Source organism: Hyperolius riggenbachi, chromosome 3, assembly GCF_040937935.1.
Source record: "Hyperolius riggenbachi isolate aHypRig1 chromosome 3, aHypRig1.pri, whole genome shotgun sequence".
In the NCBI taxonomy this organism is placed as follows: Eukaryota; Metazoa; Chordata; class Amphibia; order Anura; family Hyperoliidae; genus Hyperolius; species Hyperolius riggenbachi.
The window spans coordinates 111881912-112006783 of NC_090648.1; the positions used below are offsets into that span (position 1 = coordinate 111881912).

The window sequence follows — 124872 nt, forward strand, 5'->3', positions numbered from 1 at the left end:
TGCCCATGCCTGTGCTATCTGTTGGTGTACCACAAGGCTCCATTCTAGGACCTCTTCTCCATTTATTCTCATGGCCTGGGACAATTAATACACTCTTTTGGTGTCCACTCCAGTACCACCTCTACGCTGATGATTCTGAAATCTGTTTCTCAGATCCTGACCTCTCTACACTATTAGCTTGAGTCCCTGAATGTTTGTTTGCTGTTTCTGCATTCATGTCATCCCATGTATTCAAAGTTAACATGAACAAAACAGAAATTGTGATATTTCCTCCAACTCTCTCTGCTCCCCTACCCATAGTTACAATTAATGTAAAAAAATATGCCAATAACCTCAACTCCTAAAGCTTGCTGTGGTAACACCACCACACGTCAAAATGACTTGCACAATGCTAGTAAACGCTGCGATTTGACTACATTACTGTTGCAGAAAGAATTAGCCGAGTGATGTCCCACATCCTGCTGTCTCGGCTATTGCTTGCTGCAGTACAAAAGTAAATGTGCACTATGGTGTAATGCTTCTCTGAGCTTCCAGGTAGGTCATCGCAATACCATAGGGCAACTGCACGTCTCTGAATCCAGCTGTTTTTATCAGCTATTTTGGAGACTGTTCTATTGTGCATTCACAATGCGATGCTACTGTGATGGCACTAAATCGATACGTTATAACGTTTAGGGGACAACAACAATCTAGGGCACACCTAGACCACAACACGGGAGATGTGGGGGTGACCTACACGACAGGCATGCAGTTGAGCAGTCTGTGGGAAAGGGCCCAAGCTGACATCCCCTGTAAGGGCCCATTTACACTGGAGGAATTAGCGGTTGTTTATCACTAATCGCCGGCGATCGCTAGCACTTTTTAAAATGCTAGTGTAATGTAACCTATATGGCAGTGATCTCACTGCCGCAATAGATGGCGATTTGCGGCAAACGCGGTGCATGCATTGCTTTTTTGTGATTGCAATGTAAAAAAAAGCGCTAATCGCAATCACTCAAAAATCGCAAGAATATACAGTGAAAAATACACGTGAAATAAATCACTGTGGCAAAACGCTACCATTTTTCCATCCCCAATGTGAGGGCTCGTTCACACTAGGGGCGTTTCTGGCCTTTTTTCAAGCGCAGGTGATTTTTAAAATTGCCCACAAAACGCTAGTGCAATGAATCTCCATGAGAAGGTTTATATCATCGCTGTTCGTGCGCTGTGCGTTCAGCAAAGCAGTGCCTGTGCCATTTTTGAGGCAATTTTGCCTCAATGGAAGGTATAGGAAAAACGCAAACGCTCACAAAATCACTTTGTGCAGTGATTTTGTGAGCGTTTTTAAGAATAAATACATTGTATTTATTCTTTTACGGGTCAAAGAGTTCACTTCCTGACTTGCGTCAGGGAGTCAATTACAAAACCGCTCTGGAAAAGTGCTTAGAAAAGTGGAGCACCGGGAGGGGGAGAGAATGCACAAAAATGCAAAATGCTTGCGTTTGCGATTTAGGTGTGAATGAGGCCTTGTTTTATTGAGCTTATCAGTCAAACTTCATCTAGAATGTCTCAGTTAAGTAATTAAATAAATTAAAGTATTGCTTGTTTCGGTATTTCTGACCCATGTATTAAAAACAATGGTCATATCTTGTTTTTTCTCTTTGTGTGGTGGTGATGGTGGAGGAAGGGATTTTAATATATTAAAATAATGGAACACCAGTGTCCCTATCATTATTATTCGTGTACATGTCATGCTGCATGGGGAAGATTGTACAGCAATTCTCCAGCAGCATACAGGCGTTCAGACGGGCAGCCTCTCGCAGTGACGTGTCGGGGGCCTCAGCACGGATCACAACAAACATGGCGGCACCCTTGAGAAGGTTGCTGTGCTGCGCAGCCAAGCAGTTTGGGAGGTAGGCGATCGCGCACCTTCTCTGTCTGTGAAGGTGAAAGTTCATTTCCAGCCAACGGTGTTAGTTCCAGCAAAACGTGTTAAAGCTTCTGCCGGGTATTGCTGCTGACTGTGTCCCCACTCTTAGGGGCTGAAAGTGAGAGAAGTTTTGTCAGTGACAGCCCGGGGGGCACGGCAGATTTGGAAGACGTTATACATTGTTATTTAAAAGTAAAAAGTCATGCAAACATTAGACCTTTGACAGGCAAATTGATCAGGCGTGATTGTTTTATTTGACAGTTTGATATGTTACAGTCATTCTGTCTCCTGCACCTCAAATTACTCTGGGCAATTGGTAGCACCCTGCGTTTTTGCTTACTGCTATGTTCTTCCCTAGCTTTTTCAAAAGGTAGCATTTACAGTTCAGCTGATTATGCATGTCAGAGGCTGCTGGGCAGACTGTGACCCAATATGATTTTAATTAATTATCTCAGGTGACAGATGTATTTTATAGCATTTAAGATTTCCAGGTAATAAAAATTGAGGCATGCCCTACATTATACAGTCAGGCTGTGCCATACAGATGGGGAGGCACTATGTGGAGAGATTTGATCCGATAGATGCCTCTGTGTTGCCCAGATGCCACCCCCCTACCACCACCGCACTATAGCCCCTCGAAATTAGCGACAATATTTGTCACTATCTCGTTGGTAAAAATGAAGGAGAGGAATTCCCTGTTTAAAACTTATAAAATTTTCTATTTCTCAGATAATAGTCATCATAAATAATTTATATATACAGTAATAGCTGTGCTTAGCCCACAAAAATGAAATAAAGCAATCAAAATTAGTTACTTGTGCTGCTTCAATAAAGCAGTCCCCGTATTTTTAAAGTCAGATATACAGATCTGATTGCAACTGTACAGTATATATGATGTGTACACAGGAATCTCTTATATATACTAAATAACATCTATGCTGTAAGTATAAAGCCTGATCTGTAGCTGTGTCACTAATAGAGATGGTCAATGAGATGGAAATAATAATGCTGGTTTATGCAAATGTACGCACTCTTTTTGCTCATGAACTCAAATAATTTGATACGTTGTTAAAATTTGGTTTGGTTTTGTTTTGTTTTGGTGACTACAGATTAAAGGGTACCTGAGACAGATGAAAAGAAAAGTTTTATACATACCTGGGGCTTCCTCCAGCCTCCTTCAGGCCAATCAGTCAATCTCTGTCCTCCTTCACCACCTCGATCTTCTGCTATGAGTCCCGGTAATTCAGCCAGTCAGCACAGTCCAGCCACGTGCCGCTCTCACAGCCAGGAGCTTTCTGCACCTGCGCAATGGTGCTACGCAGGTGTAGTATGCTCCCAGCGGCGGAGTGTATGCATGCGCACTACGCCCGACTGTCTCAAGTACCTGGACCCATAGCAGAAGATCCAGGTGGCGGAGGACAGCGAGGGACTGATTAGCCTGAAGGGGGCTGGAGGATTTCATCTGTCTCAGGTTTACTTTGGTACACAGTAGTACTATACTCTACATATGCACTCCCCACAGAGCTGCAGGGAATCCACTGAGAATGTTGTGCACATTGAACAGAGAGGTGTTGTCTGTCACCCATAAACCTTGTTCAGATTGTGCATGAAGAATGTGTATTAGAGGAAGAATAGCCTCATTCCCCTGCAGAGTACCTGCACATCACTCTTACATGTACCCACAGTTACATTGCCTACGGCCTGATAGATGTTCTTTGTTCCGGTCTGTACCTTCTACAAGTACTCTTACCAAGGACTAGTTTTAGTCTATGACTAAAGGGAATACATATGGCAGTCCACATATCCTTCTCACTTCAGTTGTCTTTTAAAATTCCTAACCGTTGGCAGTTAAGAGACGAATTTCATATTACATACTTTGAATCAACAAGATTGTAATATGCAAATTAGAGGAGTCTGAGTTGGTGGAATCCTAAACTGAGGAGTCTGAGTCGGTGGATTTTTGTACCGACTCCACAGCCCTGCCTATAGGTCACGCAAGTGAAAGTAGGCCATTGCGTCCCACGGGAGCGGTGGTTTTTGTGGCTACTTGATCCGTGGATCAGGTAGCCTACTTTTATTTTATTTTTTGAGCCCACCTCAGGCTCTCTTTGAAGGGAATCTGAAGTGAAAATAAACTTATGCTATAGTGATTTGTATGTGTAGTACAGCTAATAAATAGAACATTAGTAGCACAGATAGGAGTCTCATATTGATTGCAATACAGGAAGCTTTAAAGCGGTATTGTCACCATAAAAATCAAATTTCAACAGCAACTGGTCTGAGTGTATTAACCATCTTAGCGGTATGGACAAGCTCAGCTCGTCCATCACCGCCGATGGCTGCCGCTCAGGCCCTGCTGGGCCGATTTTGCTCAAATAAAAAGCAGCACACGCAGCCGGCACTTTGCCAGCCGCGTGTGCTGCCCGATCGCCGCCGCTCTGCGGCAGCGGCGAAAGAGGGTCCCCCCAGCCGCCTGAGCCCTGCGCAGCCGGAACAAATAGTCCCGGCCAGCGCTAAGGGCTGGATCGGAGGCGGCTGACGTCAGGACGTCGGCTGACGTCCATGACGTCACTCCGCTCGTCGCCATGGCGACAGGAGAAGCCAAACACGGAAGGCTGCTCATTGCGGCCTTCCGTGTTACTTCTGGCTGCCGGAGGCGATCGGAAGAACGCCTCCGGAGCGCCATCTAGTGGGCTTTCATGCAGCCAACTTTCAGTTGGCTGCATGAAATAGTTTTTTTTTTATTTAAAAAAAACCCTCCCGCAGCCGCCCTGGCGATCTTAATAGAACGCCAGGGTGGTTAAGTGATAAAGATGCTAATCCTGCATTCAAAACTTTCAAAACTTTTTCTGCTGTTATGATTTGGAGTTATCACATACCTTAGGAGCACTGGCCCTTTAGTAGTCGGTGCCAAATAATTGCATGCTGGGGGTTCTTTTTATCTATAATATATTCCTCCTCTTCCCTTTATTTCCCTGCTTAGTTTCTTATCTGAAACCTAATCCCCTACTCACTTGTGTTTACAAGCAAGGCTGAGGTGACTCAGCAATTGGAGGAGACAACAAAATAAGTAAAGGGCAGAAATGACATCACGAGTTAGCCTTAACTGTGGGCAAAAGACATGGCCCTCACCAGGAACCGAATTCTCGTCATTTACTATATAAAATTCACTGAAATCAAAACGTGGACAGTATAATACATGTGTTATGTAAGTAGATCAAGTATTTATTTACTTATATATGTGTTTTTTTTCCCTGGCATAGTATGGCTAATCCTACTGCTTTAAAGAGAATCCGAGGCGGGGTTCTGACAATGCAATCCACGTACAGAGGCTGGGTCTGCCTATACTGCCCAGCCTCTGTTGCTATTTCAATCCCCCCCTAAGTTCCCCCTGCGCTCTGCAATCCCCCATAAATAAAACCCGCGCTGTGCGGGCTGTGTTTACATCTGTACTGTCACTTTTCCCTCCAATCAGCGGGGAGGGAAGGGACGCGGACGGGGAACGGAGCTATGCAGGAGGCGGGAGGAGCTGCAGACTGACACTACAGAGGTAAACACAGCCCGCTGTGACACACTGCGTGTCAGCAGCGCGGCTGTGATTTATGGGTGATCGCAGAGCACAGGGGGGGCTTAGGGGGGATTGAAATAGCAACAGAGGCTGGGCAGTATAGGCAGACCCAGCCTCTGTATGTGGATTGCATTGTCAGAACTCCACCTCGGGTTCTCTTTAAGAATATTCAGTTGTTATTTATGCAAAAGAGCTTGGGTCGCCTAGAGTGCTGTTTTCTGAAGCACTTCTCTTACTGTTTCTTGTTTGTTTAACCTCCTTGCCGGTTATTCCGAGCTCAGCTCGGGGTAACCTGCGCAGGAGGATTTCTCAGGCCCCGCTGGGCCGATTTGCATACATTTTTTTTGTTACATGCAGCTAGCACTTTGCTAGCTGCTTGTAACATTTGATCATCGCCGTGGTGACCGGGGAAGCCCTGCAGGAAATCCCGTTCTGAACGGGATGTCCTGCTTACTCTGAAGGCGATCGGAGTGGGTGGGGGGATGCCTCCGCTCAGCGGCTATCATGTAGCGAGCCCTGGGCTCGCTACATGATTTAAAAAAAAAAAATTAAAAAAAAGTTCAGCGCTGCCTCCTTGCCGGCGGGAATTAGACCGGCAAGGAGGTTAAGATTTTACTGCAATAAAGTTCAAGGGGTCACTAGCTCTGCTCTCTTTCATAGTGTAAAATTTAAGAAATATCTTTGGGTTAGATCCTTTATATTGTGAAGGATCAAAACACAGTCCTCTTTAAGGGCAGTCCACCTTGCCCACCATGACCAGTGTATTGTTTTAGAAAAGGACTTGTATAGCCGATGCAATCTTAAAACTACAAAAAATTCCTTATAGAAAAAACGTTATTGACACATATACAAAAAAGGTATATCAAAAAGATAAAAGCAGTTCTTCAATAATGAACAATATATCCTCATAGAGCCAAGAACACAGAAACGACATCTGATTTGACTTGGTAAATTAAAATACCCGTAAAACTACAACTATTTACCAAGTCAAATCAGATGTCGTTTCTGTGTTCTTGGCTCTATGAGGATATATTGTTCATTATTGAAGAACTGCTTTTATCTTTTTGATATACCTTTTTTGTATATGTGTCAATAAAGTTTTTTCTACAAGAATTTTTTTGTAGTTTTGAGATTGCATCGGCTATACAAGTCCTTTTCTAAAACAATATACTCTTTCATAGTGTAAAACAGAGTGTAATGTGTAAACTGCAAATATAACAAAATGATGCAATGTTGTAAAAAAAAACCCAAAAACTATATAACTGAAAATAAAAATATGAGACTGTTTTCTTTGCTACTAATGTTCTATGAATTATCCGTACTACACATACAATTCATTATATCATAAGTGTGTTTTTGGCTTCAGTGTCACTTTAAGGCTACTTGCACACCAAGACGTGTGTTAAGGTCGCATAGCGTGCACCTAACACAACGGATGGTGGTGCGGGAGAGGACGGTAGAGTGAGCCGCGTTAGGCGGCTCTATCCGTATAAGGTCTCCCAGAGTGGCGCTGATTGGGCGGCGAGACCACGTGATGCGGAGCGAGACACTCCGCATCACGTGGTCTCGCCGGCCAATCAGCGGCCGCCAGTGCAGTGAATATTAAGTAGCCATGTGCGTGGCTACTGTAGCTGCATCTCCCCGCCTCCTGTCCGCCCCCCACTGAGCATGTGCAAACAGTCTAATGCGGCTATAGCCGCTGTAAAGCCGTAGCATGCTGCACTTTCGGCAGAACGTGCAGCGTTACATGTAACGCAACGTGGGCTGTGTGAACAGCCCACTTTTGTTACATTGCTGTGCGTGCGCCTGTAACGTCTTAGTGTGTAAACATCCTAAGGGTGTACACACATAGAATTTTGACTGGCCTATGACACTCCAATTTTACCATTTCCGTGTAGTATGAGGGCCAAAAGTTGTGTAGATAAGCGCTCCTACTACATGGAGGTGATAAAATAGTCTAGTAATTTTCCATGTTTACCTATAGCTCAGTTTACATCTGTGTTATAATAGATAGATGTAAACTGACCCATAGGGAATGAGGAAAATTCCTTCCCATCGTTTGTCTGTTTTGTATTGCAGTATAGCTGATTGCAACTGATTCTGTGTAAATCCAACCTAAGTACTCTGCAGAGTACCATAGAATATGTTGGCATTAGGACTGTGGAGTCGGAGTCGAGGAGTCAAAGCAATTTGGGTACCTGGAGTCGGAGTCGGTAGGTTTCATAAACTGAGGAGTTGGATGATTTTTGTACTCCTGGTAAGTATTAAGCCTGGTACACACCATGCAATTTCCCATCAGATAGATGGATCGAATAGATAATTTCCAACAGGTCTGATTTGATTACCAATCGTTTTTCTGATCGATTTCCATAGAAGTGATCAGAAAAACAATCGGAAATCCGATCGCATCTGTTGGAAATTATCTATCAACCTATCTATCTAATGGGAAATGGCATGGTGTGTACTAGGCATTAGACTGAGGAGTTGGAGCAATTTTGGGTACCTGGAGTCCGAATCGGTGGTTTCATAAACTGAGGAGGAAACCGGAATGTTCCCTCAATGCTATTGGGAGTCCCTTAACCTGTGGAATGAGGGAAGACAGGAGCCTTGATGGTGCAGTATCGTTATTATGAGAGGGCTAAAAATCTGTGAGAGATTATATTCACAAGATTGGGTTGCCGTCCTGCAACCACCATATGCGGGAGTAAACCGTCCCCGCTCGGTATCCCGGATCCTTCTGGAACTGGGCGGTCGCTCTCCTTACGTGTTCCTCTCTATCTACATGCGACTGCAAATATCAGAGGATTCTCACCTCACTAGGAGGTGTACTGTAACAACTGGATGTGGTGTAAAGGAGGCACCCTAGGACATGTATAGCAGCATTAAGATATTACTATATGAAAGGAGGTAGCTTACCTCTGTCATGAACTCCTAATATTTATAAAAAGATTCTTTATTTTTAAAAGGCAGGTTTAATTGTAGGCAACATGTTTCGCGGGTCTCAGCCCGCTTCCTCGGGTCAATTTTTGGTGTATCTGTTGTTATTGACCTGAGGAAGCCGCCTAAGACCCATGAATCTTGTTGTTTACAATTAAACCTGCCTTTCAGAAATAAAGAATCTTTTTATACATATTATCAGTTCGTGACAGAGGTAAGCTACCTCCTTTCATATAGTAATATCTTAATGCTGCTATACTAGTCCTAGGGCGCCTCCTTTACACCGCATCCAGTTGAGGAGTAGGATGACTTTTGTACTGCTTACGTAGCCCTCGTTGGCACTTTATATATATCAATATTAATATTCATATAATAATAATAATAATAATTTGCTTATCCCTGGTTGAGTAAAAGAAACTCAGAACTCTCCCCTTTCTGTCTCATTGATCCATAAAAAGACTGCTCAGAGCAAATATTCTCTACCTACAACTTTGCTGAGTTTAGTGCAGTTAACACATAGTTTCCGCAGGATGGAAGGATGCTCACATGCGTAAGGATGCTGGGATGAGTATCCATTTTTGAGAGTAATCTCTCTGAGTGTGAGAGTGCCCACCTCAATGGATCATCTCATTGTAAAACATAGAGGGGCTTTAAAGGACAACTGAAGCGAATGGGATATGGAGGCTGCCATAGTTATTTCCTTTTAAGCAATACCAGTTGCCTGGCTATCCTGCTGATGCTCTGCCCCAAATACTTTTAGCCATAGACCCTAAAAAAGCATGCAGCAGATCAGGTGTATCTGACAAGATTGGCTACATGCTTCTTTCTGGTGTTATTCAGACAATTCTGCAGTCAAATACTGTAGATCAGCAGGGCAGCCAGGCACCTGGTATTGTTATAAGGAAATAAATATGGCAGCTACCATATTCTTCTCACTACAGTTGTCCTTAAAAGGGTTTGAGAAATCAGTGTAATGCAGTGTGTATTATAAAGAAACGATAGATTGACTGAGATGATGATTGATAGGATTTGCTTTTCTTTCTTAGGGAAAGTTAACTACTTCTGTACCAGCAGTCTCTGCCCCCTTAAGGACTAGAGACTGCTGGCACGGTAAAACTGCTCTTACCGACGAATCGCTGCAATCATCCCTTGCCCACGTCGGTCATGCCGTTCTATCCCCACCGCAGGTCGCTTTCTCTGTCGTCCCTTTGACGGCAGAGCACCGTGCACTGGTCAGGAGACTCTTTCATTGGCTCCTGACGCTGTCAATCAATGTAAGCTAATGGGATTGGCTTACAGTGATGACAGGGACAGGAGCCAATTAAATCGGCTCCTGAATGGGTCACAGCTCTGCCGTCATATAGATGGCAGGGTGAGTGTTCTGTGGCGGGGGAGTGGAGAAACCGTGCGGCGATGAGTGTTGTAATCTACGTCCTATCCGGAACCAGTTAAGATACACCTTTAATGTTCAGTTGGGTTCTTTGCAGTGGCTCACCGTAACCCTTTTTCATATATTAGGTTTCATCACAACGCAAGAAGTGAACATTATTCAACGGTAACACAGGCATTGTACCCATTTGCTGCAAGGAAACACCAACCGCCTTTCAAAGTACTCAGTAACCAAGGTAACTATCTATCTATCTATCTATCTATCTATCTATCTATCTATCTATCTATCTATCTATCTATCTATCTATCTATCTATGCTTTGTGTGGTGAAAACCATATTGGAAGGGAACCTGAAGTAAGAGGGATATGGAGTCCTTTCTGGAGCCTCCAGGATGTAGATATACTGCACTAATGTGCACAGCGCGTATGTTCATTACACCCCTCATCTTAAAGGGAACTGAGAACCTTTTCTTCCACTGGAATTTCTCCTGGCATAGAAGCTGCCGTGTTCCCCCTCCCCTTCTCACAGTCCTTATTTATAGAAAAACAAAAAGGAAACCAAGAGCCCCAATTGTGTATTATTGGTGGTACAATGGATAGAACCAAAGAAACAGTGTTGTACTCACAAGTGTGGGTTGCCACCACGTGCAACCACTATATGCGCCAGTGGGGAGAATAAACCTTTCCCTACTCAGGTTAAGATGTTGCTCTCCGTAGACAGGAAAAAAAAGAGGGGTGGTCACACCCATCCACCAAGTGGATATGTAGTAGTATGTAAATTACAGAGGTGCCAAAACAGGATAAAATTACTAAAAGCCGTTTAAAAACGGGGTACTGAAGGATTTACCTCGCCCATAGAAAAGACCACAGCAGTGTCTCATAAAATATCACATTTATTTATACTCCCAACACTATGCACGTCTTCCCTACACTTCAGTAACTTCGAAGGCCGAGGTCCTCACACATTTTTGACACAGCTCAGATTAATTGATGGGTCTGAATTGGGAACGGTGTGGACCATCAGGTAGAACACATTCCTGTTTTTCTCAGTCCACCCTAAAAACTGGCATGGATCTGGCCCTCCAGGCCTGGAGTTCGACACCTGTGCTCTAGATAATCTCTTTGAAGAAACTGTCCTAATTACCAACCCCTCTTTGTTGATGAAAAGGTATTATTTAGTTCTTAGTAATGACTACAATAAAACAATTGGCTTCCTGAAATCTCTTTGGCCGGGGACAGATGAGCAGGCCTGCTGAATTAGGCTAATAAAACGACTTTGAATATAAAATAAAAGGTAAAGTGGAAGTTTATTTTAATAATAAGACATAGTATTGGCATACATTTTTCATGTGCTATTGAGATGCCCTGGGTGCTAAAAATGGTGCTTGGTTCGCTTTAACTACACTAACCAGGGAAGCACTTCTTGGGGTCTGAATCCCTCCCCCCCCCCCCCCCCCCCCGCCCCATGCAAAGGACAACAGGCAGAAGCAATGCTGGTTTGAGTATCCTCCCACCTCTCCTCATGCCACTGACAATTGTGTCTCTCCTCTGCACAGTTCCACAGCCAACCTCCTACTGCTGCAAGTGCAGTATTGTTTACAAGGAAATAAACAGGGGAGCCTTCATATGCCTCTCAGTTCAGGTTTCCTTTAAAGGGTGGCTTCAAGAAAAAAGAGCCCCTGGGGGATACTTGCCTTGGGAAGGGGAAGCCTCTGGAGCCTAATGAAGCTTTCCCAGTCCTCTTGTGTAGCCCCGATCCAGTGCTGACAACCCCCCCGAATATCCGCCAACAAACAGTGTTAGCTGGCCCGACTATATTGTGCAGGCACGAGACGCTTGCCCAGTAGAGCGGACTTGACCTGGCTCTGCTATTTCCATCAGAGGCCCAGGGATAACATGGTACTGCGCTGGATCGCAGAGGTAAATATTGTGGTCTGCTGCTGTCTGGGCGCTGGATCCTTGCTGCACAGGAGGAAGGGGGAAGCCTCATTACGATCCAAATGCTTTCCCTCCTGAGATTTTTCTTCTTCTTATAGGTTCTCTTTAAAGAGACTCTGAAGCGAGAATAAATCTCGCTTCAGAGCTCATAGTTAGCAGGGGCACGTGTGCCCCTGCTAAACCGCCACAATAGCGCCGCTAAACGGGGGTCCCTTGACCCCCAAACCCCCCACTGCGACACTTGGTCGCAGACTTGGTCGCTCCTGGAGGCAGCGCTAACGGCTGCAGCCCTGCCTCCAGTCGCATCTATCAGCAGCGCATTGCCGCCTCTCCCCCGCCCCTCTCAGTGAAGGAAGACTGAGAGGGGAGGGGGAGAGGCGGAGATACGCGCTGACAGATGCGCGTGGGGCAGGGCTGTGGCGGTTAGCCCTGTCCCAACCAGGAAGCTCTCCCCCGCATTACGGAGGGGATTTGGGGGTGAAGGGACCCCCGTTAAGCCGCGGGATAGCGGCGGTTTAGCAGGGGCATGTGCCCCTGCTAACTCTGAGGTCTGAAGCGAGATTTATTCTCGCTTCAGACTCTTTAAGCTGAGCAGTAACAGCACAGTGATTTGGAGATCAGCCAGCATACTCACTGAGCTCTGTTAACAAACATTATGAAGTTGGGGTCCTTTCACACTATGTTCATTGCATTGTAGCGCAACAGATAATATAATCACATTGCAATACAATGCAATAATATATCAATGGTGCTTCCACACTGGTGTGTTTGTGGTGCAATGATTTCCATTGGAATAATGCAGCATGCTATGTGTTACAGGCCAACTCTCGCAGTCACAGTTGCGGGGCAAGTATAATTCTATGGACGATGTGCTGAACTGTGTGTGGCGCATCGCAATAGTAACGTGCAAGGCTGTTGCTGTTGCAAAACTGTTTTTCAGGGTATGCCATGTGTATAGTGTGAAAGTACCCTCAAGGATCATGAGACTCAGATTTCACATGGATTATTTTTTAGCATTTGCTAATACAGGTAGTCCCTGGTTAACGAACGAGATAGGCACTTTAGGTTCGTTCTTAACTTGAATCTGTTCTTAAGTCGGAACACTGTGCTACCTCTGTCCCCTGTACCTCCTCTGTGCCTCCATTGTCCCCCTCTGTCACATCTGCCCTCTGTACCTGCTTATACAAGTTTAAAAGGCATTTTTTCTTTAAATTTTTTTTAGTCCAATTTGACTTGTTCCCATGGAAACACAGAATCCAATGCAGTTTGTATCGGCGGGTCTTCATAAGTTGGGCGTTCGTAAGTTGGGGACTACCTGTACAAATATATTTCAGTGCAAGAACTATTAATACAGATTAAGTAAAATGGTTATGAATCTCAAAATTTAATTTTTGCTCTAAAACATTTAAAAAATGACCTTGCAGCCCTTTCCTGACTTGTGAGCAGCCACAATGCGCAGCCGCAGGTCCTCACTGAGCTCCTTTGTCTTAGCCATGACTGTCCACAAACCAACTGCAGAGAGCTGCTGTTTTTCATCTGTTGAGTTAATTAAACAGCTGTTTCCAATTAATCAGGGTAATTAGGATGCTTTAGAACAGCTTGGACTATTTGGAATGGTATAGAACTTTGGATTTCCCCACAAACTATGACAGTTTGTGAAGGGTATGAATCATTTTGGACTGGACAGTTTTTGCTCAATTGTAAATAAAAGTTGAGAAATGTTTTTTTTTTTCCACAATAATGTCTCTTGTACATCGTCTTATTAACTTTTGGGAGACATCTATGTTATTTCCCCTCAAAAAATTACTTGCTGGTTGAATAGAAGTAACTTTGAAAGTCAAAATTTTACAGGGGTATGAATAATTATGGGCAGCACTGTATGTATTGACCACTAGGGGGAGCTGCAGTGTTCTTTAGTTTTATATCAGGGGTGTCAAACTCAAATACAAAGTGGGCCGAAATTGTACACTGGGACCTAGCCGTGGGCCAACCTCAATGTCTACTGGCCACTAGAGATGTGGCGAACATCTCTGAATCCCTGGGGGTTTTACTACTTCCGGGTCGCTCTGACCCAGAGTAGTACACTTGCGCTGCCCGGCGGAGCGCGTCCTAGATTGTGCTCCTGTTGCCGGGCACTTTCTGCGCATGTTCGTGACGTCGTAAACGACATCATGCTCATGCGCATTGAGTGCCCGGCAACAGGAACATGATCTAGTACGTGCTCCGCCGGGCAGCGCAGGCGTACTACTCCGGGTCAGAGCGACCCGGAAGTTGTAAAACCCCCAGAGATGTTCGCTGGGTGGGCGAACAGTTCGCCACATCTCTACTGGCCACCTTCCTCCCTTCTAAAGTTCTCTGGTGTTTAGAGACCATCACCCTCCCCTATACAGTTCCCTAGTGTTTAGTGCTTTCCCCCTACCTCCCCATATGGCAAACTTTCCTTTGATTGGGCCACATTCCTCTAGAATTTGTCCCACAGCAATAGTGTCTGTCTCCCTCCCTCAAGAGAAAGCATGCGTGGAGAGAGATTGGGTGGTAACTCACCGAATTGCACTTTCCAGCAGCGATCGTCATGGCGAAGGCGTCGTGTGACCCGCTGGTTTGTATTGACAGCAGGTCACATGATTTCGCCATTGCCATGGAGATTGCATGCACGTAAGAATTTTTGAACGTACAGTGGGAGGGAGAAGGCAAGCGAAGTGAAATCCTGCTTTCTATCGCTGGGGCAGCTTCATAGCGGTCATGGGCCGAATCCGGCCTGCATGCCATAGCTTGCCCAGGTCTGATCTAGTGTGTGCCAATCCCCCTTGGCATGTCGGTGAACGATCTGCCTGGTTGATTGACTCGGCTGAAGGAATTGTTCTCCCCTCTCTTCCCACCTGCTCCGTGATGCTCCTTGTACACGGCCACTACCCATGCATAGCAACAGAATGCATCACTAGCCCCAAAGCTAGTGACATGTCTGTACAGCTTCGGCCCGGGACTATCGCCAGAGGAATTGAGTCTAGTATGTCTCATACATGTGTAAGACGCTTTAATTGCTTGAAAACACGTTTACCAAAACAAGTGTATTTTTTATTGTTTTGTATGGGAGAGGACAGCTTAAGCCCCTCCACATGTTATCATGTTGATGCTGAGCTCCTAGCTGAGATCACAATCCACATGCAGAGGCCAAAAGTAGACCGCAGCATACACAATACAGATTTACTTGTCCTTGGAATTCAGGTACTCGAGTATTTCTGAAGATTGCCTGTGGAGTCTCTAAGAGCTATTTGACCGTACAAGTTGAATAGCTGCACACCCGGGGATGACTCTGGTAAGATGGGCCGGAGGAAAGGAAAGGCTCTATGCTATCCAGGGCCTTCCCTCTCCTTGGGTTAGTATCAAAACTAAAATGAGTTTTCTCTCTTCGGGTTTATTTTAATTACATGACAATCTGATGTTTTTTACAGCAACTGGCCATGTTATCAATTTGCTTCACTATGGGGGAAAAACGCTGTTTAAAAGACATTAGACCAGTCTTTTATGTTTTATATTTGTTTTTTTCTCTGTTTAATGTTTTAGAGCAAAAGTGTAAGTTTGAGTTTAATCCCACTTTATGTATCTCTTTTCTGCATTAATTTTTCTCAAATCTTGAATAGACACTGTGATGTAATGTTCTTGCTATGTTGTCTTCCAGCACGATGTATGTTTATCCAGACACAGGAGACCCCCAACCCCAACAGCGTCAAGTTTATTCCTGGACGGCCGGTTTTAGAGGCGAGAACTATGGATTTTCCCAACCCTGCTTCTGCTTATTGCTCCCCTCTTGCTAGGTAATTATCATTCATGAGACTCCAAAGCCTGGTACACAATTTCAATTATGATTATCTGTTTATAATATTCAATGTATATTGACCCTCATGCTACATGGTAGTGGTAAAATTGGTAAGTGATTGGCCAATCATAATTGAAAGTGTGTACCAGGCTTTAGGCAGATTTGTATAGGTCAGGTTTTCTCAACCAGGGTTCCCTGAGTACTCTGCATGGGTTCCTTGGCATTTTCCCCCATCGTGGGGGAAGTATAACAGAGCATATTAAAATAGGGGGTACTATAAAAAGAAGCACTAAATTGTGGTTCAGAATAATAAGCACATTAATAAAAAGCACTAGGATAAGGAGGCATTATGAGTGGCAGTGGGTAGTGCCAGTTGCCTCCTGCATAATAAATGCAGGGGTTCCTTGAGATCAAAAAATTACTTGCAGGATTCCTACAGGGTGAAAAGGTTGAGAAAGGCTGGTATAGAGTCTTGGGGAAGGGGGGCTTAGAGTTGATTTTGTTCCACATTTTTCTTAATGTATTTGCCAACCATTTATTCATGTATTTATAACATTTTGTGTTATAATCTTGCCAACTGGAAAAAAAATGAATGTACTTTCAAAACCCGTAGGATCGATTTGTTAAATGACAATCTAAAGTGGTAAAGTGAAGGAAACCGATACACCTAGAATGGTATTTGGGGGGAAAATAGCAAAAATGTAAATACAGTAACACCCCCATTATCCGGCACCCACGGGGATTGGCTGATGCCAGATACGTGTAATTTCTGACTTGAGAGTCAATGTTAAAAATAGACTTAGCTAAAAAAAAAACAGTACTATACTTCACACGACATACATACCATAAACTCTTTATTGATGTTGAAATATGGTAATTAAAAACAAATTAGGACAACGGACAGACTTAATGTAACAGAGGTTCATTACTGTATAAAAGTAGATTTATGCATCCGGCAGGGCCAGAATAATATGGCAGCCTCCACATACCTCTCACTACAGTTGTCCTTTAAACACAACTAGATGTACTTCTTTAGCTGTGGCCTTTTTATCCATTGCAATATTCTCTGAGGTTATTTTATCAAACTGGTTTATTAGTAGAATGGGAAAGAGAAAAGATCCTGGGCTTTCGAACATCTCTGCTAAGGGCCTGTCCACACTTGTGCGTTTTTAGGCGCGTTTTCAACGCATGTACAATCAAGTGTTTTTTTTTTTTTACTACAACAACAGTAGTAAAGTGACATGCATTCTGGGAGTGACAACGGGAGTGCATTGTGCGAAAAAGCGCTGTGCACTTGGTTGTATTGCGTATCTTAAAACGCACCCATTGGCTATCATTACTTGTGATCAAAAATGCAACCTTCACTGCATTTCTGCATTTTCTGCATTTCATCACCTCACAACGCAGCGCTTCAATGGAGACATCAGAAAGTACTTTCTGATGTTCTTGCATAAAGCAGGATGTGTTGCTTGAAGCAGGTCATTTCGGCACTCAGCTCTGAGCACTGAAACTAGGCGCCCCATAGCAGTAATTTAATACTGCGCGGGGCACGTTGTGGCGATTCGGGGCTCTGGCGGTTGCTGGACCCTGAATTACACTTCTCACCAAGTTGCAACAACTCGGAGGGGGAATAGTATTTGAAGAAGAACTCCAGTGAAAATATTAAATAAAAAATGCTTCATTTTTACAATAATTATGTATAAATGATTTAGTCAGTGTTTGCCCATTGTAACATCTTTTAAATCCCTAAATCACATTCTGACATTTATCACATGGTGACATTTTACTGTTACTGGCAGGTGTTGCCAGGGGTTGGGGCCGTGATAGTTTGTATGCATCACAGAGTTGCCGGCAGGTAGAACAGAAGAGACCTGAAGCAGCGCTGGAGCAGGTAAATGTTGCACTGTTCCGCTGCACTACTCTGCACTGTAGGGAGAGGGGGCCGGGGGGGAAGCAGTTTGGGGTTTTAGATCCAAGAAAGGCCACCCATGCTACTTTCGCTGAGGGATTCCGTGGTTTGTTGCTTTACCATGGCTCAAACCGACAGCGTTTTAACCAGAAACACTGTCACCAATGTGCTCCTTTTGATGGCCTTTTGATTGACAAGCTCTGCCACTCATTGCCTACAAGAAGAACACACACAGCATTAAAAATCTGAGATGTTCCAATACTCTTCCATTACTGAATTCAATAATTGGTTGTAGTTTTACTGATGGCTCATTCATTTCTGTATGTTCTTGTCTGTATAAAAAAAGTGTTCAGTATAACATCCAGTCTATTGTTTATGGGTAGGCATGAATGACGGGATGTATCTCACTATATCTCTTATTTACAGACATCTGTTTAGAGTTGAAGGTGTGAAAAGTGTCTTTTTTGGGCCAGATTTTATTACAGTAACAAAGGTAAGGAGATCGATTTATCTGGGCAGAAAGGAGAATGGGTGGGGGAAGGGAATAATGATTTCTATCTCACTAATTACTTCTTATAACTCAATTAACAGGAGAGTGAAGATTGTGACTGGAACCTAATCAAGCCTGATATCTATGCAACCATTATGGATTTCTTCTCCTCAGGATTACCCGTAGTGACCGAGAACGCTCCCCGCACTGAGACTGGTGAGTGCTCTAGCTTGTTGCTTGGGCTTTGACATTGTGGTATAGTTGTGCTTTTAGAAAAAAAAAAAGTTTCGCTTACTCTGGCTTCTGCCATCCCCCTGCAGCCGTCCTTTGCCCACGCTGTTTACAAACGATCTTCCGTTCCCTCGCCCACGACTCACTTTCTCTTCTGGCAGTCTCCATCCACTACACTTGCACAGCCGTGGTCATGCGTGTTCTCGTTTGCGCTCCCGTCGCCGAGAGCGTACTGCACAGGTGCAGTAGAGATTTTCTTGTACCGCGAATGCGCAAGACGTTCCTGGCCGTTGACTTGTAAGTCGGTGGTGAGGAAACAGAGTTGTGGTGGGGGTCCCAAGACTTGTTTGGAAACGGCATTTGCACAGCGTGGCTGCAGGGAGCTGGCAGAAGGCCCAGGTGAGTGAAAGTTTTATTTTTTTAACGCATCTTCAGGTCCGCTCTAATCCCAAGGAAAACGCAGAATCCAGGCTCATCTCCTCAAGTGAGGACACGAAGGCTGTCTTCCCACTAGAGCGGGAAACTGACTTTTTTTGTCTGTTCTTCACTCATTGAGTGAATGGCTCCTATTTCATAACTCGGAGCCGTTCACACTTGTCACTCGGCAACGGGTCACGATAATCTCGGGCAGGCAGGAAATTAGAGATATAGAAATATCTGGGATGAATTGGGAGTGGGTGGCGGGGGAATGACACCAAGAGGGGGTATTGTTTTAGTTTTAGGTTATGTTTCTTTTTTGTTCCTCAGTTCCCGTTTGACTGCATAGTGTATGAACGCATAATCTGACTTGTGCTACATACCAATTCCTTTTTTCTATCCCTCATGGTTTAGGAACCAAGTAGGAAACCATGGGCTATACTGTTTGACAAAATGTCTGCACATGTCTTTAAAGCGGAACTGAAATCTCTTAAAAAAAAAAAAAAGTTTCACTTACCTGGAGCTTCTGCCAGCCCCCTGCAGCCGACCTGTGCCCGCACTGCCACTCACCGATGCTCCGGTCCCCCGCCACGGCTAAGTTTCACTTCTCGCAGTTTGAGTGCATTGCGCCTGCGCGGCCCTGGCCGCTCGCATCCCCGTCCACGCTCCCGGCTACGGCGCAGGAGCTGTAGAGATTTTCTTGTACTGCGCTTGTGCAGGACGCTCCTGGCTACAGGAGCGCGTATGAGGATACGCGTGGCCGGGCGCAGTGGAGGTGGACTTAGAAGTCAGCTTCCATTGTGTGAAAAAAAGTGAGCAGCAGCGGGGGACCGGAGCATCGGTAAGTGAAACTCTGATTTATTTTTTTTTAGGAGATTTCAGTTCCGCTTTAAATGCTAATTATTGAGAATATTTTAATATTTTCATATTCGGATGCACTGTTTAAAGAAAAGAAGCATGGGTTCACATAGTCGGTTCTTAAATGTTTTATAGTGAGTAGTACGGTGATTAAAATGAGATACGTCACCTGTTATTTATTTGTTGTATTTATAAAGCGCCAACATATTGCGCAACGCTGGGCATTAGTTTAGGTTACAGACAATATTTAGGGGTGACATACAGCAATATGACAATACAGGAATACAAGAAAAACCAGATCACACGGAACAGTATGAGAACAAGGTAATGCTTAGTCAGTCACTGGATGGGAGCATGGAGATTAGGCAAGTTGAGTTCACTCAAATGCATAGCATGGATGCACAGTAATGGAGGCGCATGATCAGGTAGGACACAAAAAGGAGGAGGACCCTGCCCAAAGGCTTACAATCTAGAGGGAGAGGTAGGGATACGAAAGGTAGGGGACCAGAATTCAGCTGCGGGTTTAGAGCACTTGTGAGGGGTTGTAGGCCAGAGTGAAAAGGTGAGTTTTGAGGGTCTTCTTGAAGATGTTGAAGGAGGGGGCTGCCCTAATGGGTGGAGGTAGGGAGTTCCATAGTGTTTGAGCAGCTCTTGAGAAGTCCTGGAGGCGTGCATGGGACTGGGTGATGCGGGGGGGCGGTTAGGTGAAGTTCATTGGAGGAGCAGAGAGAGCGGCTAGGTGTGTACCTCTGAGTAAGATCGGAAATGTAGCTTGGACAGGTTTTGTGGACAGATTTGTAGGTCAGACACAGGGAAGTACAGGATATACAGTAAGGACACTTCATTGTTCATTGAATTTCCATTTAAACTTACTGGAAATGTAAGGCATCTCAGGTATTTCTGACTTTTTTTTTTGTGCTGGTTTTCTTGTTAAAGCCCCATCAGAAGAGGATGACGAGGTGGTGGCCATGATTAAAGAACTACTGGACACAAGGATCAGGTAATCAGCACACCACTCATCTCTGTCTTTCTTGTGGGGATCTAGTTATACAGTAGCGTCTATATTGCTATAATGCAGAAAACCTAAACAGCAGTGGCGTAGCAATAGGGGGTGCAGAGGTAGCAACCGCATCGGGGCCCTTGGGCTAGAGGGGTCCCGAAGGATCCAACCCTCAAGCACAGTAGCTCTTTACTGGTCCTGTGCTGATAATATTCACTTCTGTAGTTGAGTTGAATAGTAGTGGTCATTAACACACAAGTTTCCCATCCCCTTCTTGCACCTCTGACACTGTGGTTGTCCTTGATTGGTTTTGGTGTGTTCTATCAATTGTTAACTATACCATGCGTGGGGGTCCCCCAATGCTAAACTTGCACTGGGGCCAATGGCTTCTTAGCTACACCACTGCTAAACAGCTGTGCTTGTACACCAGCGTGTCACAGCTCTAGTTACCAGAAGGCAACATAAAGGACAACTGCAGAAAAACGTGGTGTGCACACCGCTACAACCCACCAATCCTCTCCGACAGTGCATGACCGGGTCAGCAAGGCCCACATGGAATCCAGAAGCAAAAAGGTCCGCACTTGTCCGAGGGTCAAAATCTTTATTAGGACATATCAAAATAACAATGCATGCATCAGAATGCTGACATGTTTCGAGCCTATACTAGCTCTTAATCATAGCTTGATTAAGAGCTAGTATAGGCTCGAAACATGTCAGCATTCTGATGCATGCATTGTTATTTTGATATGTCCTAATAAAGATTTTGACCCTCGGACAAGTGCGGACCTTTTTGCTTCTGGATAAAGGACAACTGAAGTGAGAGAGATATGGAGGCTGCCATGTTTATTTCCTTTTAAGCAATACCAATTGCCTGGTGTGCTGCTGTGGCTGAATAGTGTACTGGATCAGGGCTCTGCCTCTGACACAGGAGACCTGGGTTCAAATCTCAGCTCTTCCTGTTCAGTAAGCCAGCACCTATTCAGTAGGAGACCTTGGACAAGACTCCCTAACACTGCTTCTGCCTATAGAGCGCGCCCTGGTGGCTGCAGCTTTGGCGCTTTAAGGTCCGCCAGGAGAAAAATGCAATATAAATGTCTTGTCTTGTCATGCATAGTAGTCTGAACCACACACCTCAATCAAGCATGCAGAAAATCCAGTGAGACTTCAGTGTAACATCTGATCTGCTTTCTAGTTCAGGGGCTATGGCCAAAAGTATTAGAGGCAGAGAATCAGCAGGACTGCCAGACATGTCCAACCTTAACCGTACCCGCCCCCCCCCCCCCCCCCATGCTTAACCCTTAAAAAGACCCCCCTGCCTAATCTTAACAGCCCCCCACACCTAACCTAAACCCTTTCCCCCCCTCAAGCACCTAATCTTAACCGCCCCCCAGCGCCAGAAATGAATAACAAATTCCAGGACCGTAAAAGGAGAGATAGCCCGTGCCTTGCAAGCTTACAATCTAAAGGACAATTACAATAATGTTAGGGTGTTGCCATAGACACTATTATAAATTGTGGCTATACTATGATATATGGGTGCCCACACCACCCGATAAATGGCGGGTGCCCAAATTTCACCTTCGGTGGCGCTCAAGTTTCTGCTGATAGCGGGCTCCCAAATTTCTTGCTTCGCCCTAATTACCCTGTTTTTATTGTAATTTGGGCTCTGGGCTATCATTGGAGCCACAATGAGTCAGTGAATGCTGCTATAGCCGTAATTCACATTATGGCCTATGGTAGTGCACAAATCCCACCCGGGGTGCTGCGCCAAAATGAGCTGTCTCCTGCAGGAAAATAGACAAACCCTCTGGACCATCCAAAGCCTCCCCCTTACTGAGGTAAGTATCTTTCGCTTTTTATCTTATAAAGTTACAGTTGTCTGTTAAGCATCAGAATTCTCTGCCGGCTGCTGCTCACACTAAGCACATTGATGCAAGAGCTGAGGCCCAGATAAAGCCTTATGGTTTGTTGTGTGGTACTGTAGTCCCAAAATGTTGGTATTAATATTAAATGAATAAAGTTTGTACCTATAAGGAGTGCTTGTTGGAATACTTCCCTTCCTGAATACCTGGTGGTGCCATACACCAATTACTCTATAACACCCACTAATTGGGAAAAGGGTATATATTGTGCTATGCAGAGCTCACACCGTAACTTTCCATGATTTTGTGGCTAGAATTTACAATGACCTGTAGTTTTCATTAAAGGACATCCGAGGTGAAAATAACCTGATGAGAGAAACAATTGTATCTATCCTCCTTCTCCTAAAAATAACTTTTTTAGATATCCCAAAGTTTTTTTAATTTTATATTTAAATCTAGTTTTTAAGTTTTTACTGTTTCATCGTCTCTGCTCAATGACACCTTCATTGAAGTATGCCAGCGCTCAAATTTATGAATTATTGACCCTTTTTATCTCTTTCCTGCTCTCAGAAGCCATTTACTGACAGGAACGTTTTTTATGGCTCTAATCACTTATCACTGAGGGCTATGCGATAGTCTGACCCAGACCGACCCGGACAGAAACGGTCACTTGCATACCTGATGTTTAACTCTTTCAGGCAGAGAAAGAAAAAAAAAAAAAAGAACACAGCCTAGTTGTTTGTGTGCTTGGCACTGTACATACACATCTATCACAGTCTATCTCATCATGTCACATTTCACCTGTTGTCCTTTAATAAATAATCATGTTGATTTTTTGCTCTTTCGTTATCTGGCATTTTCACGGTTACTCCCCTGATTGATCTTCCATAGCAGCTAATCTATCGTACCATCAAAGTGATGTAATTCCTTCTCACCCTGCACAATATTCTCATCGGTTTTTCAGAAAGCGCTAAAGCTGATCAAACGTTAGTAGTTCATGAAAATAATATCTCCCTGATATCAGTTGTTTCCCTGGTCATCCACCTTGCATTCCTTAAAGTGAACCCGAGGTGAGAATGATATGGGGGCTGCCATATTCATTTCCTTTTAAACAATACCAGTTGCCTGGCAGCCCTGCTGATCTATTTGGCTGCAGTAGTGTCTGAATCACACCAGAAACCAGCATGCAGCTAATCTTATCAGATCTGACAATATTGTCAAACACCTGATCTGCTGCATGCTTGTTAGGGTCTATGGCTAAAAGTATTAGAGGCAGAGGACCAGCAGGGCAGCCAGGCAACTGGTATTGCTTAAGAGGAAATAAATATGGCAGCCTCTATATCACTCTCACCTCGGGCTCACTTTAAAGCGGCAGGGACAGCCATACTATCCCAGGAAAGAAAATTTGCATGGTATCTTTGACTATGCCCAGTATTGTATCTCAGAGGCTGGTATCTCTGTCCTTCAAATGGGTAATTGAAGTGTACTTGTACTAAACCTCTAAGCACCATATCATTTATTGTACTTGCACTTCAACTCTAGCTAATCCAGATTAATGGGCTTGTCATGGTTACAGAGTCCCCAGCATCCTGAACAAGGGCATTGTGACAGGATGAATAATTATTCTCCTCAGATGGAATGATCTCACTTATTTAGCGTGAACAGCTCAGGCTATAAGTCTGTGTGCTGGAGTATAAGATTGGTTTACAAACCACTAGGCTATAATCATGTTTGGCATTTGTGAAACATAATTGGCGATTTGGGGGCTCAGGCGCCATAGATAAAGGAAATGGGAGTGGCCTTCAAGTGCTTCAAAAGACGTTCCAAGAGAAATGTTAAGCCTTCTTGAGTTAAAGGATAGAGCGTTCCATGAGTTGATGTAATGCTACTGGAGCCTGGAGGGCATCCAGTCAATGAACATTACTGAATACGACTTGGCCATATTACATCACTAAGTTGTTTGCAATGACCTGTTCTGCTGCAGATGTGTGAGGGGATGCTGTGCCTGTATGCTTCATTTGTACATAAAGGGTGTGGCTGAATGTGCTAACCGCATTCATTAGAAGGGCTGTCCGGAGACTCTGGCCCATGTACTACGCATAAACAAATGTTTGAGAACAAGATGCTCCTTAGTGGAAAAAGGAAACAGAACGATGTTGGAAAGTTGTACTGGGCAGTTAGTCATGCAGATACACAGGGACATTTTAAGGCATAGTCAAACCAGGCAGATGCCTGGGGTGACACCAGAAGGAGGGGGCACCACCGAGCTATTGTTAGTACACTTTGCTTATGAGACTCTTTTATGCCAAGTTTTTAGTTTTGTTTTGTTTTTTTACGGCGAACGAATGTTTTGCGACGCGCTGAAATTGATCGTCACGGCAGGGTCTTTAAGATATCAGGTGACTCCCATGCAAAGTGCCGTGATTGTTACCTTACACGGTATAATGGTGGCCACACACCCCTGATAACAATTATAGGAATGTTTTTTTATATGGATTCATTAAGTGTTTGCCCACTGAGGTATATCTGGCCTGGTAAAAATGCGAGAATCCGTTTAGAGATTATTTTAAAGAAACATAATTTCTGTATACAGTGTAATTTGTCAATTTGTTACCGACTTGCAAAACAAATGAATGTAAGCTATGATGTTTCCTATTTATAAGACTTGGGAAAGGGGGGGTTAAAGGTGCCTTGTCTGGAGCACCACAATGTTCAGAAACAGCCCTGCAGACACAATCTAACCACTCTCAGGCCCTACTGTCTTTTTATGCCTTTTCTCTGAACATATGCTTGGCTCATCTAAGAAAGACTCGTCTATACGAATGGCTTAATTCTGTGTGAACAAGTAAAAAATAATTTTTCAAAAACACCTTATAGTTTTTGAGAAAATCAATTTAAAAAAAATTCAAAGAAAAATGTTTTTTAAACTTGGTAAAATTACATTTTGCTGAGGTACACTGTATATAGCAAGTTCTGAGTTCTGCGTACACATTTTGTACTGTACATTTTAAAGCAAACCTACGATCCAGCTCTGGGACCGTCTGGAAGTTTGTGTGGATTTCACTAGGGCTGTGGAGTCGGAGTTGGTGGTTTCATAAACTGAGGAGTCGGATTATTTTTGTACAAAATCTGCAGCCCGGGTAAGTATTATATTAAGGAGTCGGAGCCATTTTGGGCACCTGGAGTTGGAGGTTTCATAAACTGAGGAGTAAGAGTTAGGAGTCGGATGATTTTTGTACCAACTCCACAGCCTTGGTAATTACGTCTAATCGTAATTATGAAATTTTCCATAAGCGAAATTAGCTTATTACAATTACTACTAGAACAGAAGGAGACACAAAGGGAGACCAAAGGTGGCACAGAGGGGACATATGGGTGGCAGGGCAGAGGTGGCACAGAGGGGACACTGAGGGGACAGTGTGTGTGTGTATGGGGGGGGGGGCAGAGGGGACACCTGAAAGCACAGGGGAACAGAGGTGACAGTGGGGGACACTGGAGGCACAGAGGAGCTACAGGGGACAGAGTTAGCACAGTGTTCTGTCTTAAGGATGGATTCAAGTTAAGAACAAACCTACAGTCCCTTTCTGGTTTGTTTACTGGGGACTCCCATGTACGGATAAGACAAGACCGTGAGATTGGTTCAGTATATGTGTAAAAAAAATTGCCAGTCTTTCTCTGGAGGTACCATAGACCTGAAGCGCTTACCCAGTATGTCTAAATTATTTGGTGAATCTTGCTACTTTTGTGCATTTAATTACTTTTAACATTAACATGTACTGTATGTATAGTGTTTTTTCGACTGCCACAATTTCCTGTTCTGTTTTATGTTGCAACAATCCTAGTCCTGCTTAAGCCAAATAAACCTCTCCCAAAACCCAGGATAAAGTTTTGCGCGCGGGACTTTGCGCACGAGCGCTAATTAGCGTGCCCTAAGCAACTTTTGGTGTGATAAGGGGCTCTTCACAAGCGTGCTAACAGAACCGCTTTGTGAATCAAGCCCAATGTGAAATTTAACCCATAGTCCAGCACTTTGTGTTAAAGCGGACCTGAACTCAGAACTTCCTCTCTGCTCTAAAAGATAGGCAACAGCATAATAACCTTTAAAGCAAAACATTTATTTGTTACAGCTGATACAAATCCTGTAATAAATCTGCAGGAATGTGTCTACTTCCTGCTTTCACTGAAGCAGACAAAGGGAGAACATCCTTTGTTTACAAATTAGCTGCCTTGCCAAGGCAGCCAGCTGACACAGCTGAGAGACCAAATTACAGTTGTGATTAGTCACAGATGAGGGGAAATTAGACAGGCAAAACTCTAAATACACACAGGGTGCATTTTTTTATGTTTTCCTTCTTGCGCCAGAGTTCAGGTTCACTTCTACTGACCACATATGCTATTGCTCCGTTATTGCCTAATGAAGTGGGATCAAACCTGCGAAACGCGTTGCATATTTGGAGTTCATAAATAAAATATATTGACTGTCTTTACTACAGTCGTTGTGTGTCTACTTGGAGGAGGTAAGTCCACCACTACCTCCTCCTATTTACCAAGAATTTGGTTTTTAAGCTCATTTAGCTTCCTTTTATCCTCTTGACGCCTCTGTTCTCCTGCAGAATAATGGTGTACCATAACGACTGCCATGGCGGGGGTGGTCATTATGGTCAGACCTGCGTGACTACATCAGGCGCACAATGATTGCATGAAGATCCGGCGTGTTTGATTTTTAGCAATGCCCGAGCACAGCACGATAGAATTGTTCTCGCTGCTCCCACCACCAGAAACTTCTCCATTACACACGCTCATCATTTCTCCGCTCCCCCCTACATAGCAAAAGACGCATCGTGTGCAAAGGCTGATGACATTTCTGTACAGTGTTGTTAGTGCACTGTCGCCTTTGGCTGATGACGCCTCTGTTGCAATGCGTGGGGGGGGCGAAGGGACGAAAAGCGCATCTGACTTAGTGGCTTCCAGCGGGTGGGGAGGTGCCAAGAACAATGCCGTTGGGCCATGCTTAGGCGTAGCTAGAGGTCCGACATGCCAGATCTTTAGGGATTGTCATTGGGCTACTGTACACATCCTGGTCTGCTGCTTTTAGCCATGGTGGTTGTTATAGTCCATCACAGCTGAGTTCAGACCAGTGTGGCAATAAGTGTCATTCTCTGTACAGTATACAGTATGGTATTGGATTCCATAGTTTGAATTTTCTGTAATGCTATAATATGTATTATGTAGTATAATCAGTCTTTATACTAGGGGGATTTGGCTATATACTAGGGAGATTTGTCTATATTCAGGGGGACTCTGGCTATATACTAAAAGGGGGATCTAGCTACCTCCACAAAATATAAGACCTCCCCGAAAATAAGCCCTAGCACATCTTCTGAAGGGCAAATTACTATAAGACAGTGTTTTATTTTCGGGGAAACACTAACTGCAGGATGTCGCTTTTACTACAAGTTCAAAGAACAAGTCCATATGCATCTATTCAAAACGGCAGACAAATGAATGAAGATCCTCATCTGATTTAAGGACGTGCATAACACAGTCCAGTGTCAGAAGTGACACCAATTGCTTTCTCAACACGTGTACTCAGTGATGTAATACGAAGGCAATACGGTACTTTGCAGAACTTTCGGTAGAGGTCTTTAAATTGAGCCTCTTACACAAATTCCAGGTGTGTTTTCATAACCTAACAGGGAACCCTCTCTGAGCAGCAACGTCCTGGCTTTGGGGGGGCGGAGCCGAGGGGAGAGAGCTGGGCAGAAGTAGTCAGAGAAGAGGGAGTGACACTGCAAACAGACTGGCCACAGTAAGAGCTCTCAAGGGCTGGATGCGGCCCTCGAGGCGCCATTTGGATAGCTCTGAACTAAGCAGAGAGGTATGTTCAGAGGGGTTTTACTTCCCTCTTGGTGCTGTCTGTTGTCATGCACACACTTCCCTTTCACCTCGTAATTACCAGCAGGAAAATTGTGCATGATAGTGTTAGCCCATCCCATTTATGTCCCTTCCTCACCCCATTCACAACCTCTTGACCACCCCCCTCTGAGGCCCGTGTGAACAGAAGTAGTGTTGACCTGGAAGTTCTGTCAGGGTCTGCCCCAATTTCAAGATGGAGGTGCTGGTTTTCAGAGGTGAGCCACGGCCATACTGGGATAATGGAGGGAGGAAAGTACATTGCAGGCAAAATCTGCTGGAGGCAAGTATTGCATTCATATGTTTATTTACATTGTTTGTTTTCAGGTCGGGTGTGCTTTAACCACTTATGCCTTTGGCGGCAATATATCTACACCCCAGCAGGACTTCAATTCCAGCCCATCGGCATAGATATTTGTCTATTGCCATGAACCGCCGCCGCTCGACCCTGCAGGGTACTCCTCTCCACCCATTAGAGGGGAGATCAATGAATGCGAACGCAGTTCAATGAGATGCCGCGATCATTGTTGGAGAACAAAGTAACACGTCCATGCATTACTTCCTGTTCACATACTAATAGTACAATAACAGGAAAAAAATGCGCGAGGACATCTTGTTTCACCAAATAGTAATATTACACCTACATACATTTATTTTTTTTAAAATTACCCACTCATACATTTAAAATAAACCCTGTACCTCCCACACTCTCCCATAAATACCTAAATAAATTATATGCATATAAAAAAAAGACAAAAAAAAATACATACATAGTTCCCTTAGGGACGAAACTTTTTTTTTTATAACTATAATGGCCAAAAACAAAAAATGATTTTTTTTTTCTTTTTCCCGTTAAAATGCATTTAGAATAAAATAATTCTTAGCAAAATGTACCTCCCAAAGAAAGCCTAATTGCTGGAGAAAAAAAACCCCAAGGTATACTGTAGATTGTTTCGTTGTGATAAGTAGTAATAAAGTATTAGGCGAATGAATGGATGGAGTGCTGAAAGGAGAATATTGATCTGGTACAGAATGGGAAAACCCCCTCAGTAGTGAAGTGATTCTCCGCGTTCTCAGCCGCTATATCACCCTCTATGCTGCTATAGCGTATATGTTATACGCTATAGCAATAGCAGCATAGAGGGTGCTATAGCGGCTGGGAACGCTGAGAATCACTCGCATTCCCAGCCTGTCGCCGAACCCGGAAGTAGCCGCCGGCAGGGACAGGAGGATCGGAGCCAGGCTGCGAGGGCACCATACAGCTTCAGGGGGCTGAGGGATGCCCCAGGTAAGTAAAAATCATTTTTTATTTTTGACTTAAGTATCCCTTTAAGTAATGCCTATTGCACCTGTAAGTATTAAAAGCACTTACAGCTGCTTGTTCCCTCCATTGTCCTTCCCATTGCCCATTATAGTGCCTTTACTATTTGACTGCCAGGATTTTGAATTTCTTACTCCAGAAGAGTTTGCAGCCATCCACAAGCATATCTGCACTGCGAACAAGCAAGTTCACAAACTCCATTTGCCCAGTAAAATGAATCGCTTGCACACAAAGAAAGAAGCCATGTATTAACAGTGCCTTTTACTGGCCGTGTGCAGTGACTGTGTCCTCATTCACACCCACTGCTGCTTCTGGTGCAGTATCAGATTGTAAAAGGTGCTATAATGTGGAATGGCAGTTGGGACCCCGGGGGGCTACAAAAAGTTGTACACATTAATAAAATACTTATAAGATTACTTCATTGTAGAGTAAATTCTCAGTTCAGGTTTATCAGAAAATGCATTTATTGACCCAATTCCAGTTTTATTGAAGCAATAATCTCTACAGCTTCTGCTTCCTCTTCTGCAGAAAAGGTGCAGAAAAATTAAACTTGAGCTTAATCTATTTATAGTAAAAAGATTTTTTTTTTCCTTGATTTTAAATTAAACCGGTGATGTTATAGAATACTGCTGTTGTGGGTCCATTTGATTTATATTAAGTGTAATTTTTATGACCAGTCAGGAAGATGTTTCCCTGTTATTACCATGTTATGGTTATTCTAGTTTCCTCTTTGTAAGCTGTGGTCTGTCAGGGCTTGTTCACAGCATATGTGTTGCCGATTCATTGCTTTACAAAAGCTTGTGCTTTTGTACACTTACAAAAGAAAATATATAGTCTACCAGCAACATTCACAAATGAGCCAAAACAGTAATGGCACTTGCTTAATAGCACTTGCCTCACCTCTGTTCTGCTAAATCAGCTCTGGCCCATTAAGGCAGCGGTTCTCAAACTGAGTACCGCAGCAATCTGGTGCGTCACAAGCACTTCCCAGGGGTGCCACCGCCCTTATTCTGTTACTCTGGCCGATCGCATTTCTCACCTGATCCGAGGGTGCCCGCAGCAAACAGCAGCTTCTCCTCTCCCTCACTCTTCCCTGACTATTCCTTATCACATCATTACACACAGTCGGCACTAAGGGGAAGAGTGATGGAGAGGAGAGGTCTCTGATCGCCGCCGGCTAACAGGATCAGGTGAGACACGTGACCAGCTTCATCTTCTTTTAACTCTGCATGCAGAGGATTTCATGGGGATAAAGGAAGAGACAAAGAGGAACGAATGAGGACATGGGACAAAGGTGGACACGGGAAGAAAGTGGACACAAAGTAGGATGAAGGACACTGGGACAAATGAGGTCACAAAGGAGAAGGGATTGAGGACACGGGACAAACAAAGACATAGGACAAACGAGGACACAAAGACACAAAGGGAGAAGGAGGAGGACACAGGACAAACCAGGACAAAGGGGGATGAAGTGCATGGGACAAACGGGACACAAAGGGGAGAGAGGAGGACACGGGACAAACAAGGACACAGAGGGGGACGGATGAGGACACAGGACAAATGAGGGCAAATGAGCATATGGGACAGAGGGATGCAAAGGGGATGGAAGAGGATACGGAACAAATGGTGACACAAAGGGAGGACAAGGGGGACAGAGGACGATACAAGGCACAATGCGTAAAATGGCAAGCGTGAGATTTAGTAATTGTTTTTGTAAAGGGTGCCTTAACATGGAAAGGTTTGAGAACAACTGCATTAAGGCAAGTACTCAACAACACTGAAAGTGTCATGTAATATCTAGTACCAAGATGTTTGCTGCAGATTTTTAAAAATCCTCTGCTATCAGTAATGCTGCTGCCTGATAGGGTTATATGTGGTCTGCAACAATATGTTGGCACTATACATGATGCCACCTTCTTCCCTTATGCTCGCATGCCCTTTGTTAGTGTTTTCAGCGAAGTATGGGGTCAACATGAGCACTCTGACTGATCTGCACTTATGCAGCCCCATACGCTGCAAGCTTTGTTGCCAGTGGAGCTATGTGCCCCAGTGCAAGTTTTATATTGGGCACTGTCACAGGAGCCCTAGTGGCTGACCGCACTTAGCCTTCTAAACGGTGCCAGCGCACGGATCGTGCGAACTCTGGTCGCAGTCAATGCGCAGGAACCGTTAAGAATTAGTTGCAGACAGCCCAGAAGGGAGCCTGTGAGACACGGGTAATTACAACGTACACACGATTCCACGGTATCTGCCACCACCACTGGTATGGGCCAGTGGACCCGATTTACTGACTGACTAGTCCTGCGAATAAAACGGTTAAACACACGGTATTCTGTCTAGCCAACAACAAACAAACAGTAGCGTATCTTCAGAGACCCGGGATCAGTTCTGTGTGTGCTGATAAGCAGGGTAGCGGAACAGTGAATGACTTGGAGGAAGTCTTTTATTCACAGCAATATAAATAATTAATATATACAGACAATTATTAAAATCAACAATTATTAAAACAGTAATAGCCAGTATAAAAAATAAAAGAAGGGAGAAAAATACTTAGTTCCTGGAAAGATGTCCTTTTTTGTGGGAAAAATCAGAGTTCTGGGTTTCAATCAAAGTTCAGAGTTCAGACCAGGTGGATGCCAGCATATCCTCAAGCTGGCACAGATGAGTTCAAGATGTTTTCAGGGTGGAGGACTCAAGCCCGCCTGCTGGCTCTGTGCTTTTGATGAAGCTGGTTTGGGGGTGTGGCAATGCCGGCCCCCTCTGAGCTACCAGCAAATGACAGTTCATTCCCTCTGAGAGATTTTAGAGCTAAACTTATGAATTGCTGTAACTCCTGAACCATACACGTTACATTTAGGGGGGTAACAGCTTCATACTTGGAGGAAAATACAGATTAATATGATATCCGACATGGCTAGTGCAGCAGATCAGGGTCCTGGGTAGATTCATACCTGGGTTGTAGGGGCCCCGGGCCCCTTTCGACTGGTATCAAGAGATCCAGCATGACCCTACGGATCCAATGATACCGCTCTCATAACCACCCTATTTATTGTATTCTGTAAATGGGCAAAAGATTATATAGTACATTCATTTCTTCCTGCTAAGGCTGGAGTCAGCCTGACTGGAGTCCAGCTGTGTCTGCTTCTTGGGATCTCCGTCTATGAAAGGCCCTGTTGGCTCCTTCAATTAACATCTGAATGTGAGATCAGCTTAGACAAACTTTGAGTTTACACCTCTGGCTTAATCAGCAGTCACAGGGCCAGTCTTCCTGCCAGCTGCTAACAGGGGAAAAAAAACTTCCTATTTAAAAAAAAACCCGGAATGTCAATCTCTAGATCGCTGGCCTGACTACCATCCAGGGCGATCGGCGCAATAAACCGATTGCGTTCTAGTTTCTCACGGCTGTTCCGTGACACCTCCCCTTCCTGACGCTGTGTAGAGGGTTGTCAGCAAGACATCCGTCGTAGCAGCCATTGGCGCTGTTGGGCCTAGTCCCCCCTGACACCGGGACAGCCCATCAGCGTTCCGGTGTCGACCAACCTGGCTGACGGGTCTCGGGTTGCCGGTGCGGCAGGGAAACCTATTGGAGCCTGTGGCTCGGTTCCCCTGGACCGGTCGCGGTCTGCTACCCTCAGGGTTGACCCGACATGGACCGTTCTGGACAGGGCGTTTGCGCCACTGCAGTCGGACGTGGTGTCTGCCGGGACTGCTGACAACGGGCAGTGGGTTGGTTAGGTCAACAGCCAGCCCACGCAGGGTTCCCCTGCTAAGTGGCTGTGGACCTAAGGGAACCCCGCGGGAATCCCTGGACCTTCCCAGCTCCTGACAGACGGCACATGCTCTGCAGTAGTTTGCTACATCCCTGTTCATCCGGGGCCAATAAAACTGTTTCCGAATACCGGCAAGTGTCTTGCGGACCCCTGAGTGCCCTGCCCGGATTTCAGCACATGTCCCCTGAACGCACTCGGGACCACAAGCCATTTGGTATTCGCGTGGGATATACCTGTAGGGGGCTGTACAGACTCACTGTACAGTCTCCCACCTTCCCAGTACACCTTGAAAGCGGCCCCGTCTGCGAGGGGCTCAGCGGCTTGCTGCCTGAGCACCTCCAGGCTTGGGTCACTTTGTAGTGCGGCTGAGAATACGGCGCTGTCAGTTTCAGCCAACTGGCTCATGTCACACGAGGGCAGCGGCTGAAAGGTCTCATCCCTGCGGTCAGAGGAGGGGGAGGAGGCCGGAACCCCCTCCACCTGTTCTGAGCTCGGATTCTGAGCAGTGCAGCTGCACGTTACTGCTAGCACAGGTACACTGTCAGAATGGCACCGACGGACATTACTCAAATCATCATTGCATGCAGTAATGACATTGACAGGTATAGACATTTTTCCATTACAGACAGGTTGTACAGTAAACTCAGGTACAGTTACAGCATCATCACAACAGACAGTCTGTACCTCAAACTCAGGTGCCTTTGAAGCAGGCACTATTGAACCTGGTACCCTTGAACTGGGCACATTCAACCCACCTCCCCCTGGTGCTCCCCCAAGTGTATAAAGTACCTGGTGGTGGGTGGAGAGTCCGTCTCCTTCCGTGAGCGACAAGGCGGTCGTGGCAGGTTCATAGTAGGACACAAGCTTGCCCAAATCAGTCCCCAGCAACACAGGGACTGGGAGATCCTTCATAACCCCAACAACCCTTTCGTGGACCCCTCCTCCCCAATCCAGCTTCACTCTCGCGTGGGCTATGTGAAAAAGGGTGCCCTCTACTCCAGTAAGGGCAAGGGATCAGCTGGAGCTGATGCTCTCCTCTGGCACAAGGTGTGAGTGAACTAACGTGATGTCAGCTCCGGTGTCCCTGAATCCGGTGACAACTTTGTCGTTCACTCTAACAAGTTGCTGCTGGTCGGTTCGGTCGCGGATTTCCTTTCCACGGGCAAACAGGACAAAATCCGATGCTCCAGGCTGTGGTTCGCTGGCGGGTTGCCTCTGCTGTGGGTGAGGTACAGGGGATACAGATGATCCAGGTGCTGGTGGTGTCTGTCTCCGCTCCGGACAGTCAAATTTCATGTGTCCGGGCTGGCGGCAGTAGTGACAGGTGACCTCTCCAGGGGCTGCAGCCCTGGGTGCAGAAGCTGTGCTGGATGGCCTCTGTGGCTGACGGCTCACAGGGGCAGGAGGGTCTGCCGAGGTATTGGGCTGACCTCCTCTCCAGCTGGATGGGACAGTTCTGCGGGTATCAGCCACCCGGGTAGTTGCAAAAGTCTCAGCAAGGTCTGCAGCGACAGTGGCTGAAGCCGGCCTGCGTTCTAACACAAACTGTCGTACATCAGCAGGGCAAATGTTCAGAAATTGTTCGAGGACTATCAAGTCCTCCAGGACGCCATAAGACCCTTTGGTGAGGCCTAGAGTCCACTGGCGGAGTGTGGTGAGCAAGCTGCTGACCACATCTCGGTACGAATCAGAAGACTTTTTCTGCCAGGCCCTGAACTTTTTCCGATAGGCTTCTGGCGTCAGCTGGTACTTAGTAATGATAGCGTCTTTTATAGTAGCATAATCATTATCCTTCTCCGCAGGCAATTCTGCGAAGGCATCAAGCGCTTTGTAGCGCAGCAAAGGTGTCAGATGTCTGGCCCACTGGTCTTGGGACAGACGATACTGACGGCACGCTTTTTCAAAAGACCGCAAAAACAAGTCAATGTCTGTGTCTTTCTCAATATTAGCAAATTTAAATTTTGCACTTACGGGTGCTGCAGCTCCTTCAGCAGGGAGGCTGGGCGGTGAACTCCGGCTGGCCTGTTGAACCTTTGCCATGTCGAGCTCATGCTGTCGTCTCTCTCGCGCCTCTGCAGATTGGCGCTCCCGTTCTCGCTCAGCGGCATCCCTCTCCGCGTGGCGTTCTGCAGCAGCAGCAGCAGATTGGCGCTCCTCACGCATGTACTGCAGGTACTTGTCCAGGTCCGTCTCCATCAGCTGTCGTAATGCCTGCTGCATTATCGGATCAGTACAAACGGACAGTCCAGTACTGGCCAGTTCCGGGCGAGTATTTTCAGAAACTCTGGGATTGGGGTCCACACTGACATTCTCCTGCGTAACTGTTGATGCAGGGCCCTCAGGATGCACAACCTCTGTACGGTCAGGAGTCTCAGTCTCTGGTTCCCCTTGCCTTGAGTCAGATGGGTCAGCGTCTACCTCAGCAGACACATCCAGCTCCTGCAGTTGCTGGGTATCCCATTGAAACAATTCCGTTACCAGGTCCCCTTGTTTCTTGCGGCCGACATCAATGCCTCTCTCTTGGCAAAGATTTTGCAGGTCCGCCAGGCACATTTTCTTGTAGTTCCCGGACATTTCCACGCCAAATAAAATAAAACTTTTGGGGAGGGGTACTGGCTACACAGTCTCTCTGTATATATAAAAAATATATTGCCTTCCAGCTACACCAACGAATTAGTTCGTTTCTTGATAGCGCTAGCGCTATCTTAGATACTTTCAGCACAACACAGGTCCCAACCGCTGCCTAACACTGTCACGGGAGCCCTAGTGGCTGACCGCACTTAGCCTTCTAAACGGTGCCAGCGCACGGATTGTGCGAACTCTGGTCACAGTCAATGCGCAGGAACCGTTAAGAATTAGCCGCAGACAGCCCAGAAGGGAGCCTGTGAGACACGGGTAATTACAATGTACACACAATTCCACGGTATCTGCAACCACCACTGGTATGGGCCAGTGGACCCGATTTACTGACTGACTAGTCCTGCGAATAAAACGGTTAAACACACGGTATTCTGTCTAGCCAACAACAAACAAACAGTAGCGTATCTTCAGAGACCCGGGATCAGTTCTGTGTGTGCTGATAAGCAGGGTAGCGGAACAGTGAATGACTTGGAGGAAGTCTTTTATTCACAGCAATATAAATAATTAATATATACAGACAATTATTAAAATCAACAATTATTAAAACAGTAATAGCCAGTATAAAAAATAAAAGAAGGGAGAAAAATACTTAGTTCCTGGAAAGATGTCCTTTTTTGTGGGGAAAATCAGAGTTCTGGGTTTCAATCAAAGTTCAGAGTTCAGACCAGGTGGATGCCAGCATATCCTCAAGCTGGCACCGATGAGTTCAAGATGTTTTCAGGGTGGAGGACTCAAGCCCGCCTGCTGGCTCTGTGCTTTTGATGAAGCTGGTTTGGGGGTGTGGCAATGCCGGCCCCCTCTGAGCTACCAGCAAATGACAGTTCATTCCCTCTGAGAGATTTTAGAGCTAAACTTATGAATTGCTGTAACTCCTGAACCATACACGTTACATTTAGGGGGGTAACAGCTTCATACTTGGAGGAAAATACAGATTAATATGATATCCGACATGGCTAGTGCAGCAGATCAGGGTCCTGGGTAGATTCATACCTGGGTTGTAGGGGCCCCGGGCCCCTCTCGACTGGTATCAAGAGATCCAGCATGACCCTACGGATCCAATGATACCGCTCTCATAACCACCCTATTTATTGTATTCTGTAAATGGGCAAAAGATTATATAGTACATTCATTTCTTCCTGCTAAGGCTGGAGTCAGCCTGACTGGAGTCCAGCTGTGTCTGCTTCTTGGGATCTCCGTCTATGAAAGGCCCTGTTGGCTCCTTCAATTAACATCTGAATGTGAGATCAGCTTAGACAAACTTTGAGTTTACACCTCTGGCTTAATCAGCAGTCACAGGGCCAGTCTTCCTGCCAGCTGCTAACAGGGGAAAAAAAACTTCCTATTTAAAAAAAACCCAGAATGTCAATCTCTAGATCGCTGGCCTGACTACCATCCAGGGCGATCGGCGCAATAAACCGATTGCGTTCTAGTTTCTCACGGCTGTTCCGTGACAGGCACCCTCAAGCACTCTATACAACCCAATGGATACGGAGCACTAAATCCTGCTCAAGATAGAGATGTAAGGAGGGGAACTTTTAATTATTACTACTACTAGTCTACCTAAGCCCGTTTAAAAACGGGCTCTAGGTCATGATACTGCCACTGCATGTTAGTGCGCATGCACGCACCTGCCCGTCGTGTGCCCGTCCTGCTCCCTGGCCCGTCCTGTCCCAACGGATAACTGTACTGCGCACATGCGCAGTACAAAAAAAACACAGACACACAGACAGGGAAAGAGGATGACACAGGGACAGTTAAGTTTTATTATAGATGATTCTAAGCACATTGAGAGGTGCTCATGAAGAGCTAATGCAGTGGTTGAAATGTTGGGACCTCCCTTTGCTGGTTGATTTTTCATTGAGGCTAGGAAGACACTAGGCAGAATCGCCTATGCGTTTTCCACTATGTGTTATGGAAAACGCATATGCGATTCTGCCTAGTGTGTTCCTACACTAATGTTTCATGCAGATCTGATCACATTGATTAAATCAGCCAGTCCTCTATTGGGTGACACTAATCACAGCTTTTATACTGGGCTCCTATGGTGGCCCCTTTCTTTCCTGGTTTCGGCTCTGAACACATACACTGTACATGTACCCAGTAGTGTAACTACAAATCATACCCCCCCCCCCCCCCCCCCCAGCAAAACTTTGATGGGACCCCCTAATGTTTTCACTCTTTCTCCTGCCAACCTCTGGTGACTCTCACAGCCTTGCGGCCCATCGTGCAAGGGTCATAAAACAAGTGTGGGCGATGTAATCTTCACACCCGCAAAGGATTCTAAAGGAAGATAAAAGAAGGTCATGTGCAGATCTGAGATTGTGGTTGGGTTGGTATCTGGAATCTAGTGAGAAGACACACACAGGAGATTGTGGAGAGTTTTCTAGGTTAGGGTTAAGAGTTTCAACTGAAATCCTCTGGATGATTGGTAGCTAATGAAGAGCTTGACAGAAAGGAGAAGCACTGTATACAGGATGGACCCCTGTATCAGTGTGAGTGAAGTAGTAGTTGGAGCCCCCTTACATCTCCGGGTGCCTCTGCGGTCATAGGGGCTGCTCATGTAGTTACGCCCTCCGCCTGTACCCATGCTTGGTAACTGCATGCATCTGCCTCCTATACACATTCGACTTGTACCCTTGCCCTCCCACTGTACACACTCCCACAATTATGTTCTGGGCCGAGTGCTGTACAGATGTGTCACTATCCCCATTCTGTTGAGGTTTGTGTACAATGGAGAGCAAGGCTCTCAACCTGCACTCTTGACAAGATCATGCAGCAGTCCAGATCTCTCACTAGGGCATCAGGCCGCCTCTCCCAAGAATCCAGCTTACGTATACTACTCTTTTATTGTATTTTTATACACCGTGGTTAATACATGAGCTAGGAATGTAATGTAAATAGTTGGGCTACTAATTCCTAAGCAGTATGACATGGTTATTCCTCTCATTATGTGGTCTGTGACAACATAGAGTGAATCTGTGCTAATCTACTGTTTGATAAGTAAAGAATGCAGAACCCGCCCCTCCCAGTGGAGAGAGAGAGTTTCAATGATCTGTGTTATGATGATAGTTTACAGTAGATAGAAGCACAGACTGAGATGACTCCACTCCCTCAGACATCACTGCGGTATAATCACAATGAATGTGTCACTAGACCAAGTTTATGACTCGACAGCCACAAATGAGGTGTAACAGAAATTCAGGTATGGGTGTGCCTGAGGTCATCTCCCTTTCTCATACATTTAGTGCGTATGGGAAATCTGAATAGAAGTACACCTGCAAATAGTTATATACTTGTCTACAGTGACGTTTTCACCGCACCCCCGACGCAGGTCGAAAGCTACATTACCGCAATGCTTTTGTGTCGTCTTGCGGCCATCTGCGCGGGCCCGGAAGTCATGTTAGTCTATGGCGACGTGTGGATTTTAAAACAATAACCAACGTGGCATGCATGCGCGGAAACGTGTTTTTACAATATGCTTCCGTGCAGTTAGGCATACCCCGAAGCAGGAAGTGACGGCAAGCACACGTCACTTCCTGCTTGGCTGGTGGCCAGACAGGGAACAGCGCGTACTAACGGAACAGAGAGGGAACAGCGCGTACTAACGGAACAGACGGAACAGTGCGTACTAACGGAACAGACAGGGAACAGCGCGTACTAACGGAAGACCGGGAACAGCGCGTACTAACGGAACAGACAGGGAAAAGCACGTACTAACGGAACAGACAGGGAACAGCGCGTACTAACGGAACAGACAGGTAACAGCGCATGCTAACGGAACAGACAGGGAACAGCGCGTGCTAACGGAACAGACAGGGAACAGCGCGTACTAATGGTACAGACAGGGAACAGCGGGTACTAACGGAACAGACAGGGAACAGCGCGTACTAACGGAAGACCGGGAACAGCGCGTACTAACGGAACAGACAGGGAAAAGCACGTACTAACGGAACAGACAGGGAACAGCGCGTACTAACGGAACAGACAGGTAACAGCGCGTGCTAACGGAACAGACAGGGAACAGCGCGTGCTAACGGAACAGACAGGGAACAGCGCGTACTAATGGAACAGACAGGGAACAGCGCGTGCTAACGGAACAGACAGGGAACAGCGCGTGCTAACGGAACAGACAGGGAACAGCGCGTGCTAACGGAACAGACAGGGAACAGCGCGTGCTAACGGAACAGACAGGGAACAGCGCGTGCTAACGGAACAGACAGGGAACAGCGCGTGCTAACGGAACAGACAGGGAACAGCGCGTGCTAACGGAACAGACAGGGAACAGCGCGTGCTAACGGAACAGACAGGGAACAGCGCGTGCTAACGGAACAGACAGGGAACAGCGCGTGCTAACGGAACAGACAGGGAACAGCGCGTGCTAACGGAACAGACAGGGAACAGCGCGTGCTAACGGAACAGACAGGGAACAGCGCGTGCTAACGGAACAGACAGGGAACAGCGCGTGCTAACGGAACAGACAGGGAACAGCGCGTGCTAACGGAACAGACAGGGAACAGCGCGTGCTAACGGAACAGACAGGGAACAGCGCGTGCTAACGGAACAGACAGGGAACAGCGCGTGCTAATGGAACAGAGAAGGAACAGCGTGTACTAACGGTACAGACAGGGAACAGTACGTACTAACGGTACAGACAAGGAACAGCGCGTACTAACGGAACAGACAGGGAACAGCGTGTACTAACGGAACAGACAGGGAACAGCGCGTACTAACGGAACAGACAGGGAACAGCGCGTACTAACGGAACAGACAGGGAGCAGAGCGTACTAAAGGAACAGACAGGAAACAGCGCGTACTAACGGAACAGACAGGGAACAGCGCGTACTAATGGTACAGACAGGGAACAGCGGGTACTAACGGAACAGACAGGGAACAGCGCGTACTAACGGCACAGACAGGGAGCAGCACGTACTAACGGAACAGACGGAACAGCGCGTACTAACGGAACAGACGGAACAGCGCATACTAACGGAACAGACAGGGAACAGCGCGTACTAACGGAACAGACAGGGAACAGCGTGTGCTAACGGAACAGACAGGGAACAGCGCTTACTAACGGAACACACAGGGAACAGCGTGTGCTAACGGAACAGACAGGGAACAGCGCGTGCTAACGGAACAGACAGGGAACAGCGCGTGCTAACGGAACAGACAGGGAACAGCGCGTGCTAACGGAACAGACAGGGAACAGCGCGTGCTAACGGAACAGACAGGGAACAGCGCGTGCTAACGGAACAGACAGGGAACAGCGCGTGCTGACGGAACAGACAGGGAACAGCGCGTGCTAACGGAACAGATAGGGAACAGCGCGTGCTAACGGAACAGAGAAGGAACAGCGCGTGCTAACGGAACAGAGAAGGAACAGCGCGTACTAAAGGTACAGACAGGGAACAGCACGTACTAACTGTACAGACAAGGAACAGCGCGTACTAACGGAACAGACAGGGAACAGCGCGTACTAACGGAACAGACAGGGTACAGCGCGTACTAAAGGAACAGACAGGGAACAGCGCGTACTAAAGGAACAGACGGAACAGCGCGTACTAAAGGAACAGACAGGGAACAGCACGTACTAAAGGAACAGACAGGGAACAGTGCGTACTAAAGGAACAGACGGAACATCGCGTACTAAACGAACAGACAGGGAACAGCGCGTACTAAAGGAACAGACACTGAACAGCGCGTACTAACGGTACAGACAGGGAACAGCGCGTACTAACGGTACAGACAGGGAACAGCGCGTACTAACGGAACAGACAGGGAACAGCGCGTGCTAACGGAACAGACAGGGAACAGCGCGTGCTAACGGAACAGACAGGGAACAGCGCGTGCTAACGGAACAGACAGGGAACAGCGCGTGCTAACGGAACAGACAGGGAACAGCGCGTGCTAACGGAACAGACAGGGAACAGCGCGTGCTAACGGAACAGACAGGGAACAGCGCGTGCTAACGGAACAGACAGGGAACAGCGCGTGCTAACGGAACAGACAGGGAACAGCGCGTGCTAACGGAACAGACAGGGAACAGCGCGTGCTAACGGAACAGACAGGGAACAGCGCGTGCTAACGGAACAGACAGGGAACAGCGCGTGCTAACGGAACAGACAGGGAACAGCGCGTGCTAACGGAACAGACAGGGAACAGCGCGTGCTAATGGAACAGAGAAGGAACAGCGTGTACTAACGGTACAGACAGGGAACAGTACGTACTAACGGTACAGACAAGGAACAGCGCGTACTAACGGAACAGACAGGGAACAGCGTGTACTAACGGAACAGACAGGGAACAGCGCGTACTAACGGAACAGACAGGGAACAGCGCGTACTAACGGAACAGACAGGGAGCAGAGCGTACTAAAGGAACAGACAGGAAACAGCGCGTACTAACGGAACAGACAGGGAACAGCGCGTACTAATGGTACAGACAGGGAACAGCGGGTACTAACGGAACAGACAGGGAACAGCGCGTACTAACGGAACAGACAGGGAGCAGCACGTACTAACGGAACAGACAGAACAGCGCGTACTAACGGAACAGACGGAACAGCGCATACTAACGGAACAGACAGGGAACAGCGCGTACTAACGGAACAGACAGGGAACAGCGTGTGCTAACGGAACAGACAGGGAACAGCGCTTACTAACGGAACACACAGGGAACAGCGTGTGCTAACGGAACAGACAGGGAACAGCGCGTGCTAACGGAACAGACAGGGAACAGCGCGTGCTAACGGAACAGACAGGGAACAGCGCGTGCTAACGGAACAGACAGGGAACAGCGCGTGCTAACAGAACAGACAGGGAACAGCGCGTGCTAACGGAACAGACAGGGAACAGCGCGTGCTGACGGAACAGACAGGGAACAGCGCGTGCTAACGGAACAGATAGGGAACAGCGCGTGCTAACGGAACAGAGAAGGAACAGCGCGTGCTAACGGAACAGAGAAGGAACAGCGCGTACTAAAGGTACAGACAGGGAACAGCACGTACTAACTGTACAGACAAGGAACAGCGCGTACTAACGGAACAGACAGGGAACAGCGCGTACTAACGGAACAGACAGGGTACAGCGCGTACTAAAGGAACAGACAGGGAACAGCGCGTACTAAAGGAACAGACGGAACAGCGCGTACTAAAGGAACAGACGGAACAGCGCGTACTAAAGGAACAGACAGGGAACAGCACGTACTAAAGGAACAGACAGGGAACAGTGCGTACTAAAGGAACAGACGGAACATCGCGTACTAAACGAACAGACAGGGAACAGCGCGTACTAAAGGAACAGACACTGAACAGCGCGTACTAACGGTACAGACAGGGAACAGCGCGTACTAACGGTACAGACAGGGAACAGCGCGTACTAACGGAACAGACAGGGAACAGCGCGTACTAACGGAACAGACAGGGAGCAGCGCGTACTAACGGAACAGACAGGGAGCAGCGCGTACTAACGGAACAGACGGAACAGCGCGTACTAACGGAACAGACAGGTAACAGCGCGTACTAACGGAACAGACAGGTAACAGCGCGTACTAACGGAACAGACAGGGAACAGCGCGTACTAACGGAACACACAGGGAACAACGCGTACTAACGGAACAGACAGGGAACAGCGCGTACTAACGGAACAGACAGGGAAAAGCGCGTACTAACGGAACAGACGGAACAGCGCGTACTAACGGAACAGACAGGGAACAGCGCGTGCTAACGGAACAGACAGGGAACAGCGCGTGCTAACGGAACAGACAGGGAACAGCGCGTGCTAACGGAACAGACAGGGAACAGCGCGTGCTAATGGAACAGAGAAGGAACAGCGCGTACTAACGGTACAGACAGGGAACAGCGCGTACTAACGGAACAGACAGGGAACAGCGCGTACTAACGGAACAGACAGGGAACAGCGCGTACTAACGGAACAGACAAGGAGCAGAGCGTACTAAAGGAACAGACAGGAAACAGCGTGTACTAAAGGAACAGACAGGGAACAGCGCGTACTAACGGAACAGACAGGGAACAGCGCGTGCTAACGGAACAGACAGGTAACAGCGCGTGCTAACGGAACAGACAGGGAACAGCGCGTACTAACGGAACAGACAGGGAACAGCGCGTACTAACGGAACAGACCGGGAACAGCGCGTACTAACGGAACAGACAGGGAACAGCGCGTACTAACGGAACAGACAGGGAACAGCGCGTACTAACGGAACAGACAGGGAACAGCGCGTACTAACGGAACAGACAGGGAACAGCGCGTACTAACGGAACAGACAGGGAACAGCGCGTACTAACGGAACAGACAGGGAACAGCGCGTACTAACGGAACAGACAGGGAACAGCGCGTACTAACGGAACAGACAGGGAACAGCGCGTACTAACGGAACAGACAGGGAACAGCGCGTACTAACGGAACAGACAGGGAACAGCGCGTACTAACGGAACAGACAGGGAACAGCGCGTACTAACGGAACAGACAGGGAACAGCGCGTACTAACGGAACAGACAGGGAACAGCGCGTACTAACGGAACAGACAGGGAACAGCGCGTACTAACGGAACAGACAGGGAACAGCGCGTACTAACGGAACAGACGGAACAGCGCGTACTAACGGAACAGACAGGGAACAGCGCGTACTAACGGAACAGACAGGTAACAGCGCGTACTAACGGAACAGACAGGTAACAGCGCGTACTAACGGAACAGACAGGGAACAGCGCGTACTAACGGAACACACAGGGAACAACGCGTACTAACGGAACAGACAGGGAACAGCGCGTACTAACGGAACAGACAGGGAAAAGCGCGTACTAACGGAACAGACGGAACAGCGCGTACTAACGGAACAGACAGGGAACAGCGCGTGCTAACGGAACAGACAGGGAACAGCGCGTGCTAACGGAACAGACAGGGAACAGCGCGTGCTAACGGAACAGACAGGGAACAGCGCGTGCTAACGGAACAGACAGGGAACAACGCGTGCTAACGGAACAGACAGGGAACAGCGCGTACTAACGGTACAGACAGGGAACAGCGCGTACTAACGGAACAGACAGGGAACAGCGCGTACTAACGGAACAGACAGGGAACAGCGCGTACTAACGGAACAGACAAGGAGCAGAGCGTACTAAAGGAACAGACAGGAAACAGCGTGTACTAAAGGAACAGACAGGGAACAGCGCGTACTAACGGAACAGACAGGGAACAGCGCGTGCTAACGGAACAGACAGGTAACAGCGCGTGCTAACGGAACAGACAGGGAACAGCGCGTACTAACGGAACAGACAGGGAACAGCGCGTACTAACGGAACAGACCGGGAACAGCGCGTACTAACGGAACAGACAGGGAACAGCGCGTACTAACGGAACAGACAGGGAACAGCGCGTACTAACGGAACAGACAGGGAACAGCGCGTACTAACGGAACAGACAGGGAACAGCGCGTACTAACGGAACAGACAGGGAACAGCGCGTACTAACGGAACAGACAGGGAACAGCGCGTACTAACGGAACAGACAGGGAACAGCGCGTACTAACGGAACAGACAGGGAACAGCGCGTACTAACGGAACAGACAGGGAACAGCGCGTACTAACGGAACAGACAGGGAACAGCGCGTACTAACGGAACAGACAGGGAACAGCGCGTACTAACGGAACAGACAGGGAACAGCGCGTACTAACGGAACAGACAGGGAACAGCGCGTACTAACGGAACAGACAGGGAACAGCGCGTACTAACGGAACAGACAGGGAACAGCGCGTACTAACGGAACAGACGGAACAGCGCGTACTAACGGAACAGACAGGGAACAGCGCGTACTAACGGAACAGACAGGTAACAGCGCGTACTAACGGAACAGACAGGTAACAGCGCGTACTAACGGAACAGACAGGGAACAGCGCGTACTAACGGAACACACAGGGAACAACGCGTACTAACGGAACAGACAGGGAACAGCGCGTACTAACGGAACAGACAGGGAAAAGCGCGTACTAACGGAACAGACGGAACAGCGCGTACTAACGGAACAGACAGGGAACAGCGCGTGCTAACGGAACAGCGCGTGCTAACGGAACAGACAGGGAACAGCGCGTGCTAACGGAACAGACAGGGAACAGCGCGTGCTAACGGAACAGACAGGGAACAGCGCGTGCTAACGGAACAGACAGGGAACAGCGCGTGCTAACGGAACAGACAGGGAACAGCGCGTGCTAACGGAACAGACAGGGAACAGCGCGTGCTAACGGAACAGACAGGGAACAGCGCGTGCTAACGGAACAGACAGGGAACAGCGCGTGCTAACGGAACAGACAGGGAACAGCGCGTGCTAACGGAACAGACAGGGAACAGCGCGTGCTAACGGAACAGACAGGGAACAGCGCGTGCTAACGGAACAGACAGGGAACAGCGCGTGCTAACGGAACAGACAGGGAACAGCGCGTGCTAACGGAACAGACAGGGAACAGCGCGTGCTAATGGAACAGAGAAGGAACAGCGCGTACTAACGGTACAGACAGGGAACAGCGCGTACTAACGGAACAGACAGGGAACAGCGCGTACTAACGGAACAGACAGGGAACAGCGCGTACTAACGGAACAGACAAGGAGCAGAGCGTACTAAAGGAACAGACAGGAAACAGCGTGTACTAAAGGAACAGACAGGGAACAGCGCGTACTAACGGAACAGACAGGGAACAGCGCGTGCTAACGGAACAGACAGGTAACAGCGCGTGCTAACGGAACAGACAGGGAACAGCGCGTACTAACGGAACAGACAGGGAACAGCGCGTACTAACGGAACAGACCGGGAACAGCGCGTACTAACGGAACAGACAGGGAACAGCGCGTACTAACGGAACAGACAGGGAACAGCGCGTACTAACGGAACAGACAGGGAACAGCGCGTACTAACGGAACAGACAGGGAACAGCGCGTACTAACGGAACAGACAGGGAACAGCGCGTACTAACGGAACAGACAGGGAACAGCGCGTACTAACGGAACAGACAGGGAACAGCGCGTACTAACGGAACAGACAGGGAACAGCGCGTACTAACGGAACAGACAGGGAACAGCGCGTACTAACGGAACAGACAGGGAACAGCGCGTACTAACGGAACAGACAGGGAACAGCGCGTACTAACGGAACAGACAGGGAACAGCGCGTACTAACGGAACAGACAGGGAACAGCGCGTACTAACGGAACAGACAGGGAACAGCGCGTACTAACGGAACAGACAGGGAACAGCGCGTACTAACGGAACAGACAGGGAACAGCGCGTACTAACGGAACAGACAGGGAACAGCGCGTACTAACGGAACAGACAGGGAACAGCGCGTACTAACGGAACAGACAGGGAACAGCGCGTACTAACGGAACAGACAGGGAACAGCGCGTACTAACGGAACAGACAGGGAACAGCGCGTACTAACGGAACAGACAGGGAACAGCGCGTACTAACGGAACAGGCAGGGAACAGCGCGTACTAACGGAACAGGCAGGGAACAGCGCGTACTAACGGAACAGGCAGGGAACAGCGCGTACTAACGGAACAGGCAGGGAACAGCGCGTACTAACGGAACAGGCAGGGAACAGCGCGTACTAACGGAACAGGCAGGGAACAGCGCGTACTAACGGAACAGACAGGGAACAGCGCGTACTAACGGAACAGACAGGGAACAGCGCGTACTAACGGAACAGACAGGGAACAGCGCGTACTAACGGAACAGACAGGGAACAGCGCGTACTAACGGAACAGACAGGGAACAGCGCGTACTAACGGAACAGACAGGGAACAGCGCGTACTAACGGAACAGACAGGGAACAGCGCGTACTAACGGAACAGACCGGGAACAGCGCGTACTAACGGAACAGACAGGGAACAGCGCGTACTAACGGAACAGACAGGGAACAGCGCGTACTAACGGAACAGACAGGGAACAGCGCGTACTAACGGAACAGACAGGGAACAGCGCGTACTAACGGAACAGACAGGGAACAGCGCGTACTAACGGAACAGACAGGGAACAGCGCGTACTAACGGTACAGACAAGGAACAGCGCGTACTAACGGAACAGACAGAGAACAGCGCGTACTACGGAACAGACAGAGAACAGCGCATACTAACGGAACAGACAGCGAACAGCGCGTACTAATGCGCGGTGTTCCCTGAAGACCTGTTTCTGGCAGAGCGATGCGGTGCCATGGAAGTGCCGCACCGCATCGCTAACACTGGTTTACAGTGTGAAACCAGCCTAAAGGTGGCCATACATCTAGCGATGATGGGCAGATTCGACTAAGAGATAATTCTCTCTCTGATTGAATCTGATTAGAGAGATCTGTCAGCTGCCCATACATCGCAGACCGAATCCCGATTGATTTCAGCAGGTAATCTCTTGAGAATCTGCCGAGTCCGCCGCCTCACTGCTTCCCCCCTAGTGTATAAATGTGCCCCCTGTGTGTGCATTTATACATTACTAGCCCTATGTCGCCCACTGCACAGTGCCCATCTGTCTTTAGAATCCCTTCTGCGCATAGCACGTGGCGCGTATGTGACGACCACTAATGGAAGAGCGAGCAGGGGATTCCGAAGACAGATGGGCACCACACAGTGAGCGACACAGGATGTGTGAATGCACACATGGGGTGCACATTTATACACTAGGGAAAACACCGCGGGGGGGTTCACCGTGCATGTCGCTTGTCCCGATATCGCTCGCTGTTACTGTGGCGCACCTGATCGACCACGATAGCCCGACATCTTGCAGCATATCCCATACATGCGACCAATTCCGGCCTAAAATTGGTTGCAACGTTGATCGGGCATGCTCTTGGCGACACCAATTGACATCCAGTGCAATGATAATTATCGGTTCGGTTGGTGGTCGATCGGCCACCAAGTTGAGAGATGTATGGCTCTCTTTAAGCTGGCAAACAGATCACACTCAGATATCTAATTTTGAATTAATACTTTTCCAGTACTACTGGTGTTTTTGCCGTCAGGAGAGGTGAGAGATGAGCTCTCGTTCTTATTTTAAGTATTAGAAGTTTATATATATTTTTCCACTTGGGCGCTTCCATCCTTATGACAAGTATCCAGATGAACCCCATTTGGAGGTAATCGTTTTTCCCCCCTAAAAACTACAAACCCAGGAGAGCGGCCATCCAGCTTTGGATAGGATCTGGTCAACTGAGCGGGGACGGTTCATTTCCCGCTGGCTTATACGGAGGTTGCAGGGATCTGCAACCCACTCTTGAAAGTATAGCTATATATCTACAACTTCCCATTTATTAACGACTAGTGACCTTAGCCTGTTTAAAAACGGGCTAGGTCTGTCACTCCGCCGCGCGCACACGGCCGGCCGCCCCTGGCTGTCCTGCTCCTTGTCCAAAGGGTGTCCCTGCGGCACATGCGCAGAAGCGTAAGCACAGGGACACACACACGGACACGGGACGCATAGAGGGGTTTTATTATAGAGGATACTATACCATTGGGCTCCTGGTCTCTCTGGTTACCTAGGTATTCTTGAGTACAAGGTCACTACAACGATCACCAAAACCCTCCTACAAGAGTAGGATGAAGCTTACCAATCCAATCGCAGCTGTGGGAATCATGGATGTGTTTATGATAGTCTATAAGCACACCTAGATGGCTGGGTTTCTGCATTTCTGTGGTAAAAGTTTTTACAGACTGCACATTGGCTGTCTAATTTTGCCATGGCAAGAATTATTTCTACTATAACCTTCTGAAGTGTTTGTTCTGCTTCTAAACCCTGTCATCATACCAGCTGTCCCCTACAGGCCACTACAGGTCATGCTTCGGGAGTTTATTTGTAAATTGAATTTGCTTGTAAGTTGAGTCTCGTGTTGCCATGTTTCCAAATTTCAGGAGTGTTCCTTGATCATACAGTGTAGGGAAATCTATCCTTTAGGGAGGTTAGCTTAAGTTTACATTCCCATGCCACGCCTCCTGGATTTGACGGTGATGGAGACAGGAGTCTTAGACCTTACTATGAAGCCTCTCTAGCTTTATAAGCAGGTTTTTCAAGCTCTCTTAGGTAATGATTTACTACCTAGCATTCTTCTACAGTGTTTTTTTTTTTTAAATTTTGTTTAGTACCCTCTTGTTCTGTGGCTCTGTAAAATAGACAATACATAGTATTTTCTGACACATAAATAATGCGAGGAACAGCAAATACACTGATCAGCTAAATTTGCAAATTGTACATAGTGGCACAAAATGTATATCGATTACACAGCAGTGCGAGAAACCACTAGAAGAGAGAGCCCTGCCTTTATGAGCTTATAAAGCAAGGCTACTGTTACATTTACTGCATCGTTGTACTCTCCCCGCTGCAGCTCGTCACGTGCTCAATATAAGTCTATGGGGACTTACATACTATGGCGATGTGGTGCGACGGAAGTAGTGAAACTGACGTAAGGCCACGGCAAACACTGCAGTGCGTTGCCGCATGAGCTGTGTCTACTGCACGGATTATGCAGCAATACATGTCTATGGCAGCGCAGTAAGTGTAAATATGCGGTCACGCCAAGAAGGCGCGGAGCGGCAAAACATCAATGATGTACTCCTGTCCAGCAGGAAGCACGTCACTGAGCGGAGGGCAGTGTTATGCATATTACCCTGTTGGAGCACTCTGCCTCAGGGTACTGCACATGGGGGAATGGTGCGATGTGATCATCCTGCCCAGGGTTCTCCTGCCGCAGGACAATCACACTGCACAATATGTGAAACTAGCCTCAAGGGACAAAGGAAGAAAACAATAGATAAGGTGAGTCTGTGTACAAGGTGGAAGTGGGGCACGTCGGTAAGCAGGCCTTATGCTGGGGATACATGGTACGTTTCTGTGCCGTGTATCGACCAGCTGATCCCGCCAGCTGATGATATTCAGCTGGCCCGATCAAGCCGCTCGACTCCCACCCACTCGATCCCCGCCGGCGGACAATGGCAGGGAATCGAGCGCTGATAAGGAAGTGCCGGCGGGAACGAGCGGTAATCGATCTACGGGGACGCGACTGGGGTCGATCCGGTGGCTAATCGGCCGCCGGATCGACCCGTGTATTCCCAGCATAAGGCTCGATGCACACTGAAAATCCGTTTTGCTATTCTGTTTCCGATTTGCAATTCCGATTTTCCCTGAATGCAATCAACAGAAAAACGGTAGAAAAAATGCAGTGTGCAGTAATGATTAAAAATCGGAATTGGATGTAAAAACCTATTAAAAATCGGAATCGTGTGCAGGGAGCCTAACACTTGTTGTTGTGGGCAACAAATAAATCCCTCTTAAAGGGGAACTTCAGCCTAAACAAACATACGGTCATTAGGTTACATTAGTTATGTTAATTAAAATAGATAGGTAATATAATCTCTTACCCACCCTGTTTTAAATGAACAGGCAAATGTTTGGGATTTCATGGGGGCAGCCATCTTTTTGGTTGAAAGAAGGTGACAGGGAGCATGAGACCCAGTTCCAACTGTCCTGATCACCACTCCCAGCTGCATGCGCTAGGCTTCAAATCTCGAATAAAAAAAAAAAATTGCACCAAAACAGCAGAGTGAGAACAACATCAGAAATCCTATCATGCTTTGCACAGCATCAGGGGAAAATTGCCCTGGCAGTTGTCTTCCGTGCAGCTAAAAATGAGGCTTGGGTAGGAAAAACAAAGTTCTAATGCTGTGAAACTGTTAAAGAAACACCAAGCCTTTTCAGTGCTGCCAAGTAGATTTTTAGTCTGGAGGTTCACTTTAAAATCATTATTTGATCAGAGAGGGATCTACATGGGCGAATCCCTCCACACACTATACACAGATTTGAAATCGATTGTTTGACAGTGTCTTGGCTGAGAATCCAGTGTGTGTACTGCTGCATTACGATATTGTTTAGCAACCCCATTATGCTCTTACTTTTCTGTCTTGCTGGTTGCCACTTGCTCATGTGCCACACTTACGTCCGTCCTCCCCTCTTTTTAGAATAGTGCACAATGCTCTACTATAGTTAAATAGCACATCTGTACAGTGCTCATTGTCTTAAAGGTGCGCTAACGATCGAACAACGATTGTTAAAGGCATTGCTAGTTGACAGTGTATAGGAGCCTTTAGTGTGAGTCAGAGAACATACTGACAGGGCCGGATTTCTGGGAAGGCCACAAAGGCCATGGCCTAGGGCAATAAAATCAGATAAGATAAGAAGGCGGCATGACTTGGAGAGAGAAGAGGTCATATGTCAAAGTTAATCACCTTCTTGTCCCGCAGAGCAGCCAGCCAGTGCCCTACTCTTCACTAATAGCTGAATTCCAGAGTTCCCCAATTCCAGCAAGTCTCTTTCTCACAATTCCTGGTGTGTTATGACAATCAACATCTGCTGTCACCTCACCTGATGATCCATTCCTCTGTATCATGGACATACAAGTTGATGTGAGAAATACCAGGGATTTACATTACAAAGCAGATAGAATTAAGTTCCGCTGAGTTTTAATGCAGGCATTCACAGACATCAGTGAGCTCTGCTAGTTTCTTCACTTTCTCCTTTACAGCTGTGACACTGACCCCAGCAGCTGTAAATTACACTTTCTTATCTCTAGTCTACATAAATTTATGGCTTTAGGTTTTTTTTCTTCCTAGCCAGCAGTGGTCTCAGTTAACTCTTTCCTGACTCATTTTCTGCCCTTCAGTTCCTACCATCTATGAGAACTGCAGGAATAAAAATGCTGTTTGCTTTGCTTTCATTTTTAAACTGTCACTGTCACCTGAGCTGTTACTACCTCTATGCTAGTAAAGGTAGATTGGGGTGACCGCTCCACCGCGCCTCGGCAGACAGTGCTGGACCACAGGCAGCCCGACCTAATCAATGTAGAACAAAGGAGAGGTCCGCAACAATGTCTCCACGAGTGATCTTTATTTAGGACATATCCTTAACCACTTCACCCCCCCAGTGCTAAATTTCTCCGTCCCTCTGCGCACCGCTTCACCCCCAGGGACGGAGAAAGGCGCACTTGTTTGTTTACTGGCTGGGAGTGGGCGGGGACCTCGCGCGCACACTCCAGCCAGCCAGCACAGCAGGTGACTAATTGGACGCTAGGAACAAGCGTTCCTAAATCCAATTAGACTCGCCGATTGCGAACAGAATGAAATCTGCTTCAAACAGAAGCAGTCTTCATTCATAACAACCTAAAGTAAACAAACGTGCAGCGCGCGATCGCGCACCCCCGCGACCCGTGCGTGCGCACACACCCCCGCTCTGCAGTCCATTGGTTGGTTATGGGGACCCCAGTCCCCAATAACCAATCATAAGACAGAAAAAAATGAATGGAAGCAGCGCTGCAAAGTAAAAATCGCGCTGGTGTTTCAGGGGTAAAACCCCTCCGTTGTGAAGTGGTTAAACACCCAAAACTGAGCAGCTGACATGTTTCGGACCAAGGTCCTTAATCATAGCTGCTTTACAGAACTAGGTGTCAGACTTAAAAAGAGAAAAGAGAAGCAATTAGGGGTGGGGCCGAAATCGCCCCAAATGGGGGAGGAGCAAACTCCAATATCAACTCCACCCATGCTTCTTGCCTCACCAGTCTTTTAAAACATATACACAAAGCATATATAAAATTAGACATCAAAGTTAAAAATGTATATGCATAAGGAGCAAAACCAATTTTGAAGCAATCCTAGATGATACATGCTGGTAACATCATATCACACAACTGCACATTGGTACATAAGAGGAAAATAGGGGAGCATATGCAACAGCCTACTTAGAGATGGCAAAAACAAAGGTGAGAATCACAAAGTGAACAAACCAATCATAAAGATCCCTAACCTGTAACTAGGGCTACATCACATCTGGCATTGAGTCCCTGGGGAGTCCTAGTTCCCAGACGAAAAATCCAAAAAGCTTCTCGTTTACGGATCATCGCCTCTAAATCACCTCCTCTTACTGGCAGAAAAATTCTTTCTATGCCCTGAAAAGAGAAGCCAGACATATCACCGTGATGAACTGTACGATAATGCTTAGCCACATTCGATATATTGGAGGTGGCCCACCCTGCCCCCAAATAATGTTCTGAGATGCGGGCCTTTAGAGGTCTGGTAGTACACCCCACATACTGCAAGGCACAAGTGCCACAGGTCACCAGATAAATCACATTCCTACCGTCTTTCCCCGAATATAAGACACTGTCTTATATTCTTTTTGGGGAGGAAATGTGTGCTAGGGCTTATTTTCGGGGGTGGGAGGGGCTAGACGCTTTGTGTATGGGCAGGTGCGTGGTCTCTTACCGCACCTACCTTGTGGCTGCGTCCCCCTCCGTTCCTGGTAATTCCTCCGGTGGCAGCGGCATTGTAATGGATCTGTGAGGGCGCCCTTTGATCTTCACGCAGTACGCCAGGCCGGCTCTGCGCTGGCGCTCTCTTCCTGTCATCATGTGCGCCCGGCAGATGCGTCCCAGGCGCACATTGATTAATCAATGTGCGCCTGGGACGCATCTGCCGGGCGCACTTGATGACAGGAAGAGAGCGCCAGCGCAGAGCCGGCCTGGCGTACTGCGTGAAGATCAAAGGGCGCCCTCACACAGATCCATTACAATGCCGCTGCCACCGGAGGAATTACCAGGAACGGAGGGGGACGCAGCCACAAGGGAGGTGCGGTAAGAGTCCACGCACCTCCCCATACACACAGCGCCCCCCCCCCAGCTAGGCCTAATTTTCGGGGTAGGCCTTATATTTCAAGCATGCTTGAAATATAAGGGAGGCCTTACTTTCGAGGTAGGTCTTAAATTAGGGGAAAGACGGTAGTATTGCAATTAATGAAGTGCTTCATCTGGGACCTGTAACCATTGGCCAAAGATTCAATGCATTGTGTCCTCCTGTGCAAAACACAATAGTTGCAGGAGGGAAGAGCACATTTGAAAGAGCCCTTCATAGACAGCCAGGTGGCGGAGACGGTTCGAGAGCGGAAAAGACTAGGAGAAAGGATACTACCTAGTGTTGGAGCCCGTCGGCTTGCAAAACCAACACCTTTTTGTATGTAGGGTCGCAAATCCTTATCTCCCTCTAGGATAGGAAGATATTTGGCAATGACCTGTCTGACTTTCTGAAATTCCGAAATAAAAGTCGTGACAAACATGGGCTTCCTGCCCTGGTCCCGATCTGCTGCGTGACCTCGTATTAAGCGTTCCCTAGGGATCGACTCGGCCCGTTTTCTACCCTCCATGATGGTCCATTTTGGATAACCCCTTTCGCATAAACGCTGCTCCACCACCTGGAACTCCATTTCAAGAGCCACATCTGCCGAGCAATTCCGGCGCGCCCTGATAATCTCGCCCACCGGGATGGCTCGAATAGTATGCGACGGATGACAACTCCTCGCCTGCAAAGTGGAGTTCCCTGCACACTCCTTTCTGTAAGTCCTGGTCACAATCCCACCCACTTCAAGGTTTCCACTCAGAGATAAATCAAGATAGTTTATAGTGGTAGGATGCCAGGTATGGGTAAATTCCAGATTGCATGAGTTGCTATTAAGATAGCACATGAATGTGGTAATTGCAGTGGAGTCCCCCCTCCAGACTATCAGAATATCATCTATGAATCTTCCATACCATCTAATCTGCTCCAGATGGCGCCCCTCACCCCCAAAGATGTGGAACTCCTCCCACCATCCCATATAAAAATTTGCCAGGGAGGGGGAGAACTTAGCGCCCATTGACGCACCACACCTCTGGAGGTAAAAGGCGCCATCGAACATAAAATAATTTCGGGTGAGGAGGAACTCCACCGCAGCAGAAATGAAAACACAGAGGTCTGAAGAGAAATCAGAGTACTTTTGTAAATGATACTGGAGGGCAGTGAGAGCCAAATGGTGTGGGATACAAGAGTACAGGGCCTTGACATCAATGGTCAGCCAACTGCAATCCGCATCCCACCCCAAGTCAGACACACTGGCCAATAGATGTTTGGTATCATTCAGATACCCAGGTAGTCTCCTAACCAAAGGCTGCAACATGGAGTCAACCCAATCGCCTAGGCGCTCCCACAGGGAGCCAATCCCAGCCACAATCGGCCTGCCCTCCGGAGGAGCGCCCGGCTTATGGATCTTAGGAAGATGGTGGAACACCGGAATTATGGGACAATCAGTGGCTAGATAGTTTACCAGTTTACGATCCAAAACCCCCAGGCTCTCACCATAACTAAGAAGACCACGAAGTTGTTTGTGGAATTTCTGTGTAGGGTCCCCTGGAAGCGTGGCATAGATTCGAGAGTCTCCCACTTGTCTAAGTGCCTCTGCTTGATAGTCATGCTTGTTGAGGATGACTACTGCACCCCCCTTGTCCGCATTTCGTATGACAATGGTATCATTATTTTTTTAATTCTTAATGGCAATAGACTCGGCTCTCGATAAATGCTATGCTAGTAGTTTGGCATCCTTCTCCTTTCCTGTAGCAGTAAAGCATTGTACCATCTTCGCCATCAGTGAAAGCAGAGAGTTTTGAATCAGGATGATACCATTTATTGGCTTAAAAGAAAAAGAGTAAGCTTTCTGCTAATAAGCCTCCTTCAGACTTTGTTCCTGTATACTGTCTATATGTTAGAGCACACCACCATATGTACATTCAGCATTCAAAAGAGATACATAGATTTTTCAGCAAATATAAATAAATATCATTCAGATGCTTTAAAGTGGAGCTGAACTCTTGCACAGGACAGAAGGAAAACATACAAAAAGCCACCATGTATGTTTTTAGAGAGCCTGTGTAATTCCTCCTCATCTGTGTCTAATCTGAAGTTGTAATTTGATCTCTCCCCTGTGTCACCTGACTGCCACAACATCTAAGCTCATTTGAAAGCACAGTTAACAATAGCAATGTTAAGCAATGTTAACAATATGTCTGCCTCCATGAAAGCAGGTAGTAGACACTGCCGATTTATTGCAGGATTTGTATCAGCTGTAACAAAGAAATGTTTTTTTTTAAGGTTATTATGTTGTTGTGTATCTTTTGAAGCAGAGAGGAAGTTCTGAGTTAAAATCCACTCTAATTGCAACCAAACATCCAAAGTGGGTATTGAGAGGATGTTTGCTACATACCTGTTCTCTGTTTTGGATGGGCTTCTCTCCATTGAGCTGCCCTGCCACCTGTTTGTAGCTCCGACTGCAGCCAGTCGCACAGAGGACAAAGAAGCAGCGCATGCTCTGGCCACTTGATGTGCACAGCAACCAACGCCAGTATAGTCTAAGGAATTATTGAGCAGACAGAGCATCCTCTGATTCTTGGCTGAATGGGAGGCAGAGCAGCACAACTGAAATGAGCTAATTCAAACCAATGATCGCCAGTCAGAGTGTTGGATAGAATGTTTTTTGGTGGTGGCAATGGGGGGGGGGGGGCGCTAGATGACAGCAGGCCTAGGGCATTGGAAAGTAAAAATCCGGCCCTGCATACTGATACACCCCTTTAAAGTCCACGTCCAGGAATAGAACAGTAATAACTTGCAGAGCTGGAGGGCAGAGAGTCTGATTTGCGCACAGCAGCAGTTTACATTCCAGATGTCTTTGTACTGTAGTGCTGGTGTGAAAAGGAATTCACTCTCTGAATCAGCAGTTCTGCATTACAGTTTCCCACGTATGAAGAAATGCTGAGACATGCAGTCATGCAGTCCCTAAACTGACACCTGAAACCATTACTAATAATTGTTTTCTGAGATAGCAATGGGCAAATATATAGCTCAACACACAGGCAATGCAGAGAAGTGTCAGCAGAAGTGTTAAACTTAAGGTGGCCATACACCGATAGATTTGCAGCAGATTCGACCATCAGATGCCAGTTAGTAAATGAGGTAGTAAACCTCCAATGCTACCTATAGCAAATTACAGGGTTGTTTGAACAGGTGGATTTTGAGAGTACTTTTGAAGGTTTCCAGGCTTGAAGCATGCGGGACAGAATGAAGTAGAGCGTTCCAAAGAAGAGGTGATGCTGGTGAGAAGTCCTAGATGCGGGAGCTAGAGGACAAGAGGGTCTCCTGGATTTAGTACAACCTTATATACTTGTGTATAAGCCTAATTTTTCAGCACAAAAAAATGTGCTGAAAAGTTACCCCCTCGGCTTATATGCGAGTCAGTGGAGCAGAACAGATGGTGGAGCAGGTTTTGTTACTGTCAGAGGAGCGTAAAGATCATGCACTGGAGATCCTGCTCTTGCCGGCTGGCTCCTTGCTGTGTCCGTGCCCCCTTCCCCTGCAACATGGTGTGCAGAATGCGCTGCTCAAGACTACCTGTGTCCCCTGGCTTGTAGAGCGGGGCAAGCAACGAGTCAGTGGTGCATAGACCAGGAATTTTTTCTGTGCGGCAATCGCTGTGTTTCATATCTATGATGCCACCGAGTGGCGTCTTGAGACACAGCTGTATCATCCTTGTGGCACATCTGGCTATGGGAAATGGGGCTGACTTCTACTGGGGGCATATCTGGCTACTGTGGAGGGGGCTATACTGGGGAGAGGGCCTATACGTGAGTCAATAGCTTTTTCCTGGTTTCTGAGGGAAAAGTGGGTATATACGGTACTTATTCCACTTCTAATTATGGAATGAATGATCACGTGCTAGACTTGTGTTTGGCTACCTTGAGGGCTGATTCCACACTTGGGCGCTCAGCAAAGCACTGTTGCTAATGTATCCCTATGGGATCATTCTCGCTGCAGCTTTGCAATTTGCAAAAACACAAACGTGCTGCATGCAGCAATTGGGGACGACTGTGATGTGATTCTAGTTCTATTGAACGGGAATCACAATGCAAATATCAGTTGCGATTCGCGATTTGTGTTCCGAGTCTGAACTTGCTCTCAGATGTAGTGTAGATGAACCTTAGACTTCACTACAGCTTTAATTTAACATTCATTTGAGTGCAGTTTGAAGCCAGTTGTTCAGTTTCTCCAGGCATATACGGACATTTTCTTCAGTTTGAGCTGAAGTTTGTCAGAAAACAAGGTGGACTCAAAGCTCTCTGTACTCTAGATCGTATTGCTTTGAAATGCATTGCTGAGCTCATGCATAGTATATTTATAGGCCATGTCTATCTCTGTTTCTATCTTAGGCCTACTGTCCAGGAAGATGGTGGTGATGTCCTGTACCGTGGCTTTCAGGATGGCATTGTTCAGCTGAAGCTACAAGGTTCCTGCACAAGTTGCCCTAGTTCCATTATCACACTGAGGAACGGCATTCAGAACATGCTGCAGTTCTACATCCCAGAGGTAGAGGGCGTTGAGCAGGTACAGTTCATATGCTTACAGTCTCATTGAAGTTCCATGAAATGTACTGTACTTTTTGGACTATAAGACTCTTTTTCTCACCCAAAAGTGGGGGGAAGAAGTCATTGCGTCTTATAGTCCAAATGCAGGGAGTTTATGACTTGTGAACGCCTACCAATACAAACCTCCAGCCTGCCACAATGTAGGGGACTCCCTGTACTGTGCCCATGCAGAGGAGGACACAGGGGCACAGAAAGGGGCATGGATGAGGACACAAGGAGGACAGAGGTGGACACAAGGGGGACAGAGGAGGTCACAGGGAGACACAAGAGATGCAAGGGGGCATGAGGTATAAAGGAGGCATAATCCACAAGATACCCCTTCACCATGAATGCACCAGGTTTAGTATATATTTTTCCCCTTCACCTAGGTGCGTCTTATAGTCCAAAAAATATGGTACCTATTTTATAATGTATAAAACGTTTAATATAAAGTTCTATCTCAGAGCTGCAAGGATCCGCGGGTGTCAGCGGCAGTAACTCACCCTCTCACCCCTAAATCATTAGAGAGCTGAAACTCCGCCCTTGTGACTCCTTCATGGGGAGTTCATCGGTTGTCCCGAAATCTACTGCCACGCACCTGACCGCCCACTTTCAAGCGAGATCTTTCTGTCCAGAGCAATCAATAGTTTTTGGCTGGAGATCGATCGAAATTATGATCTTGCCGCCATGTTGCATAATCAATCTCCGGCAGATTCGATCACAGTGACTGATATATAATCTATATTACTGCCTGTGTTACTGTTGGAGGGATTTACTCACTTCTGTTTCCAGAGACAACAGTCCATGAAGGAGAAATTGACGCTGACCTAAACAAAGACCCAACATTGGTCCTAAGCTTTCCTTAGTTATATAGGCAGCACGGTGACATAGTGGATAGCACTTGCAGTGCTCAGTCCCCGGTTCTAATCCCAGCCAGGGCACAGTTTGTCTGTTCTCCCTGTGTCCATGTGAGTTTTCTCCAGGCACTCCGGTTTCCTCCCACATCCCCAAAACGTACAGATAAGTTACAGTGGAGGAAATAATTATTTGGCGGTTTTTGGCGAATTTTCACGAAAATCTTCAGAAATATTTGCGTTTTCGACCAGCATCGAAAATTCATTGTATGCGGATCCTTTTGCCCTTATGCGGAAAAATGTCCACAATAATCCGCATGGAAATTCAATCTATGCGGATGTTTATACGGAAAAATGCCCGCAATAATGCGCAAGAAACTTCTCTGAATGCGGGCGCTAATGCCCTTATGTGGAAAATGTCCGCAATCATACGCAAGTAATGCGAAAATGACTGGCCTTAGGCGAAAATTAACGTGAAAAAATTAGATGGAAAATTTGCCTGTCAAAACGAAATTAGGCGAAAATTCGGTAAAAATTTATCAAAACAAATTTTTGCATTTTCGCTCATCACTGGCATGTAGCAGGGCTACCGCTTTGCAGTATTGTTTTTTTGACCCTGCATAGTTTGGCATGCAAAAGCAAATACATATTTGCATGAGCATTTCCTCATGAATAGCCAATTAGGCCAGATTTGCAAAGCCAGACTTGCTAGGGTAGGCCTCTTTTCCACGGACAGTTCATAGGCAGTAACATGCCTCTCAAACTCTTACAACTGCTCACTACTGCCTGGTAACAGCTTGCTGCTGCCTGGAAACTGCTTGTTGCTGCCTGGTATCTGCTCACTGCTGCCTGGTAACTGCTTGCTGCTGCCTGGTAACTGCTTGCTGCTGCCTGGTAACTGCTTGCTGCTGCCTGGTAACTGCTTGCTGAGCACACAGCTCAACAGTCCGTTGAAAAGAAGCCTAAAACTTGGTGATTGAGCACGCATACATTTTCTCATGCAAAGTACTTCTTCTTCTTGCTCGAAGGTTGAGGCACTTACTCTATTATATATATATATAGATCTATGTGTTAGAATGGCCCAGTCAAAGTCCAGATCTAAATCCAATCGAAAATCTGTGGCAAGATCTGAAAACTGCTGTTCACAAACGCTGTCCATCTAATCTGACTGAGCTGGAGCTGTTTTGCAAAGAAGAATGGGCAAGGATTGCAGTCTCTAGATGTGCAAAGCTGGTAGAGACATACCCTAAAAGACTGCCAGCTGTAATTGCAGCAAAAGGTGGTTCTACAAAGTATTTACTCAGGGGGCTGAATAATTATGCACACCCCACGTTGCAGTTATTTATTTGTAAAAAATGTTTGGAATGATGTATGATTTTCGTTCCACTTCTCACGTGTACACCACTTTGTATTGGTCTTTCACGTGGAATTCCAATAAAATTGATTCATGTTTGTGGCAGTAATGTGACAAAATGTGGAAAATTTCAAGGGGGCCGAATACTTTTGCAACCCACTGTATACATAGACATATGACTATGGTAGGATTAGATTGTGAGCCCCTCTGAGGGACAGGTAAGTGACAAGACTATGTACTCTGTACTGCACTGCAGAAGATGTTGATGCTATATAAATACTAATAATTAACCTCTTGCCGACCGCGTCACGCCGATGGGCATGGCAGCGGCGGCAGCCCCAGGACCGCCTAACGCAGATTGGCGTAAAGTCCTGGGGCTCTGTTTTGCAGGAGATCGTGCGCAGGCTGCGCGCACATCTCCTGCTTGGGGGGCGGAGCTGTACTGGGGACAGCCGTGTCACACGGCTGTCCTCCTGGGGGACAAGAGAGTGATCGGCTCTCATAGGCAGAAGCAATTGGCTGTCTGTGGGGAGGGAGAGAGGGAAGAAACTTAAAGAAACAGGGTTTTTTTATAAAAAAAAACTGACAAATATTTATTAAAAAAAAAAATAAACATGGGGGGGAGCGATCAGACCCCACCAACAGAGAGCTCTGTTGGTGGGGAGAAAAGGGGGGGGGGATCACTTGTGTGCTGTATTGTGCGGCCCTGCTGCTTGGCCTTAACCTCCTTGGCGGTAATCCCGAGCTGAGCTCGGGGTATGCCGCCGGAGGTCGCCGCTCAGGCCCTGCTGGACCGATTTTCATTCTGCAAAAAGCAGCACACGCAGCCGGCACTTTGCCAGCCGCGTGTGCTGCCCGATCGCCGCCGCTCCGCGGCGATCCGCCGCGTGCAGCGGCGAAAGAGGGTCCCCCCAGCCGCCCGAGCCCAGCGCAGCCGGAACAAACAGTTCCGGCCGGCGCTAGGGGCTGGATCGGGCGGCTCTGACGTCAGGACGTCGACTGACGTCCATGACGTCACTCCGCTCGTCGCCATGGCGACGAGGAAAGCGAAACAAGATAGGCCGCTCATTGCGGCCTATCTTGTTACTTTCGATCGCCGGAGGCGATCGAAAGTACGGTTCAGGAGCGCCCTCTAGTGGGCTTTCATGCAGCCAACTTTCAGTTGGCTGCATGAAATATTTTTTTTTTAATTTAAAAAAAACCCTCCCGCAGCCTCCCTGGCAAAATAAATAAACCGCCAGGGAGGTTAAAGCTGCAGTGGCCAATTTTACTAAAAATGGCCTGCTCACTTCGGGGGTTTAGCCCTGCAGTCCTCAAGAGGTTAAAACTCTGTTTATAGCAGAGATAAAAGTCAAAAAGACAAATTTAAAGAGAACCTGAGATAAATAAATAGAAACATATTATACATACCTGGGGCTTTCTCCAGCCCCCTTCAGGCTAATTGGTTCCTCGCCGTCCTCTGCCATCTAGATGCTCTGGTAGATGCCCCATTCTCCTAGCTATTTGGGGCGTACTGCACATGTGCTGCCTGGCTGCGCTCCCATAGTCCCAGGTATGTATAAAACTTTTCTATTTATTTATATCAGGTACACTTTAACCAATTAAAGAGAACCTGAGGTCGATCTTCGGGGAGCAGATGGGACACAGAACCATGTTCTTTGCCTAATAACATGGCTCTGTCCCCCCCCCCCCCCCCCCCCCAACCTCTGCTCTCTGCCCCCTACTGCCGCGCTGTAGCCCCCCGAGTTTAGCAACAAGATTTGTAGCTAACTCGGAGGTAAATGGAGGGGAGAGGAATTGCATGTTTAAAACGCCCGCCAGGCGCGTTCTTACAGAGTTTCCTGAGCTGCCATTGGGCAGCTCTCTCCCCTGGCAGCGACTCCTGCTGCTCCCCCGCCTCCCTGTATGCTATGAGAGACAGCACACTCTCTCAGCGCAGCGTCGTGACCCAGGGGTCATGCAAGTGGACCCCGGGAGCGGTGGTTTTTGCGGCTACCTGATCCACTCAGCCCTGCGGATCAGGTAGCCTACTTTCTTTTTTTTTTTTTTCTTTGAGCCCACCTCAGGCTCTCTTTAATCCTTTTGGATGTAGTAGTTACGTCCAAAAGGCTGCTGCTGCTGCGTGCTACCGTGGCCGATTGCGTGGGCTCCCGTGCCATTGCCTGTTAGCCTGGAGATCAATTAATGGGAACGGTGTTCCCATTCATTGATCTAAGTCCCCGTTAGAAAGACCGACGGCTTCTATGAGAAGCCGCGACCTTTCTGAAGAAAAAAAGTTTCATGTCCTCCCTTCACTTCCTGTAAGCGTGATCGCATGCTTACAGGGTGGAAAAAAAGAATGAGGCCATCCTGTGGCCAAATAGTAAAACTGCATCTACATACAATTACATTTAAAATTAACTGTTTACCTCCCATACTCTCCCAAAAATACCCAAATAAAATTAATTAAAAAAAAATACAAAAACATAAATAGTTACCTAAGGGTCTGAACTTTTTAATATACATGTCAAGAGGGTATATTACTATTATTTTTTAAATTATAAGCTTTTAAATAGTGATGGACGCAAAACTGAAAAAATGCACCTTTATTTCCAAATAAAATATTGGTGCCATACAATGTGATAGGGACATAATTTTAAATGGTGTAATAACCGGGACAAATGGGCAAAAAAATAACGTGGGTTTTAAAGGGACCCTGAGCAGTTAAAACAAAAAAAAATCGGTACTTACCTGGGGCTTTCTCCAGCCCACCGTAGGTCGGTATGTCCCCCAGCATCCTCCTGGCTCCTCTCCCGGTCCCGCTGTGCAATCCATCACCGGCGACACCCGGGCCGAGTGTCGGGCTGGTACTCCCTTATCGGTGGCGCTTGTCATCACGCCGGCTGGCGTGACAGTACTGCGCATGTGCAGTTTAGAGTTAGAAAACCGTGCATGCGCAGTACTGTCACGCCAGCCACCGTGATGACGCGTAGCGGCCGACGTGATGACGACGAGCGTCACCGATAAGGAGGTCTCAGCCCGATACTCGGCCCGGGTGTCGCCGGTGATTAATTGCACAGCGGGACCGGAGCCAGGAGGATGCAGGGGGACCTCCCGACCTACAGTGGGCTGGAGAAAGCCCCAGGTAAGTACTGATTTTGTTTATTTTCACTGCTCAGGGTCCCTTTAATTATGATAGCATGTAGTATTTTAAAACTATAATGGCGAAAACTGAGAAATAATTATTTTTTTCCATTTTTTTTCTTAATATTCCCGTTAAAATGCAATTAGAAAAAAATAATTCTTAGCAAAATGTACCACCCAAAGAAAGCTTAATTGGTGGCGGAAAAAAACAGATATAGATAATTTCATTGTGATAAGCGGTGATAAAGTTATGGACAAATGAATGGAAGGTGAATATTGCTCGGATGCATAAGGTGAAAAAATACTGAAGGCTGACGTGCCATTCGGAATGTGAGTCGGGATAATATTTTTACATTTAAAAGTGTTACTCAATAAGCAATTTGTCTTTTATACAGTAAGCTCATGTTGGACAAGAGCTGTTTCTTTTGTACCGTTTCTTGTTATTCTTTCCAATAAAACCTTTTGGTCAATGAAAAAAAGTGTGAGGCAGGGAACACTCATGTCTTTCGGTTTTCTGCGCGCGTTTTTCTGCACACCAAGTGTGTTTCTATGCAGGAAAACGCGTGTGTCTTTTTTACAGCAGCTAATGCAATTGATAGAGAAAACTCAATGTGTAGAATTATCCTGCAGAATGTCCGTTATTTTTCTGTGCCCAAAAAACACATTAAGGCTCCCTGCACACTGCATGCGATTCCGATTTTCAATCGTCTTTTACATCCGATTCTGATTTTTAATCATTACGGCATGCTGCGTTTTTTCCTCTGTTTTTCATTCAGGGAAAAACGGAATCGGAATCGCAAAACGGATTTGCAGTGTGCAGGGAGCCTAAGTGTGAACTAGCCCATTGATTAACATGAGTTCTCAGTTTTTTGCTGCACAAGAAAAAGGGATGTGTGCTCTGACCAGTCAACTCCTGACTTAAATACTGGCTGCCTAAAGTCAACTGACTAATTAAAATGGCAAAGCGTTTGCATGTTGCAATCGCCCACCAGAATATGCAGGATCTAAAACTATCCACCTGCGCTTCCTGCAGGAGCTGGCCCATGCAATATACATTGCATCTCAACAGGGGTGCCGTGTGTAGGCCTCCTTGTATCCCCAGCGCAGCGCAGACAACCCCACAAGCCATCCATTGCCCGCGAGCACCACAACTGCCCCTCAGGGAGGGGGGAGTGAGAGAACATGGCCGGAACACCCCCCGGACATGGCCGGTGCTTGGGGGGGGGGGACCACCCATGCTGCCCCCCTTCCAAAAGATAGATTCCCTACCTTTGTGAATTTACTTACCTGTGGTGCAAATTGCATGATCTTGGTGAGGGGCAGGGCACAGACAAGCCCCCCAGATGCTGCCACCGCTAGGTAAGCCCATCTGCACCCCACCCACCCCACAACTTCTCAATTTTTCTGTGCAGAAAACGCGTACGAAAACAGTAAAGTGTGTACCCTGCCTGACTCCAGGCAGAACCTTTTGCATCTTGCTACAACTGTGAAGGATTATGACATCATCTTGATTTTATCGCTGTTGATTTTCCCCTTTATTTTATGCACTGACTAGTGTTGGGCGAACAGTGTTCGCCACTGTTCGGGTTCTGCAGAACATCACCCTGTTCGGGTGATGTTCGAGTTCGGCCGAACACCTGACGGTGCTCGGCCAAACCGTTCGGCCATATGGCCGAACTAAGAGCGCATGGCCGAACGTTCCCCGAACGTTCGGCTAGCGCTGTGATTGGCCGAACGGGTCACGTGGTTCGGACCCGAACGCGCTCTGATTGGCCGAACTGTCACGTGGTTCGGGTAAATAAATACCCGAACCACGTCATATCTCCGCCATTTGTCTGTGGGTTTAGCTTTGGGTAGGCAGGCAGGGTAGTTCGCGCTCCAGCCACGCTAGCCAGGGTCCCCCCCAGTCATTGTGTGTCGCTGCTGGGAACAGTAGTACACCGCTCGTTCAGCCACACTATATAGCATTCTGTGTACTGTTCTGTGTCTGCTGGGAACAGTAGTACACCGCTCGTTCAGCCACACTATATAGCATTCTGTGTACTGTTCTGTGTCTGCTGGGAACAGTAGTACACCGCTCGTTCAGCCACACTATATAGCATTCTGTGTACTGTTCTGTGTCTGCTGGGAACAGTAGTACACCGCTCGTTCAGCCACACTATATAGCATTCTGTGTACTGTTCTGTGTCTGCTGGGAACAGTAGTACACCGCTCGTTCAGCCACACTATATAGCATTCTGTGTACTGTTCTGTGTCTGCTGGGAACAGTAGTACACCGCTCGTTCAGCCACACTATATAGCATTCTGTGTACTGTTCTGTGTCTGCTGGGAACAGTGGTACACCGCTCGTTCAGCCACACTATATAGCATTCTGTGTACTGTTCTGTGTCTGCTGGGAACAGTGGTACACCGCTCGTTCAGCCACACTATATAGCATTCTGTGTACTGTTCTGTGTCTGCTGGGAACAGTGGTACACCGCTCGTTCAGCCACACTATATAGCATTCTGTGTACTGTTCTGTGTCTGCTGGGAACAGTAGTACACCGCTCGTTCAGCCACACTATATAGCATTCTGTGTACTGTTCTGTGTCTGCTGGGAACAGTGGTACACCGCTCGTTCAGCCACACTATATAGCATTCTGTGTACTGTTCTGTGTCTGCTGGGAACAGTAGTACACCGCTCGTTCAGCCACACTATATAGCATTCTGTGTACTGTTCTGTGTCTGCTGGGAACAGTAGTACACCGCTCGTTCAGCCACACTATATAGCATTCTGTGTACTGTTCTGTGTCTGCTGGGAACAGTGGTACACCGCTCGTTCAGCCACACTATATAGCATTCTGTGTACTGTTCTGTGTCTGCTGGGAACAGTAGTACACCGCTCGTTCAGCCACACTATATAGCATTCTGTGTACTGTTCTGTGTCTGCTGGGAACAGTAGTACACCGCTCGTTCAGCCACACTATATAGCATTCTGTGTACTGTTCTGTGTCTGCTGGGAACAGTGGTACACCGCTCGTTCAGCCACACTATATAGCATTCTGTGTACTGTTCTGTGTCTGCTGGGAACAGTGGTACACCGCTCGTTCAGCCACACTATATAGCATTCTGTGTACTGTTCTGTGTCTGCTGGGAACAGTAGTACACCGCTCGTTCAGCCACACTATATAGCATTCTGTGTACTGTTCTGTGTCTGCTGGGAATAGTGGTACACCGCTCGTTCAGCCACACTATATAGCATTCTGTGTACTGTTCTGTGTCTGCTGGGAATAGTGGTACACCGCTCACCCGTCACTGTATAGCATTGTGCTCTGTGTCGCTGCTGGGAATAGTGGTACACCGCTCACCCGTCACTGTATAGCATTGTGCTCTGTGTCGCTGCTGTGGTACTGTATAGCATTTCTGTACTGCCACTGTACTGCTGCCAGTCAGCGTGTACTGTAAGGATAAGTGAAATGAGGAAGAAATCCGGTGAAAGAGGGAGGGGCAAGGGAAGAGGTGTTTCCCCTGACGGTTCACGTACAGGCCACAGGGGAGCACCCAAGAAAACCCACTCAATACCGCCCATGTTGTCCAGGACAACAACCCTCACAAATCCAAAAGAACAGGACCAGATAATTACTTGGATGACCTCTCAAGCGTCCAGCAGTGGGTTAAGCAGCACCAGCACATCACGCACGAGGTCCGAGTCCTCAGCCAGTTACAAGGAGCCAGTGGGCACAAAGCTGACACAACCGGCAGCGACACCACGCACACAACTGCCAGATAACCAGTCCGATGAATTACCTCAGGACACAATGGGGTATTCGCAGGAGCTATTCCCAGCCCAACAAACTTCCACCTTTCAAAGGTCAAGGGAGGAACAGCCAGAAATGTTGTGCCTGGATTCACAACCGTTAACTGTGGGAAATGCACCGCGCACTGAAATACAAGGCGAGTCCGAAGAGGACTCGGAAACCCAAATCCCAGAGCAATTTGGGCAGGAGGGGTTGCAATTGCAGGAGGTCGGCCGACAAGATCTGGAAGACGACGTTGGAGTGTGCTGCGCAGAGGTTGTTGTGGGGAGCTCTACTCCACGGCGGTGGCCCACAATGACATATGACGAGTTTGAGGAGATGGAAGAGGAGGGTATGGACAATGTGGACAGAGACCCAGATTTTGTTTGTGAACGAGAACATCGCCGTCGTAGCAGCAGCACAGATGAGTCTGTTGAAGAACACACTGCTGCACGAGTTCGCCTTGTGCCACAAGGTAGGCGGCGCGCAATTTCAGGCACCACAAGCGTGGAAGTTCAAGTGAGAGGCAAAAGAGGAGCAAACAGAAATCGCCAGCAAGGAGGCAGGTGCTCCAAAGTCTGGGCTTTCTTTGAAGACTGCACTGAGGATGTTACCATGGCGATTTGCAAGGTGTGCAAGACCCGCCTGAGCAGGGGGAAAAATATTAACAACCTCTCCACCACCAGCATGAGCCGTCACATGCTATCCAAACATCCCACTCTTTGGGCAAACGCGTCAGGACAGGGTACCAGAAACAACACTGCCTCCCTTGGGTTCACCAGACTCACCACCAGACCCGCCTCAGCAGCAGCAGTAGCCCAGCCATTGCGTGGTTCACAACATTCACAAACATCAGACGACGCTGACACTGTCACTTTCCGGAGTAGTGCTCTTGAGGTCTCCCAGTGTTCATCAAACACAACAACCAACAGCCCTTCCGTGTGCAGCGCTACGGTTCAGTTGTCTGTGTCGGAGATGTTTGAGCGCAAGAGGAAATTGCCAGCAAATGACCCCCGGGCCGTGGCAGTAACAGCCAGCATAGCCAAGCTTCTGGCCTGCGAAATGCTGCCATATCGATTGGTGGAGACAAACAGCTTCAAGGGCATGATGTCAGTGGCCATCCCACGTTACGTGGTTCCCAGCCGCTACCACTTTGCACGCTCTGCAGTGCCTGAGTTGCATGAGCACGTGGTCAGCAAAATAACCCGAAGCTTGAAGAATGCCGTTGCCTGCAAGGTTCACCTCACCACTGACACCTGGACGAGTGCGTTCGGCCAGGGTCGATACATCTCCCTTACCGCGCACTGGGTGAACCTTGTGGAGCCTGGCAGCGATTCCTCACCTGCTACGGCACGGGTGTTGCCCACACCACAAACAGCTGCACCGCCGTCCCTCCCACTGGATAACAGCAGCACCTACCTCTCTGACTCCTTCTCCTCCAACGCATCTCAAAGCTGTACCTCATCCGGAAACGCTAACCCAGCAGCAGTAGGATCGTGGAAGCAGTGCAGCACAGCTGTTGGCATGCGTCAGCAAGCGTTGCTGAAGCTAATCTGCCTTGGGGATAAGCAGCACACAGGGGAGGAAATTTGGAGGGGAATAAAGGAACAGACGGATTTGTGGCTGGCACCGCTGGACCTGAAACCGGGCATGGTTGTGTGTGATAATGGGAGTAATCTCATTCGCGCTTTAAGGTTGGCTAAGCTGACACACATCCCTTGCCTGGCGCACGTGATGAACCTAGTAGTTCAGCGATTCCTGAGGACATACCCAGGCGTGCCCGATCTGCTGTTGAAGGTGCGTCGAGTGTCCAAACATTGTAGAAATTCCAGTACTGCTTCGGGGGCACTCGCCAAGATGCAGGAGCGCTTCAATCTCCCCCACCATCGCTTGCTGTGTGATGTCCCTACGCGCTGGAATTCTACGCTGCACATGCTAGACCGCTTTTGCGAGCAGAAGAGTGCAGTGGTCCAGTACATGACGGCGCAGTACCGAGGCGCATCCGGCCAGCTGCCAAGCTTCTGTGGATCCGATTGGGCCAACATGTTGGACCTCTGCCAAGTCCTCCAAAATTTTGAGCAATCCACGTTGCTTGTGAGCAGTGACAACTCTTCAGTCAGCATTACCATACCACTGCTGTGTTTACTGAAGAGGTCGATGTTAAAAATCAAGGAAACAGCTGTCATGATGCAACTGGGGGAATCTGAAGGAGAAAACGATCAGCGTGATGGTACCAACATCAGGCCATCCGCCTCAGGGAACGCTGGCCCCAGCAGCTATGACGAAGAAGAGGAGGAGGAACAGCTGGAGTTGGAGCAGGAATTTCATGCCACCACTGACGAGGGCCAGAGCGGTGCACGTTGGACTTCCACAATTCAACGCGAATGGTCAGCAGAAGCAGACCAGGAGGAAGGTGACGACTATGATGCATCACAACAACTATCACAACGCTCACAAGAGGATGATGAGGATTCTGGTAGGACTCTGGCACACATGGCTCAATTCATGCTAGACTGCATTGAACGTGACCCACGCATTGTGCGCATTCTGGACAACACCAATTGCTGGGTTTATACCCTTCTGGATCCACGGTACAAACACAATGTTCCAAAACTGCTTGAAGAAAGAGTCAGACAGGTCAAAATGGAAGAATACCAGCAGGCCCTTGTGGAGACTTTAGAGAGGAGATTGACATCCTCCCCCTCCTCTAGCCAGTTGTACGCAGACAGACTGACTTCCGCAAACCCAGGACGACCAGGAGGGCAGCAAACAACGCAAGCCGCAGCTAGTACCCAAAAGGGAATGGTATCGGCAGTGTCCTTGGAGTGGGAACATTTTCTGACACCCATGCAGCCGCAGCCCACTGAACAGCAAGCGTGCAGATCCACCTCCAACACCGATCGCCTGGAGAAGATGGTCAAGGACTACATGTCAGATGGCGTAGCTGTGTCGAACCATCCATCTGCACCCTTCAACTATTGGGTATCGAAGCTAGACACCTGGCACGAACTGGCAATGTACGCAATAGAGGTGCTGGCTTGCCCGGCAGCCAGCGTTATGTCGGAACGCTGTTTCAGTGCTGCCGGAGGCATCGTCACAGATCGGCGTATCCGCCTCTCTACAGAAAATGCAGACCGTCTGACTCAAATTAAAATGAATCAATCCTGGATTGGAAATGACTACGCAACACTCCAGGACCCCAACCAAGTAACATGACCAATGAACATCTGGGATGGTGTTGCGTTTCCGGGCCCTGTTTATTGAACCTCTCATCTGTATTACATTTATGACTGCATGGCGGCAAAAAGCATTGCTGCTATATCCGCACGCTTTTTGTCCACATGCAAGGCCTGGGTTGTTGTGTCTCACAAAGCGTGGCCTTCTCCTCCTGCGCCTGCTCTTGTTCCATCACGTCTGCTGCTGCTGGGTTAGCGTTGCCGCGTGGTCCCTGTTTATTGAACCACTTATCTTTATTACATTTATGACTGCATGGCGGTACAAAGCATGCTATCCGCACGCTTCTTGCCCTCATGCAAGGCCTGGGTTGTTGTGTCTCACAAAGCGTGGCCTTCTCCTCCTGCGCCTGCTCCTGTTCCATCACGTCTGCTGCTGCTGGGTTAGCGTTGCCGCGTGGTCCCTGTTTATTGAACCACTTATCTTTATTACATTTATGACTGCATGGCGGTACAAAGCCTGCTATCCGCACGCTTCTTGCCCTCATGCAAGGCCTGGGTTGTTGTGTCTCACAAAGCGTGGCCTTCTCCTCCTGCGCCTGCTCCTGTTCCATCACGTCTGCTGCTGCTGGGTTAGCGTTACCGGTCCCTTTTCCTGGAACCTCTTATATGTATTACATTTATGACTGCATGCCGACAAAAAACATGTTACCTGTGCAAAGAAAACAGACATTTCACGCATTTAAAAGACAGTTTTCCCTTTGAAACTTTAAAATCGATTTTTTCAAAAACTATAAGCTCTTTTTGCTAAATTTTTTTTCCTCTTGTACCCACTCCCAAGGTGCACATACCCTGTAAATTTGGGGTATGTAGCATGTAAGGAGGCTTTACAAACCACAAAAGTTCGGGTCCCCATTGACTTCCATTATGTTCGGAGTTCGGGTCGAACACCCGAACATCGCGGCCATGTTCGGCCTGTTCGGCCCGAACCCGAACATCTAGATGTTCGCCCAACACTAGCACTGACCTGCCCCACCTTCCTGTGCGCATCTTGTAGCCAGTGATCTCACCTGAGCAGTAATAGACCGGCTTATAGTTCAACAAGTGCGATCGGGTGGGTTTCTAGGACTTGGGGGTGAACTGGTGTTTTTGGAAATTAGTTGGATTTGCAGGTATATTGCATTTTTCTTTTCAGCTTGTGTTTCTGTAACCCAGGCCATTAGTTACATTTTTGTTGTGCTGTAATTCACACTCTTGGCTCTAGGTGTCTCTCTTGCACTCACATTCCTTCACAGGAAATCTCAGCTTGGCTATACAAGTTACATTAGGAACAGGATTTTCTGGTAATACTAGTTGTAATTGACATTATAATTACAGAAATAGGTATGTGGCTGTATATTCTTTAGGGTCCATTTATGCTGTTTACTACAGCAAAATACCTGCTTTTTATTTATTTATGTATGTTTCACAATTCAGTATAGTAGAATTATTACTTACAAAGACGTAAACATAACAGAGCACAATTGAATACACATCTCCACAGTGTTATCCCATTTTCACATGCTTTCATGTTCTACAAGTGAAAATGAATACATGAATAATGGGTGATGCAGCTGTGAATAAGCACAGTGTAATTATGGCTGATTCACTGACTTGTGTTATTGGATCCAGTTATTGCATGTCGGCACACTAAAGTTCTTGATTAACTTACAGCGGACCTGAACTTAGAACTTCCTCTTTGCTCTAAAAGATAAGCAACAGCAAAATAACCTTTTAAATTGTCTTTGTTACAGCCTACAGAACTCCTGCAATAAATCTGCAGTGTCTACTTTCTGCTTTCATGGAAGCAGATATAGGGTTAACATCCTGTGTTCATATATTAGCTGTGTCTGCCGAGGACTGCTGAATGTTTGTGCTGACACAGCTGAGAGATCAAATTACACTTGTGATTACTTGAAGCTGAGGGGGAATTAGACAGGCTCTACTCGAAAAAACACACGGTGCATTTCTCTCTGTTTTTCTTGTGTTCTGTGCAAGAGTTCAGGTCCACTTTAGTGTTTTTTTTTTTTTTACGGGTACCCTTTAACAAAAATAAAGCTTGTTGGGACATTTAACTTAATAATGTCTTGCTCAACCCGTACAGTTAAGTCTTGTACACACACTAGATCAGGCATGGGCAAACTTGGCCCTCCAACTGTTATGGAACTACAAGTCCCACAATGCATTTGCCTTTATGAGTCATGACTGTGGCTGTCAGACTTCTGCAATGCATTGTGATTGTGGGACTTGTAGTTCCGTAACAGCTGGAGGGCCAAGTTTGCCCATGCCTGCACTTAATGGATCTCGGTTAGGATGACCAGCCAGGGCTGCTTGTGCTATCTAGCGTGTGAACAGTGAGAGTGATAGCCTGTTCAGAAGATCTCTGGCAGGGGCGTAACTAGAAATCCCCAGGCCCCCCTGCAAAAAAAAAAAAAATCCGGAGGTCTCCGATCTCTAAGAGCTTCATGCTACTTCCACAGGAAGTAACATGAAGCACTTACTGATCGGAACCTCTGGTGCGATGGAGGTATGTGTTCAGCCTGCTGCTGCCCGCTGTCACTAATGATTGCAGGAGGGAGAGCACTGAGAGGAGAGCCCCGAGATGAGGGGAGGGGCGGGGGGGATTGTCCCCCTTCCCCGCTGATTTGTGCCATGCTCTCCTCTTATGTTGCGACCCCTCCTGCCCCCCAAAAAAATTAAGGGAGGGAGACACCGAGAGCCCGATATGGTGCAGTATGTACTGGAAAATTTGGGTGAAAAAATGTACAAATGTAAGAATAATACTCACAGATCTGGGTTACCTTCCAGGTAACCACTATGTAGGCAGGTGGGGAGATTAGACCAGTCCCCACTCAGGATTTATGCTGGGAATACACCATACAATTTTATGTTAGATTTTCTGTAATGCTGGGTACACACGTTGCGATTTCCCGTTCGATTTGCGGGATCAATGGGATCGATTAAATTATTTCCAACATGTTGGATCGTGTTTCGATCGATACATCCGTCGATTTTGCATATTCAGTATTTTTCTCCAATTTAAAGTACACCTGTAATAAAAAAAAAGTGCACCTATGGGGTACTTACCTCAGAAGGGGGAGGCCTCAGGATCCTCACGTGGCTTCCCCGTTCTCTGTAGCCTTGGAGATCCCCTGAAAATCGCCCCGACAAGCACTGCACTGGCGCGGCAATATTTACCTATCGGGATTCAGCACAGTAGCGGCTTTCCAATGGGCTTTGGCAAAAATAGCTGGGTTTGATTGGGTCCGCTCTACTGCACAGGCGCGAGTTGCCTGTGCAGTAGAGTGGAACCGATCGAACTCTGCTATTTCCGCCTGAGCCCGATGGGAAAGCTGCTAGTGTGCCTCCACTGGTTTGCAGTAGGTAAATATTATATTTTGTGGGCTTCCAGCGCTGGATTGCCAGGACGGAGGAGGACAGGTGAAGCCTCATTAGGATCCAGAGGCTTCCCCCTACCGAGGTAAGTATCCCCCATGGGCTGTTTTTCTCATTGCAGGTTAACTTTAAACTCACAGGTTTGCTTTACATTTATGGCTGCCATACACTGGTTGATTGCCACCAGATCGACCAACAGATATATCCCTCTCTAATCGATTCTGATCACAGAGGGATCTATTGGCTGCCCATACACTGCACACAGATTTTGAATCGATTTCAGCATGAAATCAATTCACAACCTGTGGAGCTACCTCACCGCCCCCAGACCTCCCGCCTTTCTTGCTCCCCCGGCCACCAGCAATGATATTACCTGTCTGCTGGCGCGAGTCCCCGTGTCCCTTGCTGTCCCTTTCTTCAGCTGGTCTTCTTCTCCGTCTCCTCTTCACTCTACTGTTTGATCTTCACCTTCTCACAGGACGGGACAGGAAGTGAAGAGGAGATGGAGAAGGCCAGCCGGAGAAAGGGGCTGCACGGATACGGGGACTCGCGCCAACGAACAGGTGATAGTATTGCTGCGTCGGTCGTCGCAGAATTGAACACCGCTAACGACAAGCTATCGACACGCCGGCGATCAAGCGAAATTTTCCGCCTGGACAGATCAACTGAATTGATCGATTTTAGATGGAAATCAGTCGATCAAGTCAACGCTGGCGTTAACGATTTCACAGCACATTCGATCCCAGTGGTCCTGGTGATCAAATCTGCTGTATATCGACAAGAAATCGACGTAGTGTATGGGTACCTTTAGAATCATTACAAAAATTAAAATACTCTGTCCTTTTATGATTGTCAAGGACACTTCATTAATATGGCAATAATGGTGATACAAATCATGCAAGTGACTGATTATCCAACAAGCATTTGTACTGTATTTGTTTTTACATAGAAATCTAATATTCCTGGAATATACAATCATACAGTGTATGGGGGGCTTTATGTCTTACAAAAGCCTGGCTCTGAGTGTAATGACTTCTCATTGGCTGCTGCGTTCCTCCAGCGCTAGGATCCATGTAAGAGCCATTTATAATGCCTATTAAAGAGACACTGAAGCGAAAAAAAATGATGATATTATGATTTGTATGTGTAGTACAGCTAAGAAAAAAACATTAAGATCAGATACATCAGTCTAATTGTTTCCAGTACAGGAAGAGTTGAGAAACTCCAGTTGTTATCTCTATGCAAAAAAGCTATTAAGCTCTCCGACTAACTTAAGTGGTGGAGAGGGCTGTTATCTGACTTTTATTATCTCAACTGTAATTGAACTGTTTACTTTTCCTCTGCTAGAGGAGAGTTCATTACTTCACAGACTGCTCTGAAAGACTCAATTTGAATGCTGAGTGTTGTGTAATCTGCACATATTATAGGATGATGCAATGTTAGAAAAAACACTATATACCTAAAAAATAAAAATATGAGAATATTTTCTTTGCTGCTAATCTTCTAGTAATTATTCATAGTACACAACCAATTCATTATATCATATATTTTTTTCGCTTCAGTGTCTCTTTAAGGCCCATACACACGCCGTACAAATGTCTGTACAGACACTTGTTGAGGGACGGTTCATGTGACGGTTTTTTGTTGTGGACATGGCAAGAGACAAAGACTGTCTGCAGACACAACCATGTTTGGGCGATTCAGCTGGTGAATCTCTTGTGACTTTTGTCTCACAAGCCGTCGCTTATGGCCCATACGGGCTACAATTGTCACCTCAACACGCGGCGAGCGCGTGTTGCGGCGACAGGTCGCCCGTGAGTATGGGCCGTCGCACGAGTGCGCACCCCGAACTGTCGCCCGTCACTGATGTCGCCGGGCGATTGAAAGTTTCAATCGCCTGGCGACAGTCTCCGCCGCAACTGTCTCTAGTCCGCGTGAGTACGCGGACTAGCAACAGCAACCTCCATTGAGGTATACGGAGCTTCCGGCGGGGGGAGGAGGAACGTCGGCGACAGCTTCCGTCGCACCGCTGGTCCCTCTTCCGCGTGTGTACGCGGAGGGACCTGGCGAGGAGCTGTCGCCGGCTTGTCGCCCACACGCTCACGTGTGCTGGCGACAGGCCACTTTTGCTGCCCGTGAGTATGGGCCATAATAGTCTGTTGGTGTCCTGTGTACGAAAGTTTTCTACAGACAGCAGAGTCGCTACCATAGTACTACTACTATACGTAGTCTGTGGCAGACCGCTTCCATCGTGTCTTCACTCTTTCTGTTGTCACGTCTGTTCAACTGTCATGAACTCCAATTGTCGCTGCCATAAATATGCTGTTGTCTCTTGTCTGTCGCTGCCTCGCAACTACAGACAAATGTATACTGTGTGTATGGGCCTTTAGTGGCACACCATTTATAATGCCTATTAGTGGCACAGACAGGGTGTGAACATGTGTCATAAAACAAACAGCCCCTAATACGCACCAAAAGCAGAGTGTGTCACGGTGTTGAGACATTGCTCTGAAAATGCTTCCATGTGTGACTACGGAGATTCTCAATTCCTCATGTTGCAACATACGTCAGGCCGGCCAATTGCGTTACTCATCTCCAATTGAGCCAGTATATCTGGTCACACCCTCCTTCATCCTTGCTGACCACAAATGCTGGAAAGGTATGACAGCAATCTACTCTGCTGGGCTGCATTGTTGTTGTGGAAAAACAGTGATTGGCCTGGTTGTTATCTGATGGTTGTATGTTTAGTCTGCTATACAGGCTCTATAATGCCGGGTACACACAATGCTGTTTACCATCCGATGGGATGGGATGATTATTTCTGTCATGTTCGGTCTGCTCCTGTTCGATAACAGTATCGATTTTCAGAACAGGATAATCGATCATCTTATCAAGAGGGAACAGTTTGGACATGTACAAACGATGCAACTTCCTGTCAGTTTAAGGTACTGGTACTGGTACTGGTCGATTTGCCATCAGATCCGACCAACAGATAGATCCCTCTCTGATCAGAGAGGGATCGTATGGCTGCCTTTACTGCAAACAGATTGTGAATCGATTTCAGCATGAAACCGATCACAATCTGTGGAGCTGCCGTCACCCCCTGGGCCCCCGCATACATTACCTAATCCGGCCTGCATGTGTTCCAGCTTCACTGAACTTCCTGCCGGGAAAGTTTAAACAGTAGAGGGCGTTCTACTGTTTAAACTTCCTGCTGGGACAGGAAGTTCAGTGAAGCTGGAGGAGCCGAGCACGGACAAGGAGCAGCGGTGACAGCGGGGATACGCACCGGGCGGAGCAGGTAATGTATTGTCGCTAGCGTCGTCGGGCATTCGAACGCCGCTATCGACGCACTCCCGACCCGCCGGCGATCGAGCAAAATCTTTCGCACGGACGGATCAACGGGAACGATTGATTTCGGATGGAAATCGATCGTTCTGTCAGCGTTTTTGCGCAACGATTTCACAGCAGATTCGATCACAGTGATCGAATCTGCTGTATATCGGCTGGAAAATCGTTAGGTGTATGGGCCCTTTTACCTGTTGATTGGATGCGAAATTGCATTGTGTGTACCCAGCTTAAGAGCCCATTTCAACTAGGGCTGAATGCAGCCAGAATCTGCACCAAATTGGCAGCGTTGCCCTGCAGGCGAGTCAGGAGGAGAAGCACTGCCTGCACTGTGGTGCATGCTGCAGATTTCTGCAGCACGCATCCAAATCCCTAGCTGGGTATGGCACAGCTAATCAGTGCATTCTTGCATCACTTCAGGTGCCGGCAGCTAGTGGAAACCAACTCTGGGGGCCCTTTCACACCGAGGTGGTGCGGGCTTTTTACTACACCCACCGCCCCGCCGTGCAATAAAAGTCTATGTAGACTTTCATACTTTGACGTTACGGCGCGACGGAAGTGACATTTTCACCGCATCCCCGTTGCAGGTCCAAAACGACGTTACCGCAATGCTTCTGCATCGACTTGGGGCGTCGATGCAGAAGCATTGTGGTAGTACGCAGTGTTCCCTGTTTCTGGAGGTGCTGTGGAAGCTACAGTGTGAAACCAGCCTGAAGGTTGCCATACACATCAAATTTTTTTTTTCAACAATATCTGGCCGATTCAATAATTTGATGTTGCAAACAATTCCCGATCTACAGATTTTTCGATCTATCGATGTCACAATTACTAGAGGCCTTTAGTGGTCATGTAAGGTACGTGCCGCAGTGCCCCTGGTGTTTGGCCTTTGTAGTTACATCACACAAGTGCCCGGGATTCGGGAGTGATGAAGCATTCGGTGGAGATAGAAGAGAACTGTGTGGCAGACAGGTGAGATGAAGCTACACCGCACGGCCCGGGGAAGGGGGAGACCCAGCAGGCGCACACAGATTTTTTGTAGGGTTAAAAGTCAATTACTTGTGATATAATAGACTATTGATCATTCCTTGTCTGTCTCAGCAATAGGAAGGGATACACTGAGCGCATCAAGAGCATTAGACAGAAAAACCATAACACTGTAGCTGTAAGTGCTCGGTTATATATACTGGTCAGGACCAGGGAACAACCAGACAAGGACTTTGCTGATCCCCCCCACACACTCATCTGTTGGTGGGGTGTAGCTATTCGCCTGTCGAGCCCTGTATAGTCTGGTGTCCACAAACACACTAAATATGTGCCAGCATGTGGGAGCAGTGGGTGAAGGTCAGCATTGACTGCAGTGAACAACTAACACATGTCCACTGGGTAACTAGACTCAGCAAAAATGGAGTACTTGAACTCGGCTGAAAATCCTACTCCCTCAATGAGGGACTAATGGAAGTACATATGGTGGGAAACAAACAAAGGGACAGGGTGCAGGATATTTAGAAAGTGCTGTATATAGACTCTACATGTTTCACTCTAAACAGATGTCGTCAGGAGTATCAGTGCAGTGCAACAACATATAAACATAAATACAAATATACAAACACCACCACCACAATGAACATAGATTCCCACAGCAATGGCCCAAGTCAGAGCTGAAGCAGCATTTAAAAAAAAAAACATAAATGGTTGCCTTAGGGACTCAGCTTTTTTTTTATATATATGTATGTCATGAGGGTATATTACTGTTATTTTAGTAAATAAGGGCTTGACTGTATTAAAAAAAAAACCCTGAGAAAATACACCTTATTTCTAAATAGTATATTGTCGCCATACATTCTTCTAGGAACATAATTTAAATGTGATAGCCAGGATTAACAGGAAAATAAAATGTGTGGGTTTTATTTGTAGTAGCATTGCTTATTATACAACTATAGGGAATTGGGGAAGTAGTGTATTTTTTAAAACTGTTTCCCTTGTTTTTCCCTATAAAATGCATAGAAAATTAACCACTTCAGCCTTCAGTCGTTTTCACTTTATGCATCCGAGCAATGTTCACCTCCCATTCATTAGCCTATAACTTTATCACTACTTATCAGAATTAACTGATCTATATCTTGTTTTTTCCGCCACCAATTAGGCTTTCTTTGGGTGGTACATTTTGCTAAGAGCCACTTTACTGTAAATGCATTTTAACAGGAAGAATAAGAGAAAAACGGAAAAAATTTATTATTTCTCAGTTTTCAGCCATTTTAGTCTTAAAATAATACATGCCTCCATAATTAAAACTCACGTATTGTATTTGCCCATATGTCCCGGTTATTACACCGTTAAAATTATGTCCCTATCACAATGTATGGCGACAATATTTTATTTGGAAATAAAGGTGCATTTTTTCCTTTTTGCATCGATCACTATTTACAAGTTTAAAATAAAAAAAGTATAGAAATATTTCATCTTTACATTGATATTTAAAAAGTTTAGACCCTTAGGTAAATATTTACATGTTTTTTTTTTATTATTGTAATTTTTTTTTATATTAAACATTTTATTTGGGTATTTTTTGGGAGGGTGGGATGTAAACAGAAGTTTAATAATGTAAATGTGTGTTAAGGTTGTTTTTTTTTTACTTTTAGTTGTAGTTTTACTTTTTGGCCACAAGATGGCGGCCATGAGTTTGTTTACATGACGTCACTCTAAGCGTAACACACGCTTAGAGGGACGTATGGGGGACGCAACAGCCAGAAAAAGCGGAGCTTCTGAGAGAAGCTGACGCTTTTTCTGCGGGGGAGAGGAATCAGTGATCGGGCACCATAGCCCGATTCACTGATTTGTGTGCTAACGATCCGCAGCAGGGAGCGCGCGTGCACGCACGCGATCGGCCGCGGGAGCGCGCGGACGCGCACATGGCCTCCTGGGCGTAGCTAGTACGTCCAGGAGGCCAAAGTAGTTAAGCAATTACTGAAAACAAGTATCGCCCACAAAAAGCCTAATTTGTGGCAAAAAAAACAAGAAACAGATCATTCAGGTGGGAGAAGCAGTGAAATAGTTATGGCCAAATGAATGGGAGGAGCGTTGACAGGTGAAAATTGCTCTTGGCGGTGAGGGTAAAATGGACTGTGGGGGTGAAGTGGTTAAAGGCAAAGGGTAGTTAAGTATCAACATTTCATTTAGTTTTTATTTTCTGCTTCCATACCTTGTAGATTGCTAATTGATAAGTAAAACGTCTTCATTGCATAGCAGTGTGCATGTTGAGTGATGTTAAACCATGGGCTGATCCCAGGAGGCTGCTCTGACACTACTGCTCTGTCTGTGTGGAGAGGTGCAGGCAAGCCAGGCAACAGAATGAATATTTCAGCTGGAAAGTCCAGTAAAGGTAAATGTTTATAATTTGAATACATTTAGCTGATTGCTATGAGAAGTTGCCTTCTTCAATTGAGGAATTTAATTAGGCTTTACCAGTTTGACGGTTAAGCCTATTGATTAACATTAGCAGTGTGAACATTTTTACATTTATTAGAAACTAGTGAAAAGGCCCACCCATTAAAAACCGGGCACTAGGCCTCAGCCGCGCTGTAGTAATGTTGAGGAACACTGCCATAGAGGACAGGCACTACAAGCCTAGCAGAGAGTCCCATGTGACTATTGCTGGAAAGTGTTTGGAGTGATGAAAGACCAGGCAGTCTGGTTTATGAGAGGAGGCAGCCTTTATTTTATTCTGGTGTATATTTACTTTCGCTCAAGGCTGCCTGGTCACTGCTAAGATAAATGTAGCAGCCGGAAGTCTTCAGCCTCATATTTCATATGTGGGGTTTTTCTGTGTGTGTATATATGTATGTCCAGTAGTGATACAAATAGAGTGTGACAGATTGGGATCAGGCTGTTTCCTGGTCTCACTGTGGCCGTTGGGCCTGAGCCATATTCTTTGCATAGCACTGAGGAAGCTACAAGTAAACACTGCCTTTGTTGCGTATGTACTTCTTGGAGAAAAGTAGACCTGTCAGGTCTCAAAATGAAGAAACTGTCAGTCTCAACTGGTCTCGATCCAGTTTCCTTGTGAGTGTGTGCAACCATCCAGTGCTTCATGCCCTTGGCTTGGTGCCCGTGTGTATGGCGTCAGGCTCTGCGTGCGCATGCACGGGGCACAAAAAGTTGCACCAAAATGACAACACTTTGCCTATAAAAAGCAGCCTCCCCTTATGCCAAGTGCTGATCCTGTCAGCTTACATTTATCACAGGTCGCCAAATTCATTACTGCTGGCAAGGTGCACCAATGCAGAATGTATGCGTGTGCTGTGTTCTGAAGTGAGGAGAAACCACACCTGGTCTCCCAGAGGCAGAAGTAAATAGCCTAGGAGCTAAACATCACTGGAGTGTGTGGTTAGATACTTATATACAGCAATATATACGTATAGGAAGTGTTTCTGATTCTGTAACCAGTATAATTTATGTAAAATTGGAAATACCGAATAAAGTATTACATTCTACTTTATGTCCTTGAGGTGCTTCTTTACAGGATACATCAGGGGTGGAAAAAAAAAGAGATCTACTTTCCCGGGGCTTCCTCCAGCCCTTGGCAGCTGATCTGTCCCTCGCCGCAGCTCCGGTGTCCCGGGATCCCCTGTTGGAGATGCCAAACTTGCCAGGTTGGGATCTTCTGCGCTTGCATGAGTGCACCACAGATCCGGACCTGGCGAGGTCGGCATCTCCAACAGGGGATCCCGGGACACCGGAGCTGCGGCGAGGGACAGATCGGCTGCCAGGGGCTGGAGGAAGCCCCAGGTAAGTAGAAGTCATTTTTTTTTTCTGACGTATCTTTTAAGTGGTTGTGCCTGACCTAGCATTGTGTATCGCCAGCCCTGATTCTGATCTGTCTGACTATTCTCAGTCTGTATTCTAGTAGAAAAGATTGTTTTTTGTTTTTTTTTATAAACTATGGATTATTAAACGCAGCCATTGTGGCTTAAACCCAGGTGGAGACCCAGTCATCCTTTTCTTTCTACAGTATTCTCAGTCTGTATCCCTGTATTTACATTGGCCTGGTATTGGTTATCCTTTGCTTGCCGCCTGCCCTGACTCTGGCTTGTTTCTTGCTATGACTGAACTCTGCCTGAACCAACCTCGGGCTTGTCCATCATTTCTGAAACTAGCCTGCCCCACCTCCAACCTTGACTTTCCTTCTGACTCTGTATTGTTCTCAGCCCTCTAGTCAGATTGTCTCTTGACATGGTCTACCCTACTTCACACTGTGGTGCGGGGTTTAGCCTCACCCAGTCCTAGCTTTGAACAGACCAATCTGTACTGACTTGCTGGGGTTCTGGGCTGGGCTGAGGCTTAGGAGGTGCCGAGCCTCTGGGTGCAGTGCACAGAGGGCATGTCTGTGCCCCCTCCCTCTCAGCCATTGTGTAGTGTATTTGCGATTGGAGCATGTTGGAAGAGTTACCTCTTGGCGCCGCCGGGATCTCCCTTCAGCTTCTCACAGCGTCTCCTCTCTGCGACTCCCTCTAGTGGCATTGCTCATTATGTGACGCCTCTAGATGGAGTCATACAGAGCAGAAGCTACGACAGACTGAAAGTGGACCCGAGGTGAGAGTGATATGGAGGCTGCCATATTTATTTCCTTTTAAACTATACTAGTTGCCTGGCAGTCCTGCTGATCTATTTGGCTGCAATAGTGAACTGAATCACACCAGAAACAAGCATGCAGTTTTGACAATATTGTCAGAAACCCCCCAACCTGCTCTGCATGCTTGTTCAGGGTCTAGGGTTGAAAGTATTAGAGGCAGAGGACCAGCAGGGCAGCAAGGCAACTGGTATTGCTTAAAAGGAAATAAATATGGCAGCCTCCATATTACTCTCACCTCGGGTTCCCTTTAAGGGAGATCCCAGCGGCGCAGAGCAGTAACTCTTCCACCATGCTCCGCTCGTAAATACTCTGCACAGGGGGGCTACTTAATACTGCTATCTATACTGCCGCATATAGTACATGACATCATACACTCACAATATGTTATACGCGGCAACCACGTGGGACACAAATGGGCAAGCAGTTGGACACTAGCAGCTGCACCAGGTGAGAGTTGAATGCACTGGTCCTGGGGGGTACATTAACATCTGGGGGTCAGCAGAGGAAGCGGTGCAGGCATCCGAGGCAGCGTCAGAAGTTTCCAGAGATTTCTCGCTGAAATCGATTGGTAATCGGCCTGCGATATATGGGCAGCCAACAGATCTCTCTCCAGTCAGATTAGAGCTCTGTCTCTTGGTCAATCTGCCCATACAGCGATATATGGGGACCCTGACTTCTGAGAGCCATGTAAGGCAGCTTTCCCAGCAAATCATGCAAAAGCTTCAGAACAGTGATGAAACGAACACCAGAGCGAGCACAGCTGTCTGCTTGTTCAAATACTTGAAATTTATAGAGCTTATGTGGTAAAGATTGATAAGAAGCTCTGTGTATATTGCAGCATTGTATTCCTCTCAGGAGTATATTATTTCTGGCCTCTTCTCTATTTCTGCAGGTGACGGACGATGATGATGAGGATGTTGGAAAAGAGCCGGCTTCTTCCTGAGCATCCTAGCAGCTTTGTGCCTCCCCCTGCACTTTGTGGCCACACTCGTGTTGAGGGGGCGTGCCTTTCTGTGTATTTCCTGTACAGCTTTCCATTCTGTGTGGATCATGACGACGACTGACAGGACTGATTTTCCCTCATGAATGCACATATCCTTTTTTTTTTTTTTTTTTTTCTTTTTTCATGGTTGTTTAGTATATACGTCACTTTATTGTTATACAGTATGTTGCTATATTTATCTTTTTAGAAGAATAAAATTATGTTGCTCCCTACAAAACTGCTATGAGTTATTTTTGCTTCTGAGCATTCATTATCCAATGACTTTGGGTTCTTCACTTAAATGGGCACTGTCACAAAAATAGTAACATTTAAAATATATGTAAATACATACAAATAAGAAGCATGTTTCTTGCAGAGTAAAATGAGCCATAAATTATTTTTCTCCTATGTTGCTGTCACTTACAGTAGGTAGCAGAAATCTGACCGAACCTACAGGTTTTTGACTAGTCCATCTCTTAATGGGGGATTCTCAGTAAGGCTTTTATTTTTTATAAAGACATTCCCTGAAAAGGATTTATACAAAGATGCTGGCCAGCCTCCCGGCTCGCTCCACACTTTTTTGGCAATTAGATGGAGCAAGTGCCGTTCACTAAGTGCTTTTGAAAATAAACAAAACCCTGAGAATCCCCCATGAGGAGATGGGCTAGTCCAAAACCTTTTGGTTCTGTCAGATTTCTACTACCTGCTGTAAGTGACAGCAACATAAGAAAAAAATAATGTATGGCTCATTTTAATCTGGAAGAAACTTACTTATTATTTGTATGTACTTACATATATTTTAAATGTTACTATTTTCGTGATAGTGGTCCTCTAAAAACTAAGCTATCTGGCCACAGGTATAAAGTTCCCCATAGACCACCTGCTGCTTGAAAGACGTTTCATGATCAGAATGAGAGATCTTTCTCAGATGAAAATTCCATCTGTCAGGGAGATTTTTGGAGGAGCATCAGGGAAAACATTGTGTAACCATGGTAACCGACCTGGCAACAAATGGAGAAAATTTCCTTCATCGCTGTATTGGCACACCAACAGCATGAGATTTTCACCTGGAATGGAACTGATAGACCATTTGTCAGGAGATATTGTTCTGCAGTGTATGTGGGATAGTCTGCAAGTGGAAGGCCAGCTATGGGTGCTTACAAGCCCATCCTCTGCAGATCAAGCATGTGCAGTATGTGGCTAACCAAGGTCTGAAAATAGACAGAATGTACAAAAATACCATTTCATATTTACTGTTAACTCCTGGTTGAAACCTCCCTTGCCTCAGGGACATCTCAGGTTATTATAGAAGTGTATCTACAGTATGTCTGCAAACTTAAGGTGTATTTTACATTTAAAAGGAAAAGGTCAAAGTAGAACAATTTTTTTTAGAAGCTGGGCTGCACGTTGACTGTTTGACACATACAATGTTTTCTATTGGATAATCTGCGTAATATGGCGAGGAAAGGAACAGCGCTACTTAACAACAGATTGCATCCTTATGACTACCTGCTTGAGAGTGCAAGCCCCACTAGTGGGGTAAAATACACACCCAGCATTCAAATAAAATGCACCTGTCTACCATTGGAGGATGTTGGTTTCCGTAATAGCTTGCATGCAACTTATTAGGTACTCGTCCCTCCCACTGTGAAGAAGTCATCCCCCGTGGGAGGGGCCCTAACACTAACTAATCCTAAATGATGCATATGCATAGCCTGGGTGCGCTACCAAATAAAAATTCAAAATTGCGCAAAGGTGGATCAGCGCTTCACCAGGCCGCCTCCGAATGGCCACCAATCAGAGGTGCGCTGAGCCCCCCCAAGAAACTACAAACGCACCTTGAAACCAAACAGAAGCTCTGCATAAACATCAATAAGCAATGCTATTAAATGCTATAATGATATCAGCATGTAACTCGGCTACAGTCAACCCATGTATATCATTATAGTATCCTTGTTATATTTATCTATTATGATGGAAATTGAACATTATAGAACGCTTTGTTAAATGTTTTTATCTTTGCGGGACTCCGTAGATCACTATTGGGGAAATTTGCGTTCCAAGCTAGTAATACATTTTTGGGTGGTGACTGATTTCCTTCTTCTCGGCCCAACCACTTATGTGTATTTACAATGGAGGAACATGGACTTCCGTGAAGCCTCAGTACCATAGGAGAGCCTGGATTTCCGCGCGCTCCATTGTCGGCTATTACTATGGCTGGAACCTGGCTTCATTTCCGTTGCAGCCTTGGATGCCGCCCATAACTTTCATCTGCGGGCCAATCAGAGAATAGTGTTCTCGATGGGTTCTGGCTTTTAAGCAGCTCCTTACCCACAATGCACCGCTCCTGGGGAAGTGGTCCTTTGAACCACGCCACGCATGGAGCATCTTGTGTGCCTCCCACCGCCCTCACTTTGCAGCTGCTGACAACCCAAACTGGTATATGTAGGTATATGTACCCCCTTGATTTCTGATCCATATATGCACAGTCCATCTATCAATATCGTCACTCATGTTTTTTGAGCATAACAAATGTCACTTTTTCACTTGCACTGCGGTTTATGATTTAGCCAATTGTACTTCACTATAGGATTTGAGACCCGGGTCTGGTATTGTCTCATATTGGGCTCAGCACTTGAACCCAATTGACAACTCATACAGCTTACAGGGCTTATCATATATGAAGGTGGTGAGGCATTGTTGATATTTTTATCCACATTTATTGTATTGTGGTGGTGCTCCATAGCAGCCTTTTTTCTTTTAAATGTTTTTATCATGTTTATACAGAGTGTTTCAATAAAGATTTTTATATTATCAAATGGTGGTGCGGCCTATCTGTTCAGGATTTCTTCCTTTGGTTCTTGGTTACATATAATTGTCCTGAGGCCTGCACACAAAACATATTGTGGAGTGCGGATACATATGTTTATATGTTATAAGCTGATCCACCTTTGCGCAATCTGTGTAATATGTTGACGCTTTATAAATACAATAAATAAATAAAAAATAAAATCTGCCTACTAAGCCATCAGATATTATATTTACATCTGTGCCTAATGCTTGTTTCACACACAAATACATACATATACATTTCCAGTCCTGTTCTGTTCTGTGCTGTCTGCTTTGTATTCGTTTTACCTGACTGGACCAGAAATGTACACCTTTTATGTGTGAACACACCCAGTGGTGTAGCTACAGATTATAGCGCCCCATAGCATAACTTTCGTGGATCCCTCAGATGTAGGCACTCTTTAGCTATGAAACCTGCCCCTACCTTATGAATATGAGTTAATTGGCAATTTACATTCTTGTGCAATTTGCACTGCACATAGTCCATGGGCACTGATAGTCAGAGGGTGGAGGAACACAAGAAAGTGAATAGTGAATACATCATGTACCACTTGGGCCCCTCTGCTCCAAGGCCCCAGGACTGGACTGGAAATGTACACCTTTTATGTATCAACACAGCCATAGAAACACATACAAAACCGATACACAAGGCTTGGTTCACAAATAAATCTGTACATTTCCGCTTTGGTCCAGTACTGTCCTGTCAGCTTTGCATCAGTTTTCTATTGGTTTTACCTGACTGGTCACAAACAAACACAGAACATTTATATCGCGCTTTTCTCCTGGCGGACTCAAAGCGCCAGAGCTGCAACCACTAGGACGCGCTCTATAGGCAGTAGCAGTGTTAGGGAGACTTGCCCAAGGTCTCCTACTGAATAGGTGCTGACTTACTGAACAGCCAGAGCAGAGATTTGAACCCAGATCTCCTGTGTCAGAGGCAGAGCCCTTAACCAGTGCAGTATCCAGCCACTGATACACATGCACATCTTTTATGTGTGACCACACCCATAGAATCATATACAAAACTGATGCCAAATGTCAAAAACTGGACTGGGCACCTTTTTATGTGTGAACCAGCCCATAGTGTTAATATTATATTGTGTACAGGTGTACGAGTAGAAAGACGCACATGGCAGCCATTTTCCTGGCACTCCTGACCCTGCCCAGAGCTGCTGGCTGGAGTCCTGTAAACATGAGCAGAAGAGGCTGAGAGAAAATGAGGCAGAACTAATTTAGTTGCAGTGACCACTGGACATCTTATTTCATTGCTCTGCTATTTCCCGGGTGGAGAACCGGCAATATGCTCATCTGGTATAATTCTGTTTATAGTGGTGTCAGAAGGAACACAAAACTTTCCATCTTCACTGATTTGCATTGCTAAAGACTGGAACACTGCAGCTGTTTGGGGTTTTTATAAAGGCGGGTACACACAGATAACAGTCTTTGGAAAATGAAAGATCACAGACCAATTTTACCCCCTTCCATGTAGTATGAGAGCCATACACAGTCTATTTTATGGAGCTGAACTCCCCATCAGACAGAAATTTTTGCAAGATGCTGCACACAAAGATGCTGTAGACCAGGGGTCTCAAACTCAATTTACCCGGGGGCCGCAGGAGGCAAAGTCAGGATGAGGCTGGGCCGCATAAGGGAGTTCACGTGTCCCCGCGGCAAAACGAGGGCTGCAGAGCCCCAAAATCGCCCCGGGGGGCAATCCGCCGGCATTTCCTGGAAGGGGCAGAGCTTTCAGCTTCAGCTCTGCCCCTCCTGACGTCAATCGCGGAGGATCGCCGCCTCTGCCCGCCCCTCTCACTCTTCCTTCACAGAGAGGGGCGGGGGAGAGGCGGCGATCCATTCGGCGATTGACGTCAGGAGGGGCAGAGCTACAGCTGGAAGCTCTGCCCCTCAGCGCAGTCGTGGATGTTTGCGCGGGGGATTTGGGGGTCTGCAGCCCTTGCTTAGCGGCGGGGATGCGGCGGATTACTTGGGAGCACTGAAGCGAACTATAAGGTAAAATGGGCAAATATAGTTCGCTTCCGTGTCTCTTTTGCCGGCAGGCAGGGCCGGTTTAAGCAACAATGGGGCCCCAGAGCAAAATAAACCTGCCCCCCCCAACAGATACCCTGGAACAAAAATCGGCATTAAGGGACCTTTTTTGCAGCTGGTATAGTCAGGGTGTGAAGCCCCAATCGGCCGGAGCTCCACATTCTGGCTACCCCAGCCTGCATGGGGACAAGGGGTTAAAAAGTTTCAGGAGGGGGGACCCCACATAATTTAAAAAAAAAAAATTCCCACACTCTAAACAAAAAAAAAAATTGGGAAAATAGGAAAAAATGCCGGGAATCTTCATACAGCCATATTGCGGCTGTATAGCGATCCCTGGCCAAAGCGCTGCGGCTGCGTATGGACCCCCTGGAAACCCTGTCAGGAAATGTATTGCTCTTTCTTTTGATACATGTAAAATTACACTACCGTTAGGCTTGCTACTAAAAGTGACATTTACCGCATTTAAAAGTATACTATTTTCCTTCGAAACTTTAAAATTGATTTTCTCAAAAACTATAAGGTCTTTTTGAAAAATTATTTTTTCCTCTTATTCCTAATTATCTCCTTAACTTATCCTGCAAATTTAGGGTTTCTAGCATTTAAGGTGAATTTGCTAATAACCATTAAAGTCGGCGGGTTTTCAAATGTGTATTTTTTTCCTTTGCAACTTTAAAATCGATTTTCTCAAAAACTATAAGGCCGATTTGAAAAAAAATGTTTTCCTCTTGTAGCCACTGGGGGCCCCTACAAGCTCTGGGGCCACAAAATATTGCATCGAGGGCCGCGAGTTTGAGACCCCTGGTGTAGAGCATCTTGCAAAGATTTTTATCTGACGGGGAGTTCAGCTCAATAGCATAGACTGTGCAGAGTATGCTCTCATACTACATGAAAGGGGGTAAAATTGGTCTGTGATCTTTCATTTTCCAAAGACTATGGTCTGATGTGTGTACCCACCTTAAGTTGGGTACAGACATGCCAGGGCTGTGGATCTGAAGGTACTTGCTGCCTGCTATTTAAGTGTAACTAAATGCTTTCCTTTTTAAAATAAAAGGTATTTGTATGTTTTCCACTAAAACATGGTTGGCTGCGTAATATGTTGGCGCTTTATAAATTCAATAAATAATAATAAAATAATATGTTTACTTTGTCTCTGATATGGGATGTAAACGCCACCAAAGCAGAAAAAGAAGGCTCAGCAGAAGTTGTTCTTCCTGAGACAAATGAGACAGTTCGGTATTCCACGGGAGCTGCTGTCCAGTTTTTACACTGTCACTATTTGATCTATCCTCTGTTCCTCCATCATCATCTGGTACGTAACCACAAGCAACAAGCTCAAGCTTCAAAGAGTAATCAACGCTGCAGAGATGATTATAGGGCCACCCCTGCCACCGCTGGACTCCCTCCACGCATCGAGGCTGTGGTCCAGGACCAACAATCATTTTTTTGTTTCGCCATTTTTTGGCGGGAAGCTACAGTACAGGCGCTGCCCATTCACTTTAATGACGAGTGCCATGGCCGGTGAGAAATGACCCGCAGTCGTCACTGTGAACTAGCCCTAAAATTGGTTAAGTTTTTTTTTTTTCCACTATGAAATGGGATCACAATCGCGCTGCGGTTTGATCGTGTTTCAAACCAATTTCCACTAATGTGATTGCAATTGAGCCGCTATACTCAGTATAGAGCGCACAATCGCATTCAAAACGCAGCAGGACAACAATAGCGCTCGGAACAAAATCACACTAATGGAAATGGCCACTGCTGTTTTCATTAGTTTTACTATACCCTGCGTTTTACGATCCGTTAGCTATCAAGATAAGATCGCAAAATTCAGGATACTTATTTAGTATTTATATATCGCCGACATCTTCCACAGCGCTGTACATAGGATACTGTTATGTCACTAACTGTCCCTCAGGGAAGCTCACAATCTAATTCCTACCATAGTCATATGTCTGTGTTTGTATCGTGTAGTGCCTAGGTACCCCACGGGCTACTTCTGATGGTTCCAGTTTCAGGCTTCATATACTTAACCAAGAATAATACATTTATAGGCTGATTCACTAAGCTGCGCTGCTACAGCAGTGTAGCTTAACCTTTTGGGGACTGAGCGGTGTAAATCCTACGCCGCACTTGTGGCTGTCCAACTCTGATGCGGCGTAGGATTTACGTCTGCTGCTTGCACTCCCGATGGGATCGTGCGCACCCATCGGGTGACATCTCCCCTCAGTGATCAGGAGCCATCGCGATTGGCTCCTGATCATGTGATCATTACGATCGCTGGACGATTGTAGTGATCACTATTAGAGCAGCGGCGGTAGGAGGGGAAGAAGAGCATTTACTCATCTTCCTGATGTTCCCCCGGCGATCGTCGCTCCACTCCGGCCGGCATCCCTGCTCCCTCTGAGGGTCCCGGCTTGCTGATGTCTTCAAGCCGTGACCTGGAACTTAACGGCAGTGCGAGCAGGGATGCCAGCCAGAGCGGAGGGGGCTAGAGCTGCTCATCGCTGGAGCCTGGGAGGTGAGTAAAGGCCGCTGGCAATACAGGGGACACCTGGCAATACGGGAACACCATGCCTAGCTATTGATAGTGGGGATCTGGCTGCCTGACACCCCTCCCCCCCTGCATGTAAAATGGCCTGGAGCCAGTCCCCAGAGGGTTAAAGACAGCAGCGAGTGTTATAATCCCCTGCGCACTTTATGCAGCCATAACGTGCGCTGTTAAATTACGCTCAGCTCAGATAGTTTAAAAGAGCCCTTCGTTATACTTAACGAGCGCTCCAATGAAAATGCCCGGAGCCTGGCAGATCCAGTAGCTTCAACGTACAATATTAGTGCACTTTGATTGGCCCAATAGCCTGACTGTAAAGTGACAGGCAGTCTACAGGGCCAATCAAAGTGCAGGAATATCATACTTTAAAGCTACTAGACCTGCCAGGCTCCGGGCGTGTTCAGTGGAGCGCTCGTTAAGTATAACAAAGGGCTCTTTAAATTATCTGAGCCGAGCGTAATTTAACTGCGCAAGCTATGGCTGCGCAGGAGATTATAACACTCACTGCTGTCATTAAAGAGAAACTCCGACCAAGAATTGAACTTTATCGCAATCAATAGCTGATACCGCCTTTTACATGAGAAATCTATTCCTTTTCACAAATAGACTATCAGGGGGCGCTGTGTGGCTGATATTGTGGTGAAACCCCTCCCACAAGAAACTCTTGAGTATGTACTCCTGGCAGTTTCCTGTCTGGGAACCTTACTGCATTGTGGGAAATAGCTGTTTACAGCTGTTTCCAACTGCTAAAAAAGCATGCAGCAGCTACATAACCTGCCAACAGTAAAAATGTCACCATGTAATAAATGTCAGAATGTAAATCAGGGATTTAAAAGATTTTACAATGGGCAAACACTGACTAAATCATTTATACATAATTATTGTAAAAATGAAGCACTTTTTTATTACATTTTTTCCACTGGAGTTCCTCTTTAAGCTGCGCTGCTGTAGCAGCGCAGCTTAGTGAATCAACCTCTTAGGGCCCGTTTCCACTCGTGCTGTGCAAATTAGTTGCGGAGAATGCGAATTTTACTGTGAATTCGCGCACGTTTTCGCATATGTTAGTAAGTATGCCAATTTAACCATGTCAGTGCCTGTGTGCTTTTACATTGATTTTATGCGAAAACGTACGCAAATTTGCATGAAAAAATTTGCATATCGAAAACGCATGCAAATTTCTTATTAAATACATTGTATGCGAATCACACACCGCAAGAATTCTGATGGCTCTGCCGTGCAGATTTTTCCTGCACACAAAACCGCACAGGATTTCTGACAAGTGGTAACAGGCCCATTCACTTCTATTGGTTATGCGAATCTGCATGCAGGAAACGATAGTGGAAATGGGGTTTTACAAAATGATAAAGCTTATTTAAACAACATCAAATTAGTATTTTAGCTAATTCAAAGCAATAGTGAATGCTGGGAAATTGTTTACAACCAATTATCATGTATTATGATTAAATATATATTTGTCAAGGGGTACTTATAATGTTAACTATGTAAAGCGGTACTTGGTGAGTGCAGGGTTTTAAAAGGGTCCATAACAATAAAATGTTGAGAGACACTAGTGTAGTGTATGTATCGTGTAGTCTAGGAACAATTTAGGGGGAAGCCAATTTTATCTGTATGTTTTGGGGATGTGGGAGGAAATCTGAGTGCCTGGAGGAAACCCACATAGACACAGGGATAACATATAAAGTCCTTGCAGATGATGCCCTGACTGGGATTCAAAATGGGGACACAGCGCTGCAAGGCGAGAGCGCTAAACACTACGCCACCGTGCTGCCTGCAATAGAAAAGGGCCCTTATAAAGTTTGTGAATCTATTCTGAGGAGTTTTATGCATGAGATAGTCAAGCTGCTTGCTAACACTTATCATATCCCGTCTAGACTTCTATACTCCCTCCTGTGTGCTGTCATGCTGAGAAGTCTGGCTCCACTCCATTGTGGCACGTATGCCTCGGCCAAACTTCACTCTCTATCAGCCTCATGCCTGCATGCAAAGCTTTGCCAAAGCTGCTTATTGCTTGCTGAATACAATACCAAACAAGCTCATCAAAGTCTTAAAACAAAACTAAACTATAGTTAAAGAAAGAAATAAAGCCAGTATATAGCTTTCCCCAGGGAATACAAATGTTAATGTTGCATGTTTTAAAATGATATAATGTAGCTTAAAGAGACTCTGTAACAACAAAAACCTGCCCTGGGGGGTACTCACCTCGGGTGGGGGAAGCCTCCGGATCCTAATGAGGCTTCCCACGCCGTCCTCTGTCCCACGGGGGTCTCGCTGCAGCCCTCCGAACAGCCGGCGACAGAGCCGACTGTAGCTTCAATATTTACCTTTGCTGGCTCCAGCGGGGGCGCTGTGGCGACTTTCGGCACGGAAATAGACAGAAATACCCAATCTCCGTCGGGTCCGCTCTATTGCGCAGGCGCCGGAAACTTGCGCCTGCGCAGTAGAGCAGACCCGACGGCGATCGGGTATTTCCGCCTACTTCGGCGCCGACAGCCATCAGAGCGCCTGCACAGGAGCCAGGAAGGTAAATATTGCGGCACGGCTGTACGGAGGGCTACAGCGAGACCCCCGAGGGACGCAGGACGGCGTGGGAAGCCTCATTAGGATCCTGAGGCTTCCCCCACCCGAGGTGAGTACCCCCCAGGGGCCGTTTTGTCGTTACAGTTCCTCTTTAACACCAGTTTGCCACTAAGGGTTTTTTCCCCTTATGGACCAGAGCAATTTTCACATTTCAACGCTCCTCCCTTTCATTCGATAATAACTTTATCACAACTTATCAAACCGAAAATGCCACATTTGGGTGGCTCATTTTGCTAAGAATTATTTTATTCTAAATGTATTTTAACAGGAATAATAAGAAAAAAAAAATCTTTGCTCAGTTTTTGGCCATTATAGTTTAAAATAAAATGTTTTACTGTGGATAAAACACACACATTTTATTTGCCCATTTGTCCCGGTTATTACAAGGTTTAAAATATGTCCCTAGTACAATGTATGGTGACAATATTTTATTTGGAAATACAGGTGTATTTTTTTCCATTTTGCACCTTTTACTAATTACATGCCCTTATTTGCAAAAATAACAATATTATACCGTCATGACATACATATTAAAAAAGTTAAGTCCCTAAGGAAACTATTTATTTTTTATTTTTTTTAAATGTAACCTTTTTATTTTTTATACAAGTATCTTATTTTGGTAACTATGGGAGGGGAGGTAAGATGTTAAGTAATGGGGTATTTTATACATATATATTTTAATGTAATATGTACGTGTAATTTTACACCTACCACCTGGCCACTAGATGTCCCCCCACTGTATTCCTCCTGTTTACTGTTGACAGTACACAGAGTAAGTAATGTGTGTATGCTTTACTTGCACTTTTGCAAGGTACGTATATCTTCACCCCTGGAGCTAAGATGAAGTCTCTGCAGGCGTAGATATACTGTAGTAAATTCATTAAGTTGCAGAGGTACCATGCTGCCCTCGCTGATAGTAAACAGATATACTTCACTCCCTTGATCGCTACCCAAGCCTCCAACCCACGTCGTCTTTTTGCCACCTTCAATGCCCTACTTAACCCCACACCTCCCCCCCCCCCCAACCTCCACCCTCTCAGCCACTGACCTATCAAATTACTTTATCAACAAAATTACAACCATCCGGAGGGATATTTCGCTCCTCCACTCTATCGCCCCCGCCTCCCCACCACATCCGACTCCTTCCTCTTTCTCCTCCCTTACCTCCTTCAATCCTGTCACGGTGGAGGAAGTCAACCAGCTGCTGGCAACTTCACCTGCCACTTCCTGCCCCCTAGATCCGGTCCCATCTGATTCTCTGCGCCCACATTTTTCTGATCTGGCCCCTGTCCTCACCCATCTGTTCAACCTCTCCTTCTCCACCGGCATCTTCCCCTCCGTATTCAAACAGGCCACTGTGCTTCCCCTACTAAAGAAATCTTCACTTGACCCTGCTCTGCCATCCAACTACCGCCCAATCTCTCTCCTCCCTTTTGCCTCAAAAATTCTTGAACGCCTGGCCCACCAACGCCTGACCAACTTCCTTAACTCCAACTCCCTTCTCAATCCCCTGCAATCTGGTTTTCGCACAGCCCATTCTACAGAAACCGCCCTCACCAAAGTGGTAAATGACCTCGCCCTTGCCAAAGCCGAAGGTAAATACTCTATCCTGCTCCTCCTGGACCTCTCCTCGGCATTTGACACTGTCGACCACTCCCTCCTCCTCCACTCCCTCCTCCTCCACTCCCTGCAGCTAATGGGCATTCAGGACCTAGCCTTAGCCTGGATCTCCTCCTACCTCTCCAACCGCTCCTTTACAACATTTTTCAATGGCTCCTCATCCACTCCTACACCCCTCTCAGTTGGTGTTCCTCAAGGTTCCGTCCTAGGACCCCTACTGTTCTCACTCTATACTGCCTCAATTGGCAAAATCATCTCCTCCATGGGCTTCAATTACCACCTGTATGCCGACGACACCCAGATATATCTCCACACCCCAGACCTCTCCTCCTCTACCATGGACAAAGTCTCTGCCTGCCTCACATCCATTTCCTCCTGGATGGCTGCCAGGTACCTGAAGCTTAATTTGGACAAGACTGAGCTTCTAATATTCCCACCCCGCACAGCTGCACCCCTCCCAGATCTGCACGTCACTATTGAAAATACTATAATCCACCCTACCTCCCAAGCCCGCTGTCTAGGCGTTACTCTGGACTCTGAACTTTCCTTTACCGCCCACATCCAAGGTATTGCCAGATCCTGCAACTTCCACCTCCGCAACATCTCCAAGATCCGCTCCTACCTGTCCCCTGACACCACTAAACTCCTTATCCACGCCCTTGTCATCTCCCGCCTAGACTACTGCAATTCTCTTTTATCTGGCCTCCCCTCTAACCGTACTGACCCACTTAAATTGGTAATGAATGCGGCAGCCAGACTGATACATTCTTCTCACCGCAGCGCCTCTACAACTCCGCTCTGTAAAGCACTACACTGGCTCCCCATCAGCTTTAGGATCCATTTCAAAATCCTGTGCTTTGCCTACAAATCAGTGCACAAGACCTGCCCAACCTACATCTCTGATCTGGTCCACAGGCACATACCAGCCCGCCCCCTCCGATCCTCCAATGACCTGCGCCTAGTCGCACCACGCATAACTCAGTCACACGCACGATTGCAGGACTTCACCAGGGCCGCCCCTACTCTCTGGAACTCTCTCCCACCAGCCGTCAGACTCGCCCCCACCTTTAATTCCTTCAAACAAGCTCTCAAGACTCACCTCTTCACGCTCGCATACCCCCCTACACCAGCACCATAATATGTTCTGTTAGACCCCCTCTCAAAAGACGCACCTATTGTCTCCACCCCACCCCTTAGATTGTAAGCCTCCGGCAGGGCCCTCCTCCCTAACGTATCCAGCTTGATTATGCAATCTTACTCGCAACCACCCCTCTTGTAGACTCGAACAGTCTCTATTTTGACCTATGACACTGTATTGTTATCAAATCATTTGCATGATCTTGTTTTGTTGTGAGTTTCCGTATGTTCTACCTGTATGTTAACCCATTTATCTATTGTGCAGCGCTGCGTAAGATGTTGGCGCTTTATAAATACAATAAATAATAATAATAATAATAATAAGTGGTTAAGGAAGGTAGCTATATTTTTTTTGGCTTCTGATCGATCAAAAGAATCGCTATACATCCACTGAGATTTGATCGATCAGTAAAGTAGCTATACATTCACTGAGTTCTGATCAATCAATAAAATAGCTATACATAGATTGAGTTCTAATCGATCAATAAAATAGCTATACACTGGGTTCTGATCGATCGATAGAGCAATCAGTTTTTATTTTTAATGAAATGAAAAATGTTGCTTGAGATCGGATAGATTTGCAGCAGGATTTCCATAGTGCCAGTATTTTCTGTAGTGCTTTACAATTACAGTAATGTAGACAATATACTGTAAACATACAATCAGGGCCGGATTACCAACCAGGCAACAAAAGCAGTCGCTTGGGGCCCCATTCAGAGTCAAAGGGGCCCCATCAGCACATAAACCAGCCCTCGCCATCCTGTCAGCGGTGGCTGGATGGTATAATGGTTAAAGGGACTCTGGGCAGTGCAGTAACTATGGAAAGATGCATATCATTTTAAAGCTCTCTTTCTCCTCTTTCCAATGATATATAAATGGCCACCCTATGCCTTTTAGTTTTCGCTATTTTCGCGATCAAAATCGCGGCCGCAGGACGACTTTTCTCCAAAGTGGGCAGCTCGATTCAGCACAATGCAATGAAATATAAGGAACCCAGGGGGATATAATTACAAACATCATGCTGGGAGGTGTGAGGATGTAATTAATTAGTTGTGGGTATGCTTAAAGGCATACCCACAGGCACTGCTCGGAGTCCCTTTAAGGGCTCTGCCTCTGACACAGGAGACCAGGGTTCGAATCTTGGCTCTGCCTGTTCAGTAAGCCAGCACCTATTCAGTAGGAGACCTTAGGCAAGTCTCTCTAACACTGCTACTGCCTATAGGGCAAGTCCTAGTGGCTGCAGCTCTGGCGCTTTGAGTTCGCCAGGAGAAAAGCGAGATATAAATGTTATTTGTCTTGTCTTGTCAAATGATGCCGTGCGCTGCTGATTGTCTTCAGAGCCAGGCTCTCCTCCTAGGTCCCCCTCCTGCTACTGTGCACTCTGCCGCTGCCCACTCTGCCCTCCCTTCCCACAGAGAACCACAGCTGCAGCAAGAATGATAGCAGCAGATGGCAAACGCTCACTCACCTATCCATGATCCAAGCGATAGAGATCCCGTCATCTGAAAACCATGTGTCTCTTCTACAGTGCAGCCGCTCGCTCTGAACTTCCTGATTCTCAGATCAGGTAGGCAGTAGTAATAGTAGTAGTAACAGAGCGGCAGCACTCTAGAGGAGACAGATGGGCTCCGGATGACAGGACCTCTATTGCTTGGATCGCAGTAGGTGAATGTGAGTCATCTAGTGCTGTCATTCTCCCCCGCTGCGGCTGCCTTCTCTGCTGGACTATCGTATTCACTGGGATTGAGGCTGCATGGTGGCTGTGTAGTTTGGGAGGAAATCGGTTGTTCGGTGGTGGGGGTGGTTATGTAATTCTGTCTGGGGAACGGCTTCCGGTTTGGCGGTGTCCAGAGCTTTCTGCTATTGCCAGGCTGGAGATGCAGGGGGAAAGTGCTGCTGCTGTGATATCTGGTGTCCTCTTCACAGGGGTGCCCCAGCCCCTGAGTGCAAATGTCCCAGCCATTCATCTCTCACTCTGCATTTTGCTACTGCTATTCCCTGCATTGTGCACCCACAGAGGAAAGCGGGCTGTTGCCCATAGCAACCAGTAGCTCGGCTGCCCCGGTGTGTGCGGCATGTTGCTGTGCAGCTGCATCTTCCGATTCTATTACGACATGATGGGGGGCCCAAATCAGTTACTTTGCTTAGGGCCCCATTTAGCCTTAATCCGGCTCTGCATACAATTTATATGTTACAAACACCAGTTAGTGGCTCTCTGCCAGAGTGGAGGAGAATGAGACCCAGCAGATTGAGCTGCTGGCTAGATTGTCCTAGGTCACATTACATTCCTGTCTGAAGAGTTGAGGTTAACCATCTTTGCACATCTAGATTATGCAGCGTCGTCCCACTCTTCTTTACAGAGCTCATTAAGCTGTGTCCAGCTGTATTAACTCAAAGCAACTTACAACAGCGAAGATATAATAACGGCTGTTTTGGAAAAAAAAGAGGGAAATCGGTGGGTAAAGGATTATACCGTGTCTATATTTTGTGCAACCATCTTTTGCTGAGAGTCTGTCAGGATATTTGTCTACCAGCTTTGCACATTTAGACTATGCAATCAGTGGCGTAGCTAAGGAGTTTTGGGCCCCAATGCAAGTTTTACATTGGGCCTTCCAAGCATTCTATATGTAACAATTCATCAGCCAAGGTATAAGAAGTGTAAGCAGAGGAGGGGGATCAGTTTGTTAATGATGACCACTATTTAAAGCATATAGAGAAGTGATAATTACCGGCATAGCGCCAATAAAGAGCTAATACTGTTGTTGAAGGAGGACCCCTAGTGGAACCCTTCGGTCCAGGGACCCCAATGCGGCTGTCAACTCTGCATCCCCTATTGCTACATCACTGTATGCAATATTTGCATCCATTAAATTGACTCAGAGCTGAACTAAAGGAAATGTTTTATGCATACCTGGGGCTTCCTCCAGCCCCGTACGCTCTGATTGCTCCCACGCCGCCGTCCTCCTCTGCTTGCAGCTCCAATACGAGCAGCCGCTGGAGAGATACGTAGAGGGCGCACTTTTCCGGGGTAGACTGGCCCCGACTGACGGAAGTGCGGGGACCCGGTATCGGAGCTGCGAGCAGAGGAGGAGGGCAGAGTGGGGGTGATCAGAGCGTATGAAGCTGGAGGAAGCCCAAGGTATGCATAAAACATTTCCTTTAGTTCAGCTCTGGGTCCCTTTAATCAAATAACATGACTGTTGGTGGACTGCAACCTTCAAGTTATTCCACACATTTTCTGTAGGGTTAAAGTCTGGGCTCTAGTTAGGCCTCGGAACATTCACCTTTTTGCTCCTTCTGCCACTGTATGGACAAGGTGAACGTTCTTCCAAAGGTCTCGTGTGACCAAAACAACTTTTTTGTTTAATTCAGATTCTTCAATGTGTATTTTGGCAAAGCTTTATCAAGATTTAATATTGCCTTTGTTGTGGAAGGGCTTTTTTTTTTCCTTTCCTGCCGTACAAGTCACATTCTGTTGAGTTACTGTTGGCACATCCATTCTTGTAACTGCTTCAGTGGTGGCATGGGCCTCTAGGTAGCCTCTGTGAACAGTGCGTGACAGAAGGAAAACAGAGAGAAATGCACCCTGTATGTATTTAGAGAATTTAGCTTGGCTAATTCCCCCTGACTAATCACCACTGTAATTTGATCTCTCGGCTGTGTCAGCTCAGGAATCTCCTCTGCCATGGCAGAACAGCTTATTTGTAAACACAGGATGTTAAAAATATGTCTGCTTCCATGAAAGCAGGAAGTAGACACACTGCAGATGTATTGCAGGATTTGGATCAGCTGTAACAAAGAAATATTTTTCTTCAAAGTGAATGGGAATCATCAGGGCCGGGCCGAGGCAGAGGCAAGAAAGGCTCCAGCCTCGGGGCGCAGTGTAGGAGGGGGGCGCACAACTTGCTCATCTATCATTTCCCTATTGTGTTTGAAGCAGAGAGAAATAAGAAAAGGGGATACATGGCAGTGATTGCAAGCCAGATAACTAGAGATTAAGGTGTTTGGGGGCACCTCTTAGTCTACTAGCAATCAGTGTGTGACGGCTGGGACTGGAGGGATGGAGGGGCGCACTTTGGTGTCTCAGCCTTGGGTGCTGGAGGACCTTGTCCCGGCTCTGGGAATCATAAAAAAGCAACCAGATACTTACCTAAGTAGAGGGAAGGCTGTGGGTCCTATACAGCCTTCCTTCTCCCCTCTTGGTCCCTGCACTGGCTTGCTGGTAGCAGTATTCATGGCTGAAATTGTTGGCACCCCAGAAATTTTTCCAGAAAATCAAGTATTTCTCACAGAAAAGTATTGCAGCAATACATTTTGCTATACACATGTTTATTCCTTTTGTGTGTATTGGAACAAAATAAAAAATGGGAGGAGAAAAGCAAATTGGACATGTCACAAACTCCAAAAATGGGGTGGACAAAATTATTGGCCCCCTTAACCATTTAAGCCTTCTGGACGTAGAGGCTACGTCCAGAAGGCCATGTGCGCTCCCGCGCATGCACGCGCACTCCCGGCCGCGGATAGTTAGCCCAGGAATGAATTAATTGGGACATGGTGCGCAATCATGGATTCCTTTCCCCGGCAGAAAAATGACCGCTTCTCTCGGAAGCCTCGCTTTTTCTGCCTCTTACTTCCCCCTATGTCCCTCTAAGCGTACATGTTACGCTTAGAGTGACGTCATGTAAACAAACTCCATCTTGTGGCCAAAAAGTAAAACTACATCCACATGTAAAAAAAAGAAGTTTTAAACCAGGATGATACCATTTATTGGCTAACTAAAAATGAATAAAAATAAGCAAGCTTTCGGCCTTGCAGCCTTCGCCTGGCTTATATCCTGTTAGTTTGCAAACTGGTGGTACAGACAGCTTATATACATGCAACATCAAAAGGAAAAACATATTTTTTCAAGCATAAATACATGTCATTAAGATGCCTTAATTCACACAGACCATCGACCTGGGGTTAGAGGTTGTAAGCTAAGATTAGGATCCTTGTTTAACACCTGCTCACAGACCTGGGAGTTGGACTGACACAGAGGTATCGTAAAAAAAAAAAAAACCACGTATTTACATTAAAAAAATGACTATTTACATCTCACCCTCCCAAAAATACCCAAATAAAATGTTTAATAAAAAAAAAATTACAATAAAAAAACGTAAATATTTACCTAAGGGTCTAAACTTTTAAAATATTAATGGAAAGATGAAATATTTCTATTTTTTTTATTATATGCTTGTAAATGGTGATGGATGCAAAACGGAAAAAATGCACTTTTATTTCCAAATAAAAGATTGTCACCATACATGTGATAGGGACATCATTTAAACAGTGTAATACCCGGGGCTATATGGGTTTTAATTATGGAGGCATGTATTATTTTAAAACTATAATGGCCGAAAACTGAGAAATAATGAATTTTTTCCATTTTTTCTTATACTTCCTGTTAAAATGCATTTACAGTAAAGTAGCTCTTAAGGGGCCCATACACCTAACGATTTTCATGCCGATATACAGCAGATTTGAGCACTGTGATCGAATCTGCTGTGAAATCGTTGCGCAAACGCAAACGATTGATTTCCGTCCAAAATCAATAATTCCCATTGAGCCGTCCGTGCGGAAGATTTTTCTCGATTGCTGGCGGGTCAGGAGTGCGTCGATAGCGGCATTCGAATGCCCGACGACCGGCGCAATACAGCGGCAATACATTACCTGCTCCGGTCAGCGCGTATCCTCGCTGTCACCGATGTCTTCTTCTCCACTGGGTTCCGCGTTCCGGTCCGGCTGGATTCACTTCCTGTCCCGGCAGGAAGTTTAAACAGTAGAGCGCCCTCTACCGTTTAATTTTCCCCGGACAGAAAGAAGTGAAGCCAGCCGGACCGGAATGCGGAACCCAGCGGAGAAGAAGACATCGATGACAGTGGGACTCGCGCTGGCCGGAGCAGGCAATGTATGCGGGATGGGGGGGAGGGCCAGGCAGCGGCAGCACCACCACAGATTGTGATCGGTTTCATGCTAAAATCGATTCACAATCTGTTTGCAGTAAAGGCAGCCATACGATCCCTCTCTGATCAGATAGGGATCTATCTTTTGGTCGAATCTGATGGCAAATCAACCACTGTATGGCCACCTTTAGCAAAATGTACCACCCAAAGAAAGCCTAATTGGTGGCGGAAAAAACAAGATATAGATCAGTTCATTGTGATAAGTAGTGATAAAGTTATAGGCTAATGAATGGGAGGTGAACATTGGTCGGATGCATAAAGTGAAAACGACTGAAGTTAATTGAAGTCAGCTTCCTATAACCATCAATAAGCTTCTTACACCTCTCACCCGGAATTGTGGACCACTTTTCCTTTGCAAACTGCTCTAAGTCTCTCTTATTGGAAGGGCGCCTTTTCATAACAGCAATTTTAAAATCTCTCCACAGGTGTTCAATGGGATTTAGATCTGGACTTATGCTGTCCACTTCAAAACTCTCCAGCGATTTGTTGCCATCCATTCTTAGGTGTTTTTTGACGAAGGTTTAGGGTCATTGTCCTGCTGAAAGACCCAAGATCTCAGATGCTAATCCAGCTTTCTGACACTGGGCTCTACAGTGCGACCCAAAATCCTTTGCTATTCTCAGATTTCATGATATCTTGCACACATTCAAGGCACTCTGTGCCAGAGGCAGCAAAGCAACCCCAAATCATCATTGAACCTCCACCATATTTAACTGTAGGTACTATGCTATTTTCTTTGTAGGCCTCAGGGCCCGTTTTCACTTGTTGCCGCATGCGTCAGTGAGACGCGTGGCGGCACTTCCGGGTGTGCGGGATCGCAGGCGAATCCCAGAAACCGTGCCATGCACGGCTATGGGATTCGCAGCCTCCCCCACAAAATCTGTGGCCAGTGTCGGCCGAATCGCTAGGGTAAGCGATTCGGCCGGTGGCGCCATAGTTTCCTATGGCGGAGTTTCCCCGCGCGATTTGCCTGCAGGGAAACTCTGCGGATTCTGAGCGGTTTCCGATCCAGTGGAAATGGGCCCTTATTCTGTTTTCGGTAAATAGTAGAATGATGTGCTTTACCAAAAAGCTCTATCTTGGTCTCATCTGTCCACAAGACGTTTTCCCAGAAGGATTTTGCCTTACTCAAGTACCCGTATATTCCGGCGTATAAGACGACCCCCCAACTTTTCCAGTTAAAATATAGAGTTTGGTATATACTTGCCGTATAAGACTACCCCTCTTCCAACGCACACCAAATTAAAATAAAAGTTAAAAAATCCTGTACTGGTGCGGTGTATGAACAGATACTGGTGCTGTACTGTATGTGTTACCCAGTGTATAGTCAATTGACTTGTTGCATTGGTCAACTCTCCTTAAGTAGACTGGTCAGCTCTCCTTGTCTATCTGTTTATCAGAGCAGTATGGAAGAATAGATTGTGCTCCCTCAGCAGGGAGATCTGAGAGGCGGTAACAGGATAGGGCGTAACACCCGGCATCAATGACACCCGGCGTATAAGACGACCCCCAACTTTTCAGAAGATTTTCAAGGGTTAAAAAGTAGTCTTATACGCAGGAATATACAGTACATTTTTGCAAGCTGTAATCTTGCTTTTTTATGTCTCTGTGTCAGCAGTGGGGTCCTCCTGGGTCTCCTGCCATAGTGTTTCATTATATTTAAATTTCAACGGATAGTTCACGCTAAAGGTGCCCACACATTAGAACGAGTATGGGCAGATTCGACCAAGAGACAAATTTATCTCTAAGCGAATCTGATTAGAGATAAATTTGTCTCTAATTGAATCTGCCCATACACTACAGGCCGATTCCCGTCCGATTTCAGCATTAAAACAAAAGGGAATCGGCTGAGCCGTCTGCCCCACCGATGCCCCCAAAATGTATAAATGTATGTTGTGTAGTGCATTTATACATTACTTGTCCTGTAGCAGCTCGCCGGGTCCATCCGCCCATCTCGCGGGGCAAGCCGCATACACGCTGGCGGCACATAGCGTCTGACGTCAGATTGACGGAAACTGCGTGGAGGCCGACACCGGACAGGTAATGTATAAATGCACACACACTGCATACATTTATACATTGCGGAGGCAGCGGCGGGGGTTTCGTCGTCTCGTTCACAATTCGGCTGCCGTACCACTGTGCACCCGTCCAACCAACCTCGGCCCGAAATTTTCCAGCATGTGCGATCGACCGTGCGGCCAATTTCTGTCCCAAAATTTGTCGCTTTGTTGGTCAGGCAGGCACTTGGCAACACCAATTTTCATCCAATTCGATTATAATATTCGAAGTGTATGGTCGATTGGTTGGTCGGCAAATGTATGGGCCCCTTAACACTGATGCTCCATGAGCCTGCAGGACAGCTTGAATTTCTTTGGAACTTGTTTGAGGCTGCTTATCCACCATCTGGACTATCCTGCGTTTTCTCTCCAGTCCTTGCCCAGGGAGATTAGCTACAGTGCCATGGGTTGCAAACTCCTTGATAATGTTGCACACTGTGGACAAAGACAAATCTAGATCTCTGGAGATGGACTTGTAACCTTGAGATTGTTGATATTTTTCCACAATTTTGGATCTCAAGTCTTCAGACAGTTCTCTTCTCCTCTTTCTGTTGTCCATGCTTAGCGTGGCACACACAGACACACAATGCAAAGACTAAAGGTGCGTACAAACGCCATACTTCCGCACACGACGGGTCCGCCAGACCCTCCCGCTGGGCGGACGTTCAGCCAACAGTAGCACATGTGTACACACTGTCGGCAGACTGATAAAGCAGTTTCTTAACGATCTGCTGAGCGGATCGTTCAGAAACAGCCTTATCAGTCTGCCGACAGCGCGTACGCACGTGCTACTGTCAGCTGAACGTCCGCCCAGTGGGAGGGTCTGGCGGACCCGTCGTGTGCGGAAGTATGGCGTGTGTATGTGCCTTACATGAACTTCTCTCCTTTTTATTTGTTTTCATGTGTGAATTTTAAATTGCACACACCTGTTACTTGCCCCGAGTGAATTTAAAGGCGCATCACATGCTTGAAACTATCTTATTTATCCACAATTTTGAAAAAGTTCCAATAATTTTGTCCAGCACATTTATGGAGTTTTGGGCAGGGCTGTGGAGTCGGAGTCGGAGTCGTGGAGTCGGGCAATTTTGGGTGCCTGGAGTCGGAGTCGGGAAAAAATGCACCGACTCCGACTCCTAATGAATTTGTAACTGTAATTAAAATAGAATATATGATAAAATGTTCTATTTCTCGGATAATAGTCATTAAAAATAATGTATATATACAGTAATAGCTGTGTTTAGTCCACAAAAATGAAATAAACCAATAAAAATAAGTTACTTGTGCTCATGGCCGGATTTCTGGCAAGGCCACATAGGCCATGGCCTAGGGCACCAGATAAACAAGGGGCGGCCTGCAGACAGTGGGCATTATTTGCAAGTGTCCAAACAAATGAAAGTGATCAGGATAACTGCACTATTAGTACCAGCTGGCATTTGCCTGTGCTGTGCTACAGGCAGCTGCAGTCCGTTAACCAAACATTTGTGAACAGTGTGTGACTAGCAAAAATCCAGACCTTGTCCAATGACTAGCAGCTGCAGGCAGTTACAGAAGGCCGGGTCCACGCACTTGGTGTGGGGGATGAAAGGACCAGGGGCAGCACCAGCAAATAGTACAGAATACAGAAAGCAGCCTCTCACAGTACCCATTTCTGAATTATTGATGGCCAGCGCTGTTACGCTGGAGACAGCAGTGGGTACAGGACTCACTTTTACGTGTTGCTGACCCCACCCAATGTCCAATTGTGAGCCACTTTTGACTATGTGTGTGTGGTGGATGGCTCCCACCACGCCCATCACCTGTAGATCGCTTGATTGACCAGTTCCCCCATGTGACGTGATTGATTCACTTCACGTTGCCATGGAGACCTCGGCATTAGCCGCAATAGTGGACACCATCGGCCCAAAGTTTTTTGGTTGTGTGTGGAGAGAGGTGGTAGGATACGGTTTTAGTTGGGGCGGCTGGTAATAGTCGGCCTTGGGCGGAAAGAAGTACAAATCCGGCCCTGCTTGTGCTGCTTCAATAAAGCAGTCCCCGTATTTTTAAGGTCAGATATACATATCTGATTGTGACTGTATATATGATGTGTACACAGGAATCTCTTATATATACTAAATAACATCTATGCTGTAAGAATAAAGCCTGATGTGTAGCTGTGTCACTAATAGAGATGGTCAACGAGATGGAAATAATTCTGCATTGATGCTGATTTGTGCAAATGTAGGCACTCCCTTTGCTGATGAAATCAAATAATGTGATATGTTATTAAAATTTGGTTTGGTGACTACAAATTAAAGGGTAACTGAGACGGATGAAAAGTAAAGTTTTATACATACCTGGGGCTTCCTCCAGCCCCCTTCAGGCTAATCAGTCCCTCGCTGTCCTCCACCACCCGGATCTTCTGCTATGAGTCCTGGTAATTCAGCCAGTCAGCGCTGTCCGGCCGCATGCCGCTCCCACAGCCAGGAACATTCTGCACCTGCGCAATAGTGCTGCACAGGTGTAGTATGCTCCTGGCGGCGGAGTGTGTGCATGCGCACTACACCAGACTGGCTCAAGTACCTGGACTCATAGCAGAAGATCCAGGTGGTGGAGGAGGACAACGAGGGACTGATTATCCTGAAGGCGGCTGGAGGAAGCCCCAGGTATGTATAAAACTTTAATTTCATCTGTCTCAGGTTTACTTTGTTACACAGTAGTACTATACTCTACATATGCACTCCCCACAGAGCTGCAGGGAATCCACTGAGAATGCTGTGCACATTGAACACAGAGGTGTTGTCTGTTTACAATCTCCTCATTCCCCTGCAGAGTACCTGCACATCATTCTTACATGTACCCACACTTACATTGCCTAGGGCCTGATAGATGTTCTTTGTTCCGGTTTGTACCTTTTACAAGTACTCTTACCAAGGACTAGTTTTAGTCTAAAGAGAATAAATATAGTAGTCTACATATCCTTCTCACTTCAGTTGTCTTGTAAAATTCCTAAGCGTTGGCAGTTAAGAGACGAATTTCATGTTACATACTTTTAATCAACAAAATTGTAATATGCAAATTAGAGGAAGCGGAGTCGTGGAGTCGGAGTCGGTGGAATCCTAAACTGAGGAGTCGGAGTCGGTGGATTTTTGGACCAACTCCACAGCCCTGGTTTTGGGTGACATTATGTCCAATTAGCTTTTTTCCCTCCCTTTTTTGTTTTGTTCCAATACACACAATGGGAATAAACATGTGCATAGCAAAACATGTGTTACTGCAATACTTTTCTGAGAGAAATACTTGATATTCTGGAAATATTTCTGGGGTGCCAACAGTTTCAGCCATCACTGTAGGATTCCCATTGGCTTTAAAGGTTATTATGCTGCTGCTTATCTTTTAGAGCAGAGAGGATGCTCTGAGTTCAGGTCAATTTTAAACATGTTTGAGTAGTAGTTATGACTGGAGCCACAGAATGCTGGGATTTGTGTTGCTTTAGTTACACCCAAGAATGGAGTATTTCCAGACACAAAATGTTAAAACATTTGGCAGCTGCCATGACAACATGCCAATTAGTCTTTCTCAATGAAAAGTCTAGCTGTAAATGTCAGAGGTTCCTGAGCCAGTCTGCACATAGAGTGCTTGTAAACCCGGGCTGGTCACCATGCGCTCAGCATCAGGGTTGCCGGGGAGGATCCAGTCTCTGATTTTGCTGTATTTTTCCAGTTTCAATACATTCGTCATTTGGTAAGAAGAGAAGATATATGCACCCCCTGCCTGCCCTTGACAGTGATTGTGTAACATTCCCAAGACAAGGATGTGTAATAATGAATGGTGGCGTGAGTGTATACAATGACTATGCAGACAATGACACTCGGACTAGCATTGTTCCAAACAATATGATAAGATATGATAATGTAAACCTCATTTCTGAACAATACTTCAGATTAGCTTCGGGAGAATGTATCCAAGGAAGTACAAATATATTCTGATTAATTGCCGCACATCTGGGTTCTAAACTCCAACCCCCTCTAGGCCTTATGCCAACATACTGTCACATTAATGTTGTGCGTAGCGGTGGGGTGCGCGGGAAGTGCTCAATCTGACGCGGGTCCATAACTACGTTACCACACATATCTGCGTCAGACCAAAAGTCATGTTAGTCTATGGCGACCGGGAATTTAAAAAATGTTGGTGGCAGCGGTGCGACAAAGTTACAACGTGCATGCGCAGATGCGTATTTTTACAATTTGCTTCCGAGCACTTCTGCATACCCGAAGCAGGAAGTGACCATAAGCGCGCGTCACTTCCTGGTTGGCCGAATGCCAGACAGGGAATACCGTGTACTAACTCGATATTTCCTGAAGGCCGCACCGCAAAGCTAACGCCAATGTGCAGTGTGAAACCAGCCTCGGTAAAGGGATTTATGTAGGCTGTGTTCTCACTTGCACTGAGAACAGACATTGTTTGTCCATTCTCAGCTCATTGCTAAACTGAAAGGCTCCCATTTTATGCATAGGAGCCAGTCACACTTGTCACGACAAGCGGGCTACACTTCTGTGCAGTCCACGATAACCTGGGCAGGCGGATGCGTTCACCATATAGCCTATGGTGGGAACGCATCTGCCCCGGGCTCCAGCCAGACCACAGCGACCATCAGAGTAGTCACTTCTCTGACCCACGTGTTCCAGCACAAGTGGACACACTCTCCGACTGCTGGTTGTATGTTTGCCTAGAATTACCATATTGTTCATAACATTATGGTAACTTCCACTGAACACCACTGTAAAAACATTTTCTAAATGAACCTCCCCATAAGGGAAGTTCTAAACTGAGCATGCCTTTGGAAAAACGGGGGTTGGGGGGGATACCATTACTTACCTACGGGGTGCTGCTCCTCTGGTCCCCTGTCTGTTCGGGATGCGCCATTTTCTTTTCAGACAAACTGTGGTTTGCATCTCCTGGCAGTGTTGTGAGGGCCGCAATGCATGCTGGGAGATGTAGTCCCATTGATGAGAGTGCAGATAATGCAATTTAGGATCCCTAAACGATCCTTTTGACAATGCTTTGATAATTGGTCAAAAAGATCGATGGGGAATGAAGGGATGATTTTGGTTGCAAGGGCTCGATTGGGTGCACGACGCTAATGGTTCGAAAAGAGGGATGACCATCGGGTCCCACAGCCAGTGTCCCCTAAGGGTTAAATGTCCTCCCCCCTGTGCCCAGGCTCAGTGTTTTAAAGGGGTTCTCTGGTATTTACCGTATAATAAATAAAAAAATAAAAAATATAAAACTGACACTTACCTGGGGCTTCTATCGGCCTCCTGCAGCTGGAATGTCCCACGCCGTCCTCCTCTGATGCTTAATTATAAATACCAGAGAACCCCTTTAACCACTTCAGGACCTCAGGCTTACACCCTCATAGTGACCAGGCCATTTTTTATTACATAGTGCTGTGCAGCTTTGTTAGGGTGCTGCACAGCCCTACAACTCGGCACACACATTCTTTTTACCTCCTTTTAGTGCCTTTTTATTATTATTATTTAGTATTTATATTGCCGTAAAGGAGAACTGTAGTGAGAGGTATATGGAGGCTGCCATATTTATTTCCTTATAAGCAATACCAGTTGCCCGGCAGCCCTGCTGATCTATTTGGCTGAAGAAGTGTCTGAATCACACCAGAAACAAGCATGCAGCTAATCTTGTCATATCTGTCAAAGTTGTCAGAAACACCTGATCTGCTGCATGCTTGTTCAGGGTCTACGGCTGAAAGTATTAGAGGCAGAGAATCAGCAGGATATCCAGGTAACGGGTGTGGCTTAAATGGAAATAAATATGGCAGCCTCCATACACCTCTCTCTACAGTTCTCCTTTAATAGGACACTGTCTGAGGTCTCTGATCGCTGTTGCGATTAATTTTTTTTATTAACAACAAAAGGGAGGCTTTTCTCTCCCTCCCCCCTGTGCCGTCCCAAATCGCCATAGGACGGCGATCGGCACTGCTCCTCGCCTCTCATAGGCATCAGCTTATGAGAGGACACACAATCAGAGCTGCTCTGAGGGACAGCCAAGTGTCCCTCGTACAGCACTGCAGGAGATCACAGCGCTGTACAATTGTAAACAAAGGGGTAGCAGGCTTTGCTCCATGAACAGACAGGGAACGATTGCGCATGCACGCACGTGTTCCCTGCCAAACTGCAGCTCCAGGACTTGCCGCCAATCTGCGTTAGGCGGTCCTGGGGCTGCCACCGCGGTCACTCCCATCAGCGTGACACGGTCATTAGGTAGGTAAAGTCTGAACTCTCCACTGGCGCAATTCGTGGCCTCCCTTGGTGTCCACCATCACCACGAGTGCCTGTACCACGTGACACTGGCGCATGTGTGACATCACAAAATGTGGTGAGTCACTCTCAGAATTGTCGGACACTGGAGGAGACCAGGAGTCATGCCGGCAGAGAGGTAATCCATTGATTAGGCACGGGGCAGGATGGACACTAATACACTTGGGGGGTGGCCTGGCAGGAGGCACACAGACACCAAGATAGGGGAGGCTCTAAAGGGATCCAGAACCTTCCCTCTCTATATCATTATTAATTTATAGTCAGTGCCAACATATGCCGTGGCACTGTACAAAGTAAAGAACAAACATAAGGTGGATAATAACACTGACAATGCTGTACACCAATAGACATAATACAGAACTGGTAATTACAGTGACAAAAGTAACACGATGAATACAATGTATAACAAATTGCAAGACAATAGGGTGAGAGAGCCCTGCTCTTGCAGGCTACAATCTAATGCTGGACACACACGGCTCGATTCTCCCGCCCGATCGTTTCCCCACTCGATTCCGCAGGCGATTCTCTTATCTTCCGCTCGTTTTTCTTATCTTTTTCCATTGTCCTCAATGCGGAATCGAGCGCGCAAACAATCAGGCGGGAGATCGGACATGTCGGAAATTATCTATCGAGCCGTGTATTCTCAGCATAAAAGCTCACACACACCTACCAACAATCTGTCCAACTATCTTCCAGACTTCTTTTCTATTGGTAGTGCTGCGCTTAGTCCCTTATGTATGTCACAGTATGTGCAATAGTACCAAGTATTCTATTAATGGATCACGCTGCTCCTAGATTACCAATCCGTTTATAGTCCTCAATTTTTTTTATAGCAGTTGTGATCACCCCTCTGTTGTCATCAATTCCTGTCTCCAAGATAACACTGGGAGGAAACACCTTCAACAATGGGTACAAACAAAAAAACACACAGTGTAACCTGTTTACAATAAACACTATCACCCTTTAGTGACAGGCAAGCTCACCACAGACACAGGAGTGCATACACATAAGGGGTCCACCACCTGTGGGCTCAGGCGCTCCCCCCCCACTGCTCACCAAAAGCTGCTATAGTCCAATAGCCAATGTCTGCCACCTGGGCTTTTTCCACGGATGTAGTCTGCAGGTAAACTCAAAACAGAACCAATCATGTGTGAAACCGCTTTTTAATACTTATATTAAAATATAAGTAATGCCCATACATTTAAAAACAAGATAAACAGCAATGCATATCACCATCTCCTTGTCTGGATAGGATCTCAGCGTCTCGCCTCTCCTCTCCTTCAGACTCAGCGTGCGTATCCCAAGCTCCGCCATACCGGTTTCGTCATGTCACATGACTCCTCAGGGGCTAATGGGAACACACCATGGCTGAGTTCTTATATACCGTAACTCCTCCCCTGCCCCCCTCGTATTGTAATGTAAAAAATGCGCGCTGCGCGGCGTTCGTGGGGCGCATGTCCCAACAGCGTCTGGTTGCCCAATACTTACCAGTTGCCACGTGAGGGTCATCTATCAGGACCTTTTATAAAACAACGAAACTCTGTCATAAGCTGTATTCCAACTTATCTTTCAACTTGTCTGTTGAAAGATAAGTTGGGTGTGTGTACAGCTGACAAACAACCAGATGACCAACTGATAACAGGTTGTTTGCCAGATCCAACCGGTGGATCAATCTGAACAACTATCAGGCAGGTTGGAAACTTGGAATGTGTGTACAAGTCTTTTGAACAACTTTATTGTTTTTGAATGTGGATATGTTGTGAAGTTTGTCATTTAGCTTGCACACATAGTATTTAAGTGAGTTGGTTGTTTAGTTGGTTGGTGTGTGTGTACATACTTGTCAGGTAAACAACTTGTTGTGTGGTTGGTCATGTTGTGCATTAAGTTGGACGTGTGTATGAGCCTTTAAGGAATAGAGGAGGCGGGAACAAAAGGTGGGGTAGTATACAATATTCATACCTAGAGGCAGTGTGTTTTTAGGTTATCTAGTAAGTAGTGCAACTTGCCCAGAGGTCAAAGGGGGAATGGCCTAAAGTAGAGCGTATGCTTGGAAAAAGTGAGTTTTGAAGGAGCATTTAAAGATTTCAAAGGTTGGAGAGTAACGGATGTGTGGTAGGGGATTCCAGAGGACCGATAAAGCATGTGAGGAATCTTGTATACATGAATGCAAGAAGGTGATTCTAGAGAAGGACAAAAGAAGGTCATGTGCAAATCTGAGATTGTGGTTGGGTTTGTATCTGGAAACTAGTGAGGGTATAGGCATCATATTTTTTAATATGTCGTTACAGATTTGCTTTGAACCCCAACGCCATGCACAGATGTTCTCCTAGTCCTGTCCTTTGTACCAGTGTAGAAACTTCTTAATTAGCTGTTAAATAAATCCTGGAGCTTACAGACTTCTCAGGAAGATCTCTTAGTTACGGATGAACCGTGAGAAAACGCCAAAGCAATCGCTCTTCTACATTGATTGCCCATCACGGCCAATCCAGATTGCATGTCTAGGAGTAGCAGAGCACTGGGGTCTGTCTAATCAAGTTGGATACAAGTTTGTATTCTCAAATGACAGTGTTTTTTTAATTATCCGGAACAAAAGAGCATTCCCTCAGTCAGGCAGCTCACACAGGAGTGTGAACACTAGCCTAAAAAGGACCATTTGGCTTGTGGTTTCCAGAGAAGGCCACAGCCCAGCAGGAGGCAGACAAAGGAGACATAGCCTAGCATACTCCATAACTGTATTTTATTATTTTTGCCTTTCAAAGCGATACTGTACGTGTGACCTGTATGAAAAGTATATCGTTTGATTGCTAGTAACCGGACGAACATTTTCATATCTCTTTCAGGGGGCTGACAAACAGCAACTCCGTTATTAAACTTCTCAGGAAGAAAATGTCACATCCTATTCATGTCTGGTATTGGTGTGAACGATATTCCTTGAAGGCTCTTTCACACTGGGGCGGTAATTTTACCGCACCCCACCGCAGGACAATGAAAGCCTATGAGGACTTTCATATTGCCGCAGTATAGCATGATGTAGCGGAAGTGATGTTTTCAGCACATCCCCAACCCTTGGATGGATCTACTTTACCGCGCGGTTATGTGTCAACCTGCAGCGGACTGGAAGTTATGTAAGTCTATGGCGACGCAGGGTTTTGAAAAAGGATTGCAGCGGTGGTGCGGCGTGCATGCACAGAAGTGTTGTTTTTTTTATAACACTCTTCAGTGCATTTCCAAAACAGGAAGTGAGCACAGGAAGGGGATTACAACATATTAACGCGGTAATTCCCGAAGGCCTGCTTTTGCCAGTGTGGCCCCTGGGCTACACTGTACCGCCAATCCGTAGTGTGAAACCGGCATGAGGTTTTAGAATTTGCTATTATTATTTGTGTGCGATGAATATTGACTGAGATATAGACAAGTCCTATTTTTGGGATTGGATTTTCCCCCCAAAGGTCAGGGGGCGCCCAGCTTGAAGCCCAGGAGCAGAGCATGAGTACTGCTCTCAGAGCAGAGATGTATAAAATAAATCACTGCATATTCAGCAGCAAGTCTCTATTTTTACCAACACCTAAGGAATGAGAGCAAGCAAGAGAACCCCAGTGTGAGGATCTGCTTGGCTGCTTGTGCAGGCAGGCAGCCTTTTGACCACTGTTCAGGTCTGCATTCTGCAGGTCTCTCGAAGAGAGACCTTCTGTCAGTTTTGCAGCTTGCTACTGAGGAATTTGCATACGTTTGTCATGCAGATTGCCTAGCCACATCCTTTGTAAGCTTGCTCTATATATACCATGTGATATCACAGACCTGTGCTGGTCATAAGGGTTAGTTCCTGTGTAACACTCCTGAAGTGTCAGCCTTGCTCTTTGTTTGAAGATTAGCTTAGAGTAATTCCTGGGACTGCACTAGGCAGATTCCCTAGTGCAGTTAGGATTGCTTATCTGTTTTGTTTGTCTGTTGCGATTGTCCTGTCCCAGCGGTGGTCGACAGGAGGTCGTTCTGATCTGTTGTTCTTGGAGTATAGCTGGAGCAGCGGTTGCTACCAGCTATCTCATCTGATCTGTCTTACTAGGATCGCACTCGCCTGGCGCTAGTACTGTGGATCCGTCTGATCTCCATCTCTCTTTCTGTACTTGGATCGCACTCGCCTTGCGCTAGTGCTGTGGATCCTTCTGTTCTGTCTTCCTGGATCGCACTAGCCTCTTGTGCTAGTGCTGTGGATCCTATCTCTCACTTATTCCTGTTTTTGTGTATCTGTCTTGTCTGCTACGAACGCTTGCTGGAGGCTCGGTGAGGTAACCGTTAAGCAAGCGCTCGCGTCCTCTGTTTCATGTTTGTCTGTCGGTGGTTAATTAGGCATGCTTGTCTCTGTTGTGCTTAACACGCGGAGACCGCGCATAAACGCGTGCACTGTTGCGAATGAGTGTGGTGTTCGCGTTTAGTTAGCGTTTTTTTCCTTATCTTCTCATTGTATATTTGTTGTGCCTTTGCTACTCTCGTGCTCTGCCTTGCTGTAGCTTTGTGTCACCTCTGGCAATCGCCTCTCTCGCGATTGCGTTCCTACTTCATATCTGCTGTTGTGTATGCACCGTCGCGGGTTGGCGACTAGTTTGGTGCACACACATACAATCTGTCCCTTTGCTCAATCTCATTCTCAATCGCTTCTCAGGCGATTGCGTTCTCACTCGGTTTCCTTTGTTGTGTGTCCGCCGTCGCAGGTGGCGGCTAGATTGGTGGACATACATACATTCCTCATCTGTGCTTATTCGGTCTTGTGTCGCTGTTAGCAATCGCCATCTCTGGCAATTGCCTTCTCACTTTGTCTTCATGGTTGTGTGTTCATCGTCGCAGGGTGGCGACTAGTTTGGTGGACACGCATACCCTCTGTCGCTTTGATCTCTCTCTTTCAGGGCTATCTTGCCCTGCGTTTCTTCCCTTCGTACAATTCCTGTCTGGCGTCTGTTGCAGGGCAGCGGAGCTGTTCCTCTGCACTCCACAGCTCCACCTGTCGACAGGAATTTCCCTCTACAGGTGCATTGCACCTTTTGCTGGGTTCCCTCAAATTATACGCTTGTGGAGGATTTCCGCAGTGTCAGCGCACGTCTTGTGCGCTGATCACGGAAAGAATTCCACAATCGTTACACCCAGGCTAGCTTCCATTTTCATAGAGTTCTTAAAGACAAAGGCTTCCTGGACTTCCCCATGGACTGGACCATTATTAAGTAGTCATGTTCTCTGTTTTCCCTTGTATTTCATACTGCGGCTACTGTTTTCACAATTATTACTTATAATAATGTTCTGTATATATACATTTTTTATATTGAATTTAAATTAAAATGACTTAAGGTCATTTTTTTGGCTACATACCTTATTTGAGCGCTGCAGAATGAATCCTAGCCTCTCCGGAGATTCACTACCTGAAGTATTGTATTGTTTCAGTAATAATAGATTGTTTAAAGTAACCATACATCTAGCAATTCTGATTCAAACAACAAAGCAATCAAATTATTGGGGAATCGACTTAAGTATAGTTGATCGAAAGTCGATCGACTAGTGACCCACACACTACAAGCGATACCTATGCGATTCACCTTCACTAATCGATCTGACCAATGTTGTGTCTCCATGCTCTGAATGCAAAAATCGATTGAATGATATGTGAACAGTAGCCGATTCCTGTGCGATCTACCAATATCTTGCATCCTGCTCGATTGAGTAAGTTGGTCGATTCGACATGATATCAGCCACTTTTCATCGATTGGGAATTTCGGAACACACTCGATTCTCTCTCGATTTGATAAAATAATTGAATGGCCGATTGTACTACAAAATTGCAAGATTTATGGGCACCTTTATCCTTTCTTCTTAGCACAGACTAACTCGTGGGTCCCTCTTTTCCCGAATAAAAAAAAGGTGGTGGCAGCCTTGTAACAAAATTGTGCAGTAAAGTGTTTGGCCAGTCTGTTTGCTCAATTCCAGCAGTTTCATCGCATTGATTGCATCCACAAGATTGCATGGTCTGTGGGCTGAAGCAGATTAAGAGGCATATAGCAGTTCAGCCAGTAGGGGGCGTGTGACACTGTCTGCCTCCTCACAACCTAAAAAGCATAATTACACCAGCAAGGTAACAAGCTCTGCTATTGTAATTCCTTCACCTACTGTAGGCTGCTTTCTCTTTGGACAAAGGTAAAATAAACAGAATGTAACCCTTAGGAGTTACCGTATCCACATTGGCAGTGGCATAGCAATAGGGGGTGCAGAGGTTGCGACTGCATAGGGCCTTCGGACGAGACGGGCCCCTCCCTTAGCCACAGTATAATCTCTATAGAGGAAAGGTTTAGGCAGGCACTCAGTATAACCCGAGGATGAGGTGCAGCAAATATTTGTTGGTTGTAACGTTCTTCCTCAGCAGAAACTACGTGCTCAAGACCGTTTGTCGGCAGTGTCATAGAACATCATACAAGAAAAGAAGTGGTCTGGCACTGTAGCTTTTAATGCATATCAGCAGGCATACATTAGTGAAAGCAATGATGTGGCAAAATGTAGCAAAGTAGTGCAATGTCTCACAAGTACTTATCGTGCTGCTGCTGAGGTGAGGGAGAGACGTCTGTGGGCGCCAGTGGTTGCACGGCCTTACGACCGTTTCGCTGTGGAATAAGCCTTGCTTCTTCGGAGGCCTGTGTGCATCATTGCTTTCACTAATGTATGCCTGCTGATATGCATTAAAAGCTACAGTGCCAGACCACTTCTTTTCTTGTATGATACAGTATAATCTCTGTTGGTCCTGTGCTGGTAATAATAACTTCTATAGATGGTTTTGTAGTAGTAGCAAACCTTAAACTGTTTCCCATCCCCCTCTTGCACCTCTGACACTGTGGTTGTCATTGGCAGATTTTGGTGTGCCATATCAATAGCTATGTAAAGAGTGCTTGGGGGGCCCCATGTAAAACTTGCATCGAGGCCCACAGCTTCTTAGTTACGCCACTGCACATATGTTTGCAATATGAAGAGCAATCTCTGTAGCACAACAGTGATTCTTCTAGTGGAGTGTGTGGTTGTGCACTGAGGCAGCCCTGGTGCTATTATTATCTCAGATTGGCATGCATACTAATTGTTTCTACTACTGAGCCAGATGACTCTTCCTTTAGCTTTAGTTGTCTTTTATTACAGATAAGGTGCTATAAATAGAGGAATTATTTCTACTTACAATACAGAGTCAGCATGATATACATGTGCCATCCCTGCTAGGCTTCAGTTTTTGTTGTGTGGGACTTTAATACCTTTCATGGCTAATGAACAGGTTGCATCTTTTGGTAACCCTGAGCATGATGATGTTTTAGTGTATGTTTTTTTTTTTTTTTTTTTAAAGAGAACCCGAGGTGGTTTGAAGAATGTTATCTGCATACAGAGGCTGGATCTGCCTATACAGCCCAGCCTCTGTTGCTATCCCAAACCCCCCTAAGGTCCCCCTGCACTCTGCAATCCCTCATAAATCACAGCCACGCTGCTGACAAACAGCTTGTCAGAGCTGGCTGTGTTTATCTCTATAGTGTCAGTCTGCTGCTCTCCCCGCCTCCTGCAGAACTCCAGTCCCCGCCTGCATCCCTTCTCTCCCTGCTGATTGGAGGGAAGGGACGGGGGCAGGGACCGGAGCTATGCAGGAGGCGGGGGAGCAGCTGAGACTGACACTACAGATGTAAACAGAGCCTCACAGCATTTATGAGGGATTGCAGAGTGCAGGGGGACCTTAGTGGGGTTTGGGATAGCAACAGAGGCTGCGCTGTATAGGCAGATCCAGCCTCTGTATGCAGATAACATTCTTTAAACACACATCGGGTTCTCTTTAAGTTATATATTGTGATAGTGTTGGTGTCTTTTTGGGTATTTTTCAATAAAGCTATTTATTCTATTTTCATGCACTAAAGAGTCAATTCTCTTTTTTGTTGCTCCTATTATTTCTACATTTGTTGACAACTGCAGCCTCTGTGAAGGCATGACAAATGTACCTTTGCTTATGAATTATTCTTTCTTCTCAAGACTGGAAATTTTGTGGTAGGTGTGTTATTTGCATACAAACATTTGCAATAAAACATATCCTTATTTCCTGTTCCAAAAAGTCCAGAGATATGTAAAAACTACCATAGGGCCTTCTTAAAGTGGAATCTAACCCTGCATTTCAACTTTGCTCTAAAACATTATTTACAGTATATTATATGCAACCAGCATTTTTTTTTTTTTACTAGACCAGCATTGGAAGGGTTACACAGAGCTTTAACGTTCCTGGAGAGAACTGCAGATGCATCCGAAGCTTACATAGATATTTATGTAAACAAAATGTATCTAAGTGTTGAATGTGACTCACTCTCTCTGACTGAGAAGGAGCTGGAGGACAGCCAAAGAGTGTGTAACATTTATCACTTGTTACATTCTATTTAGTTAAATGTATCTATCTGAACTTCTGCATATCTCTCCACGGAACTTTAAACCTCTGTGTTTAACCCTTCCAATGCTGGTCTAGTAAAAAAAATGCTGGTTGCATATAATATGCTGTAAATAATGTTTTAGAGCAAAGTTGAAATGCAGGGTTATATTCCGCTTTAAAGGATGCCTAAAGTGAAAGGGATATGGAGGCTGCCATATTTATTTCCTTTTAACAATACCAGTTGCCTGACATCCTACTGATCTTCCTCGCTTTAGTTGCAGGGATGATCAATGAGAAAGAAATAATTTCTCCTTGCATTCAAATTTCATGAAAAATGTATATGCAATTTGAAATTGGACCAGAATAACTTTCTGTCAATATTTTTTTTGGTCCAAGTTCAAGCTGCATAACGTTTACATGAAATTTGAATACGAGAAATAATCTGCATCTCATTGGATCATCCATAAGCCTAGTATACACCTTCAATTTTAAATGGCCAATCGCTGAGCAATTTTACCACCTCGTTGTAGTATGAGAGTTTACTTACACAATCGGTTCATAGTATTTCAAATTGGTTGGCTCTCTTACTACATTGAGGGGGTAAAATTGTGCAGTCATCGGCCAATGAAAATTGAAGAAGAGTACCAAGCCCATTGTGTCTGAATCACCCACCTGAAACAAGCATGCATCTAATCCAGTCACACTTTAGCAAGAAACAGCATGCTTGTTTATGGTCTGTGAGTAAGAGAATAAGGGTGCATACAAACATGCAATTTTGATTGGCCAATCACTGCCCATTTTTACCATTTCCATGTAGTATGAGGGCCAAGAGATTTTGAATGCTACAAATAGATTGTGTACGTAAGCTCTCATACTACATGGAAGGGGTCAAATTGGCCTTTCATTGGCCAATCAAAATTGGATGTGTGTGCCAGGCTTAATGCCTAGTACACACCATACAATTTCCCGTCAGATAGACATGTCAAATCAATTATTGACAGGTCCTATCTGATTTTCGATCGTTCTTCTGATTGATTTTGTATAAAAGTGATTGGAAAATTGATCAGAAAAACGATCGGAAATCAGTTCGGACCTGTCGGAAATGATCGATTCAACTCGTCTATCTGAGGGGAAATTGCACGGTGTGTACCAGGCATAAGAGGCGGAGGATCAGCAGGATAGCCAGGCAATTTGCATTGTTTAAAAGGAAACAAATATGGCAGCCTCCATATCCCCGTCATTTCAGGCGCACTTTGAAGTAAACCTGAAGTCAATATAAAAAGTTAGATACTTGCCACTGTAGAGAGGATGCGCCAGAGGCTTTGTCTGTTCCTCCAGGACCTCTCTGCTGCCTTTTTATCTTCACACCCATGTTACCCTCTGTGTATGAGAGCAGCCGCACTGAGCAGGCGTCAGTAGGGTTCACGTCTGTGCAGTAGCAAGAAGCTGCTCGTGCACAGAGGAAAAAGACTGTGCACATGCGGCTCTGTGCTACTGTGCTGGCGTGGGCCATACTTTGCGCCTGCGCAGTGCAGCCGTGCTCAGGTCCCAGCACAGGAACGTAGCGGCGTAAGATCTGGGAAGTCTCTAGATTATCCTCTAGTCAGGTATCTAACTTTTTTTTTTTTTTTTTATCTGGCTACAGGTACCCTTTCTAACAGAAGGTAATAGCACTTCATACTGTAAGTTCGCCTTGTGCAAAATGCAGTACTCATAATGTACGGCTGACAGAGGCTAGGAACGCACTAGGCACAAATGCTAGCTTTGATGCTACTGACAGTCTATGGGCTGCCTGTACAAACACATATATGTGCATTTTACAGTGTTCTTGAAAACGCACAACTTGCTGCATGAGGCTGTATTTCCACTTGAGCTGAGATTGGACTTTTTTGTCCATTCTCTGCTCATTGCTAAATAGTGAACGGCTCCTAATTTATAAATAGGAGCTGTTCACACTTGTCACGCTGCAATGCATTTGCGGGATCCGTTGCAGTAAGCGGACCGCACTTCTGTGCAATCCGCAATAATCCTGGGCAGGCAGTTGCAATTTCCTCATATAGCCTATGGATGTAACGCATCTGACCCGGGCACCAGCCGGACCACAGTGGACATAAGAGCGGGCGCTACACTGTCCGCTTCTGCTGGCCACACATGATCCGGCGCAAATGGGAACTGAGCCTAATTTTCAAAAATGAATGTAAAACACACATATTGTAACTCAATGGAGATGCAAAGAAATGCGTTTTTTTTCAATAGAATATTTTATTTGACTCTATTGTTAGAGGGTAAATAAAAAAAAACACAAATGCCCCAAAAAATAAAGAACTGCACACTGCAGAATACACATGGTTTCCTGCACTGTCTAGTGTGCTCCCAGCCTGAGGGCAGCAGAACCATGCTAAATCTTCCTTTTTGTCTTTGTAAGCTAGGAATGTATCCAGAGCTGCTGGTTTATAGCACACCCATACAGTCTTTAATTACACTGAATGTTTTCTCCCACTTACATACATTTCTGGGGATGCATCTGTCATCAGTGTAAGGTATGTGCTACAGCCATTTGGGGTACCCATTCAGACTATGTGGAGCCACAAACCTCAGTGGACTTACATAAGGTGAATTGGTGGCCGATTTACCATACAATTTGATTATTATTATTATAATTGGAATCTGATAAAAATTGGTGATGCCAAGTGAATGCCCGATTGACGATGCGACCAATTTTGAGCCGAAATTGGTCTCAATCAGTCGGACATAGTGCAAGATGTAAGGTCAACTTTCTCGATGCGGTGCACGGCGGTAACAGTGAGCAATATCGGGACAAGCGATGAATGAGACAAAACCCCCGGCTCTGTTCCCTCAATGTATAAATATGCTGTAAGTGTGGGTTTCTACATTACCTGTCCTGTGTCGCAGTGCCAGACTGTCTTCCGCCTCTCTTCTATCAGCCGCATACACGCTGCATAGCACGCCGGCACGTGACGTCACACGCATCACGCCAGCAGCGTGTATGGGGCTAATAGAAGAGTGACGGAAGACAGATGGGCACAGCGAAACAGGACAGTTAACCTTCCTGGCGGTAGCCACGCAGGAGGTTTTCTCAGGCCCTGCTGGGCCGATTTGAGTAATTTTTTTTTTGCTGAACGCAGCTAGCACTTTGCTAGCTGCGTCAGCACTTCGATCGCCGCCGCCCCGCGTCGCAACACAGCCCCCCAGACCCCTGCGCTGCCTGGCCTATCAGCACCAGGCAGCGGCAAGGGGTGGATCGGGACTCCCTTAGACGTCACGACGTCCATGACGTCGGTGGCGTCATCCCGCCCCGTCGCCATGGCGACGGGGGAAGCACTCCAGGAAATCCCGTTCTTTGAACGGGATTTCCTGATCGCCTGTCGCCGGAGGCGATCGGCGGGGCTGGGGGGATGTAGTAGCTATCATGTAGCGAGCCCTGGGCTCGCTACATGATTTAAAAAAAAAATAAAAAAATAAAACGGCTGCGCTGCCCCCTGGCGGTTTTTAATAGACCGCCAGGAGGGTTAATGTATATACGTACACTTACAGCACACATTCATACAATGGCTCGGCCAATTCCCAAGAGATTTCATGCTGAAATTGACTGGAAATCAGGGCCCGCTTTGGGGAGAAGGGGGGGGGGGCGAGAGGGGGCAGGGCCCCCTCAAATAAATGTCTTGCCCCCTCTATGGTCTAGCTGCACGCAGATGATTTCTACATGTGCGGCAGGGTGGATGCAGTGGTGGGGAACAAAACTTACTTTCCGCAATCCCCGCAGCCTCTTCCTCTCTTAGGCATCTGTCGCTTTGGTAAAAGCACCCCCTGTGATGACGTAACTGCATGTCATCACAGGGGGCACTGTTATTAATGCGATGGATGCCTGGGAGAGAAAGGAGATAGAGGCTCCCTGCATGCGGGGATCGCAGAAGGGGAGTTTTAACTGCTCTATGCCCGCTGGTCCTATGTTTGGCTACCTATGCTGGCGGCTCCTACCTATCTAATCTATACTGGGGGAACCTACCTATCTAGCCTATACTGCAGGAACCTACCTATCTAACCTATACTGCGGGCACCTACCTATCTAACCTATACTTGGGTATCTACCTATCTAACCTTTACTGGGGGAACCTACCTATCTAGCCTATACTGCGGGAACCTACCTATCTAGCCTATACTGCGGGAACCTACCTATCTAACCTATACTGCGGGCACCTACCTATCTAACTTATACTTGGGGAACCTACCTATCTAGCCTATACTGCGGGAACCTACCTATGTAACCTATACTGCGGGCACCTATCTAACCTATACTGCGGGCACCTACCTGTCTAACCTATACTGGGGGC

The 124872-nt window shown here is 46.5% G+C and overlaps 1 protein-coding gene across 1 annotated transcript; it reads left to right on the top strand.

Moving 5' to 3' along the window:
* Positions 1-1811: 1811 nt before the first annotated feature.
* Positions 1812-85163, top strand: NFU1 (NFU1 iron-sulfur cluster scaffold). Its single transcript, XM_068274804.1, has 8 exons — positions 1812-1892; positions 9933-10039; positions 15421-15556; positions 17894-17960; positions 18059-18173; positions 20400-20463; positions 59067-59241; positions 84846-85163. The coding sequence occupies exons 1-8, from the start codon at positions 1840-1842 to the stop codon at positions 84894-84896; spliced, it is 768 nt and encodes a 255-aa protein (XP_068130905.1). The 5' UTR covers positions 1812-1839; the 3' UTR covers positions 84897-85163.
* The last annotated feature ends 39709 nt before the right edge of the window (positions 85164-124872 follow it).

Coding starts and splice junctions, on each gene's coding strand:
- NFU1 (XM_068274804.1), top strand. CDS start 1,840: ATGGCGGCACCCTTGAGAAGGTTGCTGTGCTGCGCAGCCAAGCAGTTT. Junction 17,961..18,058: donor ATTTTATTACAGTAACAAAG/GTAAGGAGATCG, acceptor CTCAATTAACAG/GAGAGTGAAGATTGTGACTG. Junction 20,464..59,066: donor CTACTGGACACAAGGATCAG/GTAATCAGCACA, acceptor TTTCTATCTTAG/GCCTACTGTCCAGGAAGATG.